The following is a 144179-nucleotide window of genomic DNA, read 5'->3' as shown; positions in this document are numbered from 1 at the left end:
AAAAAAAACAAACAAAAAAAATAACATAAAACAAGTAAAAAATAATAAAATTTAAAAGCAGTAAAATAAAATAAAAAATTTTAATTAAAACAATAAAAGAAGAGAACCAAACCAATAAATAAATCCACCAATGATAACAAGCACTAAAAACTAAACTAAGATAAACATAAAAATCAGGGATAAATCAGTCACAGACAGCAAATCCCAAGTCTACAGTTGCTCCTAAAGTCCACCACCTCAATTTTGGGAATATTCATTGTCTATTCAGGTATTCCACAGATGCAAGATTCATCAAGTTGATTGTGGGGATTTAATCCCCTGCTCCTGAGGTTACACGGAGAAATTTCCCTTTCTCTTCTTTGTTCGCACAGCTCTTGGGGTTCAGCTTTGGTTTTGGCCCCGCCTCTGCATGTAGGTTGCCCTCAGGCATCTTTTCCCTGCCCAGAGAGGAGGGGGTTAAAGCAGCGGCTGATTAGGACTATCTTGTTCTTTCAGGCTGGGGTGGCGGAGCAGTACGGCAGTGATAACTGGAATTCGGGGCGAACCTGCTGCGGCAGAGGTCAGCATGACATTGCAACAGCATAAGGCATGCCATGTGTTCCCCCCAGGGAAATTGTCCCTGGATCTCGGGACCCTGGCAGTGGCATGCTGTACAGGCTCCTGGGGTTGGGGGGTTGGGAGTGACCTGTGCTTGCACACAGGCTTCTGGTGGCTGCAGTAGCAACCTTAGCATTTCATGCCTGTCTCTGGGGTCCGTGCTGATAGCCACGGCTCACACCCATCTCTGGAGCTCATTTAGGCAGTGCTTTGAATCCCCTCTCCTCGAGCACCCCGAAACAATGGTCTCTTGCCTCTTAGGCAGGTCCAGACGTTTTCCCAGACTCGCTCCCGACTAGCTGCGGCACACTAGCCCCTTCAGGCTGTGTTCACGCAGCCAACCCCAGTCTTCTCCCTGGGATCCGACCTCCGAAGCCCAAGCCTCAGCTCCCAGCCCCCACCCATCCCGGTGGGTGAGCAGACAAGCCTCTCGGGCTGGTGAGTGCTGGTCGGTACCAGTCCTCTGTGCGGGAATCTCTGCGCTTTGCCCTCCGCACCCCTGTTGCTGCGCTCTCCTCCGTGGCTCCGAAGCTTCCCCCCTCCGCCACCCACAGTCTCCACCAGTGAAGGGGCTTCCTAGTGTTTGGAAACGTTTCCTCCTTCACAGCTCCCTCCCAGAGGTGCTGGTGCTGTCCCTATTCTTTTGTCTCTGTTTATTCTTATTTTGCCCTACCAAGGTACGTGGGGAGTTTCTTGCATTTTGGGAGTTCTGAGGTATTCTGCCAGCGTTCAGTAGGTGTTCTGTAGGAGTTTTTCCACATGTAGATGTATTTTTAGTGTATTTGTGGGGAGGAAGGTGATCTCTACGTCTTACTCCTCCGCCATCTTGAATGTCCCCCTCCACTTTTCTATTACAAGTGTAAGTTTTTGTCCCCCTTCATGTTTTGAGGGATTATGTCTTAAATATTTTTTTATTCCTAAAAGTAAGAGATATGAGTGAATGATTAAACAAAAATTTTCAAGCAATACAAATCTAATGTAATTACTAGGAATTAGAATAAACACAGAGATGCTTCATTTGCATGTCTAAATTTTTTACTTATTCACTGTAGGAGAGAAATCAATAAGAGGACTACATAGAAATTTAGTAACCAGGGGTTAACTAGAAATTTCTGAATTTCCTAAATTTCTTGAAGAGTCCTATTCCTTCCCATTCCTTATGCACTATACCCTCTCCCTTTGGCTCATTCAAATTTACAGATGCAAACTAAAGAGACATTAACCCCATAAAATTTAACAAATGCCAAGTCAATAAATATTTCCTGAATAGTATGGTAGATTAAAAATAAAAATCTGCAACCCACACCCTAACATGCTTGAGAATCAGAAGTTTCTTTAAGGCATCCTTCCATGTCATGAACACTCTTTTACCCAGCATCTCTGACCAATGGTCACACAGCCTCCAGTGATGGGAAAAGCACCACCATCAAGGGAGGCCCGTTCCATCAGTGACAGCCTTGTTAGAAAATTCTTAGGTTAAACTGTAATTTATAGCTTTGCATTTTTCCTACTTTTGGTTTTGCTTTTAACCTATTATAATAACAAGTCTGTCTTCATGTTTACATAAATTTTTTAAAATAATGACTATTTAAAATGTCCCCGTTTTCTCTTTTGTTCCACTATAACATTCCCCATAGGACACAGTTTTTAGCTTTTCTTCGAGTTTCCATTTTATTCTCCTGCATAGCATTTTGTCAGTGTAACTCTAAAAACATGGTACCCAGAGCAGATGTACTATTTTGGTGTAAATCATCTTATACTATAGACTCTAGACTTCTATTACTACAACCAGACATAATGCTAGCTTTTATATAATTCAGTAATTATCCATTCAGCAAACATTTACCAAGTACCTAAGTACTATGTTTTAGGCTAGACTTTGGGGATTCAAAATCAAGTAGTCCCTGCACTCATATAGCTGTATTACACTATTAGCTCATGGGAAACTTATGATCAGTTAGAACCCTAGTTCTTTTTCATTTGTGTTTCTACAAGCAGATTACCATCTCTGTCTACTGATATGTAAAGAAATTTTCCTCCACACTGATGAAACTCACTGACTTTAATCACAGCATTCCCTTTAAGAATGATAATTTTTAATTCCAGTTCCCCATACTGTATATTCTATTCATCACCCCGTTAAACCCTTAAATCAAAGATTAGAAAAAAAAATCATTCTTTCATCTTATTAAATGGCTTTTATAAAAATGAGTAGCTTGGAGTCAAGGACAAACACCTATCATGAGCCTTCGACCTCTCTGTTCTGTGTAAATCACCATGCAACACACCTTGAGTACAGTGTTTTTAACCAGACCAGAATTTATCACTTCTGTCATTCACCCTGCATTTCATTGATTGATTTACAAATGAAAATTACACGAAGCATATCAAGTGCTTTACTCAAGTTATGTTGTGCACATATTTTCCTGATTTACCATACTAGCAACTCTATTACAGAAGGATATAAAATATGTTATGGCTTGTTTCCAATGAACTTATTTTGAAGCCTTGTGATGTCACAATTCTCCAAAATTCTCCAAAGTGCTCGCAGTTTTTTTGTTACTGCATTCTATACTTTTCCTAGAGATTGAGATTATGTTTTCAGGTCTTGTTCTCAAGACTTAGGAAACTACTGTTTTCTAAGTTTATGTGCTGACATATTTATTAAAGGATAAGCTTATACCAAAAATAATTTATAATAATACATATAGTTGAGAGTCACATGGAAAACATTAAAACTCAATAAACATTAATAAGGTTATATAAGGATGGTACACCATTGTAAAGCAATTATACTCTAATAAAGATGTTAAAAAAAAAGGATGGCATATTAAACTGTGACTGAAAAGGTACCTAAAATGGATAAGTTGAGCCAATAAAAGAGTCTGACAGAAACCAATATATTAGAAATAGATAGTAAAGTTAAATTTGCTCAGTGTGTCACTAAATAGAGCCGCATTCTAAATCTTTATACTAGACTTAAACATCTCTTTTCATCCTCTGGAAATTTAACAATTAGCTGTCTACACTTTTCTGTCACTTTTCATCTCCCACCCCTCCCCAGCACCCGCCCCCCCATAAGAAAATTGTAATACTTAAAGAAGCAGGTCAGTAATGCCAAATAAAGTCATGGACTTACGGTGGGAATAGAAATATCTGAGAAGAGGATGTTTCTTCAAGTGAAAACTTAGTAGTAGCTCAATAACTGAAACACATACAACTGAAAGTTTCTCTGGTTAAAGGAACAGAGCCCTTCTTCTAGAACCTTGCCTCTCACACTTTTATATGCATATGAATCTCACCTGAGGATCTTGTTAAACTGCAGTTCCCAAATCAGTAGGTCTGTGGTGGGGTCCAAGATTCTGCTTTCTAACAAAGTCCAAGGTGATGACCATGTTCTGATCCATGGACCAGACCTTGCAAAGCAGGACCTTGGGCCATCTTCACAGTATTCCAAAGATTCCCCCAAAGAATTATACTTCATGTGGCTCTAGAATTTCCACCTGTTTTCTCATAGCTCCACATCATCTCCCTCTATGGTAGGCACAATTATGCCCCCACCAATGATGTGTCCTAATACTTGGAACCTGTGAATATGTTAGGTTTACATGGCAAAGGGGAATTAAGTTTGCAGATGGAATTAATGTTGTTAATCAACTGACCTTTAAAATAGGGAGGATATCCAGGTAGATCCAATGTAAAACAGGGAGGTTATCCAGGTAGATCCACTGTAATTAATGTTGTTAATCAGCTGACCTTAAAATAGGGAGGTTAACCAGGTAGATCCAATGTAATTCAGTGTAATCACAATGTAGTCCTTAAAGATGGAGAGTAAATCAGAGGAAGAGAGAGATGTGAGTCTTGAAGAATTGTCATAGAGATACAGTATTGCTGGCTTTGAAGATGGAGAAAGGGGGCCAGGAGCCAAGGAATGCGAACAGTCTCTAGAAGTTAAAAAAAGGCAAGGAAACAGATTTTTCCCTAGAGCTTCCAAAACGGAACATAGCCCAACTAATACCTTGATTTTAGTCCAGTGACTGGTGTCAGACTTCTACCCTACAGAACTGTAAGATAATAAATTTGTGCTGTGTTAAGCCCCTAAATTTGTGGTTATTTGTTATAGCAGCAATAGAAAACTAATATACCTGCCTCATGACATTTGTCACTGGATAACTAAAGAGCCAACTCTAATGGTCTAAAAATATCATAGCTCTCTCTTTTTTTTAAAAAAAGTAGAAAATATTGGGACTTCCCTGGTGGTAAGGTGGATACGACTCTGCTCTCCCAGTGCAGGGGACCCAGGTTCAATCCCTGGTCAGGGAACTAGATCCCACATGCATGCCACAACTAAGAAACCCATGTACCACAACTAAGGAGCCCGCCTGCTGCAACTAAGACCCGGTGCAACCAAATAAATAAATAGATAAAATAAATAAATAAAAGAGGATTACTGTATATACAATGAGCAAGTGGATTAAAAGGAAAAGAAAAGGAAATATTCGAGTGACACTTTTTCCCTGAATTGCTACTTCATTTTAATCTATGAGTTGTGTAGATGCTGCAGGGGTCTCTCTATAGACATCAGTGATTCCTGCATGTAACAATACAGTATACTTTGTTGCACTAAGCATCTAAATTGTTTTTAAACTCAATTGTTTCGCTGGTTTTAGAACCAGATTTATTATTCAAACAAATTGCCTGGAGTCTGACTTTAAATATGACATTTCATTGTTTTTTAGTGTTCAAATATGTGTCACCATTACTGTTTTTAAAAAAATACATGAAAACCCATAAAATGATTTTTGTCAGTATTTTTCTTCCTCATGGTATTTAAAAAGAATTTGCCACATTTACCACCAAATAAGTTTAAACATCAGCATAATAAATTTTCCATGGTTCTAAATTAGTTAGAATTTTGGTTGAAAGGAACCAGTACAAGTATAGAAATTGAAAGTATCAGGAGTTAGACAGGCCTCTTATATGAACAATCTTTAATTTCCCAGAGATTAGGGGTAGGGGTGTTAGATGGTGGTTAGCATTTTTTAGCAATAAAGTATTTTTAATTAAGGTATGTACTTTTTTTGACATAATACTATTACGCACTTAATAGACTACAGTATCGTGTAAATAACTTTTATATGCACTGGGAAACCAAAAAATTCATGTTACTTGGTTTACTGCGATACTCACTTTATTGCAGTGGTCTGGAACTGAACCCACAATATCTCTGAGGTATGCCTGTACATGCATAAGGAGTCCTTGAGGTCACAAATTCTCTATAAATACATTTACTCCAATCTGACTGAATTTGAGGACATTATGTCACTGTTTTCCACCAGTTCTCTTGATCCCCAGTTTAAATATCCTGCTCCTCCTGTTAAATTACATTTAAAATTTAGCTACTGGCTAATATCTTACAATAAGCAATATTTTGACAAATGCCTGTATGTTACTGCCTCAAGCGCAAATTATTAGCTAAACAAACAATTGAATCAAATACAAAAGTCGAGAAACGCATTAACTAAGTATTTGCTGAGTAATCTTGCCTGTGGTTGAACAAATACATATGCCAGCTGACATCTGTTTGATTCTGTCCTCCTAGATATAAATTGGTAGTTTTGACCTTATATTTTTCTGCTGCTATTAACTGTGATCAAAGCATCCTATGACAAATTGTACAGGGATCACTGTACAATTTAAAAGAAAGTCTGCTGAAAACTAGTTAGATCAAATCATGGGAGGAAAAGATTTATTTATTTTAAGCGTAAAATTAGTAATGTTGAAAGGTTTCGTGTTTCTGAGTTTGTTACATCTGTAGTGAAAACAGTATGTTTAACACCATACCCTGAATTTTGTTACTTTCTATTATTTAATGTTGCTTTTTTTTCTATAGGACAATACAACTAATGTTTTATCAGAAATTTACCATTAGTCTTTTTCAATCTGTAACTTCACTTTTTTCTTGTTAAATAACAAAATTTTAACTAGTTAAGTGTCATTTCCAACTTAATAATGAAAGCAACAAGAAAAACGTAACTGATTCACTTAAAGATTTGGAGAGCAAAATTCTCTATTCCATGAAGGGAAGGGTGGGTAAGTGGCTATGTGTAGCTCAAACTGTGAGCTAGTCAAATAAATGCTTATTTATATACAGCTGCAGAAAACTGAAGCATATGAAGAAAGAATCAGAAATACTCTCAACAGAAGTTTCTTTAATTTTTGATACAGACCAAGCTCTTCATCTTTGAGAAATTGCTTGTATAGAGAAGTGTCCTAAATTCTTCCAACAGTGCAATTCTAGCTGCTCCAAGTAATACATCTCATCCTTGTAAATGAGAAAGTGTTTAGTAAAACCAGATGGCCAACTGTTTTCCTGTACTGAAGCACTTGAAACTGGCAAGAATATATTTGAGGTCAAAAACCTTACAGATCCTAATGACATGAACAGACACTTGAAAACTCTGGTTCATCAATAATTAGATGATTTCAGTTATTCTCCACCCAACTCTTACTAATTCACAGTTTGTTACCTGAAAAATATTATTCTAACACACACAGAGCTCAAATCTCCTCCATCCCCATGTTTGTGAAAGTCTATACAAGTCCTATACCATCATTTGAAGCACTAAGGAAATAATGGGGAATTAAAACTAGATTTAAACTCAGCATTTAATCAACTCACATTTATTACTGGATATACTGAGGGTCACCCCTGAATATTCAACTCAGACAGATCCACTCATGCACCAGAACCCAGCTTGACCATAAAATCTATACACAAAGACAAATGGATACTTTAGGCCAGTACTTCCCAAAGGAATTGCCTAGCGATCTTATTAATATAAAGATTCTGACTCAGCACATCTAGAACAGGCCCTGACAATATGCATTTCTAATAAGCTCCTAGGTGATACCAATGCTTCTGGACTGTGGAACATTTTGAATAACAAGTTTCCAGGGCTAGACAATATTCAGAATTCTACTACAGCCATTTCTCCCAACTTTTCCCATGATTTGTTCCCAACCTACTTATTCTCTTCTCCATGACCCACTGTCATGATGCCTCACATCAATTCCCCTTCTATTAACTATTGGTGTAGCCACACAGTTTGTCTCTTTGTCCATCTGTCCAGCCTCCATGTTTCTCATCTCAATGGAGAGTATCTCTTGTAGTCTCTGACCTCTAGAATCCCTTCCTTCATTTTAACATCACCTCCAGAGCTTCTTGTCTAGATAACAAGAGTGAAGAGAAAAAATAAAAGAAGACCCTAAAGTATCAAAAGGAAGTATAAGATAGGAAAGGTGCCTTTGGGGAATCTGAAATCCATTTGAGAGTTATCAGATAATTAAACCTAAAAATCTGTTATCAGTGCAAGCTTACATGTATAAGACAAGTGATCAACCAGTGCTTAGGAGTTCAGAGAGAAGAGAAAGTAATCTCAGCAGACTAAAAGTATGGGAGCTTTATCAGAAATAGGAGGGATAAACTCTACTTTAAAATTTGTATAGGGATTAGATTGGTGAAGTAGTATGGGGGTAGCATTCCAAGGAGAGAGAATAATGTAAGCAAAGGTGCAACGGTCGAAAAGTTTAAACAAAGGATGTGAGGAGATCAGTGAATACACCCATCAGAGAGGCACAAAGGGTTAATATGAAGTTCCTGAATGCCAAGCTAAAAAAATTAGTTCTATTCATTGGCGATGGAAGGCACTGAGGTTATAGATGGGAGTGACATGACTAGGATGATCCTACTTCCCACTTTGCCTGGGACAGTCCTAGTTTATACCACTAGGAGTAATTATAATAATTATTAATATCCTCCCTTTCATTGTTCAAAGTGATCCAGTTTGAACAATAAATTCTATAGTTGCTCTAAACATAATGAAGTTAGTATTTCACTCAAATGGATTAGAACAGTGGTATGTAGCCTGTAGCCCCACGATGTGTGGTCCACAAATGGAGGACTGCACAGGGTGCTAAAAGAGCATATTTTCTTTGTGTGGTTATGCTGATTATTACAGGTGGATCAAACTTTTATGGTAGTTACACATTACATATCTTGGATTTATAAAATATAGGTAAATTAACTAAGTACCATGCCAACTTATAAATGCAGTTTATTTTATGGTTAGAACTTTTCAAAATATAAAATTCAGAACGATAAAATTAATAAAGGGATGTGCAGAAGTAACCTCTGAATTAGAATATATTGAGAATAAATTAAGAAGGCAATGGCAGTTTGGGGAATGGACATGAAAAAAATAAGTTAGATGTTAGATACATTTTAGATGGAGAACCAAAAGGTCTTAGAACTACCTGGCTACAAAAGGCCAGAGAGGGGAAAAGGTAAAGGATGATTTTTGAGTTTTAGATTGGATACCTGGAAGAAATAAGAAACATAAAAGGAGTTATAGAGTAAGAGAGAGGGGAGTTTGGAAGATGGGTTGATGGCATGATCTTCAAATGGACATATCCAATAGGTATTTTAATTTCTATTTTTGCCTAGGAACTGAATCCTTCCCTTTCATTTTTCATTTCTATAAGTCATATCTATATTGTCTGTTATCTCTTACATACCTTTAGATCCACAGAAAACTCAATGAAATGAATCCTTCCATGTTTGTAGAAATATCAAATTCCTGGTTTATAGTTCCAGTTTCAAAGACATGGAGGTTCAAAATATTTATGTGATTAACTTGACATTGCTTTTTAAAAATTAAATAATCAACACCAGGAAAATTATGAATTTAAGGGATTGTTTACAGTATGTCACCTTAGATATCAAGACATGCCTAAATTCAATATAAGAAAGCAATTTTCGTTAAAAATTGTAAATGAAAGGGAAAAATGGCTTGATTTACATATGTAAGGGTTAGTCTGTCTTCTTTTTTACCTAGATTCAGTTTACATCAGCAATATATTCCTGCTTTACTCTCTCTTCTTTCAGTTCTTAAGTCAGACTTAACTGGGGTTTGTCATTGCCTGAACAGGAAGTATATGAGGGATTGGAGGAGGCAAAATGTTGGAATAGTGCCTTAAATCTATCTTTCTATTCATTTGCCCTACACTTATGGCTCTTGCCAGTTCCCTAAGTCCAGACTGATCAGATTTTGAATCCTCCAGCCTGCTTTGCCCTGGGCCATGTGTTTCCTCCTGAGTCAGACCAGAGACCTGACATCCATATTCAAGTACACCCACGCTCTTGTTTTTCATCCTAGGTTCTAATGGCATTTCAAACTAAGTGTTTTGTATTCAGGGATGCTTCTGGGCTTCTAACCACTCAAATCATGATGTTAAAGTAGGAAAAAATATTGTGGAACACACACAAATTTTATAGGTGAAGAAATGAAGCCCAGATAGTTTAATTAGTCAGAATCATATAGCAAATTTGTGGCAGCATTAAGAGTAGGAGCTAAATGTTATGTCTTCTAGTTCAAGGCTTTGTTTACCACAAAAGCTTTATTCCTTAGCTGTTGTCTCAGTGCTTGGACCAAGTTTAACAATAATTGTATTTTGATCTTTACCATATATATCATCCTATCATTTGTATCCTCTTACTAAGCTTCATTTACAAGATACAGGTAATTCATTTTCACCTGTAAAACTGAGGTACTCCTAGGGTGAAATATAATAGCTACTGAAGCAAATCACTAAAAACAAATTAAATTCAAATGACAGATTATAACGTTGCCAGTTTGAAAGGACATGGGGAATCTAAATGATGCTGAGTAACTATCAAAATGAAAGAGTAGATACAGCTCAAATAATTGTCACCTTAGTAATGTTCTTAGAGAATTGCTACCATCAAGGAGAAGTTTCATGAGGTTTTAAGAAGTCAGAACTTTAAGATTTCCCTAGAGCACAGAACTAATTCAATTGTAAGGTACTGATTCAGAACTGTTTCAAAAGAATAATTCCCCATTCTAAATCACCAACACTGATGCTCTAACAAGCAGAAACTCATTTTGTGTACAGACTTCAATTCCATTTAAAGATAAACTAAACAAGCAACAACAAGACAAATGTTATAACCCAGCCCTGAACGTTGCTACCAAAAAAGAAAAAAAAAAGGATAAAAATCATAGTAGAATTCCAGAGTCTCAAATATACATCTTGTTCCAGCAATAACCCACATGAATTTTATCCTTCCCCACTGAAAACCAAAACACTAATTTAAGTGCTTCAAAGCTAGCATGGTTTTTGTGCAAAAGACTTATTGGATGCTTGACAAGGAAATAAATCAAGAGATGGTGAAAAAATGTTTTGCACAAAAGAGTAAGGATTCAGAATCCAGGTCAATGTATTCTTTCCCTCACCCTTTTCTACTTTCTATAGCAGGTCCCAGAGGAGAAGACTAGGCATAAATAATGAGGTGGAAGAATAAAACTTTGAACATCTAACCTCTCAAACCCTCAACAGAAAAATATCAATAGAGAAGAAAGATAAAAGCTGATGTTTGCTTGGTTTCTCACTTACTCTCAGGAGTGGGTGCTCGTTTTTGCTAAAAACTCTTTTTTGTGTGCATCTTTAAATAAAGAAAATAGAAATACATGAAAATAACAAGGCTTCTTATAAAATGCCTTTATAAAATTAACAAAATCAACTTCAATCAGAAGATTTATTAGTTGTTTATTTTTTTTGTTTTGAGGAATATAGATACTATACAGACTTCTGAACTAATGAAAGGTAAGAAGATATTTCACATTTATGTCCAACATCAGAAATTACTATGTCTCTGTTGGATGTTTTCTCCATCAGTAAGTTAGAGTGGCATGGATGATCATTTTTCTTACAGTTTTAATCATGCAAATATTCATGGCAATGGCAAAAAGCCTGGGCATAGGTCAATCCCCCTTGCTACACTTCTGAAAATCTCAGGACGAAAAGTAACCCAACTCACTGAACATCTACTGTGTTCCTGTTTTGATGCTAAGGGCATTAAATACAACATTTACAGCAACCTTAGGAAGTAGATATTATTGTCCTTCTGTTAAAGACTATCATGACTCAAAGTGAGCCAATGAGGGGGATGAGAATTCTAATCAAAATTTTTCTGACTCCAAAACCTATTCTCGGGACTTCCCTGGTGGTCCAGTGGTGAAGATTCTGCGCTTCCATTGCAAGGGGCACAGGTTCCGTCCCTGGTCGGGGAACTAAGATCCCACATGCCCCATGGTGCACGACCAAAAATAAATAAATAAATATTTTTAAAAATCAAAAAGAATTTTTCTCTCCACAGCTCTGTGCTGCTGCTAGTATCAATAACTGCAGGTGATCCACCAAATATGTGAATTAGACAATGAGTTATTGCATTTACTGTGAAGACCACATAAGGTCATTTAATTGCATTTGCTGATGACTACAGAAAAACTACTTATGTAATTACTTTAACAGATAGGCTATTCGGAGAAAATACCATGATTATTTTTTTCTTAAAATATCACCAATGCACATACAACTAATAAATTCTTCTAAGTAATTTAGAAAAATCCCCACACAATTCAGTGCATCATATTTGTGAATATGCATTTAATTGCTCTCTTATTTTCCTCTACATTTCCCTACTAGAAAGAATAGTTAGTGATAAGATGATTTCACAGATGAAATTCCAAAGAACTCATACAAGATGCAACTTCAAGTTGATTTCTGTTAATAGATGTGTTTGCTCCAACCTTCAATTTTGAACAAGCATATGGGGAACAGCCAACCAGAAACTTGAATACAGCCTGTGACTAAGGAACAATGTGTGTCTCTGTGTGACACTAACCAGCACATAGAGAGAGCTAGTCATGTTGACCTCACTGAAATCAATCTGTCATCAAGTAAACTATCTGGGTAGAATGATCTATGAACTCTTGATGGCCCCTCCAAAAACCTAAGAGTTAGCTATATGCATTAGTTCCAAATATAGTCATATATTCAGTTACCAAAAACCTCAGTCACGCATGAAAATGTTAGAAAAAGCCTTCAAATCTACTTTAATCCAGAAACACTTTCTGATTTATAGGAAGAGAATGAAAGTGTTGGTTACTCCTTTATCATACCGAGAAGGCAATAATCCACATACTATTCAATGATCAGAAGCCTCTTAAAATGAGATATCCTCTCCTTCAAGACTCTAAACTTTGCTTTCCTTTAGAAAGGAGTGTTTGGTATTAAGTTCATCTTGCTCAAAGACACGTTACTGCTGAGTGAAATAACAAAACTGGATTATCTAAGCACCGCAGCCCGCTAGGCAGCACATTTCTGAGTGGTTATCACAGACGGTACCTTAAGTGGCTGTTGTAAGGCCTGAGGCCAAAAGCAAAATGATTCACAAGAACTGCATGAAACAGCAAGAAATTATTCTGTTTGGCTTTCATACTGCTATTGTAAAATGGAATTAATATAGACTAAAAAAGAAAAATATCTATTAGGTGTTTTCTCCTCATGTTCACAACCTTTGGTTGGAAATGTACCACAGGATAGAAACTGTGGATATAACTCTCCAGCTTAAACAGAAATTCTGTGGCTTGTAGGTGGTTTCTGGCCACATACTAAGTAAATTAGCCGTTGATACATTGTTAAAATCACTCATGTGACAAGTGAGTCAAAAAAACCATGTGTGCAGTGGGGTAAAGAAGGGAAAGGTGTTTTTCATACCTTTAGAAGGAAAATGTTAGCCTCAAAGAACTTTTAGAGAAGATTAATCACCAATTTTCAACAGGTAGTTTTGAGTTACCTGCTTGGGTAGCTCAAGAGAGCTACTCATGACAACTGTACCTGTTGCCAAGGAACCTCAGACTTCCACTTGTTTTACCTGGAATTTAGTAAATTTCAACCAAAAAAATTGAAAAAGCTTAGTTATAGACCAAAGAAAATATGCTAATAATAATAATAGGTACCATTTCATAAGTATATGTTATGTTTCAAGAACTTAGCATTCATTACCTCATTAAGTCACAATACCTTTATTTTAGGAAAACTCCGCATTAGAGATGAGGAAACTAGAGTTCAGACATCAGATAGTGTCTTCAATCACTTGAATATTATCTCCATCAGGGCCAACATGGTATAATTTACTAATGTGAGGTTAGCTTCAAAAATAGTGCTGGGCACACAACAGATATTCGATCAATAATTGTTGATGGATAGTCTGAACACTTCCAAAGTTGAGGACACTTTCTCCTGTGCCATGCTACTTCTCCAGACATGTAGGAAGACAAGGAAAGAAAGAAAGAGAGAAGGAAGGAAGGAAGGAAGGGAGGGAGGAAGGAAGGGAGGGAGGAAGGAAGGGAGGGAGGAAGGGAAGAAAGAAGGACGAAAGTGGGAGGGAGGGAGGAAAAGAAAGAAAGGAAGGAAGGAGGGAGGGAAGGAAGAGAAAAAAGTATCATTTTCTTAGTGGGAAAAAAACTATATTTTCAACTGTTTAAAATGAATGGGCAATTTTTTTAAATTGAAATGACTTACAGCATTATGTTAGTTTCAGATATACTACATAGTGATTTGACATTTGTATACATTATGAAATGATAACCACAATAAGTCTAGTAACCATCTGTCCCCATACAAAGTTATTACAATATTACTGACTGTATTCTTTATGCTGTATGTTACATCTCCACGGTTACTTTTTTTTTTTGTGGTACGCGGGCCTCTCACTGTTGTGGCCTCTCTCGCGGAGCACAGGCTCCGGACGCGCAGGCCCAGCGGCCATGGCTCACGGGCCCAGCCGCTCCGCGGCATGTGGGATCTTCCCGGACCGGGGCACGAACCCGTGTCCCCTGCATCGGCAGGCGGACTCTCAACCACTGCGCCACCAGGGAAGCCCACGGTTTCTTTTTTTAACTGGAGGTTTGCACCTCTTCATCCCCTTCTCCTATTTCTCCCCACCACATCCCTCCCCCTCTTGCAACCACCGGTTTGTTCTCTGCATCTATGAGTCTGATTTTTTGTTTTGTTTATTTGTCTTGTTTATTAGATTCCATATATAAGAGAAATCATATGATATTTATCTCTCTCTGTCTGACTTACTTCACTTAGCGTAATACTCTCTAGATCCATTCATGGTATCCCAAATGGCACGATTTCAATTATTTATGGCTGAGTAATATTGCATAGTAGGCATATATATATATATATATATATATATTCCCCATCTTCTTTATCGATTCATCTATTGATGGACCCAAGTTGCTTCCATATCTTGGCTATTATAAATAATGCTGTAATGAACATTTTTGCACATATGTCTTTTCAAATTAATGTGTTTTTTCCTTCAGATAAACACCCAGAAGTGAAAATGCCAGATGATATGGGAGTTCTATTTTTAATTTTTTGAGGAAACTTCATAATGTTTTTCATAATGGCTGCACCAATTTACAATCCTACCAGCAGTGCACGAGGGTTCCCTTTTCTCCACATCCTTGTAATGGGCAATTATTTTTATATACCATCGCTGTCTGACTAATGAAAAACTTCATGCTTGTAAATTCAACAAGTTAGATAAAATGGATACCGTCCTTAAAAAATATAAACTACCAAAGCTCACTCAAGAAGAGACTGATAACCTGAATATCTCATTATCTATTTAAAGAAACCAAAAATAACTTTCCCACAAAGAACACTAGATTTCATTGTCAGTCACTTTCTCCCCTACATCTAATCAATAACCCATGTTACCAGTTTTTCTTCAAAATTTCTTCTTGCATTAATCTCTCTCTTCTACAACTACCTGGTCAAACCCTTTTTCAAGTCTTGTCTGAATTAGTATAATAGCTTCTAAGTTGTGACTATGCTTTCTTTCTTTCCTGGTTAAATATATTATTTAAAGCATTTCTTGTATTCATCTGCTTAAAATAATTTTAGGATTCCCCTTTGTCCATAGACGTGGTCTCAACTCTGTTGGGGGTCAGTTTTGCACAGGTCTACCACAGGTTCATCATGAGAAACAAATCACTAACTGTCCTTTGTTTCACATTATCTTTCAAGGATGTTTGTATAGAAGATAGAGATAGCATCTCTCCCTCTGGAGCAAAGGGTAGGCGTACTACTTCCTAGTATAAAATATGCAGGTCCCCTAAACTCCTGAATCCTCTTCTGTAATGAAACCTACTATGTGTAAAGGTGTCATCTGGCCCTCTTTGTATCACCCTATGGGACTTATGGCTTGAGGAACCAGCACCAAAAACGTTGATATTTCTATGAATAGTAAGCTGTCCTTCATCTCTAACTAAGGAATCTCATGTTTTATGCCAGCATCCTTGAAACTGTGGCAGACTAAGTTTTTAGCTAGCAAATAGAGTAAAATTTCAGACCTTTCACTCTTCTTAAGAATTAGAATTATCTTGGAAGATATTCAAAAACACCATGTCCAATCTCCATCAAATCAATTAACTCAAAATCTCTGGAAATGAGCCCGAGCTTTTGGCTTGTTTAAAGCTCCTCAAATAATTATAATATGCAGCCACATTAGAGCAACTTATAGGGTAGAGTTTGCATTCAAGGCCCTCTAAAATCTGACTCAAATTTGCCTTTTCAAACTTATTTTCCAAGTAGAAAACTAAACACAAATAAGAGACTAACTAAGCTGGAGAAAGAGAGACATCTTCACAAGAGAAAAGTGAAATATGGAAAAAAGGATAAACAAATATGATGGAAAAATATGACATTCTGAAGGTCTGAATAGAAACATATTAAAAGGAAAAAGAGATGTATCCAGGAATGTTTGATGTTAAAGGAGTCATTAGAAAAGGAAGAAACATCTAATGGCTACTAGAGCCCAACAACATCTGAGAGAGGAAGAGAGAGGTAAAGTCTCAGAAAAGAAAGAAAGGAATGATTTCCCCAAGGAGACCAGGATCCTGGAAACTATTAAGATGTGGTTTCTTAAGTTACAAATACGGATTTCATTGTAAAGGTAATTGGGGAACAAACTCTTAAGTTTAGGACAGCAATATTAAATTGTTAAAGAACATAAAACTCTGCATATATTTGAGGGGAGAACATTGGGATTATCACAGTAAAATACTCCAAGAACTATCAGGTGAGTTTCAGAGTAATACAGTGCCCTAAAAGCACATACCAGAAATATGGGTGAAATTAGGACTGTAGGGGATGGTAAAGCAAAGAAGGGGCACATAAAAGTGGAGCCAAGCAAGACCAAAGCAGATGGAGTCTGAATTCGATGTTGGTCTGATGGGAGATTAGCTCCTGGGTAAGATTATCCAACCCAAAACATATAAATTGGGCAAGATATATTTGACAAGCAAAAGTTTTGGCAGTCCTGGAATCATGCTATACCACTCTTGGCATCTACAAGTAATCTGGAGGAATAGGGTAGAAATAGAAAGAATAAATTAAAAGGAAAAAAATGAATAGATCAGGCAAACCGTGTTAGAAAAATAAAGAAAACAAGAAGCTGATTAAAAATTCAGTTGAGGGCTTTCCTGGTGGCGCAGTGGTTGAGAGTTCACCTGCCGATTCAGGGGACGCGGGGTCGTGCCCCAGTCCGGGAAGATCCCACATGCCGCGGAGCGTCTGGGCCCGTGAGCCATGGCCGCTGAGCCTGCGCGTCCGGAGCCTGTGCTCCGCAACGAGAGAGGCCACAACAGCGAGAGGCCCGCGTACCAAAAAAAAAACAAACAAACAAAAATTCAGTTGAGCTTCTCTGAAGATGTAACAGAACACTAGAGATAAGTGAAACTAGAGACAAATATTCTACAACCACAGAAGAATATTTGGGAGAAAATAATGTTACTCAAGACATTTAAAAACTAAGTACAATGCCTTAATGAGCCGGCCCTTAAGAGTGCAGTTTTCACAGTTATCAAAAGGGTCCTAAGTTGAGAAATCTATTGAGTGATTCTCAGGTAGGTGCCAGGGGAAACTTCCCTAGCAACAGGTTTCTGGGATCAGGCTGTTCATATTAAAAGGAAAGAACAGGTACGGGTCTGAAAAGGCCTGCTGACAAGACATTGGATGACTATACATCTGGTCAGAGTCCACACTCATTAAGCTCTGGAGTGCCAGAAGCACAAGATTCAAAAGGAAAACTGGGAATTGAAAGAGTTTAAATACACAGAAGGTAAAGAAAAACATTTCAAATGAGACCCATGGGCCAAAGTTGCCACCATTGTAACTCCTAAGCTTGGAGAAAAAATACACAGCACATGGATACATTCCACTCCCCAATTCTGGCCATGGGATTTTGCCAAAATTACCTCTTGCTAGGAGAGATCTCAGGCTTTTGAGTTCCCTGGTTGTAGATTTGGATTTCAAAGAACTAATCATGGACAGGAATTGCCGCAACTCTAAACAGAGAAAAATCTAACTTTCTCCTCTCAAATACTACTTGAACTTTGGCAACACTAAGTGAAAGGCCCTGGAGACAAACTTTTGCTTGGGACCACTGCTCTAGGAGATGGGAATTGGCCCACTTTCTCAATTAGGCTAATGAGGGGTTGGTGCTCCGATGATTTTTTTGTTCTGTTAACTATTTGGACACGTTTTTAAAGACAAGGATATGAAAGACTTAACTTACAGCTGAAGGCACTACATGTTTTTTGGTGAAAAACCCTAGCCAGAGATGCTAAAGAAAACCTGACACAACCCAGGCACCAGAGAGAGAATAAGAAATTGGGGAAGACTTGAAGTCCTTTGATTTTAATTTAACCTCAGCAATACAATTTGATTCGAGACTTTAAATCTTTGGAATCTCTCCAGAAATGTTATACATAGAAGGGATTTATATTCAAATTTAGGGCATCTCTGTGTTGATAGCACTTAATTACCAGAGTATCTTAATGTTTGCATTCAACCTCACAGCAAAACCCTGCTAAGCGATTGTGGATACTGTGGTCAGCCTTGGTTACAAAATGTCAATTTAATTGGTATGATGTTCTGACTTATTTCAGAGCCTTGAGTGCTAAATCTATACTGACAACCTGTGGTGGTAGAAGTTCAATAACAAGTAGGAGGGGAGTGCCCTTGAGAGGAGAGAAGTGTCATCTTCTCCCAAAAAAGGGAGAGCCACACTCCTAATTGACCACAGTCTTTTTTTTTTTTTGGCCACGCCACTCACATGGCATGTGGGATCTTAGTTCCCCAGCCAGGTATCAAAAACGGGCCCACTGCAGGGGAAGCACAGAGTCTTACCCACTATACCACCAGGGAATTCCCGACCATAGCCTTAATGGTTAAACCCAATGGGTTATAACAACAAAAACAATAACTCCATGGAATGTGGCAAATAGAGAACGAGAGAAACTCAGGAAACTCGACTGACAAGTTTGGGAACAAGAACCCGACAAGCAGAGCTGAGATCCTTCCCCTCCTCACCTTCCTTTTAGGAATAATTTGTTTGCAGAGAGTACACATTATCCTCTATCCTTAACACAACTAAAATGTTACATCTCTGCCCTGGGGGAGGAGGCCTGCCAGAGTCTAGACAGGCCTGTGGGTTGGAAAGTCTGGATATTTATGGGATTCAATATTTATGGGGTTCAGTATCTTTGCCACATACCCAAGATGAGTGTCCCAGCAGCTCTGGCAATACTACAACTAACATTTAGATTCTCCTCAGCTAGACTTCTTTGTCTATCCCAGTTGAATCAGAATGAAGAGGAAAGATTCAGGTGAATGTTATGCACTGCTCCTCTCCAAACCCCAGATCTCTGATTCTACAAGATGAACCAAAACCATATTGCCTCACACCAGACAGCTCTGGTACCCCTCTGACCCAAGTAGCTATTTAAATATGACCCCTGGAACAGTATAATCACAGCAGGAGCATGGATGGGATTTAGTGATAGGTTGGTACCAGTTTGATAAAAGGAAGGAAACTTCATAGATGATGCCAAACATTTTATTTTGGGAAACAGAAGGGAACCTGAAAAATGACGGTGCTCCTGTGAAAAGAAATGGGAAAGCAGAGCTCAGATGATGTCACTACTCTTAGCACATCCATGTGCCAGGAACTATGTTACGAGTTAGTGGTACACAGATGAAAAAGCATGAAGGAAGCTCTGCAGTCACCGCATTGTCTCCTGCCTGGCAGCACCAGCAGTAGCATCAGTAGCACGTAACATGCAGCACAATGTAAGATTTCTGATCCAAATCCTTTACTTGCATTCATCAAAGAACATAAAAGGGAGATCTAAACGCATGGTCCACAAAAACACAGCAGAATTCGTTTTTCCCCTCAATTCTCTTGCTCCCCCAAGGTTTCCATAAACTCTCGGTCTCTAAACTCCCAATTTTTAACTCAGAGATTTTGTTGCTGCCTCCTCTTGAGCCTGGTTCTTCTTCTCTCTTCATCTACCTTCACACCTGATGCTCCTGAAATTTTCCAACACACTGTGTCTTCCTGAGGGATGTCATCTAAAATGTCCATGACTTCTCTCTGTAAGAATCAGCCCACTGACTTTATCCTTTCCATATCTGCACCTGTTCTCATCACTCGGCATCACAAAGAACCTAAAATCCTTTCTGGAAATATCAGAATCCCTTTGGAAGGTGGTTGAGGGGAAGAGGCTAAGTGAGCACAGCCAGAATCCTCTTCAGGGGGAATTAGAGGGGTAGAACTAAAAACACTTATACAATTTTATCCAATCATAATTATAATAATAAACGTAATTAATTAAAAGGTTTACTATATGCAAGGACCTACGCTGAGCACTCTCCCATGGACTATTTCGCTTGATGTACCAGTTTTTTGAGATAATTGCTATAACTATTTCTGTTTTAGAGAGGAGGGTAATGAGGCTTAGCAGTTAAATGTTGCCCAAGGTCACAAAGCTAGAAAGAAGCAAAGCCAGAACTGGAAGCTGGGTCTGCCTGACTTGGGAACCCTTAACATGTTCATATCTTGTTTAGTCCCTGACAACCTTGCCCTTTTCTTCCCATCACCTTCCCCCCAAATTTCAATTGTTTTCAACATTTTTCAGTGCAAAATATCAGGAATCTTAAAGTGTTTGGAACATCACATGGTATATAAAAGCATGGACATGGTGCCAGCACATTGTGTGCACTGGAGTAATATTTGCTCATTTGACTTATAATATTTGAAACAAAATCATATACCTCCATCCAGTTCTTAGCCTCCAAATCAGTTGCTGCCAATTTTCTTTCTTCTATAAAGTATATCATTTCCCACATCCCCCTACCCCTGGGTCACAACATCAATCTGGAGTCCACTCTCACAGAATCTGTTGTTGGTCTCTCTTGTTGATTCTTAAGACTGCCCCTCTCATCAGTCTTTTCAGGACCACTATCCTACCTAGCCTAGACCCCCATCATTCTAGATCATGAAGCACCACAATAGCACCTTAATTGAATTTCTGTTTCTAGTTTCCCAATTACAGCAGATTTGACATACTACATATCAACTTTACACCAACCCTTCAGTTAGATCCTTTACCATTGCCTTTAGACTAAACTTCTCATTATATTGTCACAATCTGGACCCTACATCTCAAATCTAATACCCTACTGATCCCCAGATCAAAGACTCAGCTCCAAACTGCCTTTTAATAGTTCCCTGAATATATGCTTACATTTCTTTCTCTTAAGTGAAATGCAAACAACAAATAATACACAAAAATGGGTTCATCCTTACTCACAATTAAAGATACATTAGTTAAAACAATGAAATAAAATTTTAATCCAGGACATAGACAATGACAAAATTAAAAGGTTGATAACATTCAGTGTTAAAAAGGAGGTGGGAAAATAGGCACTCTAATTCATTGACAACACAAATTACTTCAGTGTTTGGAGGGCTATTTCTCTCAAAAATTTAAAAGGCATCCTTTATAACACTAAGAACTTGTGCTATAAATTCTCTAACACAAGTAGGCAAATATAATATATGCCTATATATATATGTACATATATATATATATATATATATACAAATTTACTTACTAAACGTTATTGTGCTATTAAAAATACTCTCTAGGAAACAACCCAAAGATCAAATAAGAAATAAGTAACCAGTTAAATAAATTATGATGCATCTACACAATGGCACACTGCACTTCAGAAATTAACAAATATATATATATATATATATGATTGATCTATATGTGCTAATATGGAAATATATTTATGATATGTCATTAAGTAAAAAGAAAAGTTTGCTGCAATAACATCAATGAATCTCAAGGGAATTATGCTGAGTTTTAAAAAAAGGCGATCTCAAATGTTTACAAAGTATACAATTCCATTTACAGAACATTCATGAAATAAAATTATAGAGATGAGCAGGTTACTTATTGCCAGGGGTGAGGGACTGCGGGTGTAGCTGTAACAGGATAGCACAAGGGAGCCTTGTGGTGATGGAACAGTTCTGTACTGTAATTCTGGTGGTAACTACAGGAAGCTGCATTTATGATGAAATTGCATTGAAGTATACACACACAAACACACTCACACACAAATGGGTGCCTATATAACTAGCAAAGTCTGAATAAACTCTGCAGATTGTACCAATATCAATTTCCTGGTTTTGACACTGTAGTACAGATTGAGGAAGTGTAGGCGAACGGTGCGTGGGACCTCCGCATACATATATTTGTCATTTCCTGTGAATATATAATTATGTCAAAATTAAAAATATTTTTAAATATATAGGCCCTCTTTCTGTGTTCACACAAAATATCATATAATAGTGAGTGTAATAACTGTGCAAGTCTTACTAGAATGGAAGGCTGAATATAGTTAGTACACTAAGAGAGAGATCACTTTTGTATAAAGAAGGTTAGAATTATAGAGCATGCTGACATAATCTTATGATCTCTTAATAAACCTTTTCGGAAACAAAAGTAAAGAGAACAAGTTGCAAAACAGACAAGTTGTTGTACCTCATTGGTGTAAAATATAAGAATATTTATGTATTAAAATATGAGGGAATATCCTCATCTAAGTCTTGATACTGGCTACCTCTAGGTAATGTTAGGAAGAGTTGGGGTCAAGCTCTTTATTGTTTTACTTTCTTTTGTATTAGCATGTATTTCATTTATAACTTAAAATTGATCAGGAGGATAATGAGTAGGAAGAAACTGAAAGAGAAAAGAAAGGGAAAGAAGGAATTTTTCTCGTCTGAACATTTGCTCATCCCATTTCTTCAAGGCCCAACAGAGGGCCTGAGGTCTCAATAGAACTCTGAACTCCAGAGGTATTTTACTTATTGTTTACACTATGTATTTGGGATTTAGAAAAGTCTTCCTTGAAATACTAAACCCTGGGATAGCAGGGTTCTCAAGAGATGTTTATCATGGCAATACTAATACGTTATATTTGCTAAAAATGGATTGTTCACAAAATAGCTGTACCATATTGTCTACCACAAAGAGAAGAATAAAGAAGATCCTAATTTGAAAAACACAGACCTTAATTAAGTACCATAGTCTTAAACTTCTGGGTCAATTAGTCATCAGAAGAAAACAAAAGGCAACCTTAAAGAATTACTCAGATTTAATAAAGATTTTAAGGGTTATTTGAATACTGCTACCTCTTTTAGAAAACAAGTTTTAAAAATTATTAAAACTCAGATTAACACCTAAAAAAGGATTCTGTCCAGCCACACCAGTCCAGTGCTCACCAATCCACTGCCGTACCATTTCTTGCAAAAGCCTGCCCTGCACTCTTGTGGTGGCTTCTGTCCTATGCAACAAACGGAAGAAAATTAATCTAAACTGTATAAACCACTGCATTCAGACTTCCTGTATCTTTCATTGATGTTAGGGAAGAGATGGGAATTACTTAATGTATATGAAGGCACAGCAGCAGAAAACACCTCTAAGAGCTAATATGAAGTACTTGAATGTAGATTATTTTGCATTTTACATTGATAGTGGTATGGTTAATGACGGTAATGATATTTGAAAATGTATGATTCACTTGAAATAACTAAAAGAAATGGATAGGATATATTACATTTTTCTTTACTGAGGGCTAGAAATTAATTTTATAATAATACCAAGGAAAAAATTATATCTGCATTTTAGTATACTCCAAGCAGTTATTGTAATCATGCTACTATCTCAAAGATATGACAAAATGTCATCTCAATTATTAAATTATAATAGATAGATAGAGAAGATTTGATTTTATTCAGATGCAAGATAAAATCAAGAAAGGCTTTAGTTTTCTATTGATTTTCCAACAACAACAAAAAAAACTGTGCTTTGTGCACCACCTAGAGGAAATATGTAAAATTTATATTGAACATAGTTGCATTGGTTATAGAGACTGAGTGAAAAATCTCATCATTAGAGTTATAAAATAGAAACTACTTTCATCTGCCTGAGGTGATTTTCAGGCAGTCCTGCTGGAATATGACTTCCAATCTTATCTAGATGATGTAGACGCCAGTTGGAGTCTAGCATAAATACTTATAGTTGCAGTTACTAAAAACTTTTTCTTGAACATAATTTAAACACCAATTTCCCTTCGTAAATTGGAAAGCCTACAGCTAGATTTTCTTCTAACATTAAACCAAAGTCTATCTATTTAAAATTAAATGTAACACTTGTGTTACCAACAAATAATTTAAATAACAAGGAAAAACCTCTCTCTCTTTTATTCTCCTTACCAAAAACAAAACAAAACAAACTGTATTACTGAAAGGGAAACTGAAATGCAGATTATAAAAACTTCCAAACCTAAATGTTTTATTACCAAAAAAGAGAAGGAAAAATAACTGAATTTCATGACCATTTTTACCAGATATCTTTCTGGGCCTCATAGCCTCTATGTAGCAAAGTGTGTTCAATTAATAGTTACACTAACCTCTATGAGTAAACATTTTTAATATGCAACTCTGTCTTTATGGCATATATTCAACTTATTTTCTAGAAAAATTATTGATATTACTTATAAACACAATTTTTTTAAATGAGAAGAGGGTCCTTACTATACTATATTGAAAATACTTACTCAAGACTAAAACGCTGTGCCTTCAACTCTTCTCACTTATACTCTCTTCCTAATTAGTCTCATTCAAAAATAAAGTCTCAGTTAATAGTTTTACGTTATTGACTCCAAATTAGTATCTGTATACAGTATACAGATCTTACATCTACATATTCAAAAGCCAACTCAGTATCTCTATTTGCATATCTCAAGGACAGTTCAACTCAACCTGTTCAGAACCATTATGTTCTTTCCCCCCCAAGCCTCCTTCTCTTGCAGCTCCCCTTTGTTTAGGCTATGACACCATGAAACTTGAAAGTCAACCTTAAAAACTGCCTCTTCCTTGCTCTTCAAATCTACTCCACTGTCCAAACCACTAAATAACTCTGAAATCTGTTCACTCCTGTCCATGTCCACTTCTGCAACCCTAGTTCAAACAACCAACACTTCTGAATTGGGCAGCTGTCCTAAGGTCCAAACTCATCTCCCTTCATCACTCCCACCCAGGCTCAGTTTACCACTCAACAGCCAGGCCATTCTCATCACATTGCTCCCACCCCCGAAACCCTCTTATAATCCTTCAGTGGCTTCCCAGTGCTCCTAGGGATCAATACTCCAGTCTTAAATCTACCTAAGAAGGCTAGTTTCACTGATCTCATCTGGCCAGTACCTGCTTTATCCATCTCAGGTCACGCTGCTCCCCTTGTCCTCCACATTGTAGCCACCAGAATTCTTTCAGCTCCTCTAAGTGCCATTCTCTTTTCCCAGCCTGGACCTTTGTAAATAACTTTTGCTTTTTCTAGAACATGCTTCCTCTTACCCCATTTTAATCTAATCACCTCATTCTCAGCCTATTCCTCAGATCTCAGCTCAAATTCACTTTCTCAGGGAAGCTGCCCTCTGAGATTAGGCCAGATCCCCTCTCTTATCTGCCCCCTTTGGTGTCCTCATGAGCATAGGAAAACTCTCTGGTTTTGCTTATCATTGTATTTTCAGTGCATGGCATAGAGTTAGCAAGCACTTAATATTTCTTGAATGAACAAATAAATACATGAACGACAAAGGCCATTTTTGTCTTCATTCCAAGAAAAAAAAATCAAGATGAAAGACAGAGTACCTATGTTTATCTCCTCTCTTTCCCAAGACTCAATAAAAATAATATAGAGGTATACACAAAAGTGATATACATGGACAATGAGAAAGAGGATCAAAAGTATGGCACTCACCAAATGATTGCAACAAATTTTGGGAAGACTGAAAGCAGATGATGATGAACTAACGACTGATAAACCAAGGCAAAGGAAGATGCTGTAAGTATGCACACAGAGTGAGCTGTAGAAGAAAGCTAATCTGCCCGGTGGAATCCAGATGACTGAGAACTTTGAAGTGCCAACTACAGTAGAGAGCAGAAATGAGGCCTGGCTATAAACGAAGAGATTCATTGAAAGACTTCAGAGAAAACATGTTATCTCTCCCTACACCCTCCTCTCTCAGCCAACATCTTTCTCAGAAGGTCCAGTTACCTAGCATTCACCCTCATCCCAAAGCTGGGTGAAAGGAAGAAAGAAAGAGGAAGGAAGGAAGGAAGGAAGGTGGGGGGAGGGAGGGAGGGAGAAAAGAAGAAAGGAAGTAGTAAAAGTAGCCATTCTTCTCTATAAAAATTGAATACAGTGCTTGAGAAGAAGTAGGGCAGCTTGTGTAGGAGTAGGAACTCTGACATTTAAGAGTCCCAAATTATAATGTTCATCTCGGCACCCACACACCTTCAACAAGGCTTGTCAGGGCAGTACAGCCTTTGACAAAAACTCGCTCAGCTTTTCTATTACCTCTTTCTAAAATATAAACGAACAAGCAAGAACCACCAAATATCTGAAGGAAAAAAAAACCCTGCACTATGAATGAGAAAGATCAAAATAAGCAAAAATGGGGCTTCCCTGGTGGCGCAGTGGTTGAGAATCCGCCTGCCGATGCAGGGGACACGGGTTCGTGCCCCAGTCTGGGAAGATCCCACATGCCGCGGAGTGGCTGGGCCCGTGAGCCATGGCCGCTGAGCCTGCCCGTCCGGAGCCTGTGCTCCGCAATGGGAGAGGCCACAACAGTGAGAGGCCCGCGTACCACAAAAAAAAAAAAAAAAAGCAAAAATGACTCTAGGAAAAACAGAGATAATTCCTCAACAAGGGGATTTTTAAAACAAAAACTTGTATCCTCAGAAATATTCAAGAAGATACCATATCTATTGCATGTATAAAGCAAACAAAAAAACAAGAACAGGATGCTATTAAAGATTAAATATCAGAAAGCAAATGCGTTACAATATATGTCAAATTAAAATATGAATACTAAAAATCTTCCAGCATAATAGAACTAAAAGTCAAGAAATAGAAAATATAAAACAAGATGCCCAACATTAGAAAGAGAAAACAGATATCATAGAAGAGAGGTGATAATAATAGTAAATACTAATAATCATCCTAGAAGAAATCTCCTACAGCTAAAGTACTTCAGTGAAAGTCTGCTCAATGATATGTCTGGCTCAATTACTAAAAGGAAGACATTCACTGAGGCATAGCATTTTAAAACCTCAAAACAATAAACTAAGAGAATACACTTTAAATTTCTAGTGTGGAAACAAAAACAAATTCCATAAAAAGGAACAAAAACACAGACTGTCATCAGAATTATCAGCAGTCCCCGATGATAGAAACCAGCGGATGGATGTTTAAAATTCTGAGGGAAAATGATTTTCCACCTAGACGTCTGTATACAGCAAAACCACCCATGAACTGTGAGGGCAGAAACAAGGAATATTTTCAGACATGTATGCAGTCGGAAAGTTCAGCTACCATGGTGCTTTCTGATGAAATTCCTTTTAGGATATATGCCAAAAAAAAGAAGGGATAATCCAAGAAAAAGTAAAATACCAGCAAAGAGTGGCTTCTTCTCAGAAGGGCAGTAAAGATAAGCCGCAGGATAACAGTGGAGCACCGGAACAGCAAGTCATACTGGCTAATCATGAGGATGGTGGAGGGCTCCAAGCAGGAGAGCTTGGCGGGAAAAAGTGTTCACAGTATCATGGACTGCGTGATGGGTAGTTTGAACAAAATGTAAAATATAGTAAAGGTAAATGATCAAGGGAAAAACAAAACCAGTTAGAAACCCTACAAGAAAGAAACAACTGTAAAAGGAAATATAAATCGAATGCACTACTTGCCTCTTCAGGGAATGACATTTATATTTTACACAATCATTAATAACATGAACAGTGTCTACTGAACTTTATATTTTAAAATCAACTTATGGACAAAGTATAAAAACATCGTGGTTATAGCGTAGAATGTATGTGGTGTGAACCGTGAAAAAAGTAAAAGTGCAGTGACAAAAGGTGAAGGCGGAAGGGAAACTAGGAAAACTGAAGAACAGGGCTACTGTTTGTGTTTATAGAGAAGTGTCAAAAGATACTCTATAGTTGCAGAAACAAGAAATCAAGATAGTAAAAATATTATACTAGCTAAACTAAACTAAAGCTGCTACATAGAAGATTAAATTTTTGATAAAAATATACTGAGAAGCAGGGGAATACTGGAAAGCTTGGCAAAAATGAGCTAAATCCTGATCTATCATAGCAAGAAGTTGATAAAGAATAAATTGATAAATCTAACAATAGATATATAAGCATATTTTAGCAACAGAGATTTACTGTGTGAGAGCTAAATTAACTTAACCACTATGCCTATCTCCTCTTCTGTAAAATAAGAACAATAATAGTACATACCTCATGGTGTTTATCGTGAGGATTAAATGAGTTAATATACGTAAAATCCCTTACCATCCCTCGGTGTCTTCAGGGTATTAGTTCTGGAACCTCCTGGGATATCAAAATCATACTCAAGAGACTCAAGTCCCTAATATAAAATGATGTGATATTTGCATATAATCTACCTCATCCTCGTGTATACTTAAATCATCTCTAGAATACTTATAATATCTGATACAACATGAAGGCCATGAAAATAGTTATGTGTGCATGGCAAGTTCAAGTTTTGTTTTTTGGAATTTTCTGGATTTTTGTTTCTAATATATATATATATATATTTGTTGTTGTTGTTGTTGTTTTCTTTTGTGCAGTACACGGGCCTCTCACTGCTGTGGCCTTTCCCGTTGCAGAGCACAGGCTCCAGACGCGCAGGCTCAGTGGCCATGGCTCACGGGCCCAGCCGCTCTGCGGCATGTGGGATACTCCCGGACCGGGGCACGAACCCGTGTCCCCTGCATCGGCAGGCGGACTCTCAACCGCTGTGCCACCAGGGAAGCCCTACTTTATTTCTTTTAACAAGAATAAGTATCGCTCTGATAACAGGAAAAGTACTTGTTTAAAATAGCTTTCAAAATCATGTCTTACCATTGATTAAGGTTAATTCCAAAGCTTAGAAAAGCCAAATTTAAATTTATATGATGAATTTTTAAGCTCTCTCATAATAGTAGTAAACATCTCTATAAAGTCAAATTGAATTAAAGGATTAATATGAGTGCAACTAACCCAAATTCTCATCCTTCTATGATCTTCCAGGCAAAAATGTTTTGGTGCTCTATTCCCCTTTGCTACATACACCAATTGTTACTTTCTTTTTCCCCTTCATTTCCTTTCATTCCCCACCCCTACCCCTACCCCCAGAACCCACCCATCTGTTTTTCTCTTTCATTGTCTTCTCTCCATCTATACTGGTTGCCCTGCCTAAGCGTTAGGATGTTAGTGGCCTGTCTTACAGTGCTTATTTATCCCTCTTGGGGGTATTTAATACTCAGTGGATTGGTGACCATGGAAATAGTTTGCTCAGAAATTAAAATTTATATTGATAATATAACATAGTTATTGTAATACAAATTATAAATGCAATTTATCCTATATTATAGTGCTGGTATCGTTTCCTAGGATCTCAGAAATAACCACACTTTTAAAATGTAAGAAAATAACCTTTTAAAAATGTTTAAATAAATATTAACCATACTCTAAGGGTATTACAAAACTCTATTGTTCTAATGAATCATTGAAATACTCAGAGAAATCATGTGCCTTTAACATCATGTAGACACTTTAAAAAAAAAACCTACAAATAGAGTCACTTGCTATGCATTCATGTCTTATCACTAAGTATAAAACTGATACGAACCAAGGTGAGAAAAATCTGATCCTAGGAAACAACTCTCTGAAGTACAATATTCAGTGATGTGGCTTTGCTAAGAATGAGCAATTCTAGTGCTGGGATAGTGGAACTTAGGAAATTAATCAAATTAAATACCATTTGGGGCCTCTTAAACTGAGATTCATCTTTCTTTAATAGACATTTTTTCTTATAAGTAGCCTTTTTCTGCTGTATGTATTTTTCACTGAGCGGCCAAAAATAATGCGTGGATTCACAGGTCGCAGCAGTAATGCAGCGTGAACAGCAGAGGGAGCTAGAGGCACAGGCCAACCTGGGAATGTCAGTGAGCCTAGTGTCTCACCACTACAGCTGAACCATGCTCGAACTCCTAGGAGGCATGCATATGCAAAACTCCGCACCGTGAGGGCGTACAGTGCGTACTGGTGGAAATAATTGAGAGATTTCTTTACTCTCAAAAATAGTATGAAAATTTCAAACTACCCTTAATGGAGCTCATTCTTGCCAAATATTATTTCTTAGGCAAATATAATTAGGAAATTATATTTTTTAAATATTTTGGAAACACAATTAACAAATATTTCACCACCTCCGTGATCGTTATTGTGAGTATCATCAATCAGTGCAGAGTCTGGGATACTTTTATAAAGACTTGACGCCCTGGTGGGGGAATTAAGCCAAAACAAATCATCTGACTCATGACTTCTACTAAGAAGTACTTGCTAGAGTGGCCCGGTTACAGATTTATTCCCACAAGTGAGGCAATTTAAAATGCCTATTCACTACTCTCTATTGTCTCATGTTTTTCTCACTTATTTATTCATATATTTCTTTTCCTTTGTATTTTACTTCTTTTAATCTTTCTTTCATTTCTACAACTCCTTTTCTCCAAATGACACCTATGTTTTCTTTTCTATTTTTATCCTTTGTTCCAATCACATTTTATTTCAACCCCTATTTTTTTTTGGCGGTACGCGGGCCTCTCACTGTTGTGGCCTCTCCCGTTGTGGAGCACAGGCTCCGGATGCGTAGGCTCAGCGGCCATGGCTCACGGGCCCAGCCACTCCGCAGCATGTGGGATCTTCCCGGACTGGGGCACAAACCCGTTTCCCCTGCATCGGCAGATGGACTCTCAACCACTGCACCACCAGGGAAGCCCAACCCCTATTTTTATTGCTCTTTAATTTCTTTTTCATAATTTGTTCCTTTTTTCATTCATCCTTTGCTTCCATCTGCAAGCTTCCCCTCTTTTATAATCAGCCATTGTTTCAAATTTTTTCTTTTCCTTTTTCTCTTTTCATATTTATTGAAAAAGCTACCTCTTTTCCACTTTTGTGAAATGGGAATAACAAAATCTGCTGCTGTAATCACTGATTTACTTATTTTATAAATGCTTAAGGCATGCCTACAGTATGAAAAATATGTAGTAGGCAACAGGGTTGCAGGGCAGGGTAGCAATAAGGAATGAATGAAAAAAATGAAAAAGACATTATTCATTTCCTTTGCTGCTCATAATATAATAAGAAATAGACACAAATAAATATCAAGGCAGTATAATATCAGTACTATCAGGAAAATATAATATTTTTCTATGGGGATATAAGGGATTAACATGAAAACTTTCTAAGGACACAACCTCTGAGGAATCTTGAGGGATGTAGGGTTATCAATGAGTGTAAATGGAGAGAACAAAATGAATAATAACACGAGGTGAGAGAGGGAGAAGTTTAAGCATGTTAAAGAATAACTGGGGGTTTTGTACGTTATTTGTCAAACAACGAGGATGGTCCGTCTGCAATATTCATAATAGACTCTCCCTTTCAGTTAACCTCTTCCACCTTCCTGTAGACTTGGTAGGAAAGACTGAATATCACAATTACTAATCCTCACCCTTCCTTTGCCTCTTTCCCCCTTCATAAAATGGGATTAAAATAGTACTTAATTCATAGGGGTTTAGTGAGAATTAAGTGAGTTAATAAATATAAAGCACTTTAATTGTTCCTGGAACATGTTAAGTGCTGTAAAAGTATTTCTTACTGTTGGTGTTTTTGTTATATTAAGAGTTAATTGAGGCCAATTCAAATAGTACTCTACACTCTTTCCATGAAGTTTTTTCTAATCTCTCCAACTCACTCTGACTTTTAATTTCACTGTACTCCTAGACACTGTTACCCAGTTAATATTTATTCTCTAATTATTTTATGTATTTTCATTTTGTGTCTTCGTTGGATCACAAGTTCCTTTTGGCAGGTCCCACAAAGTATTGTATGCTTGCTTGATTTGTCCATGAAACTAATATAATTGAGGACACCTAAGAAACACTCAAAGAAGCATCAGCTAAACTAATGAATGTATTCCATGTCTTAGAAGTGAATAAGTGACTAGTATGACATGTAAGCCTGCACATTCGTTAGTGGAAAGTGAAAATTATAAGTAAGCTCAGAAGAAACCTGAGAACTGCTCAAATAAATAAACAGTATTTCACTGTTTCAGGGTTATTTGACAGTATCAGGGAACATTTGTCAGATATTTACTCTTACATACCTATTTATCCACAATGAATTCATTATTTAATTGAATTTTCACAACCACCTTATGAGATTTTGTGAGTGAGGCTCAGAAAGGTCTACAGTCACACTGTCATTAATAATGACAGAACTGGGGTTCAAATCCGTGTCTACCAAACACTAAGTATGAGCTCTTCTATAACATCTTCCATTAATAGAAGTAAGATAAATTGGAGAAATAATTTTTTTGGATTAAACAGTTATATTACACAGGCAAAACAACTATGGAAATACTGATAAAGTGAGAATAAAAAATCAAAATGCATATTTCTAGAGTTATCCAAGGAAATTTAGCAAGAATTATCAAATGTCAAAAATTAACTAATATAAAACATTAGAACTCTGTAAATTTATTGTAAAGTCTCAAATCATTACTACTGAAAATTTTTTTACAAGTGGTATGGAAAATCTTAGATACATGTTTACTGAGGGAACAAGTAATAGCAATACAGTACCTTGATTTGTATTTCATGTTTTTAAGGGTCAACCTAAACTCTTTATTGACCCCATTAGTGGCTCATTTCTTTGATAACTTGGAGTAGGGTTAATACATTATTAAATGGAGCCTGTCTTTCTGCCAGTTCCATTTTTTTCTTTTTACATATCAAGTATTGCTTATTCATTAAACCTTTTCAAGCTAATGACAAATATCGCAGAGTAAGGTGAACTTCTTCCTTACCTGGGCCAGGACTGATGCCCAAGAAAGCGAACTCAAGGAGTAGTTGGGGCGCTGTAATGCTCACCTGAGGTATAGTTTGCTAAAACTGCCATGACAAAATATCACAAACTAGATGTCTTAAACAACAGAAGTTTATTTTCTCACTATTCTGGAGGCTAGAAGTCCAAGATCAATGTGTTGGCAGGTTTGGTTTCTTCTGAGTCCTCTCACCTTGGGTTGCAGATGGTCACCTTCTCATTATGTCCTCACATGCTCGTCCCTTGGTCTGTGTGTTGTCTGTGTCCTAACCCTCTTCTTATAAGGACACAAGTCATATTGGATTAGGGCCCATCCATCTGACCTTATTAATTACTTCTTTAAGGGCCCTGCCTCCAAACAGTCACATTTTGAGGTCCTGGTAGTTAGAATTTCAACATAGAAATTTTTGGCAGGGGCGGTGGGGGAAGACACAATCCAGCCCATAACACCTAGCATCAAGATCTGAATCATCTATCCGGTTAAAGCAAGACTTGAACTGTAGCACCCAATTACCTAACTAAGCACTAGGCAAAGCAGGAGAACCAAAACATGTTTTTGTTTGTATTTTGGGGTGTTTGTTTTGTTTTGTTTTTGCAGATTTTGATATTTTTAAAAAGCATCAAAGCAGTCATCATGGAAAAAGCAGAACTTTTTTGCATTTTCTTATACTTATTATAACTTATTGTTATATACTTATTATACTTATTGTACTTATGTTATATATACTTATTATACTTATTGTTACTTGGCCTCTAAGGGTCTTAGCCAGTCTGTGGCCAATCCTGGCTAAGGGCTAAGGGAGCAGCCCAGGTAAGTGGATGGGCAGCCAAGGCAGGGCTCTGACCTAACATGGGAATTAGAATGCAAATCAGAAGTCTATGACTGAATTCCAGTTATAGGGTCCAGAGGAGTTAAGAGAGTTGAAAGGGAAGGCTGCCACTGTGGACGGGGAAAGCCACACCCTCACTCCACACACATCAGATAGGAGACCTGGGATACCAGGTTTGGTTTGGATTTCTTTAGAGTCCCCGAAGGGTAAATCCTAAACAAAGTGGTGGAAAGACATCAGCTTTAAAGTGAAAAAGTTCTGAAGCAAGACACTAAATATGAATCATACTGTTTGTGAATCTATGAAAATGTGATCACACCTCTTTGGGTCTCAAATTCAGTAAATATCTCCATAAACACTAGTTCTTTTTCTTTACCCTTTTTGCACAGCTGAGTGGGACTGGAGGAGATAATTACCAATTACAAATGTAATCTAGTGAAAAGTAAACCAGAACTAAACTGGGCCAGTAGCAACATGGAATGTATCTTCAGCCACCAGTGTCACAAAGTCACATGTAATAAATCTATAGTTTCCTGACTTTGCACTAATATGTTATGGAAGTATCTAAGAACAAAGGTATCTCCTTTAATGTCTATCTAATAGTCAAAACTTCCCTGAACACCACATATTAGAGTATTTTCTGTTAAGCTTAAACATTTGCTTATTGCCATAGTAGCGTGGTGTTGACATTTCTGGTTGCTAGGAGCGTCATAGTGTTGGGTACGTATACAATAGCATCTGTCAGCTCAGATGTGGGACCTTTTAATCAGCAGGACTTTCTTTTTCTATGCTGGTACAATAATCAAATGTATAGATTTACCATGCAAATTATACATGAATATCTGAACTCACTAATCCAGAGAAATAAAACACGAGTATTTAATAACTTATATTTAAGGATTTTTTTCAGCATCTTTTAGAGCGAAAGAATAAATAAATAAAAGCCTTGAAACAAAGTGGATGCCCGCCAGTAACATAATGGCTGAATATATTGTGCTGCACACACACCACGGATACCATGGAGTCAGTAAAAGAAGTAAATTACAGCTACGTCAGTTGACTTGAAAGAATTTCCACCCTGTGTTGTCAAGTGAGGAAAGCAAAATGCATAAAACTATGTATCTATAGTAATGTTCATAGCAACACTATTCACAATAGCCAAAAGGTGGAAGCATTTAAAATTTGATTATGTAATTCTTAATATTTTATAACTTTAAAACATATTAATATAACCTTAATTTTAAATACTTTTACATTTATTTTAAAATACATTTTGTAAAATATATTCAAATTTGGATTTTAAATGCAATCATGCTTTGAATACAATTACATTTTTAATTATTTGATCATTACCATTAGAACACAGATTATGCAAAAATCTTGATCTTGACAAGATCAAATCTTGACAACCTAACTAATGATTTTGTTGAAATAAAGGCAAGAAAAAAAGTTTATAGAATAAACATATAATGATTTATGAATTATATATGTCTTTATTTTATTAGTCATCTAAAGCACTTCCTATTCAATGGACACCAGACAAAACTAATTAAATTTGGTCTTTTGGATATTTTGCCAACTTATTGTCATTATAAAACTGTAGTTTTACATATATCTTTCAAATGTTATTATGAAAATATATTTGTCAAGGTAGGAAGATTTCTACCTTGTTTTTAGCTTGTTAACTTGATTTGTGATGTTCAAAGGTTCTAAAATGTGTATGCGGGCCTCTATTTTTACTTTTGACCCAGGCTACCCGAATCTCCTGAATGGGCCTGGAAAGCACTCTGAATACAGGATTTATGAGAGTCCTAAGGTTAGAGCACCCACAGAACAGCAGAGGCTACTGGCTCAAGATATCTTGTTACTCAGTTCAGTTGAGAGTGGAGAAAGCCTGTTGGCTTTCTGTTTCTAGTGGATGTTTCTAGTCGATACATGTATCCTGAAGTTCATTCATTTCGCCAAGGAAAAATCACGTCCACATCCATTTTCCTAATTAACAAAACTTTTGGTGTTGGTTAATTTTTTTTTTTTGAATGAAATTAAGATAAAGCCTTCAGAGAGTGAGCTTTGCTTAAGCTTTCAAGTGCTAACTAACACCCCTGGAGTCTGCATACCTAACTAGGGTGATTCAAATGTTAGCTAACTGCCCTTAGGGTGCAAATTACACTGAACTATCACACTATATACCACTGTTTAAATAGCAGTATTTTAAAGTAAATTATAGCAAATGTAACAATCACCATATATAAGGGCTTTATAATCATGAGTTCTGCCATTAACTAGCAGTTCTTTAATGTGTTCTCGCATTCAGACAATGCCCAGACTTTTCTCTGAAAGGTCAGAAGTCATTCAACTCTATCCTAACAGACCTCAATTTGATATCTGCTGTTCAGAACCCACACTGTGAGCCCAGAGACTAGAAAGGACATCTCCCTTTCCAGCTGGTCCCTCGATGCTGCTCATAGTAATTGGCTAAACTGTAAACAGGTTAGAAGTGGTTGCACCTCTCCCTACACACCTCTTAGATCATGGCCCACATCTCTGACAGTGGTACCTCCTCACTGAAGCCAATTTCTCCAGTTCAATCTTGTGTTCAAGGTATGGGTAAATTTCTGTACACAAGCCATATAACCCAACACATTTAATCATTGAGGGGGCTCAGATCTCCACCATCAAATGATTTGAATAAAATGATCATTTAAACCCCACTATCTAGAAAGATGAAGTCCAAACACCCATCTTGGCTACCACCTCCACGTGGAGCAAAACCAGTCCCAAGGGAATGGAAACCAGACCCCTAGCACGATGCTATTCTAGTGAAAGGCTTACATCACAGGCCATGTCGCCAATCTACTACATTTTTCTAATGCTTCCAGTTCTTTTAAGTTTTCTGGCCTTGAGTTCTCTTCCTTATCAATATCTTTCAGCTTGGGTCTGGGCCTCCTCTAGGATATTGGTTTGTGGGATACATAGATTCCTTCTCTTTATCAGCTATCTGTTGGGGTGCCTGTGAAAGAGTACCTCCACATTGCTTCCAGAAAGGCTAAAAACTGCATTAAAGTTGTAGATCTCTCATTTGTGCTAGCTGCTATACAAGTCACCTGGCTTAGCTTGATAAATCAATGCTTCCTGTCCAACATCAGTAGCTTGAAGAGGCTGGAGTTACGGTGACGAACCATCCTGGTTTGCCTGGGGCTGATGTAGTACCCGGGACATAGGATTTGCAGTACTAAAATGGGAAAGTCCTGCACAAATCTGGACCAGTTTGTCACTGTCGTTGGGTGATTGGCTGGATTTTAGCACATGTGGCATACAATGGAAGTTTCATGTACAGCAGTGCCAGCCCAAGGCTGGTACAGTGATACTAACACATTTCCTACTTAAAAATCTCCTCCGGCCAGTCCCTTTTCTAAGGCTACAACAATCCAAGTTGTAGCCTTAGAAAGAAAGAAGACTCTTCTTTGACCTTCCTGAAAATTTTAAGAAATTAACTTTCACAGTCTCCTAGCCCTCTACTTATTCAAAAGCCATAGGGTCTTTAAACATTTTGCTGCTATCGCCAAAGGTTTGTTTGTTTCAAAGACAAATGACCTCAAGCCTGGGACTCTATGACATTCCATCAACATCTGGCATTTCCAGGATTCTGATACTTATTCCACAAATAGCTCCTCAATCACATACCTTTCAGCTGAGCTATCCTTAAGCTCCCCTTCTCTTCATTTTCTTCTCCTATAAACTAAAAAGTTTGTATGGACTGAGCCCTAATAAGTTGTAAGGTGTTTCTTTATTATTAAGTAGAGTACACTTTATGCAAAATGTATCAGAAACTAAAATTATTCATTAACAAATATTTATTGAGCTGTTGCTATATTATAGCACTGTGCTAACTGCTAAGGATGCAAGAGTGAACAACGCAAGCACAATCTGCTAGGCTAGTGAGGGTTGCTGAGAAGTAAATGAGCAATGCAATGTGGCAAATACCATGAGGGTCAAGTTCCACATGCTATGGGGGCGCAGGGGAGGAACGAGTCATCCAAATTTGGGGGTCATGGAAGATTAAATGGTTGGTTAGCACTCATCTGTTCACATATTCATTGCTTAATTCAATATTTATTGAGAGTCTTATGTGTGCCAGCACTGTGAGAGCCATTTTAGATGAGAATAAATGTAAATATGACTTAGTCTTTATGCTGAAAGTGTTTCATAGCCTAGTATGAAAAAAACACATGTAATAAATGACAAGTAGTTTTTTATTTAGTTATTAATAAATGTTATTATAAAGGCCTCCAGGGAGAGTTTGACTGAAAGAGGTGACTTCAGTATGGAATTGTACTTGACCTTGAAGGTTAAGGAGGAACTTTCTTTTGGGATAATGGGGAAGAAGAAGGGCTCTCCACACAGAGGCAACAGCTCATGGACATATGTAGAGGTATGGAAGCACGTGATCTGCAAGGTAAGTACAAGATTTGGGTGTGGCTAAGGGTTAGGTGTTTGTGGAGAGTGGTAGACAATGACTGAAATTGTAGGTGGCATCAGATCACGGAAGGTCATTTTATGCCATCTTTAAGGGGTTTGGATTTATTCTGAAAATAATGGGAAGCCGCTGAACAGTTTTAAGTCAGGAAGTGACCTTTTCAGATTTGTGTCTTGGAAAGATCTCTGTAAAGATTGTGAGCGTGGACTGGAGGAAGAAGCAGTTTATCAAATTCTCAAAACCACTCTGTGAAGTGAGCATAACAGGTATTTTTACTCACATTTTACATGGAAGAATTTCCATGTAAAAAGAGATTTAGAGGTGTCAAGTGATTGGCTTAAGGCCCCATAGGCCATTCCAAAATTGACGAAAATCAACACTTGGTCCAGATAGGAATATAAATAGCTGGAAACCTCTATGCAGTTAGCCTTTGGCTTCAGTCTTGCTATCCTTGAAAATAATAATTACAAGCTAGTTCTGGTTGTAGTGCCAACTCCAAGTAGTTTTGCATAATAGATTAGATAGAATTTATACAATTTGAATCAGACACTTTGAAGTTTCAAAGCACACCACAGTATGCTTTTCTATTTCCTAGGCAAAGGCCTGGGTCACTCATATTTTCTAATGTTATTCTATATCTTCTAAATCTTACATTCCAGGCTGCAAGTGAGCCATGGAAATATTCCAACTTTTCTAATTTGTAGCCAACAGGAGGCAATTAACTTTAAGAAAGTGACATTTTTATCCTCTAATATTGTAAACATTTCAAAATTGTTGACACTGGCTCAAATATGTTTCTTCTGATATTTGTGGGATATTGTAGGTGGCAAATAATTGTGAATTAGTTTGATTTGGTTTTCTTCCCTTCTCAGTTTTATATTTAGGTGCAAATGAGCCAATAGTGATTTTCTTTTCCCCCAAATGTCTCTAATCAGTACTTAAAGTTTTCAAAGAGTTTATTAATTACAATCAATATTAAAGATTATGTTCATAGAAAAAGAAAACACAGTAGTTTAAATTATTCCTGGAAAGTCTGGATTTTGTTGAAGTGAAGGGTGAGTAGCAATAAGTCTGTAAATGTTAGCAAGGGAAAGTCAGTTTACTAATTTTTCCTATATAACAATGATTCTCAAAGTGTGGTCCGAGGGCCAACAGTTTCTGCGTTACCTGGGAACTTGTTAGAAATACAAATTCTTAGCCTGAATCCCAGATCTACTGAGTGGAGCTGGGGAGTGGGGGAGAAGAAGCAGTCTGTTTTTTCAGAAGCCCTCCAGGTGATTCTGATGTAGGTTAAAGCTTGAGGCACATTGGTATAAAGGAAGAAAGCATATGTTTCAGACTATGAAAGACATGGTTTCCATTCCAACCCGAGACATTTGATTTTAGACACATCATCTATTTCCTGGTGCCATCATCACATTATCTGGTTAATAACCCCATAGCTGGCCTTGTGAGTATTATAAGTGATAACTGATCATCTGTTATATTGGCAGTCTTCCGCCTCCAAGTGATTTGGATACATGCTTAAGTTTGAGAACCACTGGTCTATAAGTGTAATATATTGGAAGCAGACCAGCTATGTAATTTGAGAGGCCCAAAGCAACTTGAAAATACAGGGTCCTTTGTTCAAAAACTAAGAATTTCAAGATGGTGACAGCAGAGCATTAAACCAAGTAAGGGGCCCTACTAAGCATAGGCCTACAACTATACAGGTTGAATGCCCAAGAGGAGTTTTTGCTTGTATCTAACCACACCATTTTGTTTTGTTTTTAGATGGAAACAATACAATGCCATGAAAGTGGGCCACATTTTCTCCTCAGACACTATCTCCTGTGCTGTCAATCTCCACAGGCAGACGGTGCTTATTGGCCTCCCCATCTTTGCTCAGTGCTGTTTTCTTTTTAGCTAGCCAAATGCGTTTGTACTTCAAGACCCAACTTAAGGTCCCCATCCTCCGAGAATTCTTCCCTTACGACCTTAACTCACTCAACTCTGTCTTTCTAAATGTTTCAGTACTAGTTATATGACAAACTTAGCTATTTTTAAAATATTAATGATTGCTTATCATTGTGTTCGTCTTGTGTCTTAAGTCAGAGTATAAACATCTTAAGTATTGAGATGGTGTCATCATCATAAAACGGAAAGAACGTAGGCTTTCGAACTCAATAAAGCCTGAGTGTAAATACCCTCTCTTGTTTACTAGCAGTGATATAGGTAAACTTGCTCTTGAGTCTCAGAATCTTCATTGGAAAAACGGGATAATAAGACCCACTGCACTGGGTTGTTGTGAGGATTAAATGATATAATATATGTAAAACCCTGGGCATATTTAAGTGCTCATCAAATATTAGTTCATTTATTGGATGTCTCCCACCACACATCTGATTTTGTTTCAGCAAACAGATCATTGCTAGACACAAAGTCAAACACAAATTTCAATAAATATATGCTTGTTGGAAATTGTATGTATTTTATTTTTTATTGTATTAAATTACATGTACCCAGGAGGTAAACCAATCCTATGTTGAATTTCTTATAAAATGTTATTATCTCTGACTTGTTTGTACATTCTTATGTTTACATTCTGACTCATAAAATATTTTAAATTTTGTACAATTCTTTATATTTTCAAACCTCCTATGTTATTAATGTTATCTTAAGGGGTGAAAAGAGAGACAGTTTTATTCCCAATGAGGAGGTGGGAAAGACCGGCACAGACACATTAAGGGATAGCTCTAATTACACACACTACCAGTGTAATTAAATTTCCACTAATGTGTCCTTGAAGCTGGGTCTAAACTCATATGCTGACTCCTTGTCCAATATTTTTTCCACTATACCAAATCTGTAAAGGACATACAGCGATAATTATCTTAAGAACATACCTGTAAAGTACCTACAGGAACAATTATTTTAATTGATTAAAACAGAATAAATGATACTATTTCTTTTTATGCTGCGCACATAGTGCGCATTCCATGTCTGTTAAACAGCATGTAAGCTGCCTATTACAGGTCTTGGTTCACTGTAGTACGTGCTTAGTAAAGAGTGACTTACTTAAATTCCTCTATTTGATAAATGTGTTTTATAGGAACGATTTTTTTCCTAATGAAAATTTAAGGACAAGGTTCATTATTATTAACACAGTTTCAATTTGGGGCCTAGCAAATCATGCTTGAAAGCTGTTTTTCCCCCCCGTGTGAAGTATTACACTCCTTCCTCCTGCCTGACTGGCTCAACCCACACTTTGCCTACCAAACTTATGACTCAAAGGCCCCTGAGGACTTTCTGTAGCCTTCCAGCCATAGCCCAAACAACCAAAGCTGCTTCCACGTGAAACAACCAAACACAGTCCCCCAAGCAGAAGATCCGCTACAGCGAGATCTCCTATAGACAGGGCGAATGAGAAAGCAGCGTCCCCCTTTGCTCCCACCCCTCCCCATCTGCAGCATCCAATTGCTTTCCTCTGTCGTGCGGTCGGCTCCTGGGATTGGTCGGGAACGGGACCGGCGCGAGACCAGTGAGCACAGGCCGAGCGGGGAGACTGGTCAGTCACGTGCGGCCGCCCGGTTACCCCGCCTCACTGCGCGCCTGGCGGGGCGGGGCGGGGCGATGTGGGCGGGGCCCGGGAGCTGCTGCGCCTGCGTTGTGGGCGTTTTCGGGGAGCAGCTGCTGCCGCCGCGGCCGCCGCCGCCCCCGCCTCCGCTGCCGACGCCTCCGCCTCCGCCGCTACCGCCGCGTTTGGGTGTAGAATTAGGAATTCCTGCGCCTCGTTAACAATGAAGCAGAGTTCGAACGTGCCGGCTTTCCTCAGCAAGCTGTGGACGCTTGTGGAGGAAACCCACACGAACGAGTTCATCACCTGGAGTCAGGTAAGGGTGAGGGCACGGCGGCCTCCGAACCCCCTAACTAACGTCCTTCTCTCTCGCTCTCTCCCGCGGGGTTGTCTCTCGCGGCCTGCGGCTCAACGCCCTCTGTGAGGCCCGCGGCGCGGGGGTGGCGGGGTGGCACGGGCCTCGGCGTGCAGCCTCGCGGAGAACCCCGGTATTGTTCGAGCGGGGAGCCGCGGGGGTCCCGGCCGGTGCCGCTGGCTCAGGCCGCGGTGGGGGAGGGGTGGCCCGCGCGGGGCGCCGCGGCCCAGGAGACCCCGTAACGGTCCGATCCGGGCGGCGTTCGGAACCAGCCCGGCGGAACGAGGGCGGCCGACGAGCCGAGGGAGCGGGAGCCACGTTACTGCACACTCATCCTCCGTCCTCCCGCCGGGCTCGCGGGCTGCGGCTCGCTGGGGGCACGGGCAGCTCTGGCCGGGATCTTCAACGCGGGGTTTATGTGAGGCAGTTTTTACCTTCACGACCTGATTCTCGCCGCTAAAACAGACACACAGTTCGCCTCGCATTTGAGATCTTTATGACGGCAGTCAGGGAAGGAGGCACATGTTCAAACGCAGGTTACTGCTTATCAGGAGGCTTGAAAATATTATATAGAAAATGGTACGTTATTCTTTCGCGATTCTGAGCCATTTTTATAAACGGATTTTTATGATTATTTTAATAAAAGTGCCAGTAGACAGGTGTTCAGTAACATAGTGGAGAGCAAAAACGAATCACTGAATTTCACTAAACAGTTGCCGGCTGTGTGGTGTATAGATGTCTTGATTATTGGTTTGATCCCAATTCTGCCACTAAACAGGCTCCTTATCTCGTCTGACCCAAGTGTCGTCGTCCATAAGATGAATGGGTTACTTAGGTGATCCAAGACCCCCCTCTAGTTACAAATACTGATTCTAATTAGAATGATTATTACATAAACAGAGCATTTGCGTTACAATACACTTAGGCTATTGGAATCGTTTTGTGAAGGGGAGTGGAGTTCTCTTATTGTAGATGGTCATCTGTTTTGGATATTATCTTGTTTAGAGGCCTGGAAAAGAGTAAGTGAAAACTACCTGCACAGTGCCTGGCACCTGTTAAGTGCTGAGTAAATGTTATCTCCCCTCTTTCTCACTTTCTTTTCTGTTTCCTATGCTAGGAACCCTCAGTTTTACTATTTTATCTTAACAGGGAGCACTATATTGAGTACGTGAAGTTTTGACTACTGTAACACCACAGTCTGCCTTATATTGCTGTCATTTGTTTATTTTCTTTATCTCCCTCTAGGACTTAATTTTCTTGAAGGTCAGTAGCATCGAGTGGATGTTGTGCATTAGGCATTTGATGAATTCTGTACAGTTGTACAAAGAAGGGGTGGGGTGAAAATAAGGAAGCCAGCCACCAGTATACACTTAAAAATAAACAGATGTCTCATGCTTTTCATCAGTCATAAGGATTAAAAGTTGACAAGGATGGATCAGCACAGACTGCAGTTACTCAGCCTTGTGCATGTGTAAGAGATTGGACTGAGAGTCTCCCCACTCCCAAGCTGACTTTATTACACCTATTTGTCTTGGGTGGGCCTTCTTGTTTTTATTGCCTAGAAATGGTACCTAAATATATTGGAAATTGGTTTTAGTTAAGGGGTATTCTGTCAGCAAGTCTAATAAATTCTCATTAGCCAACATATTTTAATAATACTTTAATTTTATGGGCAGTATCAAATGTGTAGAGTTTCATACTAATCCATAAATGCATCATTTTATGAATTTTAAGCTCAATAAACCACTGAAAAATCATTATTATTTTTTTTCCATTATTAAGTCTAAGCTTATGTTTTGGCTTCTCATTTTTTAATACATAGTGGGAGAATTAAAATATAAATTCAGGGCTTCCCTGGTGGCGCAGTGGTTGAGAGTCCGCCTGCCGATGCAGGGGACATGGGTTCGTGCCCTGTTCTGGGAAGATCCCACATGCCACAGAGCAGCTGGGCCCGTGAGCCATGGCCCTGAGCCTGCGCGTCTGGAGCCTGTGCTTCGCAACGGGAGAAGCCACAACAGTGAGAGGCCCGCGTACTGAAGGAAAAAAAAAAAAATATATATATATATAAAAATTCAGTGAGGACAGGGACAGTATCTGTGCCAAGGGATACAGTAGGTTCTTAATAAATGTTTGATTAAGCAGTGAAATCCTTGGACTATGTAATGGAAATGGTAGGAATGATAAAAGTGGAATGATGCCTGAAAACAATCTCAAAGATCATCTGGTTTAGCCTCATTATGTAGATTTGAAGCTTAGGTTAGATTATTTATCTATAATTACAAAGCTAACATTATCGGAGGTGGGGCTCTAACATAGATTTCTGAGCTCCCAGATCATTCTTCCATCAACGGCCCTACACTTAATACAGGTCGTCACAATATTTAGTTTTTATACCAAAATGTTACTCCTCCACAAGTCAGTGGACAATTCTGGATTAATGTCTTAGGCTATGCTTAGTTGCCTAAGGAAGTTGTCTTACATTCCCACAGATTTTTCCGAAAACAGTGTTAACAATGAAAGGTAAAACTTTAATTGAACAATGATGTTAGATGGAAAAACCAAAATAATTCACTCTCTTCTTTTAGAAGTTGCTATTTATGGTTGTTTCTGGTTTCCTTCAAATTTGTTTTGCTGGACTTCTGTTGAGGTAATTTAGCATTTATACTCTCTGAGTGAAAATCATATTAAGACCTTTTAGAAGTAGAAGATGTTTTGGAAAGGAGGCAATCTTTTATGCAATTGTTTTCACTTGTGGAAAATAATTTACTCTAGCTAGAGTGTAAGGCAAGGGGAGAAAACTTACCAACTGCAGTTTGAAAAGCTTGGCTTAATATTCCTGAAGACATATAACTTTAGTTTTCCTTGAAATTTGTAGTATGACAGAAATGAACTAATACCCCCATTGATGTCATTGATTGTAGAAATATAATACTCTGAACAATCAAAATAATACTGTTATAAACTCAAGTAATAGAAATGTCTTTAGATTCTGAGTGTCTTTAAAACATACAGTACATCCCCCAAATTCCCCACTGATATTTCTTTTTCCTTTCTTTTTTGTCTGTTTTTACGTTTCCTATAGCTATTTTGGCTCTGGTAGGCACTCTGTTACCAGAATCGAGGACAGGGATAGTACTGTTGAACAACCTAAAGCTGTTTTAAATGTAACAGAGTCCTCAACAGAGGGCACAGGTTTAGCTTGGTAGCAACTGGGGAAACTTGATCTTCAGGGACAAGAAGTTGTGGAAGTTGAATGGAAGTTCTTGCAATTGATCGTAAGGAACAGCCTTTACTGTTACTGATCTATGATACTCAGTGTATGTTGAAGTGAAGCAATATTAAAAAAAGAAAGAACTGGAAAGTCACTGTTTTACCAGTGTTACTTCCTTTGTCTCAGTTCTTCAGGTTGCTTGAGAATACCAAGAAGTGATTTCCACCAAAGACTTCATACCCATCGGTTCCACCTTTTTGTGTCCTATGGCAGTCTGTACTTCCCTATCCATCTCAAGTCAGCAGAGACAGATCAGGAAATAGGAGGGAAAGGGAGCAAAACCAGAATTTGTCCAGTGTTTTCTAGCTGTTTTGGATGAATTTGAACAGTAGATCTTTAGACTTCCCAGTGTTATGGTATTGTTTTGAATTTCCCAGCAGTACTCTCAAGTGAAAACAAGAAAGGCCACAAGTGTGGCAGAATAGGGGTTAAATCCACTTTAGATGGACCTACAGAAAAGTTGACTGATTCACAGACAAGTATTTTTTATTTGTATATGTAAGAGAAAGAGCTAGAGACTCACAAGGAATGGTTGGTAAACATTAAGAAATTATAGACGGGTTGTTTAAAAAAGAGACTTCTATTTTGGAAACTTTTAAAGTAATGGGGCTGAAGTATTAGATTATTATTAAGAGTATTTTGGATGTTTATAACCAAGAGTCCCAGTTTGAGCAGAAACAATAACTATTTGGAAGCTTGCTAACATTTATGGGTTAGGCCTAAAGAGAAGCTACCATCCTTCTCACCCTACTGAGTAATAGTGGCTTTTTGTCCCTTATAAAATGCATAGGGAGAGTTCTGTGTTGCAGTGCTTAAGCTTCACGGGTTTAAACAGCAGTAAGGTAGAAATTTTGCACTCAGAGAAGTTACTTATTAATTTTGAAGTAGTGAGTGAAGGAATACCATAAGCAGAGACACAGAACAATATTAGTGAGTTAGGGTTGTGTGTGTTTGAGAGAGAGAGCAATGTAAACAAGATGCATTCATCTCCTCATTTGATATATATAATCCAAGAGTTGAAATTCTAAAAATATAATTTGGTCCACTGTGATCAAAGACTCATTTATTGTCACTCACAATAGTTGTGACTCTGTTACAACCAGACAGTGTGCCAGGTAGTAGGAATCCATTCAGTAGTTAACAAAATAGCTGCCTTCATAGATCTTACATTTTAGTGAAGGATACTGATAATTAAAAAGTAAGCAAACACAAATAATATAATTTCAGTTAGTGATAAGTAACAAAATAAAGCAGGGTAAAGAGAGAGTGCAATTAGGAGACAGAAATCACACAGTATTTTGAACAGAGAAAGTTTAATAGGATAACTATATTAGGAGAATTGGGGTAAAGAAAACTCTAAAGAAGATAGGAATAGCAGTTATAAGCAGCAGCCATCACTGGTAGGCCTAAGAGCGAGTGCCCAAATAAGAGCCCTTCCCCGAAGTCTAAGACCTTGTTGGAGAGAGAATGACCATATTTCACTGAATGGCAAAGACTTCAGTGATGCCACACTAGTGGGACTTACTAGAAATCCATCCTTCAGAACTTGGGGGAAATATGCTTTCTAGGGCAGGGGTTGGCAGATTATGGCCTGTGGGCCAACCATGTGTTTTAAAAGTAAAGTTTATTTGGAATATAGCCATGCTCAGTCTACTTACATATTGTCTGTAGTTGCTTTCTTGCTACAGGGGCAGAGTTATGACGTGCAGGCCTAAAATATTTATTATCTAGCCGTTTAAGAACACGTTTATTAGCCTATGCTCTAGGGTACCCTAGAAAGCTATTCATGGAGAGATGTCTGGCCAGAGATACTCTGATTTGAAGCCTCCCAAGGGAGAGGGGAGTGCTGGGGGAAGCTGCTGGCCTTAGGGTGCTGCTGCCTTCTGTGCACTGCAAGAGCTAGGTGCTGGAGAACCTGCCTGCACAGCAGGAACCTGCCAAGGACACACTGGAACCAGGAAAGGTAATCCCTTCCTCTTGTAATATCTCTCTAGTATCTTCTATGACAAAGCTTAACACCATGCTCGAAAAGAAAGATGTTTAAGACTCAGCTCCATATTTGCAGAGCCGACATCGAAGAATGAATTTGGCGCAGTAAATTCATAACTAGCATGTAAAATGACTGGAATCTGTTGTATTTTAGGTAGAGTGACGATGAAGCCTCTTTGGGGAGGTGATATGTGAGCAGAGATCTGAATGATTAGAAAAGATGGGTCTGGCAAAGGGGAATGGAAAATGTAAAGGCCTTGAGCATAGCATGTTCATATGATTGCAGAAGGCCTATGTAGTTGGATTATCTTTAGATAACATGAGAGTGAGGTCAGAGAGGTAGGCAGAAGCAAATGGTATAGGGCCTTAGGGCATGGTAAGGAGATTGGAAATGAGGGAACTAGTTAGAAGAGTATCACAGTTTTCCACTATGGTATTGAAAATAGCGTGGTTGAGACTAGGGTAATAGCAGTGGAGGTGGTGAGCAGCAGATGTAATATCTACTTTGAAGGCAAGGTCACGGATCTTAATGATAAATTTTCTGGAGTTGGAGGAGAGATAGAAAAGAATTAGAATGACTCATGTATTTGGCCTGAGCAATGGATGGATGATGGTACCATTTGCTGAGATGCGGGAAGATTCGGAGAAGTGCAGGTGGGGATTCTGTTTGGCCATGTTAACTTTGAGATTACAAATGGATCGCTAGTATTACTTCAGACGTGTTTTGTTTTGCTTGCATTTCACTGACCACACTTGGTCATATGACGACACCTTATTTCAAAGGAGCTGGGGAAGTGCAGTGCTGGAAAGGAGAACAGCATGAATGACTTCTGTACTCCAAGACCTTCAAGTGGCAATGTTGAATAGGTTATTTAGATAATGTAAGACTGGCATACAAGGTGGAGTTTGGAGCTTGTGAGTGGTAAAGCCATGGGACTGGATGAGATCATCCAGGGAGACAGATGAAGATAGAAGGACCTGCAAGATAGGGTATTCTAATATTTAGAGAGTATGAAGACAAGGAAAAGCCAGCAAGAGAGATTGAGAAGGAACAGTGAGAAAGGAGAAAACACAAGGGAGTGAGGTCATATAAGTTAATGGAAGAAAATGGTTCAAGAAAGAGATGATCAACCATGTCAAATGCTGTTATGACTTTTCTTATACACCTCTTCTGGTGTATATAAGCAAAAATTTCTGTAAGGTAGTTAAATCTACATTGAGGAGTAGAATTTCTGGAAAATAAGGTATGGCATGCTCAACCTCAAGATCAAATTTTCCGAAAAAAATCAGCTTGTACTCCTTTTAGCCGTGCATGAGATTTCCCATTAATTTGTCTCTTCAAAACTTGATATTCTCATTCTTCTGAGTTTTTACCAATCTGGTGGATATAAAATATTATATCAATGAGGTCTTAATTTATATTTCCCTGATAATTAATGTGTTCAAACACCTTTTCATATTTATTGGCCATTTGTGTTTTGTATTCTATGAAATGTTTGACCATTTTTCTATTGGGTGGTTTATCTTTTATTATTTGTAGGAATTCCTTGTAATTCTGCATCTTTTTGGATGTACGTGTTGCCTCTGTCTTCTCCTAGTTGTGGCTTATCTTTTTTACTTTCTTTTGATGAGTATAAGTTATTAATTTTAATATAATTTAATATATCAGCCTTTTTTGTGATTCATGTTCTTTGTTTCTTCAGGATGTTTTTGCTTTCCTACCCCAAGGAGAGAGAAATACTTTTCCATCTCTTTTTTTTTTTTTTTTTTTCTGAAAATTTTAAAGGTTTGGATTTTATATCTAAATCTTTAATTCACTGAAATTGATTTTTGTGTGTGGTATAAGGGATCCTGTTTCATTGTTTTCCATATTTAGTTGTTTTAACCCCTTTATTGAACAGTTTCTTCTTCCTCTAGTGATTTGTGTTGCTACCTCTGTCTTATAAGCAAAATTATATGTAGATTGTGTTTTTGTGTCTAGGTTCTCTATTTTGTTCCACTGGATAATTTATCCTTTTTCTTGTATCACATGTCTTAATTACTGTAGCTCTGTAAAGCTTTTGGGAGGGCAACGTAGTCTTCAGGAGTGCCTTCACTACTATTGGTCTTTGCTCTTCCATATATGTTTTAAAATCAAGTTCCATTAAAGAAAAAAACAAAGCAAACCTATTAGGATTTTTTTTTTATTGGAATTGTACTGAAACTGTAAATCAGATTAGGGAAAATAGGTATCTTTATGATATATATTCATGGGAACAAATCATTTTTCTAAATTCATTTTGTTATTTAATAAAATTTTATATTTTTTGCAATTAGATCTTGTACAGCTTTGTTAGATTTCATAGATATTTTAAGTGGTATCCTTTAATGAAAAATAATTGCTGTTGCTGGTAATTAGAAACACAAGTAACGTTTGTATATTGATAATAAACCAGTGAGCTAATCATTTTACTGATTTGGATTCTCAAAGTGTACATCCATAGGTGTCTGGATATGACAGTTTTGTTCTTATTTTGAGAACCTTATACCTTCAGTTTCATTTTTTGCAGTGGCTAAGATACCTCAGGGTGTCAGATAGAAGCAGCAATCATGGGATCCCTTTCTCTTATTTTTAAAGGAAATGTTTTAAATATTTCCCCTTTAAGTTACTAGCTGTTAAAATTGAGAATTTTTAGTTTGCCTTTTTGTTATTGTTGACAGGATTAATTGGGTAGCTTAGAGGGGACAGGGCATGCCGGGATGGAGAATACAGGAAAAAGTTGACTTTGGAGGAGTAGGATGATGGGTTTGAAATAGACAAGTGAGTGAGTCAAAGAACATTGTGTAAAAATGTTAATGATTGAAAAATTCAAGTGGGAAATTTGAGATGGTCAGGGGCAGAGGCATAGTTGTGATAATCATTATACATAATAAAGTCAGTAATTAGAGAAATTGGTGTGGATGAGACTGCCTAAGGAAAGAGTATAAAAGGTATCATAATCAAGGATAGAAACTTAAAAAACCCACTACCTCTTGACAGCTGGAAAACAATTGAAAAGAAACATGAGAGATAGGAGACCCATTGTATAGTTTCGAAGCCATAAGAGCCGAGCATTTAAGAAGAGGAGTGTCAGTAGTGCCAAATGAAATGCCACAGAGAGGTGTAGGAAGATGAGGACTGAAAAGAGGGCATTGAATTTGGCATTTGACATTTTAGAAAAAACAGTTTCAGTAGAGACACAAAAACTGAAACCAAATTTTAGTGAGAGTAAGTAGATGGCCCTGAATTGGAGAAGAGGGCTTTAAAATATTTGTCAAATTTTGCAGTGAATGAAAAGACAGATGGGGTGGATAGATTGAGAGGAAGTAAGGTAGAGGGAAAGTCCTTTTAAGATAGAAAAAGATGTATGCATTTTTAAATTTTAATAGCTACTACCTAATAACCAACAGTGGTTATTTTTAAACTTTAAAAAATTTGCCAATCTAATAAGTGAAATTCATTATTTTACTGTACATTTTATTATGAATGAGATCTGATCTTCTAAATTTCACATTGAGTGTTTCATCTTACTGATAGAAAATTTTTAATTAATGCAGTTAATCGTTTGTCATAAATGTTGGATATATTTTTATGTTAGTAAGCTTTCAACTTTATTGAATTTTTTAAATGTCTGTTGTCAGTTAAGTTTAAGTTCAGACACAAGTAATAGAAATCCAGACAACAATGGCTTAAACAAAATAGAGATGTACTGTATAGAGATGTACTCTTACATCTGAAGATGTACTCTTACATCTGAAGATACTGAGTCACCTTCTCAACCTTTCAGCCATACTTAGTTCCTCTACTTCAGTCATTACTGGAGCTCTAGCCGTTGGCTCCAGGTTCTGAGCAGGAATATGAGATGTAGGAGTTTGACACTTTGAGTCTTTTCCCTTTTAGAAGCTTTTGTGGAAGCTCCGCTCAATCCATTTTGCTTATATCTTGTTTGCCAGATGTGTTATTTGGCCACCTCTGTTTCTAAGAGGGACTGAGAAATGTATTTGTAGCATCAGACAAAATTGTGTTGTTAGTAAGAAATTAGAGGATCATCCATGTTGTTGCAAGTGGCAGAATCTCTTTCTTTTTTAAGGCTGAATAATGTTTCATTATGTATGTATAAAATATATCAATATATGTATAAAGTATGTATATATCTCACAATTTCTTTATTCTTTCTTTATTGGACATTTAGGTTGTTTCTGTATCTTGGTTATTGTGAATAATGCTGCAGTGAACATGGGAGCACGGATATCTCTTAGAGATACTGATTTCATTTCCTTTGGGTATATACCCAGAAGAGGGCTGCTGGATCATATGGTAGTTCTATTTTTAACTTTTTGAGGAACCTTCATACCATTTTCCATAATGACATTACCAATTTACATTCCCACCGACAGTATACAAAGGTTCCCTTTTCTCTACATCCCTCACCAACACTTGTTGGTTTGTTTTTTTAGGAATAGCCATCCTAAAAAGTATGAGGTGATGTCTCATTGTGGTTTTGATTTGCATTTCCCTGATGATCAGTGATGTTGAGCACCTTTTCACATACTTGTTGCCCATTTGTATGTATTCTTTGGGAAAATGTCTAATCGAATCCTTTGCCCTTTTTTTTTTTTTTTTTTTTTTTTTTTGGTACGCGGGCCTCTCACCGTTGTGGCCTCTCCTATTGTGGAGCACAGGCTCCGGACGCGCAGGCTCAGTGGCCATGGCTCACGGGCCTAGCCGCTCCGCAGCATGCGGGATCTTCCCGGACCGGGGCACGAACCGGCATCCCCTGCATCGACAGGCAGACTCTCAACCACTGCGCCACCAGGGAAGCCCTCCTTTGCCCATTTTTTAATTGGGTTGCGTCTTTTTGCTGTTGAGTTCCTTATATATTTTAGATATTAATCCTTTATTAGATATGTATTTGCAAATATTTTTATTCCATTAAGTTGTCTTTTCATTCTGTTGATTATTCTTGGCTGTGCAGAAGCTTTTTAGTTTGGTGAATTAGCTTGTAGTAGTCATTTCACTGTGCATGTGTGAATATATGTTAAATCATCATGTACACCTTAAATATATACAATTTTAGTTGTTTTTTTTGTTTTTTGGTTTTTTTTTTGCGGTACGCGGGCCTCTCACTGTTGTGGCCTCTCCCGTTGTGGAGCACAGGCTCCGGACACGCAGGCTCAGCGGCCATGGCTCACGGGCCCAGCCGCTCCGCGGCATGTGGGATCTTCCCGGATCGGGGCACGAACCCATGTCCCCTGCATCGGCAGGCGGACTCTCAACACTGCGCAACCAGGGAAGCCCCCAATTTTAGTTTTAAAAAATAAAAAAGAAAGAGAAATCAAGATAGAGTAGGCACTAGTAGTCTCCGTGAATACATTTATTAATTTTTACCTGTATGACTTCTGGGGTTTTTTATGTGATGCTTTCAAAAGCTTGGTTATAAAGAGTGAGGTAACATTGAGTTAGCATTGAGCTTTTGTTTTTTCCTTCCAAATGGAAAGTTTATTAACTAATCCTTTTCCCTCCTGATTTTTCCTCCTGATTTAAATGCTGCCCTTATTACCTATTAAATTCTCAAATAGATTTGCTTCTGCTTCTGTTCTCTCTAGTCTGTCCATTCAGCTATTTGAGTATCCCTTCTTTAGTACCAAACTCTCGTAGACACTCTAATTCTGTTGTCTGCGTAAGGTGGGGTTAACACCTCTCTCTCCATTGTTTTCAGTATTTTCTTACCTATTTGTTACATAATTTTTATGAAATGAACTTTAGTACCTAATATTTGGTTGTGTTAGCATCTATTCACCTTGTCTCCAAAACCTTTTTTTTAATTGAGAGAGAAGTCAACGTACTGGTTAACTTAATTAGACTTGACATCTTTACAACACTGTCTCTCTGTAGTTTAATATTTTCTTAAAGGCCTTGTGTATTCTTAAAATTTATTTTTAGATACTTGATATTTTTCTATTGTTGGAGTTTTTTATTCCATTTTAGTTTTAGGTTTTTGTTGTAAAATACATATATCTTAAGATTAACCATTTTAACCATTTTTACATGTACAGTTCAGTGACCTTAAGTACATTCACTTGTCATGCAGCTGTCACTACCATCCGTCTCCAGAATGTTTTTCATATTCCCAAATTGAAACTTCATACTCATTAGACAGTAATTTCCAATCCCCTCCTCCTTAGCCCCTGGTAACCATTCTGCTTTCTGTCTTTATGAAGTTAAGTATTCTAGATACCTCATATAAGTGGAATCATACAGTATTTGTCCTCTTGTGACTAGTCTAACTTAGCATAATGTCTTTAAGTTTCATCCACATTGTAGCATGTGTTCTTCCTTTTTAAGGGTGAATAATAGTCCATTGTATGTATGTACCACATTTTGTTAATCCATTCATCTGTCAGTGGACGTTTGGGTTGCTTCCATCTTCTGGCTATTGTGAATAATGCTACTATGAACATCGGTGTACAAATATCTTTTTGAGCCCCTGCTTTTAATTCTTTTGGATATATATGTAGAATTTTAGGATCATTTAGTCATTATGTGTTTAATTTTTTTGAGGAACCACTGTACTGTTTTCCATAGCAGCTGCACTATTTTATATTCCCACCGGCAGTGCAAAAGGGTTCCAGTTTCTCCACATCCTGACCAATACTTATTTTTTGGGTTTTCGTATTTTTGTTTTTTAATAGCCATCTTAATGAGTGAAGTGATATCTCATTGTGGTTTTGCTTTTTATTTCCCTAATGATTAGTGATGCTAGGCGTCTTATGTGTTTATTGGCCATTTGTGTATCTTTTTTGGGAAGAAGTATCTATTCAAGTCCTTTACCCTTTGCTGATCAGGTGGCTTGTTTTTCGTTGTTGTTGAGTTGAAGTTTTTTTAATGTATGTTATGGGTATTAACCCCTTATCAGATGTATGATTTGCAAATATTTTCTCCGATTTTGTGGGTTACCCTTTCACTCTCTTCATAGTGTTCTTTACGCAAAAGTTTTAAAGTTTGAGGTAGCCTCATTTGTCTGTTTTTGCTTTTGTTGCCTGTGCTTTTGGTTATCCAAGAAATTTTTGCCAAATCCATTGTCATGAAGCTTCTCCCCCTTGTGTTTTCTTCTAAGATTTTTATAGTTTTAGCTGTCCTGTTTAAGCTTTTGATCTGTTTTGAGTTGATTTTTGTATATGGTATAAGGTAAGGAGTCAACTTCATTCTTTTGCATGTGAATATCCAGTTTTACCAGCATGGTTTGTTGAAAAGGCTGTTCTTTTTCCGTTGAATTGTCTTTTTTTTTGGCTGAGTTGGGTCTTCGTTGCTGCGCGCGGACTTTCTCTAGTTGCGGCGAGCAGGGGCTACTCTTTGTTGCAGTGCGCGGGCTTCTCGTTGCAGAGCACGGGCTCTAGGCATGCAGGCTTCGGTAGTTGTGGTACACGGGCTCAGTAGTTGTAGCTCGTGGGCTCTAGAGTGCAGGCTCAGTAGTTGTGGCACATTGGCTTAGTTGCTCCACGGCATGTGAGATCTTCTGGACCAGGGCTCGAACCCATGTCCCCTGCATTGGCAGGTGGATTCTTAACCACTGTACCACCAGGGAAGTCCCTCCATTGAATTGTCTTGGCATCCTTGTCAAAAATTCTTGGACTGTATGTATGAGGGTTCATTCCTGGATTTTCTATTCTGTTCCATTGATTGGTCTGTCTTTATGTCACTACCATATTATTTTGATTATTTTAGAAGGAAATTTCAAATTGTTTATTTTTTATATGGAAATACACTAGTGACTTTATTTTTTTTTTAATTTTTATTTCATGTTGGAGCATAGTTGATTAACCATGGGTTAGTTTCAGGTGTACAGCAAAGTGATTCAGTTATATGTGTGTCTGTTCTTCTTCAATTTCTTTTCCCATTTAGGTTGTTACATAATATTGAGTATAGTTCTCTGTGCTATGCAATAGGTCCTTGTTGGTTATCTATTTTAAATATAGTAGTCTGTACATGTCAATCCCCAAATCCCAATCTATCCCTTGCCTCCCACCCTTCCCCGTGGTAACCATAAATTTGTTCCCTGAGTCTGTGAGTTTGTTTCTGTTTTGAAAATAAGTTCATTTGTATATTTTTTGGATTTTGCATATAAGCAATATTGTATGATATTTGTCTGACGTAGTTTACTTAGTATAATAATCTCAGGGTCCATCCATGTTGCTGCAAATGGCGTTATTTCATTCTTTTTGATGGCTGAGTAATATTCCATTGGATATATGTACCACATCTTATTTATCCATTCATCTGTCGATGGACATATAGGTTGCTTCCATGTCTTGGGTATTGTAAACAGTGCTGCAGTGAACATTGGGGTGCATGTAATCCTTTCAAACCATGTTTTCTTCTGGATATATACCCAGGAGTGGGATTGCTGGATCATACTGTAGCTCTATTTTTAGTTTTTTTAGGGAACCTTCATACTGTTTCCCATAGTGGGTGAACCAATTTACATTCCCACCAACAGTGTAGGAGGCTTCCTTTTGCTCCACACTCTCTCCAGCATTTATTGTTTGTAGGTTTTTTGATGATCGTCATTCTGACTGGTGTGAGGTGATATCTCATTGTTTTGATTTGCCTTTCTCTAATAATTAGAGATGTAGAGCATCTTTTCTTGTGCCACTTGGCCATCTGTATGTCTTCTTCGGAGAAATGTCTATATTTAGGTCATCTGCCCATTTTTTGATCGGGTTGTTTGTTTTTTTGATATTGAGCCGCATGAGCTGTTTGTGAATTTTGGAGACTAATCCCTTGTCAGTCGCATCTTTGCAAATATTTTCTCCCATTCTTTGGTTTGTCTTTTTGTTTTGTCTGTGGTTTTCTTTGCTGTGCAGAGGAGTTTAATTAGGTCCCATTTGTTTATTTTTGGTTTTATTTCCATTACTCTAGGAGATGGCTTAAAAAAGATATTGTGATTTATGTCAAGTGTTTCGCCTATGTTTTCTCTAAGAGTTTTATAGTATCTGGTCTTACATTTAGGTCTTTAATCCATTTTGAGTTTATTCTTGTGTACGGTTTTAAAGAGTATACTAATTTCATTTTTTTACATGTAGCTGTCCAGTTTTCCCAGCACCATTTATTGAAGAGACTGTCCTGTACTGTATAGTCTTGTTTCCTGTGTTGTAGATTAATTGACCATAGGTGCATGGGTTTATTTCTGGGCTTTTCTATCCTGTCCCATTGATCTATATTTCTGTTATTTTGCCAGTACCATACCATTTTGATGACTGTAGCTTTGTAGTATAGTCTGAAATCAGGGAGCCTGATTCCTCCAGCTTCATTTTTTCTTTCTCAAGATCGCTTTGGTTTTTCAGGGTCTTTTGTGTCTCCATACAGATTTTAAGATTTTTTTTGTTCTAGTTCTGTGAATAACACCATTGGTAATTTGATAGGGATTGCATTGAATCTGTAGATTGCCTTGCATAGTATAGTCATTTTGACAATATTCATTCTTCCAATTCAAGAATATGTTATATCTTTTCATCTGTGTCATCTTTGATTTCCTTCATCCATGTCTTACAGTTTTCAGAGTACAGGTCTTTTGTCTCCTTAGGTAGGTTTATTCCTATGTATTTTATTCTTTTTGTTGCAGTGGTAAATGGGATTTAAAAAAAATTTTTCTTTCTGACCTTTCGTTATTAGTGTGTCAATTAGTAGCTAGATATCTTACTGAATTCTCTTGTGGTTTTTCAGTTGATTGTACAAATATATAATTATGTTTATTGATAAAATATGACTTTCTTTCAAATTTTATCTTATTTTTGTCTTAATTGCATTGGCTTTAAAACATTGTTAAGTAATTATACTAGCTACATACTGTATTTTATTAGTTTTTGATTAGAAGAATGGAAATCTTTCTAATATTTAACTATAAAGTTTGATGCAGCTTTTGGTTTAATACATACTCCTAAACTTTTGAGATTGACATCAAAAAGTTTAATTGCAGTTTGGAGCTTAATTGAAATTTGTAACTTAATTGCAGTTTGTTTTTGCTGCTATTAATAGGAATAAAATGATGGTCTGAAGGTGTCATGGAAAGACTGCCCAAGTTTTGAGGTTCATATGTATCACCTAATTTCAGAGGATCTTAACTAATTGACGTTTTCAATTTTTTTCAGAATGGCCAAAGTTTTCTGGTTTTGGATGAACAAAGATTTGCAAAAGAAATTCTTCCCAAATATTTCAAGCACAATAACATGGCAAGTTTTGTAAGGCAACTGAATATGTGTGAGTATGGATAGCAGTTTAATTGGAGTACTGTCATCAGTCACTGATTAAACCTTTTCCACCATTAGGATGATAAAGGAAAATATATTCCATAGAAGCACCATTAATTTTTTAAGTTTTTACTTTTGTCTATTTAAAATTTTATTCAAAATCTGAATTTTGAATCTTTTTCAGATGGTTTTCGTAAAGTAGTACATATTGACTCTGGAATTGTGAAGCAAGAACGAGATGGTCCTGTTGAATTTCAGCATCCTTACTTCAAACAAGGCCAGGATGACTTGTTGGAGAACATTAAAAGGAAGGTGAGCTATTGTTAACATGATTTAATTAGGGCGTTAACATGTAATATACTTGGCCAAGACATATTTCATTTGTTGACATTAAGAAGGTACTGAGGGCTTCCCTGGTGGCGCAGTGGTTGAGAGTCCGCCTGCCGATGCAGGGGACACGGGTTCGTGCCCTGGTGTGGGAGGATCCCACATGCCGCGGAGCGGCTGGGCCCGTGAGCCATGGCCACTGAGCCTGCGCGTCCGGAGCCTGTTGCTCCGCAACGGGAGAGGCCACAACAGTGAGAGGCCCGCGTACCGCAAAAAAAAAAAAAAAAAAAAAAAAAAGAAGGTACTGAAATACACAGGTTTTCTTGTTGGGACAACTTAGACTAATAAAGCTTTAATTATTTTGCCCCTTTTTTTTTTTTTTTCCTCTGCGCTCAACTGTATGGAGGGCTCAGTCTTTAAACACTTTTTAGAGGAAAGGAAATGTTTACATTCTGACTTAGGATAAGGAGTCATCTATATGGTGATGGCTCACTCCTTATAATTTAACTTAAAAAACGTAAGTTCCTACTAGAAAGTCAGCTGTCTGGAGGGCGTTTTTCTTTGGTTCACTGCTGAATATCTAGTGCTCAAAATAAGTCCCTTATATATAGTAGGAATTTAAATAATACATTTTTGAATGGATGATATGTTTTGCTGAAATAAGATATTTTGACTAAATTCACAAGGTGGGGTGGGGGGCGGTAAAAGGGTAGTGGACCATGAAAGAACATGGTCTTAGTGTGCAACTATTCTGCATAAATTTAATTAAAAGTGGAATGCAATAATAAATAGGCTTGGGGAAATTACTGGGAATTTGACAGAAGAAAATGAAAACAAAAAAAAAAGCCCTTAAGTTGCTCCTGCTTGTGGAAACTTTTCCACATTAAAAATAAATAAATAAACTGATTATTCCTTATCCTCTCTTTGAGCTATGAAGTCTATTCTTTTCCTGGGCTTTTGGAACTAAATCTCACTTCCTGGACAGGCTACAAAAACGTCTTATAACAGGGAAGTTTTGAATTATAATCATGGTGTTTAGTATTTGTTTAATTTCCTACATTTACTTTTTGAAAGGTTTCATCTGCAAAACCAGAAGAAAATAAAATTCGTCAGGAAGATTTAACAAAAATTATAAGTAGTGCTCAGAAGGTTCAAATAAAACAAGAAACTATTGAGTCCAGGCTTTCTGAATTAAAAAGGTAAAGTATTATTTCCAAATATAATCCTAATATGGGGGTGGTGTGTATGTGTGTGTTGAGGTTTGGAGGTTGGTGCTTTAAGTACCTAGATTACATTGTTGAAGCCAAGATCAAAAGCCTTTTTCTTAAGTATTGATTCCCTTTATTTTTTATTTGTAGCCATAAACTTTACCCCAATATTGTATTTTCATGATGGTGTTGAAAGAATATATAAACTTGGTCAGTCAAAACAATTTGATTCACAAGTGTTACTGATGAAATAATAGATTATTAAGTTGGTGTAGGAAACTATGATTCTACTTAGGTTGACTTTCATATGTTTACACACATATGAGGACCATAAGCCATACTACAGGGACTTCTCTGGACCCGGTGGACCCAGTGGTTAAGACTTCACCTTCCAATGCCAGGGGTGTGGGTTTGATCCTTGGTTGGGGAGCTAAGATTCCACATGCCTCGCGGCCAAAAAACATAAAAAAACAGAAGGAATATTGTAACAGATTCAATAAAGACTTCAAAATTAGTCCACATAAAAAAATCTTTAAAAAAAATACGTTACCTATCCTTTCTTTTATAGAAGTTTCTTAGGACATTTTCTATGTGGCCTATCTTTTAGGAAAAAATAGGACACAAAAAATAGGGAAAAAAGGACACTAGAGGCTTGTCCTACTTGATACTTACTTTACATAGACTTGGGAAAGTGATATTCAAACCTTTTATCTACAGAAAAGTGCTGTATTTTGTTTTACTACAATTTTTGGCAGCATTATCCTAATGCCACAGTAACAACTTGTGTATAGAGTAGACCTATATTTCTCTTCTTAGTAAGTAGTTGGAATTCTCTTATAGTAAATAGGCGCCAAGGTCTTAAGAGTACTTATTTTATGTATTGTCTGTCCCATTTCATTTGTGGGACGTTAGTCTAGCTATTCTTAACTCAAGTATCTTCATTGAGAGTAACCTTGGACTTTGATTCCCTTTCTTAATAAGCCTTAATTTGAAGCTTGCTAGTTTTGCATGTTTTATTTAAGCACTTATGTTGGTTTACTCTATGTATCTTGTGTCTGTTGAAGTGCCCTTTGACCCAGTTCCTTGAATCTCAGATTTAGCTTTTAAGGAGTGGGATCTCAAATTCATCTTGTAAGTCTTAGTGGTAACCATTCTCCTACTTATCTTTAGTAGGCAGGTGACGGTATCTTTATATTTCTGAGTTAAAAAAAGTACAGTAGTTATTCAGTAAGTATCAAAATCTTATCTTCTGTGCCCTCTATATTTAAATTCAGTCCCTTTTGTAATAGTTTGGATTGAGGAAGATGGCTTTTGTGTAAATTAACAAAAGAGCAAAAATTAGAGCATTTAATAGAGGAATTAATCTTTCAGGCCTTCTCAAAATTATCATTGCTGCTAACATTTAATAACTGCAATTTCAATGGAAGATGGTGAATGAAGGAAAAAAAACTATTACTGCTGGGCATATAATTGGTTTGTCATGTATTTAGATATGCTTTTAAAAAAACAGATCTTTTAATATGCTTTAAAAAAACCAAACATTTATATGCTTGTGTTTGAGACAGATCTTTAGACAGTTTTAGAGTCTTACAGACTTTAGCTCGACATCAATACTTAACAAATTGTCTGTGTGATCTTGGGTAAGTCTTCTCAATTCTCTGAGTCTCAGTCTCCTCATCTATAAAATAGAGATAATTCCTTTCTTGACAGATTTTAGAGAAGTTTAAGTAATACACATAAAATGTTTAGAATAGTGCCTGGCATAGCAAGTGTTGGGTAAATGTCATTTCCCCTTTAAGAATTGTTTCCTAAGCACAAGTCCTGAATTCACATGGTAGCCATAGTTGAAAAGTTAGCTTATTTTTTAAACAGGAAGTAATGAAGCAGATTGTCAGAGGAGTAAATGGCCTACTATGTATGGATGTAAGCGTAAATCTTAAGTTTTCGTGCATACATTGCCATGAGTAGAAGATACTACAGTTATGAAGGAAGGATTCTGGAGTTGTGTCAAGGTTAGTTGCCATTCTGTGTAATTGAACCAAAGTTTTCCTAGTCTCATAAAAATATATAGTAAAAACTAGTTCAAGTCTGGTGTTCTTAATTAAAGATATTGAGGTCTGGCTTATCTGACTGAATTTTTTTATTTTTATTTTTCATAAATGATAACATAGTGAGAATGAGTCCCTTTGGAAGGAGGTTTCAGAATTACGGGCAAAACATGCACAACAGCAACAAGTTATTCGAAAGGTAAGCTTTCTTCTCTGACTGTAATCTGCATTTGTTTAATGAGTACCATTTGTGACCCCACCCCCGGCAGAAATCTCTATTGAGTAGTCAGTGATTCATCTTAGTTTCTTATGTATTGGGTACACAGAAGTAAAACTATGAAATCAAACAAATTAAGCCAAGTGTTACATATTCTTTGTAATAAAAAAAATTTCTTATTAGCTAAATGTAGTCATTCCATACTTCCAGATAATGTTTCATTAGCTTTTAGTAAAATATTTTTGCCTGATATAACAACTTTATTATACTTAATTCTTAGGAGTATAATCAATATACTACCAATTTCTTAACATTTTATGTAAAAGACATAGCTTTACTGTGTGGGATTTTTTTTTGTTTTTTGTCTTACTATTTTTTATTCTAAAAGGCATAGATATGGCCTTGGAAGATAAATGACTAATATTTTCAAGCCAGTCGATCAAATTATGTGTTCAAAAAATGAGTTATAAGTGTATGCCACTCTTAGTATGTGCAGAAAAGCAGTTAATGTAGTGTTGTAAAATAAATCCTAGATTTTAGTATATGAGCTGAAAATTACTGGAGGAACAGAAAATCTCTCTGCTGCAATTGTGTCCTTGTGATTTAATCTTCTCATATCAGCTTTCATATGTTAATAAGAGGTGAAACATAAAAGTAATTAAGGCAGCTATTTTTTGCTCATGAGTAAACTGGACTAAGTTTAAGCAACAGGTTTTATCAGGGGAGGGAGGGTGGGAGAGCTTCAGTTTGTTCCTAGTCAGAGGCCGTTAGCTAAAAATAGTGTTATGACTGAAAGGATATGGGTGTAGTGGAGCAGGCTTAGAACACAGAGATGAATGGTAGCTGTAGCCTTTGGCCCATAGTCAAAATAGGTATACTGATTTTTAAAAATAAGTATGCAAGTGAAGGTTGAATGTAGGATTCAACTTTAAGTGTTTAGTCCAAGTACATGTATTTTAAAAACTTTGATATTTGATTCCAACTTGAAGCCCTGTTTAAGAATACCTGATTTTAAATGATAGGTGTACCTTAACCTGTGCTTTATTTTTAAAATCTGTTAATCTTTTTCAGAAAACAATGTTTTGGTTAAATATCAACTCACAATACTCCATAATTTGTTGGGTTTTTTTTTTGAAAGCAAGGATAGTTGATAAAATACTTATTTAACATTTCAGTTTTTCATGAAATCTAACATTCTTTCTGCTCAAATTTGAGTTTGAATCTATGTGTTTTAGTGGGGTTAGGGAGTTTACATAATGCATGATGACAGGTGATAATTTTTTCTCTATTCCTGGAATTTGTTTCTAATTCTGCCATTTACTGTTTGGCCTTGGATTAATTGGAATAATATATGGGAGGTGTCTGTTATAGAACTTGTCAGCTAAAGAAGTCCAATGATGTAAATGTTAAATGCCTCATCTTCTCCTTCAGGAAACGAACTCTATAACATAATGCCAAAGTGTCAGAAGAGAACTGAAATACACAGCAAATTTCAGGAGAAATTTAGCCAGAGATTCATGTTCTTGTAAATTCAGCCAACTAATGTTTTAAGAATTTTCCCTAACACTTTTTTATAAATTAACAAAAGTAATTGGACTATTTCGTAGATATCTTTAAGGTTAAATGTTGTCTTTTCTTCAGCTGTCAGCATTTTCTTTTGAATTTTCTTTTGAATAAGCAATTTAGTGGCTAACCTCCTTTTCATAGACTCTAATGCTGTTTAACTCTTCAACTAAAATGTCTATATTTTTCTCCACGGCAAAGTTAATACTAATTGTAAGGCAAACCATTTAGTAGCCTCGTTTGGGGGAGAATGTACAAAATTAAAGCTATACGGTGTGTTTTTTCAATGGACAATTCTCTATTTTAATTGTGTAATTATATTTCATAAAGCTTGTACAAGGGACTCTTCTGCAGAGTCTAAATAGTCATCAGTCACTTGCCCTTTATTCATAACATCTCAGTGATATACTGCTGCTTTTTTTTAAAATAAATTTTTAAAAAAAATATTTATATATCTTTGGCTGCCTTGGGTCTTCATTGCTGCACGCGGGCTTTCTCTAGTTGTGGCGAGCGGGGGCCACTCTTTGTTGTGGTGCTCAGGCTTCTCATTGCGGTGGCTTCTCTTGTTGTGGAGCATGGGCTCTAGGCACGCAGGCTTCAGTAGTTGTGGCTCGTGGGCTCTAGAACGCAGGCTCGGTAGTTGCAGCGCACGGGCTTTGTTGCTCCGTGGCATGTGGGATCTTCCTGGACCAGGGCTCGAACCCGTGTCCCCTGCATTGGCAGGCGTATTCTTAATCACTGCGCCACCAGGGAAGCCCCTATACTGCTTTTAATAGTTTACTTTTTTAACTCCTTTAGGCAGTATAATTTCAAGACATACCCCTAAACCAGTTCTCACATTCATATCAGTATCACCTGGAGGTCTTGCTAAACAACACATGTTGCTAGACCTCATCCTCAGAATTTAAGATTCAGCAATTCTGGAGTGAGGCAGAGAATTTGCATGTTTAAAAAGCTCCTAGGCCAGTGCTGCTGTTCCATGGACCACACTTTAAGAAACACTATCATAAAATATGAAGTATTGTTTGCATGTCTTGATCTGTTTAATAGTCTTTTTCTAAATTTAATCAGACTCTGAAGATTAAATCAGCTTCCCGTGATTGTCATCAGGAAGCTTTGACAGATGTTCAGTGTCTCAATAATAATTTTTCTAGAGTTAGCCAATAAACTTTTTCTAACTTGAAAATAGTGAGATCTATTCTGAGAGAGTTGGCAGTTTCTTTTGCCTCTAATTGTATTACCTGGTATAAGAAAAATATCTGTCAAACATCAGTTTTCTTTTCTGCGTCATAATCTTCTTGAAAGAATTTTAAGTAAAAATAGGGATCTGTATCCAGGCATGCTTGGTACTTATCATCAAGACAAATAATTGAACTGAATATTTAATAGATGAATAGGTGGATGGGTGGGTAGGAAGCTAGATATAGAGATAGATATATGGGTAGATGGATGTCCTAGGTACCTCTATATCTTAGGTAGCAGCAACTTTATCACAGGTTGTTCTTCTGCCTGGATGCTGGTACATTTCTTTAAATATCATTGTAAGATGCATCCAAATTTAAAATGTTAATATGTGAGAAACTATGTGACTTAGAATAGAGGACATACAGTACCTGCATTAATTTTATAAGACTTGTAATATAGACTAAAGAATTAAGAATCTATGATGGAATATTTCTTATTTATATTTTCCTTTTAGATTGTCCAGTTTATTGTTACATTGGTTCAGAATAACCAACTTGTGAGTTTAAAACGTAAAAGGTAAGATTTTATGATAATACATTTTGACCTATCTATAGACAACCAAACGTTAGAATTTAATCATGAATGGTCTACATTTGCTGAGTATATGCGTGTTGTCCCAGATGAACAGTCCTCCCTTGTTAAATTATACTTCTAACATTTCAAGAGTGGTGGTGTTTCCTACTATTGTCATCTTGCTGTTTTTGAGAGATTAGAATAGCCTAAATGGTCATTTTACATACATACGGTTTATAAAGAGTTCATCTTTCATTCACATTAGCAAATTATTGTAGCATTAGTCCTCAGTGAGAGAAACTCTTAAAGAGAGGATACATGCTGAAAAAAGCATAAAAAGTTTTTACTTGATGTCTCATGTTTAATCCACTCACAAGGGTCTTTAAAAACCTGTACATTGACCATGGGTTGTGATACCCATAAATGTCAGTAACTACCTTTGTCACAATTAAAACATAAGGAAAACAGTGGACAAAGGAATAGGTAGAAGGAGAAAAAGATTATCTTGTAAGGCAAAGGATTTTAGCAGAGCTTGGTTATACTTACAGCTTATGCTGTAGAATTAACTCTACTTCCGCTGAGTCTTTGTGATATTACCTACTTTTTACTATGTAAGAACCATAAAGAGTTATGTAGTTCAGTCAGCAATGAAGTATATTTGGGGAGAGTAATTTATAGTGTTTATTATAACAAAGATAACACAGAAGAATGGAGAAGTAAAAGCCGTGGATACACTATCCCCCATACCCCTCCAAAGAGGTAATCGTTTTTAAGAGTTTCTTGTGTACTGAAATTTTTTATTCATTATTAAAATGAGTGTGTTTATATGTGTCTAAATTATTAGAAGCAATTTAAACTCCATGTATGTTTGCTCACTGAACTTCATGTATATCTTCTGATTTTCAGACCTCTACTTCTAAACACTAATGGAGCTCAAAAGAAGAATTTGTTTCAGCACATAGTGAAAGAACCAGCTGATAATCACCATCATAAAGTAATTTTTTAAATTCTGTTTTATATTTATTATCTCAAACTAAATTTTATTACAGCAGTATGTCATGCATTTGAAAACGTTTAGTGAATAATCTAACTGTTCATCCTCCAGCTTTTAAATCATGACATTTTTTATCATTTGCTCTAGATTATTTTAAGAGATAAACTATTACAAATACAGCTGTCTCAGTTACCTGTTCCCAAGTTCATTTTTCTCTCCCTCTCCAGTCTCCCCTGTCACCCAGAGATAAATCACTATCTTGAAGTAGTATGTGTCATTCCCATGGCCGTTTGATGTGTGAATCCATAAACAATATTTGGTATTATTTTGCATATGTCTAAGCTTTATATAAATGATATTATTTTGTACATATCATTTTGCAGTGTGGCCTCTTTCACTTGGTCTTGCTTTTGAGATTTATTAAACATAGAGATTTAGTTGATCTTAACTACTATATGAGATTAATTGAATGTTATGATAATGTAATTATGCACTTGTCCATTGGTTATTTTAAGTTGTTTCTAACTTTTATTATAAATGTGTACAGACCTAGACTCTTTTACTGTAGCAATTTCAAAAAATATTTTTGTTTACCTTCATTTTTTCACAAGCTCTCTGGGTAAATTGTCAAACTTATACCCAGTGGCAATTAGTTGAGTCCAGACTTCTTTTAATATCTGATTATCATTGTTACTTTCAAATCTTAGAATTCTAAATACTGCTTTAGATTTATTATTAAAGTATTGAGATTTTTGTTCTCAGGCAAGTCAGAGTTAACCTGACATCTGGTTCCTCTTCCCACTGTTTAAATTATCAAGCATACCTGTTTTTAGGATTGAAGACTCATGTAAATGGGTGAAGATTTCTTAATTTAACGTGATTTGCATCTTTTGCCTCTATATTATCTAGAGTTGAAATTGATAGAATTTTCTATTATAATAATGACTTTAGTTTGCTTTGGAGAATTGAATGTTTTTTTATTAGTGTATCCATGGTCTGAATATAGCTGTAGCTGAATTAAAAAAAATAATAATTGCTAAAATGCCAGACTGACATTTAGCTGTGGAATAGTTGAAGTGTTTTTTTCCCCCTTTTAAAGAAACCATTTAATGAGTAAGAATAAAACATGGTGTCAAACAGAGTAGCTTGAGATGAAATAATCCCCATCAGCCCAGTGGCCATCTGGTTATGTTCGAGATTTCTGATGAAGTCCTAAGACTTTTTTACTCTTTGGGTATAAAAAATCTTTAAAATTTGAAGATCTTTTCATGGAAACATTCTGAGGCATGTCATCTTTAAGGTCCCTTACAGTAAAAGAAATAGTTAAGTAGCATGCAGATAATACATGTCATACCTCTGTAAATTGGTACTTCTAATACCAATTTAGTGTATAAGTCCCATAAGGGCAGAAAACATATCTGTTTTGCTTACCATCATATCTCAGTGCCCAGTTAACATTTTTTAAATGGTATGTTGTTTGGTAGTCAAAATAATTTCAGTTTTTTGATATATTTTCTACCTGATTTTTTAGGTTCCACACAGTAGGACTGAAGGTTTAAAGCCAAGGGAGCGGATTTCAGATGATATCATTATTTATGACGTTACTGATGATAATGCAGATGAAGAAAATATCCCAGTTATTCCAGAAACTAATGAGGATGTTATATCTGATCCCTCCAAGTAAGGAGATTGTGAAATACAATTTTTGAAAATATTACTCTTTTTTTTATCAGAGATCTAAATTTAAAACTACTTTATGCTTTGATAAACTAATATCTGACTCATATTTTAATTATTGAACTGAAAAATTAAGCCAAATTATTCAAGCACATAACCCCCCTCCCTCCAGCGAAAAGACTCCCAGCAAAAAGTAATGAGAATTCATTCTTATTTTTAAAGTTTGGAGTTAAAGACCTTTAATTGATTCTTTGTGGTCTTATATTATATGAAGTATCAATATTTTTCATTAAACTACACACCCAAGAAAAGCCTTTTGACAGGTGGTTTGGGGAGAGAGTTTCCGTGGAGAGTGACTGGATAGGGTGAATTTATTGAATTAGTCTGAGAATGTGATTGGTTATTTCTCATATTGCTGATCTAGCTGTAGCCAGTACCCTGATATTGTCATTGTTGAAGATGACAATGAAGATGAATATGCACCTGTCATTCAGAGTGGAGATCAGAGTGAACCAGCCAGAGAATCCCTAAGTTCAGGCAGTGATGGCACCAGCCCTCTCATGTCTAGTGCCGTCCAGCTAAATGGCTCATCTAGTCTGACCACAGAAGATCCTGTGACCATGATGGATTCCATTTTAAATGATAACATCAATCTTTTGGGAAAGTGAGTCTCATCTAAAGGTTGTCTAAGTTTATTTGCTTTCTTTGTTTACTTCACATGTTCTTTTTCTCTTTGAATTGATTTTCCTTTCAGGTTATGAACCTATGTAGTCAACCTTTCTGTTCTGGCTAGTGCTGAGCTCTGCAGATGGTATTTTGAGAAAGATTTAATTATCCCAAGAGCAGTCTTGGGATCTTCTTGTCAATTCCTCAGATTTCTGTAATGAAATACTTGGTTTTGAATGTCTTAAAAAAGTGTGTATGATTGTGTGTATTTGTGTTTTTATCAGGACTGTGGAATAATACAATCTCTATGAAGGAACTTATTTTATAGCAAAAGAAAACTAGAAGTTAGTAGCAATATAACCAGTAGTAAGAGGTTAAACATTTTATAATTTATAGTATAGAGGAAAAAGATAAATCAGACTGGGTTATTGCAGAACCTTTTTTCTTTAAATAATAAAGTTTTGTATAAAGGCTGTGGGTTCTCAATTAACCAAGTTTTTTTGAATCCTAAATAGTGAATAGGATCTCTTAAGGTTAAGAATTGGTAAGGATTCAGCAATTGCTAGGAATATTTTGCCTAGCTAGACTGCAGTGTGATTTTAAACATAAAAGCAAGGAAACCTAATATTTGATTTTTTTTAAAATCTTTTTTCCTTAGGGTTGAGCTGTTGGATTATCTTGACAGTATTGATTGCAGTTTAGAGGACTTCCAAGCCATGCTGTCAGGAAGACAGTTTAGCATAGACCCAGATCTCCTGGTCGATGTAGGTACTTTGAATATTCTTTGTTGTACCGGCAGTTTGTGTATTTATGTATAGTATTAAATCAGTGCATCATATTCTTGAATTCTACACTGTTTTTGCAGTTTATTTTTTTTAACGAATGGTTTTGTTTATTAGAATGAACAGATGGGTTCAGGAAAGTGAAGGAGGGAGATCACTATTTGTCTCTGAGTAGAAGTTCAGTTAATCCCTGTGTAACAACATATCAACTCTGTTCAACAGTACTGTTAAATCCAGGTCTTGTCTGGACTTGTTGCTGTGTTATGTTTTGCTCTAGAGTAAATTGTCACTGAATAGAAATCAGTGCAAATAGTATAAATAATTAGCCAGGAAACAGCATGCAGGCACTTCTTAATACTTTGGGAATTAATGTTTTTCAGTCAAATGTATTATATGTTATTATATTTAAATTTTTTTTGGATTGAGTCCTAAGATTCCCCTATTCCAGTCCTCACCACCACCTATATGAACTTGATTCCTATGTTGTCTGGACTTTGAATCCTTGTCTACCATTTCTGGTACTAACCTTGCTCTCTTTTCTCTTGTTCCTACCACTCCTCTCTCTCTTACCTAAAGCTTTCTATGTGGCCTGGTCTCATCCAGATGAATCTTGTTCTTTCCCCTATTTCCATTTTCTGTTGTGTTATTTTTTATTTTATTTTATTTTTATTTGCGGTACGCGGGCCTCTCACTGTTGTGACCTCTCCCATTGCGGAGCACAGGCTCTGGACGCGCAGGCTCAGCGGCCATGGCTCACGGGCCCAGCTGCTCCGCAGCATGTGGGATCTTCCCGGACCGGGGCACGAACCCATGTCCCTGCATTGGCAGGCGGACTCTCAACCACTGTGCCACCAGGGAAGCCCCTGTTGTGTTCTTTTACTTGAAAAGTTTTGTTGTTCTTTGTTTTGCATTTTTTTCCTTAAAATACAGCTTCTCTCACATCAGAGGATTCTACAGTTTGTCAGTGTCACATGACTTTTTTTTCCTAAATCATCAGTACCTCACAGGATGGATTTCACCTTCTTTGAAGATTTCCTTTCCATGTTATTCTCTTAACTGAATTCAACATCCATGTTAATGACCTATTTGGACTTGTTTAACAGTAACTTGACAGCCCTTCTTGATTCTATCAGTCTTTGTCCCCAATCTGAATCCAGAGACCTTTTAGAATATCTCTCCCTTAGATCACTAAGAAGGAAATAAAATCCTGTAATTCTGACTCTACAGATCCTCACAGTCTTCAAGTAGGTCATTTTAATTTAACTTTGGAACAGTTATGACGTTCTTTTGTCCTCACGACCTTATCCAGCCAACACTTCCCTATTCACAGAGCGTAATTCACCATGCCCTGATACTCTCATCAGCTGTGGAATCTCATATCCTTTCTTCTTACAGGAAGTACTTCCTTTTTAAAGCCAGGTTGTACACCTGTCCCCCACCTCTCTGTTTTTCTCTCTCTATCCTTGATCTTTTCCAACTGCCTTCAGTGGGTACAGATCATCTCCGTTTTGATGTGTTGCTCTGCTCATTTACCATTCTGCTTCTCCAATCCTTTTACTACAAAACTGTAGAAATGAGTGGCTGTATTTGTTACTTTTTTTTTTCACTCTATATTTCCTTTGAAACCCTGGATTGTCTTGCTTATTTACTCAAAGCTTGTGCTGTCTTGGTATATCCAGTGTAAGTAGCCTGCAGCTTTTTTTTTTTTTTTTTCTTCAAATTAGGCCACTGGGCTAGTGGAAGAAGGTTTGTTTTGAATCAGACAGATTTGGGTTCCATTTTTGGCTCATGTTACTTACTAGCTAAGTTATTAATCTTGGGAAAGTTAACCTCTCTTGCTCAGTTTCCCCATCTGTTAAATATGGCTGATGCCTGACATGAAGGGCTTTTGTAAGGATTATAAGTAATTAACACTATTACTGTTTAACACTATTGATTTTCTACTGTAAAACTTTTCCTGTTGATTTTAAAGGCACTGGACCTCTTTGTTCTCTTCCTATCTCCCTAACCATTCTGTTTCCTCTAAGAGCTTTTCTTTTTCTTGCTGTCTTCTACTTGTGGATATTCCCCAAGGTACCCAGTCTTTTATCCTGTTTTTTCCTACCTCTCTTCTTTTTTCTATCCTGCCTCTCTGGAGGGATTTTGGCTTGTAGGATTGCTCTCAAATGTATATCTCCAGCTCTTAATATTTTTTAAAGTAACCTTTGCTTGAATTCTGATTCCATGCCTTTGGGATCATCAGTTAGATCTTGCCTTAAATTATTTGTTTTTAACACCAAACCTTTGTTTATTTTCTAAACTAGCTACGTTTTTAAGCTTTATTTTCTGTAGTGGTATCAGTCTTCTGTTACCCACACAGGATAGTAATCACAGTAATCTTGGTTTCTTCATCTCCTTGTTCACCAAGCCTGTGTATTTTCCAAAATAACATTCACAAACCATCCCTACTTTCTTTTGGGTTGGCCAGAAAGTGCCTTCGGTTTTTAAGTAAAAATAAGACAATTTTTCATTTTCACCAAGAACTTTATTGAACAATGTATTCACCATTTTGTTCCACTACCTTCTGCCATTTTTCATACACCTTCATAATTCCATCTTCCCAAAACTTTTTATCTTTTTGAGCAAAGAACTATTCCAGGTGCCTTTTACAGTCTTCCAGGGAATTGAATATTTTTCCATTAAGAGAATTCTGTAAAGATCGAAGTAAATGGAAATCTGAAGGTACAATATCTGGAATATGGCTGATGAATCCGAACTTCCCAGCCAAGCTGTAACAGTTTTTGCCTGGATATCAAAGAAACATGTAGTCTTGCGTTATCCTGATGGAAAGATTATGAAGTTTCTGTTGACTAATTCTGGATGCTTTTCGTCAAGTGCTGCTTTCAGTTGGTCTGATTGGGAGCAGTACTTGTTGGAATTAATCGTTTGGTTTTCCAGAAGGAGCTCATAACAGAGGACTCCCAATCCCACTATATACACAACATCACCTTTGGATGAAGACAGGCCTTTGGCGTGGTTGGTGGTGGTTCATTTCACTTGCCGCACGATCTCTTCTGTTCCACATTATTGTACAGTATCCACTTTTCATTATTGTATGGTATCCACTTTTCATCACAATTTGTTTTAAAAAGGAATGTTTTCTTTACATTTAAGTAAAGAATCGCATGTAGAAATATGTTCGAGAAGGTTTTTTCACTTAACATAGGTGGAACCCAAACTTCTAAGAGATTAACATACATATTAACATAACAAACTTCATAGTGACTTTCAATGCTCAATTTGAATATTTTGAATATGTCAGCTATCTGCCACGTGGTGTAATGTTGCTTGTTCTAATTAATGTCTCGATTTGATCGCTATCAACTTCAACTGGTCTACCCAACCGTGGAGCATCGTCCAGCAAGAAATCTCCAGCACGAAACTTCTCAAACTACCTTTGACACGTTCAGTAGTCACAGCACCTTCTCCATACACTGCACAAATCTTTTTGTGCATTTCAGTTGCGTTTTTACCTTTCTTGAAATAGTGAAGCATAATATGCTGAAAATGTTGCTTTTTTTCTTCCATCTTCAATATTAAAATGACTACATAAGAATTCACCAATTTTAATTTTTTTTTTAAATGCACGCTGATATGACAGCTGTCACAATACAGTCTAGCAAGATTGTTTCAAATGAAGTTAAAGAGAACTAAGTGCTGCTAGAGCCATCTTACAGAAAAACCAAATGAACTTCTGGGCCAACCCAATATTTTCACTGTTGCCTCTCATCTAAGACCTTCATTGTTTATTTCATCCTTGAATTTTGGGGTATTGTCATAAATAAAAAATCTACCCATAGGTTGCCTTATTCTCTGAGATGGCAAAGATGGTACGAACGTGTGTGAGTAATAAGTATGCTGAGAAGCTCATAGCTTCTTGCTGCAGAGTTCAGTACAAGTGACCCAGTGTGGAATCAGTAGGAGAGACTTGACCTTAGCATTCAACTGTGTCACCTCCTCATACATGATCTATTTTCCTACTTCAGACCATGTGTCTGCTGGGAATACATGAAGGTATCCCTGAGTCAGTGGGTAGAGGGATTGAGGCAAAGAAGGAGTGAGGAGTTTATACTGCTGGTCCTCCTCAGATGCCACTCTCAGTAGGGACAAAATCTGGTCAGGCCTCTGAGGCAAGTACAAGCTGAACTGGTAGAGATTGGCAGTGATGTATAGTTACCTACTCTTAAGAAACTGAGTCTCTTCCTCTTCATGGATCAGTAGGAGGAGAAGTTATGAAAGGAAGAAATGTTAATGAAAGGAAAAGAAGAGCTGGGGATATTTTTAGGGCTACAATGAACATGGAACTTTCAGGAGAGGAATCAGTGTTTAGAGAGGGTGGAGGAGTCTCTGCATTTCATTCTATCCTGCAAACCATTTGGTGTGCTCATTCTCTTAAAATGCTTTAGTCAGTATATTTCATTACTCAGGCCACTCCCAAGTCTCTTATTGCTGACAGAATGTCCTGTCCATTCATTGGCCTTGCCGTACCTTTTGAACCTTATGTATACAACTTACTATTCAACTCAGGACTTCTGCATTATTTGGACTTAACCATCTTATTTGTAGAACTTACCTCACAACCATTTCTTCCTCTCTGTTGTTGCTAATGCTGTAACAATGTACTCCTTCATACTCTCCTTTCTAAGTCCTAACCGTTCTCCAGGAACTACATGTCACATAGTTTTATCAAGACTTTTTGTTTCATCTGAGGGACAGGGTGTGTGTGTGTGTGTGTCTGTTTTCCTTTCTCTTAGTTCCTTAGTACTTTTGAGCCCCACCATCCATTATTATTGTAATACTGGATTGTATCTGATCATATGTTGCTATTTGATGTTATTCTTATTTTGCCTTTTAGATTGTAAGCTCCTGGAGAGCAGGAATAGTGTCTTCATCTTGTATTCTTCATGATGTCATTTTCTTAGATGCTCAGTAAATCCCTGTGGACTGGATGACTTTGAAGCTTATGACATAAACAAAAGTTATGTTTGTAAAGTGGCTGGTCTGAGGAGTGCAGTAAGCAGTAGGCAGTGGTCTTTGCATTTATGGCTTCGCTTGCTAGGTGAGGTGAAAAGAACCAACATGGAGTTAAGCCATTTGGTCAGAGGGCTCTACTTGAGGTATAATTTAGGAACCACTGTCATAGAGCAGATTCTATAAGTTTATCACATAATTAGCAGGTAGTCACTGAAGGCTCTTGTCAGGGCAAGGGACTCAGCCCTGGGTGCCATTTAAGGTCAGAGGCTTTTAGGGAGGAAAAAATAAAGGAAATGAAGGAGAGGGGAGGTGGGGAAAACCACTATTTGTCTCAAGTGATTTACCCTACTACTTTATAGAATAGAAATTCTTAAAACAGCTAATGCATGGGCTAGCTTGCTCTGCTTTTGTTCGTTTTTCTTTCCGCTTTTCTCTTCCAAACTTGCTTTACTATATGGAAACTTCCTAGTGCAGGAGCTACATCTTTTCACCCAACATGGCTGTATAGAAATTTTGAACACACAGTTAATTTTTTTTTAATATTTTTTAAACTTATCATCTTTCTTGTTTGGTCTTTCAGCTTTTCACTAGTTCTGTGCAGATGAATCCCACAGATTACATCAATAATACAAAAGTAAGTTTTAATTTGTGTTGCTCAGGACCCGTAGCTGTAAGAATTTGAAAACAGTCCTAGTAAGTAGAGAGCAGTATCACTCCCAGTTACAAAAAGCATTTTATATTCTTACCTAATAAATGTGATCAAGATAATAAAATTCTAGATGAAAAATTAGCTTTTGGTTATGGGGTGAATCATTGCCCAGTTCTTCTGTGCCTTGTGCTATTAAGTACCAGTGTGAAATCAGCCCTCAATGTGCTGGGAGATAAACTGACTAAATTTGGCATATTCAGGTATATCACTGAAAAAAATTATTAGAATATGATTTCTTCATGTTCTGTGTCTTCATTTTACATTCTTATTCCATCTATAAAAATCTTCTCAGCATTTTTTTATTGAAAATTTAAGGGTACCCATATTTTTAAATAAGTTCCTTCATTTTATTAGTATACAGTAAAAGCACAGGGATTTATATTATTTGTAGGTAAGGTGAGTTGAAACAGTGAAGTATGGATTTTGGACTTTTTTTTTAAGTAATTGTTTTATTTTCTTAAATGTATAGTACCTGCAGTTGGGATTAGCAGATGTTAACAAATTCTTTAGAACTGGTTTTTAATGAGTAATAAGAACAGTGTGAAGTTGTTAGAGCAGACCTTTAGAAATCATTCTGTTTCGTTGTATAGCTTATTGTCTTGAGTAGGTATATACTTCATTTATCTTGTATTTATACCAACTTGTTCTGTAATCCCTGTTTTTCGTTGAATAAAAAGGTAAATCAGGTCCCCTGAAATGTGTACAAATTCTAGATTAGTGGAATCAAAATTTTTACTCGTGTTCTTTATAGTAAAAAATGAACACATATTAAATAAATATGAGGTATTAGAGTGAGGAGGTGGAATTTTTCTGACCATTGTCATGTGTGAGGATGGCCTGACCACATTTTCTACATTTTCAAAGTTATAGCCTGGGTAACTTAAAGTTGAAGGAATTTGTGAATTTTTGAACTAGAAGGTTGATTATACATTCAGTATTTGGATGATTTATATCAGGGGTTGTCATACTTTTTCTGTGAAGACTAAATATTTTTGGTTTTGCATGAAGCCAGGTGTTCTCTGTCACAACTAGTCAACTGCAATTTGTAGTGCAAAAGCAGCCGTAGACAATACATAAAAGAATGAGTATGGCTGTGCTTCTGTAAAACTTTACTTTCAGTAAACTCAGGATGCTGAATTTGGCATTTGGACTATAGTTTGGCTAGGTTTATATTATAAGAATCTGTGGACCACGTCAGTACTGTGTTTCAGTAAATATATTATTGAATGTGAGACCTTAAGTTGAATTAACCCATATCATGCATTCATTTAGTGAATGTGCTGTACTGTTTGTTTATTGTTAGACATTGAGTCGTTCTCTATTCTTGAATCATCTCCTGTTCCCAGAAGCTTTTAGAAATAGCAGTTAAACAGCAAGTTTACATATTGCTCTATAGTACTATAGAAAAATTAAAATTGAGAGTGATTCTTTTTATCATAGTTTTAGAATCTAGATTGTTTTTAAATAATTGACACATTAGCTGTCATTCCCTTGCTCATGACAGGTATTATGTGACGTATTACAGCACTCGTTACTAATGAGTCAGGATGCCTTATACTCCTCACTGTAGCAGTCTAAGTGGTCACTACTAATAAGCAACAGTTTGTATGGGAGATGAAACCCATTTGTCATCCTGGTTCTAATATGCATTTAGAATAACAAGAGTGGCATCCTTGGAAAATACCTATTTTAGGAAGTAGAAAAATACAGAAGGTATTATTTCATTAATGTTTATTTATTGTGAATGCTAAATGAGAAATATTTTAATGTAAATTTTGGTGGAAGTTTAAGTAGTTTTTATTATGTCTTGGAGTCATTATTATCTATGAAGCCTGGAAACTTGTACTGCTTAATTTTGTGATGAATATCAGGGAAATTATAGGAATTAGTATGTTTGTTACATCATATATAGTTTACAAGTGTGCAGATATCCGGGACTTACAGCTATTCAGGAAAAATTGTGAACCTCAGCACCTCAGTTTGAACATCGTTGAAAAGAACACTGAAGAACTTAACATTTAAAGATTAATCCCCTTACAATCAGATGTAAGGAGAGAAGACAGTGGTTGAAAGAAGCAATTTAAATGACAGAAAAGAATTGAAAGAGCCAAAAAGGAAATGAAGAAACACCACCTCAACTTTGAGGCTTCCAAATATAGGGATAAATAGTTTGAAGGATGTTATCCTGAACTACTGTAAACGTGTTCAGTTATGCTAAATATTCTGTTTGTGAGTGAAAAGAAATGTGTAATACGTTTTAAATCAAAGCTGTTTAAAATGAATTTAATTGTTTAAAGAATTATCTCTTCATAAGCAATTAGAAACTAGCCATCTTTGATTCATTACCATCTTCTACTCTTGTCAAATTCTGTCTGTTCTAGTGCTGAAATGCTCCCTCCTTTTTGTACTTAGTGTCATCCTAGTTCAGGTTCTTCGTTTCATCCACCTGATGACAGCAGTAGTTTTCTTAGGCAGTTTCATTACCTCTGCTCAAATCTCTTTCTCTCCCTAGTTCATCTTTCCTGATGCTCCCCTTTCCCATATATTTCAGAGAACATACCAATATTCTTATATTTTACCAGTTTTTAATTTTTTGCTATTTTTCAGGAACATATAAAATATGAGACAAGTATTTTTATATTATTTTTTCCTCTTTTAGTCCGAGAATAAAGGATTAGAAACCAAGAGCAATGTAGTTCAGCCAGTTTCAGAAGAGGGAAGAAAATCTAAACCCAAAACAGGTAGGTATAAATGTAGTATTAGTTTTTTTAAATAAAGATTTCTATGTAGAAACTGTGGGCCAAGGAAGGTTTTGCCATGCTTAACAATTGAACACAGATTTGTATTAGTCTCAGTTCTATGCATAACGTATCAAGGTTCCAGCATATAAAGGACATTGAATTGGTGTAGTAATAGTTCTTAAAGATTGTCATTTTTCCCCCCGTATTTAACTTCAGGAGAACTGAAAGAACCCTCAGTTCTTAATTGTTGAATAAAAGTATACATTTTCTGACTTGTACATTTTTAAATTTACTGACACAAAGTGTGATATTTCTTGTTTGGCTATATAAGGGTAATGATTGCACATATGCACATCTGCTTCTGTTTTTTCCACCATATAGCTTGAACTCTATATAAGCTGGTGATAAAAGATCAGTCTTCTTATCTTTGTTATAGATAAGCAGCTTATACAGTACACTGCCTTTCCACTTCTTGCATTCCTCGATGGGAACCCTGCTTCTACTGTTGAACAGGGGAGTACAGCATCATCAGAAGTTATGTCCTCTGTAGATAAACCCATAGAAGTTGATGAGCTTCTGGACAGCAGCTTGGACCCAGAACCAACCCAAAGTAAGCTTGTTCGCCTGGAGCCATTGACTGAAGCTGAAGCTAGTGAAGCCACACTGTTTTATTTATGTGAACTTGCTCCTGCACCTCTGGATAGTGATATGCCACTTTTAGATAGCTAAATCCCCAAGAAGTGGACTCTACGTGTATATATTCATCAAAATGATGAACTATTTATTTTAAAGTATCATTTGGTACTTTTTTTTGTAAATTGCTTTGTTTCGTTTAATCAGATACTGTGGAATCAAAAGCACCTTTTGCTTTTCTCACTAACCACACACTCTTGCAAAGCTTTCAAATGTTACTCAGCTACGTAGGTACATAAGATTTGATGCGTTAAATCACAGTATTGGCATATCTTTAAGTTGGATTCAAATGGCCATTTTTCTCCAATTACAGCAAATTGGATTTGTTTTTTACATGTATGTTCATTAACCCCAGTTAAACTTTTTGTTTCTTTGTTTTACTTGTTGATGCTGTCTTGTTTGCATTGAGTGTAAGTCACTATAACTAATGGTAGAACTCCTAAAGCTTTCTCTGTTCCAGTTGCTTTTATTAAGTATTTTTCACTTGACTTCTTTATAAAACTGGGAACATAAAGTGCCTGTATCTTGTAAAACTTCATTTGTCTCTCTTGGTTCAGAGAAGCTCATTCATGTCCAACAGGAAAGGCAACGTGTACTTGAGTGCTTGCTGTCTGAGGCAGTTGCAGCTCCGTGTACATAGAAGGGGGGTGGGTGCCGTCAGCCCATCCACCTCGCTGGACTAGTTTTAAGTAAAAGTTTTCTGGTTTGTTTGTGTTTTTTTGAAGCATAATATTTAGTAAAATAAATATAATGAATGTTGCGTACTAGTGTCTGTTATGTGTCTTCTTTGGAGGTGACATCCATGTGATAGTTTTTCCTTTTCATAGGAAGTAGACTTAAACTGTAAACTTTGTTGTCCATTATTCTTAATATGAGTCATACTAAGATCTTTGTGCCTCATCTCAGAAGATAGACTGTGTATTGCAACAAGGAAGAAATTTAATGCCTCCAAACTTAAAAATTATGCTGGCTTGCTTTCTATGTTGCTAATAAAGAACTGAGAAAAGTATGCTTCCAGTTGTCCCAAATTAGGTAAGAACATTATCACTGGATGCCAAGGGCCTATAATTTTTTTTGCCCTGAGAGAAGATAAGAGAAACAGTTAAATCACTTCTTTCCTTTGGAACACTTGCTCAGAAGAATTAGACTTAATGCAAGGCCAGAGTACTATCACTTGAAGAATTGTACCTTCAAGCAGAGGACTGAAAGCAGTGAGCTAGTATCTGAATATTTTCTAGGGCAGTTGGATGAGCAATTGCCAAGATGGCTTTCCTGTTGGTTATAGTCTCAGTATCTTGGAACTCTCTTACTTGACGTAAAATTTCAAATAAAGCGTAGCACAGAGGGATAAGAAACCCTTCCTCAGCAGATCCTAAAATACTTGGCTCTGACAGTGGGATCTTGGTGAACTAATTTAAGAACCCAGAACAGTTTTCTGCGTAAGGTTTAGAGATCACTTTCTTAGAGATTGTTAAGATGTGAAGAGCTTAGAGGCTGAGGAGAAGAGAGCTTCAGAGCCTTTTTCTTTTTCGCTTCCCTTCCTCACTGTGGGATATGATTAAGTTTCTTCTCCTTTGGGGATAACTCTAGAAGTATTTAAAAAATAATTTTGAAAACCTTATACCTCCTAGTACTTTTTAAGGTGACATTAAAATTTTTTAATCTTAAGTATTCGGGAAGAGTTTAGGATAGTGTTAATAAATACTGCCATTTTAAAAAATAGTTGTTAACGTGCTTTTAAATGTATTGGAAAGAATCTAAATACCATAGTGATTTGATGTTCTTCATCATCCATTCCACTTCCTCCAAAGAATTTTATCCTACTTTTATTATGCGTGACAGTCATACATTGAAGATAATTGTTGCGCTTCTCTGCAACAAAATTTGAAATTTTATTCTGTAACCTTAAGATTCTAAGCATTAAAGTTTGTCTCCAATTATAAATACACAGTTAATTAAAACAGTATAAACGTATGTGGCAGGGACTGTTAACTGATTGCTGAACCATTTCCTATCATGCAGTTAGATTATTTCCACCTTTGTAAACAGGGTAGCCATGTAATTGAATTCTAATAAATCAGGAAAAGTGATGTTCAGAACTTGCAGGTCTGGTCTGTGAACATCTCCCCCATGCAACCCTCCTCACCTTTTACCCATCTACTAGCTTGATGCAGAGGAGTATGTGGCTTCCGAGTATACACAGGAGAAGGGAGAAACCTGGCTTCCTGAATCGCCGCTTAGAGGAGAGCCACCCATCAATCCTGGATATTCATTTAGACTTCAGGTGGGACGGGGTGGGGGGGGGACAAACCTTTATTATATTCTGTCTCTGAATTTGGGGGGACTGATCTGTTAGAGATTTTAGTGTTCGCTAATAGAATATAGTCCAAATTTTGATGAACTGTTAAACATACAAAGTAAAATTTTACCAGAAATACATCTTTTTGTGGGGTGAACAGATCTCAGGGATTTTTTTTTCCCCAGATGTTTTATTTTCTGGGGGTAAGTTTATATCAATATATAAGAGCATCAATTTTTTTTGTTTTTATAGAGTCCTAAGAAACTTTTATAATATAAAGAGATTTTGTTACAGCAGTGTCACTCAATTATTTGAAGTCCTTCAGAATTCACTAAGTATTTTAAAATTTATTAGCTGGTAATTTCATTAGATCATCCTGATTCAATTTCATCGAAAGAAAAATCACCTAAGGATTTTTTAAACCAGCGTCGTTCTCTTACCAATATTTAAAATTGTCTCTACTTCTGTGTTTAGTGGTTTTATCCAAAGTGCCTTGGTATTAAGACTCAGAATGAATTAAGAGGTATTATATATCCTTTGTTTTGTCAAATGTGAAAAGAGTAATTGTTAAGAGGGATGATGCCTTGTCCTGAGGCATCTTTTCAAGCACATCAACTTTAGGAAATTTCCATGTACGTGTGGAAATTGAACATCTGGAAACTGATTCCTTTAAAAGTAACCTAACTTGTGTTTACTGCAGAAAGTCTGTGTGCTGTTTGGAAAACAAATAGCATAGTATGAATACTTTAGAGGGTACCCCTCATCTTCATCCCACCTCCAAGCTTCTTTTGCCTCAGTGGGATACAAGTAGGCCCACAGGAGAGCCTGTGACTTACAGCTAAGTGTTCTTTTGGGGTGTGTCACTGTGTGTTTCATAGGGATGGTATATACTCAGGAATTTAGAGGCTGAAGTGTGAGAACAAAAGGTCCACAGACTGGGAAAATGACACATGATGAACATACGTAAAATGCTACATTTGAGAATTAGAGCCTAATTGAAATATCAAGCATACATGAAATATTTTGAGAATCAGTTGCATATTAGGCCATAAAGCAAGTCAAATTTCAGGGAATTGGTTTCAAACAGAGTAACTACAATACAAATAAGCTAGACCTTGACAATTTTGAGGCGTACTGGCATGATATTTTGTAGTGCCCCTCAATTTGGGGTTACCTGATGTTTCTTCCCATTAGACTGGGATTATGGGTTTTGGGAAAGATCATAGAAGTGAAGTGCCACTTTCAACACATGAAAGGTAAATGCTATCAACCTGATTTTTCACTGCTGATATTAACCTTGACTTACTAGATTGAGCCCAAAGCTTCTGTAATATCTCTTGTGCAGTCTCAAAACCAACCCAAGCAGCCCGATTTTGGACTTGTCAGCCTCTGTAATTTGTACACACACACACACACACACACACACACACACACACACATACAAACACATACCCTATTGGTCTGCCTCTCTGCAACAGGATAGTACTAAAAAGGGTGGAACAATGGCCAAATAGTGACAAGTTGTCTATTTAGGTCTTCTGCCCATTTTTTGATTGGGTTTTTTTTTTTTAATATTAAGCTGTATGAGCTGTTTGTATATTTTGGAAATTAATCCCATGTCAGTAGCATCATTTGCAAATAGTTTCTCCTATTCTGCATTTTGTCTTTTGTTTATGGTTTCCTTTGCTGTGCTTTTAAGTTAAATTAGGTCACATTCACTTACTTTTATTTCCATTACTCTAGGAGACGGGTCCAAAAAAGTGCTGCAATTTATGTCAGTGTTTTGCCTATGTTTTCCTCTAGGAGTTTTATATTACCTGGTCTTACATTAGGTCTTTAATCCATTTTATTTTTGTATATGGTATTAAACAATGTTCTAATTTCATTCTTTTACATGTAGCTGTCCAGTTTTCCCAGCACCACTTACTGAAGAGACTGTCTTTTCTCCATTGTATATTCTTGCCTTTGTCATAGATTGTCCACAAGTGTGTGGGCTTATTTCCAGGCTATCCTGTTCCATTGATCTATGTGTCTTTTTGTCCCAGTGCCATACTGCTTTGATTACTGTAGCTTTGTAGTATAGTCTGAAATCAAGGCACGTGATTCCTCCAGCTCATTTTCTTTTTCAAGATTGTTTTGGCTATTCGGGGCTTTTTGTGTTTCCATACAAATTAAAATTTTTTTCTGTTCCAGTTCTGTGAAGAATGCCATTGGCAATTTGATAGGGATTGCATTGAATCTGTAGGTTGCTTTGGGTAGTATGGTCATTTTAATACTGATTCTTCCAAGCCAAGAACATGGTATATCTTTCCATCTGTTTGTGTTGTCTTCAGTTTCCCTCATCTGCATCTTAAGTTTTCAGAGTACAGGTCTTTTGCCTCCTTAGGTAGGTTTATTTCTAGGTATTTTATTCTTTTTGATGCAAAGGTAAATGGGATTGTTTCTTTAATTTCTCTTCCTGATATTTCATTGTTATGGAATAGAGCATTTTATTATTATTATTTTTAATACTATCTTAATTGTCAGAGGAAGCAGCATCAGTTTGCCACTCAGGGAAAAAATGCCTGGAGGACACAGCAAGTGTAGAATATCTATCAATCAAATGAATTAAAAATATTCTCCAAACTTAACTGGTCTCCCTCCTGAAGGTTCTTTAGGAGAACACCACTTGAATTACCTTTGAGATCCACTCAGGAGTTTCTTACAGAGGACCAAAAGGGTAAATATCACCTTAAAAACAACTCAGTTTTTCAGTACAGAAAATGGTCAGTTAACCCTCAGTGTCACGTACACAGGAAGAAAGTAGATCTGGATATTATACCACCTAAATTCAAACTGCTAAAGAATTAATACACCACACACTTTCTCTGAATTCATTTATTTAAAGATAGAACACAGCCATTTGAAATCATGAACACAATATCAACACAGGTGGGAAATTAAATTGTTATACTTCATTCACATTAATAAATATCTTAAAAGAAGCAAATGTAGATTTTAAGATTCATTAAGACACTAATCACACAAGTAACTAAGAGTTTCTACCTAAGTTAACACTGATACTGCTTGATTTTCAGGTTGAAAGATTATAATCTATATATTTCAATTGGATGGCAGCAAATACAAAAGCATCTTTTGAACTGTATAGTATACTGTAAGCAGGAGTTTACAGCAGTCCATCATTCTCCTGGCCTGTCTGTGTGTAGAAGGCATGCTGGACACCAGCAACTTACATAAATTATCCACCACTCACAAGGTGTAAAATCTATTATGCATATATTTGAATAGTAATTATTTTTGAATGCCAGAAAGAATGCCAGTTGTTTTGACAGACTTGGGATTTCCCAGCTTTGCCACTGATAAGCTGTGTTTAAGCCTATGCTTCAGTTTCTTTTTTTTTTTTGCGGTACGCGGGCCTCTCACTGATGTGGCCTCTCCTGTTGCGGAGCACAGGCTCTGGAAATGCAGGCTCAGCGGCCATGGCTCACGGGCCCAGCCACTCTGTGGCATGTGGGATCCTCCCGGACCGGGACACGAACCCGTGTCCCCTGCATCGGCAGGGGGACTCTCAACCACTGCGCCACCAGGGAAACCCAGCTTCTTCATTTTTTAAATGAGAAAACTAAGTGAGACTTTGTCTACTGAAGCCTATTTTGCAGTTTCTTCCTGTTCTGTCAAAAGTTTATCATAAACTCTGATTTTCAAAACGAAATTTCCAAGTGATTTTCAACCTCCTTCTAACCCATGATTATCCTTTTCAAGGCCTTTGTCTAAATCCTTCAGAGTTCCTAATCACTCCACTGAACCCACTGAACACATTTTAACACATCTGCATGTGTTTATAATGACCAAAACAAAGTTCACTATGTAAGTATGGAAGGCCATCCCTACCCAGGAATCATTACAAACCACCTTGGGTATTCAATTTAGTACCCACCACCAGCAATCTTTCTTTGAAAGCTCTGTATCTCAGTCTCCACCATAAGCTACACTGTTGTCAATCAAACACTCCACACTTGTGTAAGTTCCTGCTCTTCCTATCAAGGGAAAAATCTGAAAATATTTTTTAGAAAACTGGCATTTAACTGACTTGTTTATACAATTTTAGGATAGCCATGTTCTTTGCAGTATCCTGTAGGGCAAGGCATCAAATATTTCAGAAGGCAGCCATAAATTTCTTTTCGTATTTTTCTAAAACAGCTTAAGTTATAACACAATTTAAAAATCAAACTGTCAAGCAGTTTTGTTTTTATTCTTTTCACAGGTACTGAGCAAAGGATAAACCTAACAATGTCCACTTCTCCTAACTTATCACCACCAACATACTCAGAACTCTGCTTCAATCTAAAACACCTATCAATGTGCTTGGCAAGACTATAATGAATAAAATGGCAAGCGGTAAAATCTAATTCATGCCAGAACACTGGAGAAGTTACATGGGAAGCACACATATACGCAACTTTAAAAAAGTTGGGAATACTGTTAATTTCAAATAAGTGATGATCAAAGTGAGACTTTCATGCCAGAAGTCCCATTCAGTCAAAATCACGATTTGTAAGAACAAGTGGTGCCACCAGTGTCCAAACATACAGCACAATGCCAATCCAACTAGAAGAGATTTTCACCCAGACAGCTGTCCACTGACTTTTCATCTCACGAGAAGGCTCATACCTAAAATTTAAGGAAAAAAAAAAGGGGGGAGAGGTTGGATTATCGGTCATCAAGCCATCAGGCTTCATTACTTCAGAAATATTCTTTGTATATAATTTGTGATAACAGATATATAGTTGCTGGACTAATTATCTGTTGCCTTGCTTTTCCACACCACTTTGATAGCTAATGTGAAGGTAAAATCAATTTTCTTTAAAGGAGTAGAGGACATAGGCCTCTGAAACAGCTCTTTTAGCTAATACTCAGAAAATCTTTATGTTTTTCTGGCTCACTAATTACGAGAGAAATGGAATGTGACCTCTAGATAAATAAATAAGACATACAATTTAGAATTGGTAAGTCTTTATGTTATAAGGAATATAATCTGTTCAGAGTGTATATGGGAACCCCCTCCACCTTCTCAGATTTAAGAAACTGGGAAGGAAATACATCCCAAAGTTAGCTGACTTTTATGTTGATGAAACATACCAAAAATATTTTTCATCTAATCTTAACATTTACTATTAACCTGACAGCCAAAGCTGTGAATTACTGAGAACTATTTGGGTTCGTATACCTTAAGAAACTGCAGTGTAGGAATTTTAAAATATATGTATTTTTCAATAATAAATGCTGGTAGAGGCTGCTCTCAAAGAAATAAAGCAAAGAATAATCTTTTCTCTACATCTTTTGATGGTATTCAGAGCCCTCTTACAAACTGTTAAGGATATTATGCATTAAAAATTATTAAAACTAGAACTGCCCTAACCACACAGTTCAACTTGAATCTTAAATCTTTCAGTAGTCCTTTGGACAAAATTAGAATTTTTAAAAACAAAATATAAACCGCTATCTTCCAACTAACTAATCTTCAAAAAGATTAGTTTTGAAGTGATAAAAAAACAAAAATTAGTTTTGAAGAATTCTAAGAATCCATCTATGTTAATGTATTCACATCTCAATTTTGAAATTTTCAAAAATTTTAATGACAAAGTTTGAACAAAACAGAAGAAAGGTATCTTTTTATTGCACTATGTTGGGAACTGGTTAGTCAGTATTAAAAAGAAAAGCAAGCATTGTGTTTGATCAACTGTCAACATGTATTTCCCTAAGCAATGTGTTAGTTTCATGAAACTTTATTTCAGTCTCTTCAAGATGTGGAAATATTTCAATGATTGTTATTGCTGAAGCAAGGAAATAAAGCCTGCATTTCTGAAACTGATCTCACTATTCATTTAGCTGTAAATTTTGAAATATATTGGAGGATTAAAAAGTACTCCATACCACATTTAACAATGAAATCACAAAAAAGCCATCAGTTTCCACATGCAAAGTTTTCATAAAATATAAGTACCTGTACCAGTTGGTAAGGGTCATCATGATATAAAGCGAAGCCAGGAAAAGCATAAAGTGAAAGAAGGAGTAACTGTAAGTGACACCATCCTTTTCATTATCTACAGCTCGGTGAACATCATCTCTATCCTCCAGTGATCCGTCACTTCTGGCTCCACCATCTTCTATTAATGTTGATTCATCACTTGTTAGAGTCAGTTTATTAACCTGACTATTGTTTGAAGTACGGATGCTGCATGGAAGACGGTTTAGAAAGAGAGAAGGAAAAAAAGGGGAATTTAAAGATTCATATATGAAAAATAGCTGGACTTTTAAAAAAAATGAAAATCCATAATTTTTCTTACCTTGAATAAAACACACACAGTAAAAAGAGGATTAGTCCAATAATTCCTTGAGCATGCCACCACTGTACAGACTGCCCCTCCTTTGGGACAGTGCTTGTTGTATTATATCCAATTATGCTCAGTAGACTTGGGTTGCACTCTGTTTCTATAATGTAAATTAAGGTCAAATTAAAATCTTAGAATAGTATAAAATTTTTTTCAGAGCACAATGTAGTTTTTTTTAACTCTTATACTCTTGCAAATTCAAAACATTTTGTTAGAAAAAGGCAAAAACAACAAAAAAATACTTTAGGACAACTTTATAGAGACCTTTTTATACAAATTTTATAGTGCTAATTTTATAGACGTGCTTGGAAAACAATTTCATTTTCAACCTCATGCAGGAGCTGAGACATTAAGCTTTTCGTTGATCAGGAAACTGGTGAAATTTAGATGACCTCTAAAGCAAAGCTCAAGTAAAGAATAAAATTCAGATATTCTAAACTAAAATGCACTGGCTTTCCTACTACAAAGTGTGAGATAAACTTAATAAAAGACTATTGTTATTATCAATTTGCCAAACTACATTGTTATATAGTTTATACATAAAATCAGTTACTAGAATTTTAGCAAATGGTTTGTGGAAATGAGCAAACAAGGCATAATGACCTAATGCTTATTCAGCTTCTTGACTCCCGTAAATAAAGAATTTAAATAGGGTTGGTATCCACTTAAGTGTCCCACATGTTTTCCTCCCACAAAGCCAGATATGTCAATTGCCACCTTATCAATGAAAAATGTTTTTTATCTTTAAGCCATTCATATAAGGATAATCCCTAAAGCAAATTACTATTAGTTTTTTTCTAGACACTTACCTGGACAAATATAAGGAATCTTTCTCTAGTAAACTAAAAAAAAAAAAAAAAAAACAAAAACATTTTCTCCAACTAGTGATAAAGCATCTATAAAATTTATAAACTCAATGAAATATAAGATTCAGAAAACATTTTATAATTTTTCTTTATTCTGAGGAAGAAAGACCATTTTTTTCCTTTTCAAAAAATAGTACAGTTGACTCTTGAACAACAAGTGGATTAGGGGCATCAACCCCCTCACACAGTTGAAAATCTGCATATAATTTTATGGCTGGCCTCCATATCCAGCCATTCATATCTGCAGATCGTGTAGTAATGCAGTACATATATTTGAAAAAAATCTATGGATGAGTGGACCTGTGCAGTTCAAAACTCTGTTGTTCAAGGGTTGACTGTAATTATTAACTTCTAATTTGTTTCACCGCAAATGACATATACAGGCTTCTACTCCCACAGAATGCAATAAAACTGGCCTATAAAAAGATTACAAAGACCAATTATATGCACTTTTTAGGTAATCACAGACAAAAAATAATAGGTGGAAAAAAACTATACTATTTACAGTAGAATCAACAAACATTTTAACAGCTCTTATTTCCTTCTACATATACTATCATATGCACTGTACAAATTAGGTATATTTCTTATAATTTCCGTATAATTTCTTATAGTTTTGCTAGTGAAAGAAGAAACTAAGTGAAAAAATATAGCAATACATCAAAGATGAAAATAGTATTATTCCCATTCTCTTCATTTCTCTGTGAGCTTAATTTTACAAAATGACCATCTTTGAAAAAAGAAAAGCTGTAGGATTCATTAAAAAGAAACAAATCCAAGCAAACGAACATACCTGGTTCATTAGTCATAGCAGACCATGTCAAATACATTGTATAGACTGTAATTACCGAAGACTGTAACAAGCCAGATCTTGGTTGTGATTCCTACAAAAAAATAAGCAAACAGAAAAATATTGTTATCATTCAAGATTTAGGAAAACTTAAAAAATAGAAGCTTCATAAACATTAATGAACTAATCCAAGCTTACTTGGATTTTTGGAAGTATAGACATTATAGAAGCACCAAGGCAGAGGAGCATGTTGACACTGATGAACGCTTTATTTTCTGCACAACCAGCTGGATGAGTATAGTAAACAAAAAACAGGACGATAGCAACTAAAGACAGCAGATAATTCAGAGCTGTAGCTGATAACAAAGCTGTGAAAGAAATACATTGGACAATTAGATTTTATCACTAATATTAGGAATTAGGCATATGGCTCATTTTACAAGCAATCTTATTTCATTCAAAAATATTACTTTAAGCAACTAACATTGTGTCAGCATTACACAGGCTATATAAGCAGGTAAAGATATTCTGAGCGTTATCACATTAAGAATTTTATAGTCTTTATATATAGCTCATTATGATGATGTGTTTTCAAGGACAATAACATACTATGATCTTCATAGAGTTTCCAAAACACATTCAGATGTATTAGCCATTATTTTCAAAATACAGAAAAATAACTAGGAGGGAAATATTAAGGTTTTTAAAGAATGATAATCATTCAGTTGTAAACAAGGGCACTAAGAAAATTATTTTGTTAATGCTAAGCCTGCAAAAAATGCTTTTCCTCATCAACTAAAATCTTAAAAAAAATTATTCAAGAGTAAGTCATTATTATTTAATAAGACAACCTAAGTTTCTTCTATCACACACACACGTTTTAGTTTCTGTGCTAATGTATGCTTAATATACATGTATTTATGTCGATGTGCCTCACTGACAGGGGATCCATCAAACAAATATTTACTGAATACTTACAAAGGCCCTAGGGATATAGTAGGGAACAAAGCAGAAACTCTTACACTAGATTTAACATTAAAAAATGAGATATTCTATATAAGTAAATTTTCCAAATGACCAAAGTTCATTTCTTTGAATACCAAACCCTTTATTTTAACCACTGAGATCGAATACCACAAACTAGTTGTATGAGAGAAAATATGAAGCTAGCAGACATGCTGAATTTAGCTTTCACTCTGATTTTTTTTAAAAAATTATTCTTTTTTTTTAGCTGAAACTCAGATCATTTCACATAAAAATTCAGATTTATGGCTTCTTTTGGAAAAATCAGAAAAGTTAAGCAACACTGGGTTCACATTTCCACAAGGCAACTACTAGATGGAACTGAGCAGTAGCTATATGCATTTTAGATAAAGGCCTTTACACTCTCCAATTCATCACAGTCCCTTCTATTTGCAAAAGGATTGAAAATGCACTTAAACCTGGTTCTCCTTCCGCATTTTTGTTACCTGTTGTAAGCATCTGAATTTTGATCCCTGTTTTAGAGCATAAGCACAGGACTCGAGCTCATCATCATAAATAAACATTAAAACACTACTGTAAAAATTCCCTTAGGTGTTAGTTACACATAAGGGCATTCTTTGCACTTACACAAAATGTTTCAGAGTTGCTTTTTTATTTTTCCTGCTTGCTGCTGTTTAAGAATTGTACCACTGTTTGTTCATCTATTTCTAGCAGTCCTCGTCCCTTTAATATTTTACTTTTAACCTTCTGTAGGCTTCCCAGGAAATTAGGCTGTAAAATATACATGCATTCAGCAATAGGCTTTGGAACTTCTATTTTAGCCATTCATGGTCTTCTGGATTATTTCCTGGTTTTTGGGTATGTTCCTAGTTGACATGCCAAAAACTCTCTCTACAAGTAAAGTTGCTGATATAATGTGATAAGATGCCACTCACAAACTTAAGCTAAAAACCTCCTCACAGAAAATTATACCATAAAAATCGTGATTTTCCCACAGTCTACATATCTGTTCTCACTTTCAAACTTCAGCTATCTTGAAGATGTTCTGTAAGACAAAAAGCTTACCTGCGTACCAACATCTTGAGTTCCCTTCTTCCATTTTTTCAACCCATGATTCATTCCACGAATGGGCAAAATCAATGAGTAAGACTAGCTGTATGAGAATGAAGCAAAAGGCACCTGCCATGCCTACGTAAAACCACACTGAAAGAAAAAAAAAAAGCAAAAAACCACAAATGAGTGACTGGTTCACTTTTCATTATTTCATTTTCACAATCAATATACAAAGGGAAAAATAAAAGTTTACATAAATGCCTTGATTTTGCCAATGGGGGGGTGGGGGTGGGGGAAACAAATAGTTACAGTTCCAGGCAACAATTATTTCAATTTCCTTATAAAATATCAACATCACACAATTAAAGAAAAAAATATATTTCTTACCAGTTGTAAAAGTTCCTTCTGGAATGAAGAAGGCCCCAATAATAATTGCAACTGCTGCAGCAAATTTAAAGAACCAGAATCTAAAACAAAAAATAATAATTTTTTATTAATAAATATTCATTCAACAAGTAGTTTCATGTATGAAATCTTTGAAGAGCTATTCTTAAAGAACAGCTACACTTTATGTGACTATTCTATTCTTTCTGAGGATATCCTGAAAACGAGAAGTGAAGAATATCATGTAAAGTATTTTAGGACAGTTTTAATTCATTATGATAAAATGAGAATATTAGTTTCATTTCACAGGTTTATTTTACATATACACCAATAGCTATTATAACTGGTGTATATGAAAGTGTAAATAAGGTACACTGTACAAATGAATAGTTTTGAAAACACACAATAAATGCCTGGAAGACAGATTTCCACTAGCTAGCCAAATGAGTTGAAAGAATCAGAGAAGACATAAAAGTTTAAGAATTCTGCCACAGAAAGGCGCAAGAAGTGAGAAGCAGGTGTTCAGAGTCAGAGAGAACCCTAGATATAACAGGATCAATAACCTTATCTGAAGACAACTAGTAGAGATTGGAGGCATCTGCTACTTCAAATGTGAAAGCAATGCAAAACTACAAGGAACGTGAAGAATGAAGAAAATATTTCACCTCCAAAAGATAACAATAATCCTGCAATAACTGAGCACAAGGGCACAACATCTTGCAGTCTAGCAGATAAAGAGTTCAAAACAGCTGTTTTGAGAAAACTCAATGAGCTATAAGAAAACACAAAGATAATTCAACAAAAACCAGGAAAAATATATGAATAAAATGAGAAAGTTAACAAAGAGACAGAAATCATAAAAAAGAACCAAACATACTCTGGAGCTGAAGAATTCAACAAAAGACATGAAATTTACAATGGACATCTGCAGAAGGGCAGATCAAATGGAAGACAGAAAAAACTGACAGGAATTTTGATATAACCCAATCAGGGGTGAACAGAGAAAAAAAATTAAAAAGGGAAGAAAGCCTCAGTAATCTATGGAATTCAAATATTAGAATGATTGGGTTTCAGAAGGAGAAGAGAGGAAGAAGGGGGCAAAAAGTTTAAAGAAATAATAGCTGGGGGGCTTCCCTGGTGGCGCAGTGGTTGAGAGTCTGTCCACCTGCCGATGCAGGGGACACGGGTTCATGCCCTGGTCCGGGAAGATCCCGCATGCCGTGGAGCGGCTAGGCCCGTGAGCCATGGCCGCTGAGCCTGTGCTCCGCAACAGGAGAGGCCACAACAGTGAGAGGCCTGCGTACCACAAAAAAAAAAAAGAAAGAAAAGAAATAATAGCTGAGAACTTCCTAAGTCTGGACATCCAAGTTCACAAAGCTAATAGATCACAATATCAGCTCAATGCAAACAAACCTTTTAAGCCATATTACATAATGAAAACTGTCAAAAATCAAAGAACAAGAGAGAATCCTAAAAGCAGCTAGATGAAAAAGATTGTAATCTACAAAGTCATTTCCATCAGGCTCAGTGGATTTCTCAGTAGAAAACCCTATAGGCCAAGAGAGAGTAGAATGACTTTAAGTGACATACTCAAAGTGTTGAAAGGAAAAAAATGCCAGCCAAGATTACTCTGTCCAGCAAAGTTATCCTTAAGATACAAAGGAGAAATAAAGATTTTCTCAGTCAAAATCCAAGGAATTCACCACCACTAAATCTGTCTTGTAAAAAATGGTGAAAGGAATTCTTCAAGTTGAAACAAAAAGACAGTAAATTAGTGACACGAAAACATACAAAAGTATACAACACACTGGTAAATGGAAATACACAGGTTTAGAAAAATCTAATTCTTTAATAGCATGGTGTGTTAACTACGTAACTGTAGTATAAAGATTAAAAAGAGTATTAAAAAACAATAGCTATTATAATTGGTTAATGGATATACAATATAAAAAGAGAGAAATTGTGATATCGAAAAAATAAAAGAGGAGTAAATGGGTAGGGCTTTTGTATACAACTGAAGTTGCTATCAGCTTAAAATGGGCTGTTTTATCTATAAGATGTTTTATGTAAGCCTCATGGTAACCACAAAGCAAAAACCTAAAGTAGATTTACAGAAAATAGGGAAGCAGACCATACCACCAATTTACAAAGAAAATCACCAATTTACATAGGCGTTAACAAAGAAAAAGGAAATTATGGAAATATGAAACAGCCAGACAGCAATGAATAAGATGACATTAGTAAGTCCTTCATATCAATAATTACGCAAATGTAAATGTAATGAATTCACCAACCAAAAGGCACAGTGGCTGAATTAAAAAAAAACAACTGAAAAAGACACAAACAAATGGAAAGATAACTCGTGTTTGTGGATCTGAAGAATAGTTAAAATGTCCATACTACCCAAAGCCACCTATAGATTCAAAGTACTCCCTATAAAAATTTCAATGCCACTTACAAAAAAATAGAAAAAACAATCCTAAAATTTGTATGTAACTACAAAAGACCCCAAATAGACAAATCAGCCATGAGAAGGACAAAGCTGGAAATATCACACTTACTGATTTCAAACTATACTACAAAGCTACAGTAATTAAAACAGTGGTACCATAAAAGTAGACACATAGACCAATGGAATAGAATAGAGAGAGCTTAGTAATAAACCCTTCCATTTCGGATTAATGAATATTTGACAAGGGAGTCAAGAACACTCAATGGGCAAAGGACAGTCTCCTCAACAGTTTTGGGAAAACTGGGTAACCACAGAAAAATGAAAATGGACTCCTTTATTACACGACTCACAAAATTAACTCAAAATGAATTAAAGACTTAAACATTTAAGACCTGATACCATAAAAGATATCAATACTAGAAAGATGCTGATACTGGGAAGAAGAAAGTAAGGAAGAAACTCCACAACACTGGTCTTGGCAATGAGTTTTTGGATGAGACAGCAAAAGTACAAGCAACAGAAGTAAAATCAAACAAGTGGGACTACATCAAACTAACAAGCTTCTGCAAAGCAAAAGGAACAATCAACAAAATGAAAAGACAACCTACAGAATAGGAGAAAATATTTGCAAACGATGTATCAAAAAGTGGTTAATACCAAATATATATAAAGAACTCATACAACTCATTAAAAAAACAAACAATCCAATTAAAAAATGGACAGAGGAACTAAATACTTTTCCAAAGAAGGCATACAAATGGCCAACAGGCATATGAAAAGGTGCTCAACATCACTAATCATCAGAGAAATGTAAATCAAAACCATTATGAGATATCACCACCTCAGACCTATTAGAATGGCTATCATGATGACAAGAAATAACAAGTGTTGGTGAGAATGTGGTGAAATGGGAACCCTTATGCACTGTTACTGGGAATGTACACTAGTTCAGCCACTATGAAAAACAGTATGAAGGTTCCTCAAAAAATATAAAAATGGAACTACCATACAATCCAGCAATCCCACTTCTACGTATATATCCAAAGAAAGTGAAAATAGGGTACTGAAACGATATCTGCACATCCATGTTTATTGAAGAATTATTCATAATTGGCAAGATATAAAAACAACCTTAAGTATCTGTCAACAGATGAATAAAGAAACTATAGTATATATACACAATGGAATATTATTCAGCCACGAGAAAGAAGGAAATCCTGTCATTTGCAAGAACATGGATGGACCTTGAGGGCATTATGCTAAGTGAGATAAGCCAGACAAAGAAAAACAAACATTTATGATATTACCAATATGTGGAATCTGAAAAAGAAAAATGTGCTTTAAAGCTTCTAAGAGACTAGATCTTAACTGTTCTCATCACAACTAAGAAATAATAATTATGTGATATGATAGAGGTGTCAGCTAATACTATGATGGTAATCATATTATAATATATTAAAGTATGAAATTAACACTTTGTACACTTTAAACCTGACACAATGTTATATGTCAATTATAACTCAATTTAAAAAAAACATTAACAGTGACATGAGTGCTTAGTGCATGTTTTGAGAATGTTATCTCATGAAATGACTGTGATAGCCACCCTGTAATGCATTTTGAGAAGTGTTTAAAAATACATTTAGTAAAGATGTTTTAAGAGTGCAAAAAAAATTAAAATTAAAACAACCAATGACTAAGGGAACAAAAAAAAAAACAAAATAAAATCAACCTGGCACAGCACATCTTTTTTCATTAATATTTCACTTGTTCATTCTTCTTGTCTTTGGTAGCATGTGAATAGATAAGCAATAGCAGATATTCCAAAAAAATTTTTTTAATTTATGAGGGGAAAAAACAGTGATAAAATTCAAAACATTCAAAATTGAGTGTGAGAAGTAGTGCTCTATATTAAGGGAGACTGATAAAAGGGACCCTGAAGTTTCTAGGTTGTTCAGTATAACCATTTAGAAAATCAATCAATCACCTTGTTTCAAAGGAATAAAGTTTTTCATTTTGGCTGCACTGTACATCTTAGGAACTGAGTTCAGTTTTATGTAGTAAGATTGGCCTACAAAAAGCTAAGAGGAGAAGGAGGAATAAGCTCCTCATTATTAGTCACAGATATGATAAATCTTCCTTTTTAGGATGAAAATACAGTTGACCCTTGAACAATGCTGGGGTTAGGGGTGCCAACTCTCTGCATGGTTGAAAATCCATATATAACTTATAGTCGGCCCTCTGTATCCGAGGTTCCTCATCTGTGAATTCATTCAACTAGAGATCAACATGGATTGTGTAGTACACTGTATTTACTGTTGAAAAAAATCTGCATATAAAGTGGAACTGCACAGTTCAAACCTGCGTTGTTCACATGGGTCAACTTTATTAAACATAATGCAGAGACTATACCAATAAATGACCCAAGGCTACTATTTAATATTTATATTTCCAAATTCCAACACATTCTCTAATAGAGACAAGAGGATTTTCTTACCTTGTCATTCATGAATAAAATAATTCTGCATATTGTTCAAGTTTATTTTACCTTAAACTTTCTTTAGACAGACTCAAAATTACTGAGAAGAGACTATCCAGACTTTATATTGAAGTTTATTAAAAACCTTACCCATTGTGTACTGCAGCTCTAGGATCACTGCTGCTCTTCACTTTGATCATTAATAGAGATAGGAGAAGGTAGAACATAGCCAAGCCAAAGCACAAACGGTATACAGCTTTGTAGCCAACCAGAATATTACAAGGGACCACTCCTTTCTCATTCTCACAAAATCCAGGAATCTGAAAACAAAACAGGAATTTGTGATCTAGAATTTTTCAAGAAAAAATGAAAATTCTGTAATCAAATAGTTTAAGGTTTAGAAAATTGAAGTTCACTTTACAGTTTATGCTGAAATATAATCAAGCTAAGTCTACACATTTTCATAAGACAGAAGTGTAACTCTTTTTTTACTTTATGTGAGCACCGGATAAGCTACAAATGTCAATCCTAAAGTGGATGCTTATTTTAACATGCAGACTTATTCTAAGTTTTTTTTAAAACTTGCATTCCACTGGGATATACTCAATCACATGTATAAGAGAAAAATACAATCAATAAAAGTGTAAATAATCACAGAGTAACTAAACCAGTTTCTAAATACTAAAGAGAACCATGATGGCATTTTGAGTTTGGGTCCCTCATTCTACAAGTGTTATTTCTGATAATGGATGGATTTGGATTAACAGCAAAATGGCTAGCTGTATTTTTACTTTTTAACTTAAAATCTTAAAAAAGACTGATGACCATTTCAGAAAATCACACTGAAATCAGAGTACAAGAAAGTATTTTAAAAATATTTTTAAGTGAAATAAATGGGAGTAGATACACTATTCACATATATCAGAGTGAATTACTGCCTCTAGAAACGTTAAAGCAAACCAATATGCCAAAATACAGCTGTTAATATGTGCCTTTAACATCAAGAACCTAAAGTTATATTTAAGTTGATGCAGGTGCTACTTTCTTTTTGCTAGCTCCTGTACAGTCTATAAGCTCTTTCTTGGTCTCACTTGAACCCTACTTTCCCAACTTAGTTTAACAATTATGGCAATATGTACTTACCCATACTCACTTGCAACATGTACTCACTAGCACCCTTAATTATCCCATGCCCTTAAATAAGAGCAGCACACCACCTGGCTAATTCCCATCATTAAGTTTTAATTCAATCACCTATATTAGGTTAAGTTGCTACAGTAACAACCTCCAAATAGAGGTGGCTTAAACAGCAAAGATGTATTTCTTGCTCATGTACATGTACATGGTTGGTTCTACATAGTCAACTAAAAGAATCCAGGCTGCCAGAGAAGCCACCATCTCAAATGATATACAGGTTGTGACAGAAAAGAAAGGAGAATCTGCATTAGCAAGTAGAGGGTGATGTTTATCACTTCTACTCATAACTCACTGACCAGTACTAGAGACATGACCCTACATATCACAAGCACTCTAGGAAATGCAATTCTCTGATGACCTTCAGAAAGCAGAGAAGCAGAAACATTGGGGGTTACAAACTAACTAACATCTATCAACTAAACCATTCATAACAACAGTCAACTGGATCCATGACAAAAAACATGAATGTCTTCTGCTTATACGAAGGACCTGAATAACATTAACTGAGCATCTACATATGCCATGCACAATGCTACTTTGAAACTGTAATAAGCTCATTTCCCAAACTTACGCTATTTTTCCTTACCTCAAAGTCAACCCTAAGCAGACAACTATGGTTTAAAATGGAGGTTATCTGACATAAACACTCTCTCAACCTCAAATTTTCTATTGTCATTCATTTTTCCTTGGAGGAAAAGTAACTTCTATATGCCTTCTCTTGATCACATTCTCTCTCACGGGTTAGATCCCTTATGACTATTCTCAAAATACAAATAATTAAATCTCCCCAGCCTAAAAACTTCTTTAATTCAGCCTCCCTCTAAGACTTACTATCTGCATTACAAAACTCCTTAAATCAGCAGCCTATTCTCATTGGATCCATTTCCTCATAGCCATCTAACTCTCCCTCCCAATCCTTCCAGGCCAGCACTCTATAAATGGTTTTTCAAGACACTAGACATATACTGGCTGTCAAATCCCAAGGCTACTTCTTAATCCTCACACTCCTTTACCTTTTTTAAACAGACATTATGCTGTCATTCTTAAGACTCTTTTCCTAAGGCCTACTAAACAGGTTCTTGGTTCTCTTTTTTCACTGTTCCTTCAAAGGTTCCCTTTTCTCCACCAACTCCCTTACGAGCTTTTGTCAAAGCTCTAGCTCTCCTCACTCCAAATGGTCTTCTTCAGCATATGCTGCCATAGTTTGAATTTCATCTCTATCTCTGATTTCTTTTATGAGTTACACACCCAAATTTTTTACTTCCTGCTGGACACACACACACACACACACACAATGTGGTGCAGTACCCACAAGCTAACATATTATATACTAGATTATATTTTCCCCATCTCTTTGCACAACCTGACTCCCTGGGGGGGAAAAAAAAGTTTAATAAAACACCTATTCTCTCTTTTTTTTCCTGAGTTAACAGCAACAGTTTCCTCTCAGTTATCTAGGATCAGAACCTGGTTATTATTTATTATTCTATCACTGCCAATATTTAAATCCAGATTCAGTCAATTCTACATTCAAAGAATTATTTCAGGCCCTCTATGCCCTTCTTGATTACACCATTCCAACAGCCACCATACTTAACTGCTGCCTTCTATCCTAATTATCAGATAAATCTTCCTAAGGCATACATACTTAGCTCAAAAAGCTTTTATCCTCATTCTGCTTCCTATTTTTCAATTTCTGCATACAAAAATTTACTGATTCTTAGAATGTCCCTTTTTCCATGAGATCCACAGTGATTCTGACATTTCCCTGGTTAGAATTACTGATTTCCTCATATTAACACAACACATTTTCTGCCCTACCATCAGAGAATTTTAATAAGCTGCCTTTCACTGTTTGTCTTTCCTAAATGATCATGAACTACTAAAACTCAGATTAAGTATTCTTCCTTTTTACAGTATTCTGTTTCCAATACACAAGAAGCAGTTTTATGCATATACATACTAAAGGTTCAGTTAATCATTTAAAAAAAAAAAAGAAAACTAACCTTATTTAGTTGTTCTTCCATTCCAGGTATCAACATTACACAAGCTACACACACTCCAACAAGCAAAAAAAGTGCATAGATCAACCTAGTTACAGTGGAGTTGTTTCCACTAGGACAGCATCGGCACAGCAAACATGGGGCACTGCCACACAAACATGGTATCTGGAAAAAGAACTTTAAAAGTCAGTATAGTTTAAAATGATACAGTGAAAACTTACATTCTATCTACTCAAAAAAGAAAGGATTGGAGTTAAAGTAATTACCAAGAGATTTGGTTCACATATATTATCTATAAACTATAAAATTTAGTAACTTCTGGGTAAAACTGAAGCAAAGTAAAACCAAAAAGTACTTGCCCTTTATAGCAAGCAAAATGAGTAAACTCAGTTAAAACAAAAAAAGGGGGAAAAAAACCAGCAGCAGCAACCAAAGTTTAGCTAAGAAAAGGAATGGAATATTCACACTTACAAGCTGATCTCCAAACTCCTGCCTTTTAACCCCAGAAATCATGCTGGTGAATTCACAAAAGTCTGATATTTCTCAGATACGCCAGAGGAGGAAAAGAAGTGAATTGATATCCTTATCTTTTCCCTCTTCTGACTTGGTAGTAGTGATAACAGTAAAATTTTCTATTAGAATCAGGCAAAACAGGATAAGTGAACAAGTGAGGCTAGCTAGCATTGTGTAACAGAACTCCACACTAAACTAGTAGTATATCCTAGGGGAATAGAATATCTCCCTTAGCAGGAGAGGCAAATACTAGTAACGGAATTTAACAATATCTCAGAAAGGCAAAATGAAAGTATCCTCAAAAGAATTGAATATAATCTAGGCTGAGCTCCACCATACCATCAGATACCACAGGAAGGGAGAATTGTAGAAGCCAGACACACTATAGTAACCAATATAAGGTAGGATAAGAACCACTTATACTAAACTTCAGTAAGATAAAAACAAATGTCGTGTAAACAATGCAAACACACTTTAGCAAAACATAAAAATAAGCAAACATGCCCCCTCAGACAAAAAAAAGGCATTTGAAAAATCCAATCTGAAATAAAACATAACTCAGTAAGAAGAGGAAATTCCCTAAAATTGGTACACCTGAAGCAAAAAGGAGAGCTCAAAATGAAAAGAATAGAACAAGCTGAAAAGGAGGATTGCAAGGCTGAGAAGAAATGAGAAGGGGAAAAACATGTTTAAAAAAACAGTAATTAACTATCATGGAACAAAACAAAAACAGCTGAAAATAAAATGTGATCGATGAATAAAGTTTGGGATTAAATACCATAAACTCAAGCCAAGATAGAGTAACAGTGACCAGACTTACCCTACTGCCTTAATCCAAGGGAAAAAATTAATGAAACAATGGTTTTTCAGACAATTAACAACAGGCAATGTAGGACACTAGTTTCTGAGAGAGATGAAACAGTGTGAACTCTATGACTGGCCCAATCTTTCTGCCTGGGAAAGAGTTTCCAGTGCAGGGAGGAGAAACCAGACAGAGGACAGCAGTCTACTGAACTGAGGAGACAGAGTTGGGACAGCTGAGAGTTCAGGGAGGTGAAGGCAGCTAAAGTTCAGAGGGCAGAAACAAGGAGAGTAGAAAGCTACACCAAGAGTGAACTCCAGAGATCTGCAGAAGCTTCAACTTGTGTCTTCAGCAGAGCACTGATCAGTACATGCATTTGATTAAATTACTCTGTGGGGTGGGGGTGGGGGAGTGGGGAGGGTGGTATTACCAGCCAGAGTGGAAGAACTTTATAAGGCCTTGAGCAGAGTTATAAGGCTATTATTATTACACAGTACTGGGCAGGGGTGGGGGGGTAGGGGGGGTGTATGTGGAAATAAGCCATAAGGCTAAAGCTACTCCAGTCTCACTTAACAAAGCCTAAAAGCAAACACCGAAAAAATCAAATTCTCTTCAAATAACTCACCTATGTCTAAGAATAGGGCCCAAGAATGTTTTTTAAAAATACAACACATCCAGCACCCATCAAGGTAAAATTTACAATACCTAACAGGTATTAAAAAAATTGGTAGGCATGCCAGTATGGAAAAAACAACCTACAATGAGGAGAAAAGTCAATAAATCAAAACCAACCTGAAATTACACAGATGACTTAATTCAGTTATAAATAATGGCGCTCTAATGTTATTGTAATTATACTTCATTTGCTCAAGGAGAGAACACAGCATGTCAAGGAAAGATATGGAAGATAATTTAAAAGATCCATATCAAACTTATGGAGATTAAAAATAAGATCTCTGAACCAAAAAGTACTTGATAAGACACTGCAGAAAAGACTAATGAACTTGAAGACATAGCAAAAGAAATTAAAGAGATAAAAAAACTAAAAAAAAAAAATAACAGAGGATTAGTGTTGTGACACAATTTCAAACAGCCTAATATATGTGAAATTGGGGCTCCTGAAGGAGAGAGGAGACAGGAAAGTCCTTTTGAGGAGATAATTGCCAAAATGTTCCTAATTTAATGAAAACTATAAACTCACAGATCCAAGAAACTCAAGAAAGCCCTAGTGATACAAATATAATGAAAACTACACCAAGTCACATCATAAACTGCTGAAAAACAATGATAAACAGAAAAATCTTAAAAGCAAGCAAAATAATAAAGGCACATTATATAAAGAGGAACAAAGAAAGGTATCAACTTCTAGTAAGAAATACTGCAAGCCAAATGTCATTACTCAATGAAAAAAAACACTGTAAGCACAGAAGTTTATACTTAGCAAAAATATCTTTCAAAAATTAAGGCCAAGTGAAGACATTTTTAGGCATAGAGAAAATAATCCAAAACTAACAAATCTAATCTATATTTCAAGAAGGAAAGTTACACCAGCAGAAATGTGGATCTACACAAAAGAAATAAACAAAGGAAGTAGTGTGTATTTTTTTCTTACATCAAAAAGATTACTTTAAAAGATTATTATTTTTTTAAGCAAAAATAATAGCAATGTATTCTGGTGGTTATAACAAAGATGGAAGTAAAATGTGTGACAATTACAAATAGGCTGGAAGGACTTCCCTGGTGGAGCAGTGGTTAAGAATCTGCCTGCCAATGCAGGGGACACGGGTTCAATCCCTGGTCCGGGAAGATCCCACATGCCGCGAAGCAACTAAGCCCATGGGCCACAACTACTGAGCCTGCACTCTAGAGCCCATGAACCTAGAGCCCGTGCTCCGCAACAAGAGAAGCCACGGCAGTGAGAAGCCCATATACCACAACAAAGAGTAGCTCCCGCTCGCCGCAACTAGAGAAAGCCCATGCAGCAATGAAGGCCCAATGCAGCCAAAAAATAAATAATAAAAAAAATTAATTAAAAAAAAATAACAGGCTGGAAGAGGAGACATTCAACTATACTTCTGTATACACTTAAATTAGAAATAAAGTGGATATCACACAAAGGTAGATTGTAGTTAAGTTAAATACTAAAAACCCTAAAGTGACTTATAAAAAAGCAAAACAAAGAAATACAGCTAGTAAGCTAAAAGATATAAAACAGAATACTAAGAAATGGCTAATTAATCCAAAATAAGGCAAAAACTAAGGAAAAGAGACAATGAACAGAGAGGATAAACAGAAAACAAATAGAAAGGTGGTTGATTTAAGCCTAAACATAATCTATAATCACATAAATGGACTAAACACTCCCAATTAAAAGGCAGATTGTCAGATAAAAGAGCAAGATCCAACTTTTCTACAAGAAACCCACTTAAACACAAAGACACAATTGGTTAAAAGTATAAAGAAAAAAGTGTACATACATATATATACAAAAATAATACATACACACACATATGTATATATACATACACACATACCACGCTACAGCAGTATCAGACAAAGTAGACTTCAGAGTAAAGAATTTTACCAGGGATAAAGAGGGCCATTTCATAATAAAAGGGGACATATCGATACATGGAAATATGGGATATTCATGGAGGAAACATACAACATACAATCGTAAATATTTCTGCATCTAAAAGAGAACTTCAAAATGCATCAAGGAAAGAATTAATAAAACTAAAAGGAGTAACAAACAAATCCACATTTATGTTCTTTCATTAATTGAAATAGAAGCAAAAAAACCCAATAAATATATAGAAAACTTGAACATTATTAATCAACTGTGTCTGACATTTAGGAAATACTCCATCTAATGAAAGCACAGTAAAAACTATTTTCAAAAGCAGAGAGAACACTTAACCAAAACAGACTATATTCTGGGCCATAAAACAAATCTCAATAAATATAAAATTATTCAAATCATACATGGATACTTGGTCCACAATGGAAGTAAATACTGATCAATAACAAAGATATCTCTAGAAACTAAATAGCATAGTCTAATTAACCCACAGGCAGAAGACATCAAAGAATAAATTAAAGAGAATGAAAATAATAACATATCACATTATTGGAATGCACCTAAAGCAGTGTTTAAAAGAAACCTATAGCATTAAATGGCTATATTAAATAAGAATAAATATATCAAATCACTGATCAGAGCTTCCACCTTAAGTTATTAAATGAGCAAATTGTAGCCCAAATAGGCAGAATAAAGATAAATCAATGAGGTAAAAAACAGGAAACAAGGAAGTCCGTGAAGCTAGTTTTAGAAGAACATTACGATTTAGAAACCTATATAGTCAGACTGATCAGGATAAAAAACAGCAAGAGAGCGAACACACAAATCATCAGTGTAGGAAATGAGAGGACATTATTACAGATCTTACAAGCATCAAATGATTATGAGAGAAAACTATGAGCAATTTTATTCAATAATTCAACACCTTAGATAAAATGGACATGCTCCATGAAAAATCCAAACTACCAGAAATCATTCAATGAGAAATATATAGGATGAATAACCCTGTATCTAGTCAAGACACTGAATTTGTAGTTACAAACCTTCGCAAGCATAGAAGGCTTCACTAGTGAATTCCATTAAACATTTAAAGAATAAATCAAACCACTCTACCCAAATTCTTCCAGAAAACTGAAGAGGCAAAAAAGTGATACTAAATCCAAAGATATCATAAGGAAACAACAGACCAATATCTTTTATGAACATTAAAAAAAAAATCCCTAATATCTTGTCAACAATATAAAAAGTATACAAAGATTTCCAGTTTCCATTTCCACAGGTAAGGAGCTTAGAAACCCCACTCCATCCTAACAAGTAAAAAGCCAAGCAGACTAAAAAAATCAACAATTCTTCTAGGATGCATAAGCTAGGTGAGGACATAGGGTAAGTCACTGTCCCCAAGACTGAAGAGACAGACAGGTGAATATAGGGAGTCGTGGCTTACTAGAGCCCACAAGTGGAAACTGACTTGGGAACCACTGTGCAGGGAGGATATCCTGGAGAATAACTGAAGAATTGCTGGAGCCTCACTGTGGACAAGTCTGAGAGTTAAAAATTCCAGGAAAACCCAGTTATACAAAGGCCCCACAAATTTGTGAACTTTTCCTCTAGGACTTCAGCCAGGTTCTCATAGTAAACATGAGAGAAAAATTCCCCCCTGCTTCTTGCAGCAAAAGGGAAAAGGAACCATTCTGAAACATACTAGAACACTGCTCTTAACACTCGACCTCAAGAGAAACTAGTTAAATAGAGTCTAACTTGCTGGGGTATTATCAGAGGATAAATAATCTAGGGGAAGAGAAATACTCAACTCCAGCCTATTCTAGCCATCCTCCCCCATTTAAGGGGGGAGGAAAAAACTGAAAAACACTTGTAAAGTTCACAGTCCAGAGGCATAGGCTTATTAAAAGACTAAGACCTAATCAGAAAATGATGGAATGTTTCTCCTTCCCCCACACCTCACCATGACATGATCCGAAGTCTATTTATAGCAGTTCCTTTTAGTTGGTACATAGTGTCTGGCTATTAGGAATAAAATTACTGGCATAACAAAAGGCAAAAAACACAATTTGAAGAGACAGAACAAGCATCAAAACCAGCATGGCAGGTAAGTTAGACTTACCAACCAAAAATTTAAAACAACTATAATACGTTAAGGATTCTAATGGATAAAGTAGACAGCCTACAAGAAGCAGAGATGAAAATCCTAAAAAAGAACCAAAAAGAAATGCTAGAAATAAAAAACACTAACAGAAATGAAGAATGCAGACATGGCTGAGGAAATAATTTCTGAGCTGTAGACTATCTCAATAGAAATTTCCCAAACTAAAAAGCCAAGAGAGTAAAGACTGATATTCTGTTCAACAGAACATCCAAGAATTGTGAGACAACTACAAATGGTATAATATAATGGGAATACCAGAAGGAGAAGGAAAAAAAAAATTTTTTTAAATGACAGAATTTTCCCAAATTAACATCAGACATATATAACCCACCCTCCACAAAACAAACAAACCCTACACCTAGATAAAGCGCTTGTAACTACAGAAAATAAAAAGTCTTGAAAGGAGCCAGAGGAAAAAACACCTTACCTATAGATAAACAAGTAACGAATTATATCCGAGTTCTCCTCAGACACCACGAACAAGAGTGAAGTGAAATATTTTAGCACTGAGAGAAAAAAACTCACCCACCTATAGTTCTCTACTCTGCAAATTATCCTTTGAAAGAAGTAGAAATACTTTCTCAAATTAAAGCTAATAGAATTTGTTGCCAAATTGTAGACCTACTTGCAAGAAATGTTCAAAGTTCTTTAGAGATGAGGAAAATAATATAGGTCAGAAACTCTAATCTACATAAAAAAGGAAAGAGCATAAAGAAAGGGTAAATGAAAGTGAAATAAAAACTTACTTTTCTTAGTTGAGCTAACGTTTGCTCAAAATAACAAAAGAAACAATGTATTATGTATGCACATATGTTATGCCTATACACATACTTCTGTAATACATACATATATGTGGGTATATATATATACACATTGTTTATACACACACACACACACACACACAAAGTGAATGACAGTAATGTAGAAGGGAAAGGAGGAAAGACTGTTCTGCTATTACAAGGTATTCACACTAGCCATCAACTGGTACAGCATTATACTGAAGTGTGTATAGTGGTATACTGTTACTTGAAAGTGGATTAGTTGTAAACATACACTGCACATTCCATGGTGCTACAGATTGAAATTCATATGTTGAAAATCTAATGCATACGATGTTGTTAGGAGATAGGGCCTTTGGGAAGAATTAGATCAAAAGGGCAGAGACCTCATGAATGGGATTAGTGCTCTTATAAAGGAGACCCAAGAGAGATCCTCACCCCTTCGGCCATGTGAAGACATATGAAGAAGTTCGCAGTCTGCAACCCAAAGAGGGCCTTCACCAGACACAGAAGATAACCACGCAGGCACCCTAATCTTGGACTACCAGCCTCTAGAACTGTGAGAAACAAATTTCTGTTCTTTACATGCCACCCAGTCTGTGGTCTTTTGTTAGAGCAGCCCAAATGCACTAATAAATAGGGCAACAACCCAAAAATAAGTAAATAAATAAAATTTTACAGAAGTTAAAAAAAGTTTAACTGATATGCTAAATAAGAGAGAAAATGGAATCATATACAATGCTTAAACACACCCCCCCAACACACAACAGGAAAAACAAGGGCAACAAACAGAAAACATTAACGAGTATGGTAAATATGAATCCAAATCTATCAATAATCACCTTGGAGGTCAGAGATCTAAATTTATCAATTAAAAAACAGAGACTGTCAGAGTGGATCAAAAAATAAAACCCAATTATGTCATCTACAAGAAACCCACTTTAAATATACACACATATACAGAATAAAAGTACATGGATGGAGAAAAATACAACAGGCTAACACTAAATGAAAACAGGAATAGCTATATTAGTTTCAGACAGAGCAGACTTCAAAACAACAAAAGTTATCTGGGATAAAGAAAGGCATTCCATAATGACAGGGGTCAATTGTCCAAGAAGACATAATTCTTAATATGTATGCACCTAACAGCAGAGCATCAAACTATGTAACGCAAAATTGATAAAATGGCAAGGAGAAATAGATGAATCCACTATCACAGTTAAGAGACTTCAACACCTGTCTCTCAGAAATGGACAGATTGAGCAAGCAGAAAATCAATAAGGATACAGTTGAACTCAACACCACCAATCAAATGGATAACTGACATTTATAGACTACTCTATCCAATAACCAGAGAATACACATTCCTCTCCAAGATCACACAGGACATTCACCAAAACCACATTCTTGATAATAAAACACATTATCAAGCTTAAACCAGCAGAAACCATACACTGACTACTCTCAGACTACAATGCAATTAACTAAAAATCAACAGCAAAAAGATAACTGGAAAATCCCCAAATCCTTAGAGATTAAACAATACACTTTTTAAAATAAACACATAGGTCAAAGAAATCTCAAGAGAAATTTTTTTAAAATTTTGAAATAAATGAAAATAACACAATTTATAGAAACTTGTGGGATTCAGTGAAAGCAGTGCTTTGAGGAAAATTTATAGCACTGAATGCATTTATCAGAAAAGAAAATCTAAAATCACCACCTAAGCTTCTATCTTAGGAAACCAGAAAGAGAAATGCAGATTAAATCAAAAATAAACAGAAAAAATAAGAACTAGATCAGATATCAATGCAATTAGGAATAGAAAATAGTGAAAAATCAATGAAACCAAAAGCTGGTTCTTTGGAAGGATCAACAGAATTGATAAGCCCCCAGTAAGGCTAACTGAGAAAAAAAGAGAGAACACAAATTACTAATACCAGAAATCAGAGGGGATGTCATTATAAGCCCTATGCACATTAAAAGGATAATGAAAGAATACTATGAACAATTCTATGCCAACAAAGCTGATAACCTTCATAAATGGACCAACTCCTTGGAAGATACAAGCTGCCAAAACTCACACAAGAAAGAGACAATTTGAACAGGCCTCTATTAAAGAAAATTAATCAATCATTAATAGCCTTCCAAAACAGAAAGCACTAGGCCCAGACAAGTTCACTGGTGAATTCTACTAAACACTTAAGGAGCAAATTATATCAATTCTCTACAGTCTCAGAGAACAGGAGTAGAGGGAATACCTTCTAACTTATTCTATGACGTCAGCATTACTCTAATAACAAAACCTGACAAACACATTACAAGAAAATAAAAGATTAACCTCTCTCATGAACATAGAGGCATAAGTCTTAACAAAACATTAGCAAATCAAATCCAATAATGTATACAAAGAATTCCACACCATGACCAAGTTATCCCAGAAATGCAAGACTGGTTCAACACTCAAAAATCAATTAATGTAATCCATCACATCAAGAAGATAAAATAAGAAAAATCATATGATCACATTTTAGATACAGAAAATGCAGTTGACAAAACCCAACACTCATTCATGATAAAAACTCTCAATAAACTAGGAATAGAGGAGAACTTTCTGAACTTGGTAAAGAACATCATCAAAATACCTACAGACAACATCATATTTAATGGTGAGAAACTGGAAGTTTTCCCGTTAAAATCAGGCAAAGATGTTCCCTTTCACTACTTCTTTTCAACATTTTACTGGAAGGTCCAGAATGTAATAAGACAAGAAAAGGAAATTAAAGGTATACATATTAGTAGAAAAAAATTAAATTGTCTTCATTCACAGATGACATTGTCATCTACATAGAAAGTGCAAAATAATCAACAAAAAAACTCCTGGAACTAAGCGATTACAGCAAGGTTGCAGAATACAAGGTTAATGTACAAAAGTCAATTGTTTTCCTATACACCAGCAATGAAAAAGTGGAATTTGAAATAACACAATAACATTTATGTTAGCATCCAAAAACACAAATTACTTAGTATTAAGTCTAACTAAGTATGTACAAGATCAATATCAGGAAAACTACAAAACTCTGATTAGCAAAATCAAAGAACTACAAAATGGACAGATAGTCTATGTTCATGGATTAGGAAGACTCAATATTGTTAAGATGTCAGTTCCTCAAACTTGATCTACAGACTCAATGCAATCCAAATCAAAATCCCCCCAGTTTGGCAGTTTCTTACAAAACCAAACATTTCTTACCATAAAATCCAGCAATTGCATTCCTTGGTATTTAACTAAAGGAGTTGAAAACTTAAGTTCACACAAAAACCTGCAAATGGATGTTTATAGCAGCTTTATTTGTAAATGCCCAAACTCGGAAGCAAATGAGATGTCCTTCAGTAGGTAAATGGATAAATAAACTCTGGTACATTCAGACAGTGAATATAATTCAATGTTAAGAAGAAATGAGTTATTAAACCGTGAAAAGACATGGAGGAACCTTAAATAGATATTACTAGCTGAAAGAAACCAATCTGAAAAAGCTACATACATACATGCATGGTTCCACCTGTATGACATTCTGGAAAAGGCATAACTATGGAGACAGCAAACAGATCAGGAGTGGGTGGAGGGATGAACAGGCAAAGCACAGAGAGGATTTTTAGAGCAGGAAAACTACTCTGTATGCTACTATAATGGTGGATACATGTCATTATACATTTGTCCAAATCCACAGAATGTCCAGCACCAAGAATGAACTCTAATGTAAACTACAGACTTTGGGTGATTATGATGTGTTGATGTATTGATAGGTTCATTAATTGTAACAAATGCACCACTCTGGTGGGGAATGTTGGCAATGGGGGAGGCTTTCCACGTGTCGGGGCAGGGGATATATGGAAAATCTCTACCTCTCATTTTTCTGTGAAACTAAAACTGCTTTAAAAAAAAATAGTCTTAGAAAAAATATACAAAAGGATACATTGTGATCAGGTGGGGTTTAGCTGGGAAAAAGCAAGGCTGATTAAGCTTTTGAATATCAATCAAATCAATTCACCACAGGGCTTCCCTGGTGGCACAGTGGTTGAGAGTCTGCCTGCCAATGCAGGGGACGTGGGCTCGTGCCCCAGTCCGGGAAGATCCCACATGCTGCGGGGCGGCTGGGCCCACGAGCCATGCCGCTGAGCCTGCGCGTCCAGAGCCTGTACTCCACAACAGGAGAGGCCACAGCAATGAGAGGACCGCGTACCACAAAAACAAAAACAAAAACAACAACAACAAAAAAAATCAATTCACCACATTAATAGACTAAAGGATAACCATTTTGGCCATTTCAGTGGAAGCAGAAAAATCATTTGAAAAACTCAATACCCATTCATCATAAAACAAACTAAAAAACTTTCAGCAAACAAACAGAATATCCTCGAGTTGATAAAGAACATTTACCAAAAAAACCAAAAAAACAAAAAACTATAGCTGTCAACCATACTTCATGGTGAAAATCTGAATGATTTCCCTTAAGATCCAAAACAAGGCCAAGAATCTCTGCTCTCACCACTTGTATTCGACTGCACACTGGAGGTCCCAGCCAATATAACAAGGCAAGAAAAAGCAAGAAAAGGTATATACTTTGGAAAGGAAGAAATAAAACTGCTTTCTTCCACACATAATTGTCAACATGAAAAACCCCGAAGAACTTACAAGAATGTTACTAGAACTATAAGAAAGTTTAATGAGGTCACAGGACACAAGTTCAGTATGGACATATCAATTATACTTCTGAGTACTAGCAACAAACAACGGGAAACTGAAATTAAACCAACAAAAAGAAATACTTAAGTATAAATCTAATAAAATATACACTAGCTTTCAAATGATGAAAATTAAAAAACACTAATGAAAGAAATCAAAGATCTAAATAAATGGCAAGATAAACTGGGCTCATGGATTGGAAGAATCCATATTAAGATATCAATTCTTTCCAAACTGATCTATGAATTCAATCCAATTCCAATCATAATTCTAGCAGGAGTTTGGTAGAAACAAACCAGCTGCTTCTAAAACTTTTATGGAAAGGCAAAAGAACTAGAGTAGCCCAAAGTATTTTAAAAAGAACAGAGTTGGAAGACTCACACTACCTGATTTCAAGACTAACTCTAAAGCTACAGTAATTAAAATAGGGTAATTTAGGCAAAAGTATGGACACATAAAAGGAACAGAGTTCAAAAACAGACTTAAATATGGTAAAGAAGTTTTTGACAAAAGTGCCAAAGCAAATCAATATAGAAAGCACAATTGCTTCTACTTTTTGAAGGACACCATTACGAGAATGAAAAGACAAGCCACAGACTTGAAGAAAATATTTGCTGGTGAGAATAAAAACTAATATGACCATCTTGGAAATCAGTTTGGCAATTTCTTATAAGTGAAATGTATATTTACCATATGATTTAACAATCCTACTGCAAGGTATTTAGGTAAACAAAATAAGAAGTTATAGTCACAGAAAAAAACTTTACAGGAGTGCTTACAGCTACTTAACCACCAAAATCTGGAAATGCCCCATAACTGGTGAATAGACAGACAAGCTGTGGTACTTCCAAGCAATGGAATACTATGCAACAATAAGGAAAAAACTACTAATACACACCACAATATGAATGAATCTCAAATGGATTACACTAAGTAAAAGAAGCCAGACTCCAAAGGCTATATGCTGTATGATTCCATTTACGTGACATTCTGGAAAGGGAGGACTCTGAAAAAAAACAGGGATTCTCCAGGATGGGGATGGCATAATTCTTTAAGGTGATAAATGTTCTGTAGTGGTTACACAACTACATGATCTGTCAAAACTCACAGAACCACATACTACAAAGTATGAATTTTATGTAAATTATATCAACTAAAAAAATGACAAAAATAAAAATAGGAAAAATAATATGGAAGGAAAACTAAGACAATATAACATGAAAGTAACTCATGCCCTTAAAATAGAGAATCCTCTAAATAAACAAAAAAGGACATTCAAAGATATAATACAATAACAACTTCCTTACAGAAATAAATCTGTATTTTCAAAAGAACGATATTTTCCAGAAAAAAAAAGTGATAAAAGATTTAAAGTCAGACATACTTGGTTAATTTCAAAGATAAGTAAAGCTCTTCAGATACCCAAGCAGAAGAAACAGGTCAATTATGTATATGAGATGTGTTGGAAGGGAATGACTACCAGGGTGGGGTAAGACAGAACACAATTCATAGAAATAACTACAAAGTCCTGAAGGAAATGGGTATACTATTATACCAGTCTACAATGTCTCTCAAAAACATATGAGGCATTTTTAAATACGAAAAATTCAGGGATTTCATCATCCATAAATCCTTTTTGAAAAAATCTACTGGTCGACCAAATTTGGTCAATTATGAGATGACATTAACATTAAAAAAAAAAAAAAACTGGGAGAAGCCATGGTAAAAAAGAATGCTTTGAGCTTTGAATCCATTTAAGTGTAAAACTGTGGTTTTCCAACAGAATCACGAGGAGAGCATATTAAAATAGAATGCTGGGGCCCAGTCAGTGTTTCCAGTAAGTCTCCTAGTGTGCTGATGCTACTGGGTCCCGGATATTTTAAGGATGACTGGTTTAGTTCTAAGATTAAACAACTGGGAATTATGGTTATAACACAATACAGCCATATATAAAAAATAATACAAAGGAATTCTGGTTAAAGATGGCAAACTGAATATATGAATTACTTTAGAAACACCAATAAAATGAAAAATAAAAGGATTTTTAACAGAAGGAATAAACTTAAAAAGTAAAAAGAAACAAAACCCAGGAGAATAAACTGTAAGGAACAAAATAATAACTGATTTAATGGGTCAAGAAAGTTGAATTATAAACCATCAAAGGAAAAAGTAAGGAAAAAGTTAAGCAATAAAATTTGTATAGAATCCTCGAATACCTCAGGAATTGGTGGCACCAGGTGCCTCCATAAGTGAGGCTGAAGGTAGAGGTGAAAATAGGATGATTAGTTGAATGCTTTTTTAAAGAGCAGCTAAGACTCTTAAATTTCATTCCCTTTCTTACACTGGCCAAGTGAAGAGGATAAAGCAGGATTTCTCAACCATGGCACTACTGACATCCTGGGCCAGATAACTCTTTGCTGTTGAGGACTATCCTGTGTATTGTGAAATATTTAGCAGTATCCTACCCACTTGATGCTATTAGCACCCCTTATCCCAAGTTGTGACAATGAAAAATACCTGCAGACATTGCCAAATATTCCCTGTGGCACAGCTGAGAACCACTGCTCTAGAAACACCTCCTTAGAGAACTCTTTTTCAGAACCTCTCCTGATGAAATGTTTACTTAACATTCAGCAATTCCTTTACTTTTACATTCTTTTGTTAAATTCAGAAAAAAAATTAAATTCTTTAAAAATACATGTCCACCATGCTACCGTTCCTTAACAAGGTATTTTTGTCTGTTCATTCATCCAACTGTATATATGCATTGAGAGAGAAGAAACGTTATTGGTGGTGCGACTTTGTTGGTGACATTTACATTTTGTACTCTGCACTGCTTGACTATTCATAACAACTGTGAATCATTTCTACAAAATCAAGTCATTGTACTAAAAAATAAAAATCTAGCAGAGGCTGCACAAAATAAGCGGTCAGGAATCACAAGCTCCTTCTTCTCAATTACTTAACTACATTAAATATCTTGGGCAAAAAGTGATAGTTACTGTATATAAAGTACAGTCATTCAAAGTATCAATGCTATTCACTAACAGTATTGTAAGATTGGGGTGGGGAAAAGCACTTAAGTAGGCATAAATTGCTGGTAATGTAGTTACAGGACTGGGCAGGAGGTCCACAGAGGTTTATAATAATGCTTAAAGTAATCATCAATCAAATAACCATGCTTGAACCAAGGATTAAGATCAATCTAATTCTAGGCCACTTAACAGCAAAAACACAAAACAAAAAACCACAAAATGAAATTAAAAAATTAACACTCTAATCTCTATACAGTAGTGTTACATGTAATCTTTTTATACTTTTTTTCATAGTTGAGGTATTTTCTACAGTTTTATAAAACAAAAAACCTTTACAAAAATTGATTAAGTCTAAAGAAACTGGAGCAAAGGAAGAATGAGGTTCATTTTAATTCTGGCTTAACTGATCTAAGTTAATGACTTACTATATACAAATAACAGGCCCACTTGATAAATGGACAAAATCTGACTTTACAAATCGAATTAAACATCCCCCAAATTAAGACAATTCTATAATAATCATTTTGTAATACATTTAAATTATTACACTAAATGTGCCTCTTATAAGATACTCAATGGGTTCAAGTGATTCTCTACTTTCTGAGCTTTGAAAGAAAGAAAAATATACCAGCTTTCCACACCGAACTACAAGAAAAAAATAACATAATCAAGACAATGACCTGGGTTGGAGTAACCTCTATGTATTATTTAACTAAAATTTAACACTTATAGTTCAAGCCATATCAAAAACTTTTTAAAAAGAGGTAAGGTATGTAAAACACTAAAAATGCTGGCTAATGTATATAATGGGGCCATCTGAGAAGTCAGACCAGCAACTGTTATAAGTGGAATTTATAAATCATGGATTAAAGAAATATGACTTGAACCCAAATATCTCGCCCCATATTACAAATATCTTTATTAACTGTAAAGTCAAATTTTGTCTATTGGGGAGCAGGGGAGTGGTTATATCAAACTCAAATTTATTTGTACCACATGAAACAAGAAATCTTGGCACTATAATGAAGAATAGTGTCACTCTAACAACGCTATCTAATCAAAATGCAACGTGCACCTAATTAAAAGTGAGATGTCAAATTACGCAAGCATCTTTCTGTCAAAAAACTGGTATTTAATACCACAGAACTGACCAGCTTTTCTAGATACATAAATTATTACTTGAGAAGTACGTAATCTTCTCATACCATTGAGGTCGAGGACCCAGTCGCAGAGTTAGGACCATTTAAAAAGGATATAACTATATCAGTATTACTGCCAAGCTGCCCTACATATCCGTCACTTATTTGTAGTCTGCGCGACAGAACAAAGAGGCCGACATGCCTCCAGGGATGACAGTGCTGCAGTCTGAGGTCGCTGGGAAGAGATGACGAGAAGAGATGGGGTACTCCACAAAAGGAAGGGGCCTAAAACCTTTGTAGAAATAGCCTAGGCAGACATAAGAAAAATAGGACAAAAGGGGGCCTGGAAGAATCGGGAAAAGCTTTCACGAAAGACGGGTAGGGGAGGGAGACTACCAGCTCTCTGCTACACTTCTCCCATCGGGGTCAACTTCTCATGTCCATTGCTCCTCACGGCCACCCCGGTCAGCTCTTCGAAAGACTCAGGGCCCCGAACCTGAGTCGGAGTGGCCAGGCGAGACAGGGAGAAAATGCGGAAGGAAGGTACTGCCCGTTGGGTGGGGTACCACGGTCTCTCTAGGCCTCACCCAGCCCAGCTCTGGTGCCTTTCTTCTGTCTCTCACGCTAGCACCCCGAAGGCCGCTAAAAACCACCTTACCCAGCTCGCCATGGAGCACAGCCCCAAGATGCTCCCCATCTTCACGGCGTCGCAGTAGTAGCAGATGCCAACAAGATGGAGACAGCTCCTCTCGCCTTTTCGTGCTTATTTACTAACTACAAGCCACTTCCGGCGCAGAGCCCACCCCGCCCCTCAGTTGCGTCACTTCCTTCGTGGCCTGGGGAGGCGGAGGGTGCAGTGCTTGGGTTGCGCATGCGCGACCCTGGAAACCGAGGCTGTCTCCTTCCGCGATTACTCTTCTAATTCAACTCCCGAACGCGTCTCGTTTTAAAACTTTTGCATCTTTTTTTTCCCCACTTATGTTCTCAACTTATTTCTGAAGGCCAGTGCCTAGGCCAAGTTTTACTGGGATATTTCTACTCATTTGGGTGCTTCCAATTCTATCACTATTTGCGATTGAGAACGCATTTTAATTTCTTGTCCTTATTAAGATGTTACAAGAAGTTTGCACATTTAAAAATTTTAAATGAGTTAGATAAGACATAGTAATAATTCAAACATGTTATTGATTCTACTGAATGTCACGAGCTGTTGAGGAAACATTTAGAACCCTGTCCATAGGTGATAATGGACATCTCCAGGGAATGTATTCACTAAAAGTTCCAGTTATTTTTATAGTGATTAGTCCCTGAAGATATTCTGAGAAAAGAGATCCCTTGATACCTTTATGGATAAAACCCATATAGCAGTTAATCTTAATTGATCATCTAGAGAGCTACTCAGTTGCAATTTATGATTGCAGAGCTGTGTCTTTTCCTCAGGTAGGCTTATAGTTATTTATATGAGATCGACCTCTTGTATGCAAACCAAAAATAAAGTGGTATCTCCACTATAAAGATCATAGCTTCTACATAAGTTTGATTTATCACAATACTTGGGAAGACATTTTAGGGACTCTACAATTATGGGAGATCAGAAGACCTACCACATCCAGTTAAGAAGGAGTGGCGTGCAAGTAGTACAGAGTTTCAAGACAGAGGGGCAGATCCACATTTTCTTCTCCGTAAGGGGATTCATCTGGATGCCTAAGGGGCAATTAAATGCAAAGTGTAAGAAAGTGAAGTATCACCCAATAAGCTATTAATACAAACATCTTTAAAATTTGAAATATTTTGACCTACAAAAAGGTAAAGAGAATGTCATAACCATGAACTTTCCCCTGTCTTCAAGAAATAAAACATTACAAATAGAATTGCTCCTCCCCCTCCACCAAGAGATGATCATAATGAATGAATGTTAGGGACCAACTAGCAATCTTGCTACAATGTCTTCAATTTATTGACTGTTGCAAATTGCTCTTCAAAGTGGTTTTACCAATGTACACTTTCTCCAGCAGTGTATGAGAATTGCTCCACATCCTTCTCAGCACTTGGGTTTGTCACACTTTAGCTAACATGAGAGAAGTGAAATGTCTCATTATACTATCAATTTGCATTTCCCTGATAACTAGTAACATTGAGAACTTTTGTTATTGACCATCGCAACATCATCTTCTGAATAAAGTGCCTTTTCAAGTTTTTTGTCCATTTATCAGTTGGGTTATCCATCTATACTTTATTGATTTGTAGATGGTTTTAATATATTTTTGGATACAAATTCTTTGTTATGTGTGGATCAATTACATCTCCCAGTCTGGACTTATTCTTTCCCTTTTTTTGGTGTCCTTTGATGACACCTTAGCGTAGTTTTAAATTTACTATAATGTAGTCAAATTTGACAAACTTGATCCTTAAGTTACATGATTTTGTTGTTTAGAACTGCTTACTAGTACCAAGATTTTAGAGATATTTTCCTTTGTATATTTTCTTCTAGTTTTAATGTTTTGCTCTTAAACAGTTAGGTTTTTAATCCACTTAGAGCTGATTTTTGTGTATGGTATGAGGTAGAAATCCAGTCAATGATGTGATGGTAAACTGCCTCTCCAGGGGGGGGGGAAATAGCCCCGATATGTAGCATTTGCAGATTTCCAGTATAAATACTCCCACTGTGGCTGATTCCCATCTACCATTGTTTTAACAATACACTTGTGAAATTCTTGACTATTTATCTAGCAACTGGTCAGTTTGATCTAGCACCAACATACCACTAGGTCCACTTGTATTCTAGTTTTTCTTACAGATAACCAATTGTTTTAGTATGAATTTTAGAATAATAATCCTTTCTCTCTCATCTCATATGGCAGCAATACCATTGCTGTCATATGTCACATTTCATACACATGTGTCTGTTTCTGAACTCTATTCTATTTCATGGATTGAGTTGTCCATCTATACATAGTTTACTAATACATAGTTTTATAGTTGCGTCCCTAAATACATGGTTTTAATTATAGTTGCTTTAAAGTAAGTCTTGATATCTGGAAGGGTTTCTATACCTTACTCTTCATACTTGTTCTGGCTGTTCTTGATGCTATATATATATATATATATATTTTAGAGTCAAGTTGTCAAGTTTGGATAATAAATTATACAGCCTCAGCAATCATAAGAGTTTGATCATATTTTAGAGGTGTGTGATAAATTTGACTATAAGCTTCTTAGTGGCTAGAGAGTTTCTCAAAGAGACATTATTTGCATTATAGATTGGACAGTACTTTATTATGTGAGATTATGCTTTATGAGACAGATTTGTTAGTATTATTAACTCCACTCACTAACTGTCAGAATTATCCCCTACTCCTAATTATTGTGATACCCACTAAGGGACAATATAACCGTTAGTTATAAACCAATAGTAAAGCAAAGAAAGAATTATTAGTTATAATTAACAGATTGTCTCCTTGCCAACAGTGAAAGAGTTAAAATGATGGCTTTTTTAGATTGGTACTCGAAGACAACCCAAAACATGTTTTCAGTACAAATCAGCAATTCAGTAGGAGCAGTTTCTCCAGGCTACTTCTTGTAGTACAAATCAAAGTCATAATGCCAAAGCACAAATCAGTAAAAGTAAGTAAATTAGGAGTTTTAAAAAATGCTAACTGTTCATTTCTCCTATGGTGTGACCTGATTCAGGGATCAACTTTAGAAGATCTCAAGTGGGCAATTTCCAAAAATATTAGAAATGCTAATAGGTATCCACCCCCGAAAATATTTCAAATATGTTTGGGTGGTACTGCGTATTATATTCTTGTGATTGATGTTGCATGTTAACATTTGAAACATTTGACTTTTAAAAACCCTTTTTTCTTTTCCAAGAAACATGTATTAATATCTATCATAATTAATATTCTGTGGAAGATAGTTTAAGATATGCTGATGGAGGAAAGGATGGACTGCAGAGACTTCTGGCAATCCTCCTAAAATATCATTTTTCATAACTGAGCTTTTGGTCATTAGATCAAAAGATTAGATCTTTTTGAGCATTAGAGAGCTCAAGGTTATATTCTTTAGCAAGAATGTGAGCATGCTCTATGTTGCCAATTAAAGACAAGATATAAACTTTGGCATTAAAATAAATGGAATTTAAAATTAGTAGTCTCAGGGAAATTCAGGAGTAAGACCAAGACACAGGTCAGAATAGACAGGCACAGGAGTGGGCTGAGGGAATTCTGGAATACTATAAGCAGGCTTAAGATTTTCCTCAGGAAACATTCTGGGTTCATTCTCACTTATGGATGAACAAAGAATCAAAGCTCCCAAGTAGAGCATGATTGTGATAATTTTAGCCTGAGAAAAATGTAAAGCAGGGTTACCAAGGTTATCCTGTTAATAGTAAATGTTTCAATAATACATTAATAAAAATTAGCCTAGACCAGTGTAATCCCCAGGATGAACTGGGCACAAAATTTACCCTAATGTAACTAAATAAGTTACTCTGAAATTTAGGCTTATTGACTATCAGTCATTAGTATTGTGAGAGTATCTACCCAAATAATAATTTTGGTTTCAGAATTTACCTGTATGGCAATAAAACCATATCTTCAGTGTAAAGGAAAACACTTAATATTTTTTCTGGCAATCCATGCCTATTTTCAAGTCATAAAAAGGATCAAAACACGTCTTTGCTCTATAATACTCTGGAAATTACTATCTGATCTGGAAGGAGACCATTCAATTATCCCTATTTCTCAGATTATATTAAAGTACAAGTTTAAGAAAAACAAGTCAGGCTTCATATTAAATTCATATAGCATAGTCCATAACTGACTTTTTCCTCCAGAATAAGCATGAATAATGAAAGATCTTTCTAAACATTAGCTATAGATATCTCATAGTCATGCACTACTCCTTCTTGAGTGTTTATTATTACAGAGTAATATAGAACCGACATTCTGGACTTCATGGCATTGTACCTTTTGGAGCCTACCTCATACTTACTGCTGAGCTGCTGTAGTTTATGCTCCCTGATAATTAACACTGTTGAAATTCTTCTTTTTTTTTTTTTAAAGAAAGTTTTTTTCTTTTAAATTTTATTTATTTATTTTTGGCTGTGTTGGGTCTTCGTTTCTCTGCAAGGGTTTTCTCCAGTTGCGGCCAGCGAGGGCCACTCTTCATCGCGGTGCGCGGGCCTCTCACTGTCGAGGCCTCTCTTGTTGCAGAGCACAGGCTCCAGACGCGCAGGCTCAGTAGTTGTGGCTCACGGGCCCAGTTGCTCCGTGGCATGTGGGATCTTTCCAGACCAGGGCTCAAACCCATGCCCCCTGCATTGGCAGGCAGATTCTCAACCACTGCGCCACCAGGGAAGCCCGAAACTCTTCTTTTAAGAGGTGGAGATCTTCCCTTTCTTACTATCTATGTATAGACTGGGAAGAAATTAGTTCGGTATCTCATTCAGGTGCTGGCAATTTAAGGAAGCATGCAGAGTATATAGAGCTCCTGTTGTAGATTACCAATGATGACTTATGGGACAATTTCCACTGCTGCCTTGGCTGGTTGCTGCTGCCATGCTCCTCTCTATATTGTCTAGCGGTCATCCGCAGAAAATTCCTTCCTCACTAAATGTTACTGGAGATGCCTGTGCCCAGAAGCCAGCGGTCTGTAAACTTTCACCCTCTCCTGTAATTCCTCACCCATATCCATAAGGAAATGGTTTAGTATCTTGCACAACACTTTAAAAGTTCCCACTTTAACCTAGAATTAGTGTCCTTCCATCAAGGTTAACTGAAATCAGACTTACCTTTGGTCCCAAGGTTTTTCTGCCTTTATACAAATTTCTGTATCAACTTTAAAGCTAATTTCTTAATGGACTATAGCTATGAAACATTGTGAAAATAGAACAGATTTTTAATGGAAAATAATCAGGTCATATTTCGCTGTAAATTAGGGATTTTGTTATTTAGTTTCCCTGTCCTCAGTAGACCAACACTGAAACTATTGAGGGATAAAACACCTTGGGCCCTCAAAATAAATTGTCTTAAAGGATGAGTAAAATTTTGCATTTATAAGGAGAAAAAAGGCCTATAAAAAGTATTTTATGACTAATCCTAATGTAAACATGTTTAAATATTTCACCATATGTTCTTTAAGAATAAGCCAGAAATAGATTAGGACATAACAGCCTATAGAGGTCAGTATAAACTTAGAATTGGAAGAGACCATATCCTGATTTAAGATAGGCTTTTTTCAGTGATCTTGATATTTAAAATAACGATAGTAATAATGTTAAAGGCACACTCTCCTAAACTATTAACTTAATATTAAAAATATAAATGGGGCTTCCCTGGTGGCACAGTGGTTGGGAGTCCACCTGCCGGTGCAGGGGACACGGGTTCGGGCCCCGGTCCGGGAGGGTCCCACATGCCGCGGAGTGGCTGGGCCCGTGAGCCATGGCCGCTGAGCCTGCACGTCCGGATCCTGTGCTCTGCAGCGGGAGAGGCCACAGCAGTGAGAGGCCCGTGTACTGCAAAAAACAAAAAAAACATAAAAATATAAATGAATCTTTTTCTTTCCACACAGATTTTCTTTTTTTTGCCCAAATCTAAGCCAGTAATTCTCATGGACAATCAGGTGTTTATGCCAGTGAAGTAGATGACTACAAAAATAGAATATTTATTTCAGGCAGAACATATGTAAATTTAGGGACAAAAAGCAAATATTCACAATGTAAATAATGAAATGGATAGAGAATTCAAATGTTTCAAATGTTTAATGTTTTATAATCATTGATAGAGTGACTACTTGAAGAAACATTAATGGCATTCTAAAACATTTTGCCTCTCAAGGGCAGTTAGCTGAAATATGTTTAGTATTTACTGATCGCACCTAGAAACTGAACAAGTATAATGTTACTATATTGAAGATATATTAAAATCAAGCATTCATTTACCCAAAAATGTTATTTATTATGCTACAGAAAAGAGCCAACTATTTCTGTTGGGACATTCATCAGATTTTTGAATTCTTATTACATATGTCATGAAGGTAATGTCTAAATCAGTACTGTGCGATAGAAATATACAGTGCATCCGTAATTTAAAATTTTCTTGTAGCCACATTAAAAAGAAAAAGAAAGATGAAATTAATTTTAACAATACATTTAACCCAATACATCCAAAATATTATCATTTCAACATGACATTAATATAAAAATTATTAATAACATGTTTTACATTATTTTTCGTAAGTCTTCTAAGTCTGGTTTGTATTATAACTTATAGCGCATCTCAATTCAGATCAGCCACATTATAAGAGTTTAATAGCTCACATATTGGACAACACGTATCCAAATGCTGAGAGAAAAAATTGAGGCAGTTATCCAGGTGATCCAGTTCAAGCTAAACAAACAAGCAAAACATACTTTTCTTTGGATAAATTATTAAGCTATTTCAGGATAAAGTGGTTTTAAGCCTGTACATTTACTTCAGGTATCGAATCTGTTTCATCTAATTAATATTTTGTATAAAAATCAAATCCAATAGACTTGAATGAAGGGTAAATGTTAAGTTCTTATAATTATTTAGGCTATCATACTGCTATTTTTATATGTATGAAATTCACCAGATTTGATTTTCAAGCATTCCAAATAATCCATAATTCTGTTTTAACCAACTTATCATCTGATAAGTTTCTATGGCCTTAGCTTTCTCCCCTCCAGAATTAATTGTAACAATAGGGTGCTCCCAGGAAGTCCTTGACACTTTAGGCAGCCTGATTTCAAATAATTCCAGACAGAGCTTGATGATTCTCACTCAGCTCTCCACACCTCATTCCACTACCTGTATTCTCTGTTACCCCATATAACACTTCTGCAAATTCTTACATAAAGCTGATCTCTTCTTGTTCTCTTTTTGCTGAATGATCAAGAACTTTGGGTACTCTTTTTTTCACAGTCTTTCCTTTCTTGAAGATTTGCTTTAACTTCAAAAATAGTTAGAAAAAAAGTGTGGACACCCTTCGACACTTTCCCTACCAGGTTTTACTCAACCCAATAATTAACTGGTAAGGTCCTAATTTCTTCATAAAGCATCACAGTATTTCCTAGTACCCCAGTCTTCATATATGGAACCCATTCTGCATCACCTGCAAAAATCCTATGTGTAGCTGTTGGTAGCATCCAGTTGTGTCATTTCTTCTATTGTTTTCCCCAAACTTGTTTCTGGTATAGCTTGGCCTGGCTTCCACGAACTCTGCCATATTGCTCATAGATCTGTCTTCCTCCAGAAACAGTCCTATCTTCTTTAAAGATCTGGTGTTAAAGGAAGCTCATGTGTGAGCCAACCAGAAACCATCTTCCATTGACATCTCTCAAAGGGAATTTCCTGCCTCAATTGGCCCGTCTTATTTATATTGTACAGTAGAGTTCAGTCTTTCGGGGATCAACCAGTTTTTGAAATCCTGTCAGGGGCTACTGGGCTGAGAGCAGAGCTCTCTCCATCTAGTTTCTCTGCCATGGAGAGAACATTTCTAGTACGATTAATATAAATGCACATTTCTCCTTCCCAGAAATACTCATCCAGCTACATATAAAAGTGTACTCCTTTTTCTATGGTATGCTTTCATCCAGGCATGGTTGGACAGCAATTTCAAACAGTAGTCTTTAGTAAGAGAGAAAAAACAGGAACAGAATTGGTTAACATAATAATACATGGAAATTACGCTTTAAGAAGTAGCTTTTACAAATGGAATCCAAAAGATGGATTTTTCCCATTGTGTCTCCATACAGAAAAGCCTTGGATTGAATGGCAGTTGAGAGAAATATTTTAGAGAAATGCTTAAACCTGAAGTAAGGCTGCCAGTGCTTAAATGCTAGTTCCACCTCAAATTAGCTGTCAATTTTCTTAATTTCAAGTCCAGTAACTTTACTAGGATATATCTTAGTATTAAACACTCTGAGTCAAGTTTCCGTGAAGTATGAGGAACCCTTTCATGAGCAAATTTAAGGTGTTTTTTTTCCAGGAAAGTTGCCTTGAATTGTATCTTTAATTATTTGCTTATTTCTGTTATTTTTATAGAAACACCAATTATTTATATATTGACTCTCTTTTGCCTATCTTTCATACATATTATCTTCTTTCGTGGCCTTTTAAATTCTTTACAGTTGATCCTTGAACAACGCAGGGGTTAGTCTGTGTAAAATTTATAGTTGGCCTTCCATATGTGCCGTTCCTCCACATTCATGATACAACCATCGATGGAACATGTAGTACTCTACTATTTACTATTGAAAAATATCTGCATATAAGTCAACCTGCACAGTTCAAACCTGTGTTGTCCAAGGGTCAACTTTATTTCTATTTTATTTTGTTTAGTTTCTTCCACTTAGTGTCTGACCTCTGCCAATTCACAATTTCTCTCTTCCTACACTTTCCCCATCTCTTCACTAAGTTCTTATGTCTATTTTCACTTACTCAATACTTCATAGAAGTCAATTTGCTTGTTTAAGATCATGGTTATCTATTTTATTTGCTCTACCACATTGCTTTTCTCGTCCATGATCACCATCTGCCATTTGTTTTTCTTATTTCTTTTCTCCTTATTCCTTATAATATCCTTATATAGATCTGTGCTCATACTATTTTAATATTTCATCTTTAAATGGTGAGTTTTGTCCTAGACGTGGTAATTAAAGGAGATTCATATGGAGAAATATCTAGCACCATGTTCTATCTATCTGAAAATTTCCTTTTGACCTTGGATATTTTGGGGGGCGGGGGTGTGGCTGTGTCATTTTTATTTCATTTCTCCTTAGCCAGTGAAATTTTTCCCACTCCTTACTGCCCCACCAAAGTTTTTTTTATTTCTCCTGTTTTCTCTTTTATTCTACTACCATAGATTCCGTCCTTCCTAAATGAACTTATTTTCATGATGCTTCAGTTAACCCTACCTCTGCTTTTCAAACCCAAATTAGGTCCAGAGAAGCACTGCAACGTTGTCTATCAATGATTTTAATGATTGCAAATAAGGAATTTAGGTTTTCACCTCCAAGTGTACTCTTTCCCATTGAGAAGTGGCTTTTGCTGGTTCTATTGGGGATCTACAACCAAGGCAAACCCTCTTTGCTTCCTCCTAAATGTACTATTATTTTATCTCCAGTAATTTATGTCAGCCTTTCCTCCAATTTCATCTAGGATTTAGCTATTCCCTAATTTTGCTAAAAATGAGATTGTGTAGTTTTGTTTTCTTTCTCCTCATTCCTTTTGGATGATTTCAAGGAATAGAATAGGGAAAATGCCAACTTCTACTTCCATATTGCAACTGGAAGCCCAGTATTATAACTTGCATTTCATCGATCACTCCATGTTACTAGGACTTTACCCAACATGCCATGAACTTTCTTATCTTTCTGTCTTTGCTCATGTATATAATTCTGCATGAAATATTCTCAGCACCATTCCCCATAAATGCTTGTATCTAGCTGGTACCGATTCATCCACTAAAACTCAGCTTAGGTGCATCTCCTTTATGGCATTTCCCTGACAGCCTCCCCTTCTTTCCTTGACTAATTCCTAACATTAAGTGTGATAACTTAACTACTCTCTATGTAACCTATGCATTTTTGCAAGAGTGCATTTACCTCATTGTATTGTCTGTTGTATTTTATTAACCTCCCAAACCATCCTAAGCTTCTTGAGGACAGTGAGTGTGTCTTAGGCATTTTTGTATCCTCAGGCTAGAAAAACATTAGGCCTTTGATAGGCAATCAATAAAGTTAGTTGAATGAATAAATGTATTATTTACCAAAAAAACCCTGAAAATATTGGTAACTGATATGTGATCAGGAACATCACACTCCTGAACATAAATTCAACTAGAATTTAAAGTTTTTAGAAAGTTTGACAAATAATTGTTCATAACTATAAAAAGTAGCAATTCAGTTCAGGGAATATAGATTTGTGTGAATAAGATTACAAGTGGATCTATTTATTTCTTAGAGATCTCCATAGCAAGTCCATTTGCTGTTCAATGGAAATGTAATTTTTGTTGCTTCCAGTAACCCATGCTCCACCTGTGATCTGTCAGCAAGTAGTGCTATTTCTGTCTTTTGTATCCTCATCAGCAATAATTATTGCAATTGTATCTTAGCTGACAATTCTCATTCTGTAGTGTAAGAAAGAAATTCTATTATTCTTTCTGCAATAAATTAATAAATGGAAAATTCAGCTTTTTAGTAAAATTTTAAAGGTAAGTATACTTTCATACAGTCTAGAATCATATATCTTAATGTTAAGTTTAAGGGTACAGTGTTTTGCTTTTAGCCCCTTGGGAAATGTATCTCTGACATTTAGCAATATAAATCTGACATATATTTTCCTCAGTTGTGCATGAGGAAAACTGCACTGAATTTGGTTGTTTACTCTATAAAGCTTTTGGAAGTAAAAACAAGCACATAAAAAAGAGTATCATGTGATTTTTTTTTTTAATTGTTTTTGCTTTGTTTTGAGGAAAAGGTAGTACTACATAGACTGCATACTATTCTTCATTTACTATAAAGAATAAATATAAAAGAACACATTTTATTGTTCAACCAAATAAAAGATATAATAAAACTAGTTAAATAGATGCATATTGATAGGAATAATAAAAATTATGTTGCATGATAACTAGTTATAAATAATAGGTTCTAATATGCTTACAGTTGCCATCTTTATTTATTTAATTTTTGGCTGCGTTGGGTCTTCATTGCTGTGTGTGGGCTTTCTCTAGTTGCGGCGAGCAGGGGCTACTCTTCGTTGACGTGCGTGGGCTTCTCATTGCCGTGTCTTCTCTTGTTGCAGTTGCAGAACACGGGCTATAGGCACACAGACTTCAGTAGTTGTGGCCCACAGGCTCAGCAGTTGTAGCTTGTGGGCTCTAGAGTAGTTGTGGTGCATGGGCTTAGTTGCTCCGCAGCATGTGGCATCTTCCCGGACCAGGGCTTGAACCGTGTCCCCTGAATTGGCAGGTGGATTCTTAACCTCTGTGCCACCAGAGAAGCCCCAGTTGCCATCTTTATCTATCTGTGTGTGAAAAATAGAAGGTAAACATATGTTTTATGTAATGTTTGACTAAGTGCATGGTGCTTAAACAGTTTACCAATATATATAGAGAGAATATTTTTTGATATTTTACTTGTAGAAGAGTGAGTTTTAAACAAAGAAAGCAGTTAAGACTTCTGTGACAAAAAATCGATACCTTTATCACACTGCTCCAATACTTCTATGTTATTTTTAAACAATTACCTGCTCTACCATCCCTAATCTAGCCTTGATTAGATAAACCACTCTACCTTAAGCTGTTCAAATATCATTTCTGTATGGTGGTGTTTAGGGGGTCTTGGTCCATTTCTGAGAGAGATAGAGAGACAGTGGCAGATATCTCATCAAATTCCTAGGAGTGAAACAAATGGAAAACATTAGAAATGGAGTACTGCCATCAAGAATAAACAAAGCCAACATGTTTATCATGAAACTCAAGCAATCACTCAAATCTTTAGCAGTGTATGCTTACAGAATTTTCATCAAGTTACAAAATAAAATCTAAGGAAACTATGAGCACTTTGGTAAAATACTTCAATAATAAAATTGCTACTAGGTTGATATCCTGCTTCATATGTATGTATTTCCTTGCTTGATCATGAGGAAATTTAATGATGATTAAGGGTTCAGTCTTTTTTTTTTTTTTTTTTTTAGCGGTACGCGGGCCTCTCTCTGTTGTGGCCTCTCCCATTGCGGAGCACAGGCTCCTGAGGCGCAGGCGCAGCTGCCATGGCTCACGGGCCCAGCCGCTCCGCGGCATGTGGGATCTTCCCAGACCGGGGCACGAACCCGTGTCCCCTGCATCGGCAAGTGTACTCTCAACCACTGCGCCACCAGGGAATCCAAGGGTTCAGTCTCTTGAGCAAACTGCTTAAACAGTTTTACCTTGGTTTCCTCATTTGTGAAACACAGAAAAACGGAGTATTTACTTTATAGGGCTCTTATGAAGATTAAAAGATATAATATGTCTAATATGTGTAGTGGCACAAAGTAAATGCTCAAGAAGGTGCTGTATTATTTTCCTATGGCTGCTGTAACAAATTACCACAAACTTAGTGGTGTAAAGGAACACAAATTTATTATCTTATAGTTTTGAAGGTCAGAAGTCCAAAATAGGTCTCACTGGGCTAAAATCAAGGTGTTGGTAGGACTGTGTTCTTTCTGGAAGCTTTGGGGAGAATCCATTGCCTTGCCTTTTCTAACTTCTGGAGGTTGTCCACTTTCCTTGGCTTACAATCCCTCATCACTTCAACTTCTACTGTGTTGTCATATTTCTCTCTCTGACTCTCCTGCCTCTCCCTTTATTTTATAATGATTCTTGTGATTACATTGGGCCCAACTGGATAATCTAGGCTAATTTTCTATTTCCAGATTATAAACTTAATCATACCTGAAAAATCCCCTTTGCCTTGTAAGGTAACATACTCACAAGTTCTGGAAATTAGGATGTGGCCTTTTTTGTAGGGGCCATTATTCAACCTACTACAGGTACTGTGATTTTGGCAATAACTGCAGAATTTGTCATTGTCTGGTTAATGAGTTTTTTATTCTCCTTAATCTTTACATAATTTTTGTCTGTGGAAAATAACTTTTAAGAAAAGATTTCAATATTATTCAGAAATAAATAACACATTTGCAAAATATATACTTGAAAATTTTAATGAAGCTTCTGGCTTGTTTTCGTAAGGTCTTCTCTGGAGAAGCATACTGTTATACATTTAAGTAATGTGTAGTCTTCACCATGTCCCAAACGCTATACCCAGCAGTTAATCACACAATACCTATGCAATTTACTGTATTTACAAAATGAAAACATGCCCTTTACATAGTAGGTATGTTTAAGTAAATGTTTGTTGAATTAATTAATGAATTACAGAGCTGGTGTGATATGAACTTGACTATTCCTTTTAGTTCTGTTTTCCTGCTTGAATACCCCACTATAGTATAAATTACGTAAGGTCATAGATTATTTTATATGCTCTGATAGTTTTATTTTATATGTCTGATAGTACTCATCATGCATCTACATATAATATACATTCGATAAACACTTATAAATGAATGAATTTAAGAGTGAACTTGATGGCAGGGGGAGATAAGAGAAGGTGGATTTGGATGACACTAAGTACTTACTTAGGGTCCCTTTTTGCCTTCTCTTATTCTTGCAGTGAAAATATCTCTTTAGGAGATGAAAAATTTCTGATGTCTTTCAAAATTATTTTCTTGGAAAATAATCTAAGTTACTAAAATCTGGAAATCATGTTTATTTTTTCCCAGACTGATTATTGTTTTCTATGAAAAAAATCGAGCAAGTACATTGATAGTCTTAAATAAATAGCTATTATTAAATCTCACAATATTAACAAATTTAGAGATAAGCAATCTGTGACATTAACCGTTGAGAAAATCTCCTAGAGTTTTCTTCCTACTTCCTATCCCATCCCCCCAAATTCCAGTAAAATAGAAGGGCTTTAATGCTGTTGGGGAGGAAGAAAGGTTTCTCTACCCTTCTAGGTTCTTGGGGCTGGTCAAAGAACTAAATTAACATGAGATAGATTAACCAGAGAAAAATCAAACAAAATTTTAATAACATACACCCTTGGGTGAGCCCCAGAAAAACTGAGTGACTTGTCAAAACGACTAAAACCCTCACCTTAAATACTATCTTCAGCTAAAGACAAAAGAAGATGTTGGGGGTGGTGGCTTGGGACTTCAAAGAGGAGGAAGGCAATTCACATGGAGATGGCAAATCAAAAGTTTGGTAAACAAATGTTTGCTGGGCCGCACAGAGACAATAGGACACAGAGTCTCTGATCTCTAAGTTTTCCGCCACAATACCTAGCCTATGTTCACTGCAGACATCTCTGGTAATAGCTCTATTCTTGTAATTAACCCTCTAAATTCTTTAGGCAGTTAGGGGAAAGGTCAAAGTTTCTTCCTGAGTTTTTTGGGCCTTGATTATTTTTAGCTAGAGAAAATCTGAATGCTAAAGAGATATTTGGGGGTGGCAAGTTCTGCTCCCCTACAATACAAAGCAGTATTAAATTAAACTCTAGCTCACAACGCAAATTTTCATTTTCTATTTTGTTCATCCTCAGTGATAGAAAGGGAAATGAGTGTGGTATATTATGATAAAATATCTCAACAAAACTTCACTTGTCTAGTGAATGGGACATGAATGGGACCTGAAAACATTTGACCTCTTCTGTACCTAAGTGAGTAGAACAAGTGACTACCTTGGAAACAAAATTTGAATCTATGATTTGTCTTAGAATTTAATTGAGAAAGCCAGAAATTTGAATTGCCACAAATTGTAACATTTAGAAAGCCAGGAATGTGAGATGCCACGAATTTTAACTAAGAAAATCCTTGCAGCCTTGAAGAATTTAAAAACTTTTCCTCTTAGCTTTTAGAAATATTAAGTCAATTTAAAGGTTCACTGTTCAAATCGTCCGCTATTTCAGAAGGTATCAGCCTTGACTTAGAAAATTGGGATTAAAGAGATGTGGAGAAGGAAGCAAATCTTTCAGAAAGTATGGTCGCTTAATTCATGAGATGCTTTTAAGTCATTGAAGAGAGAAGCAAAAAAACAAACTGCACTGAAAAAATAAAGCATGATTGTGAATGTTATGTAAGTGAATGAAAAGTAAAACACTTTACCCATAGTGTAATTACAAATAATTCCATATTATAGGTACATCTTGTTTGTCATTTGCTGTTCCCAAAACTCACAGACAACTTTTAAATTGGTATTTACTTACAAGTAAACATAAAAATTTTCTATTGCGTTTACTGCCTCTTCCAAACATGCCTGCAGCCAACGTTAATTGCAAACGGATTGATTTTTGATTCTTTAAGAGCTCTTCATTGCTTCCTCAATAATACCCTCTTCTGTAGGCACTGGTAAGGGAATGACATAAATTCTTTTGACTTCTACAGCTTGACCTTTGTTTTTTATTTAAAGACAGAATGTAGGCTTCATAAAAAGCAGACATTATATTCCTTGAAAGATTTGTGTGGGCATTATTTATGCCAACCAAAAAATATGGTAACTTTTATATAAATAAAACCAATGTCTTGTCTGAGAAAGTAGAACAGTAAGAACAGTGAGAAATAGTAGAATTATTTCTTCTAAAAATAAAATGTTGCTTCTATATATATTTATCTTTGAATTAGAATTTCAGTTTCAAATTAGAGTTTTATTCTATATAGATATTCAAATTTTATCTTGAAATTATACATTAAAACACTTGAAAGTTGGGTTAGTATATTTAAGATTAAAGAACCCTGACTTATTTTATAAGGTTATTGGTATGTCCTGGGGTAGGGGAGAAATATATAGAGTATAAAATAGGCTGCAACTTTAAAGAAATTGTGTATATTATCTGTTTGCAGTAGTAAGGTTTAGTCCTGTCCAATGCAAGGTAATGGAATATTCTACAATAGATGCACTTTAAAATCTTACCATTCTGACATTGGTTTTAAATTATAATCAGATTTGTTTTTCTTAATACTCTATCTAGGCAGTGCTTGAATTATTAGAGGTAATTTTTTGTCCATTAATGACTTTTTTTTTGGTAACAACATATTTACTTTTAAAACATGAGAACCAAACTAAAAGAGCTGACAATAATGGATGATATTCCATTTCAAAAGTAAAAGCCTGGGCTTCCCTGGTGGCACAGTGGTTAGGAATCTGCCTGCCAATGCAGGGAACGCAGGTTCGAACCCTGGGCCTGGAAGATCCCACATGCCACGGAGCAACTAAGCCCGTGCACCACAACTACTCTAGAGCCCGTGAGCTACAACTAGTGAGCCCGTGGGCCACAAGTACTGAAGCCCGCACACCTAGAGCCTGTGCTCTGCAACAAGAGAAGCCACTGCAATGAGAAGCCCGTGCACCACAACGAAGAGTAGCCCCCGCTCGCCGCAACTAGAGAAAGCCCACGTGCAGCAACAAGACCCAACTCAGCCAAAAATTAATTAATTAATTAAAAAAAAAGTAAAAGCCAACAAGAATATTTTAGTTGATTATTTATGCATTTTACAAGTTAGTTCCTCTGTTTTGTATTTGATTTAGAAACACAGACATTTATTCCAGGGTAGTAAAAGTAATCATAGAGCTGCTTTCCCTCTATATGACTTTTAACATTGTCATCAATCATAATAATAACAATAATAATCATATATTAATCTAAAACCTGTATTGTATCTAAACCAGTATTATAAATATTTATATGTGTTAACTCATTTAATCCTCATCGCAACTCCATCAGGAAAAATATTATTAATATTTCTATTTTACAGATGAGGAATCTGAAGGCTGGAGAAATCAAATGACTTGTCCAAGGCTACTCAGTCAGTAAGTGGGAGAACTTCAGGTAGCCAATTACAGGAAGAGGGATTTTATTTGTTTCTGTTGAAAGAAGGAGTCCTGAAATAAAAAAGGAGCCAAAATAAAGAGATCTTTTTCAAACAGGTTTGGTACTTTCCCTATTAGAGATTCACATCACACATTACATTTTAAAGGCTTTGAGAAGTGATGTGATAAAGCTATTAAGCCAGTGTTTCTCATATTTATATGACCTCAGGACTTTCTATCTTCTGAAACAAAAAAAACAACCTACATCACATCCCATGGATCATGTTTGGGGAAACACTGAAAATATACTCTTTTAGAATGTGGTAACTAGGTGGTCTATATTTCCACTGAGAATAAAATTAGACAAAATGGGAAAACTGGATTAACCTATTACACAAGATATAAATAAGAGATCTAAGTAAGAATTTACACACTAAAATTATTTCCCAAAGGAAAATTAGAATCTTGTTTTAAAAGTAGACCAGATAGTCATCAATAAAGTATTTATTTGAAGGGTTTGGGTTAAAATATCAGAACAAACTAACATGTCAAAGCATTATTCTCTAGGTAAAAGGCAGATGTATCAGCAATAAAAACAACATGAAATGCTCTGGAATAATTTGGAGTCTGGATAAAACCAGTAGTATGTGACTGGAATAAAAAAATTAGGATCCAAGGGAAGCACACATAGCAAACAAGAAACAAGCGACAAAGGAGTGGCTAATGCGTTTCCATGTCAAAGCTAGAAAAGAGCAGAGATGGTTAAAGACGGCTAGTTTAATGGCAGAAACGTCAAAAGCAGTGTTACTTCGATGACTGAAGTCATCTTCAGCAGAAGATGAAGTTCAGGTTTATGACCTGAAGGGTTGTGATAGAAATCCTTAGCAGACTGAAGAGTGCCTGAGGATTGAAACACTCAACTGCATCTGCTGATGTCTTCTTTGTCATGAATTAACAATGAGTGTGATTGAATCAATTGAGAATAAGGGAGACATGATGCCCCCTTTCTGCTTCGTGGTCTTCTAGTTAGAGGGATTAGTGTTAATAAGTTTTTAATTTTTTGGAAGAATGTTTGATCACAGATAAAATCTACACTATGACTATTTTTCTTGTATATTTTACTTTTTAAAAGTGCAACATTTTAAAACTTTCTTAGTTGAAATAATTTCAAATTTACAGGAAAGATATAAAAATAATATAAAGAAAATTAATTGCTCCAATACTATCTATAAGGCACATTCAAATTTTGCCCATTATCCTAATGTTATCTTTTATAATAGATAGATAGATAGATAGATAGATAGATAGATAGATAGATAGATAGATAAGAGAATCTGGTCCAGGATCCAATGAAGGATTACATGTTGCTTTTAGCTGTCATGTCTCTTTATTACCCTCCATTCTGGAACTCATCCTCATTCTTTCTTTTTCTTTCATGACCCTTTTATTTTTTGAAGAATGCAGTCTAGTTAATCTGTAGAATGCCTTTCATGTCTGGATTTTGATTCAATTTTTCCTACTAATAGTGATAATAACTTTTATCACTTGTTTAAAGTTGTATCTGTGTCTACTGAGCCTGTGCGTCGGGAGCCTGTGCTCCGCAACAAGAGAGGCCGTGATAGTGAGAGGCCTGCGCACCGCGATGAAGAGTGGCCCCCGGTTGCCGCAACTAGAGAGAGCCCTCGCACAGAAACGAAGACCCAACACAGCCAAAAATAAATAAATAAATAAATAAAAAAAAAAAAAAAAAAAAAAAAAAAAGTTGTATCTGTGAAGTTTCTCCTTTGTAAACTTTCTGTTTTTCTCTTTGTAATTAATAAGTATTTTGAAAGGAGTTATTTTGAGATTATGTAAATATATTGTTCTCAATAATTATTTACCCATTCATTTCAGCATTTATTGGAAGTTCTTACCTCAATATATATTTACTATCATGGTTGCCAAATTGTGATTTTCTAATTTCATCATTCTTTCTACATTCTAGTTGCATCCTTCTGGAAGTCATAGCTTTCTTGCCCCTCTCTTATTTATGTATTCATATGATATATGTATATGTGTATACACATACATGCTTATAGAGTTCTATTGATTTAAGGGGTTGATAGTCATTGATATAATTATTTATTTTGATGCTCAATTTGCTACTTATTTGGCAAATGGGATGTTCCTCCCTCGAGGCTGGACCTTATTTTTGACATCTCCCCATCACTTTCGTTTTAGCCCTTCTGTACTTTCTGGCACAAGATCTTCCAGGTTCATATCGTTCTTTCATTTCACCAAGGAGCTCTCATTCTATATAGTGGAGAATTCTATTTAGAAGCTAAGATCTGAGCAGTAGGTCTGCTGACTGCCCCTGGGATGCAATTGCTTCTAGGCTTTCCCACCAGGCAGAGAAAATATGTCTATCTATCTATCTATCTATCTTTCCATCCATCTATATTCACACATAAACATTTATATGTATTTCTACATCTACCTCTATATATTATGTAACATGCATTCATAGTGACAACTCCAACTACAGTTCAATACCACAGGGCTGATTTTGACCTTTGGCTTTTCCATATTTGTAACTCCTTTTTCTAATAGTGAGAAATCTGGTTCCCATTATTCTCAATTTACTTACTTGTTCATTCTTCCTGTATGTAATCAAACTACTGACCCAGCTATGCCCTGCCCACTTCAACAGCCCCAATAATCTCCTTGGCTCTACCAGTGTCACTGGCCTTGGCTGCTTCAAGGGAAAAGAAGTGAAAGGAATCAACGAATATTTTGTAACTAATGGAAGGGAGAAGAGGAAAAACCTTTTTTTAAAAAAGGGAATTTTTAAAAATCAACTCTGTCCTCTTAAAATATTACTCATCATTGAATGAGTTAGGTTCTCTTAGACTGGTCATTTGTCAGAGGTTCCTTTTGGGGGAAGAAGACAAGGTAGAGTTTTACGCTAGCAGGTTTTCACAGTGCAAGGGCTTTCTCTTCTTCTGTCACAGAGTCATGCTGCTTCCTGCAAATATAACTTTTCTTTATGATTCTTTTTATAGCCCCACCTCTTCTTAGGAGGAAAGATATGCCAACTCAATCTAGCTAGTCCTTGCACCAAGGATCATAAACTAGGAATATTACTTATTGATTTCAGGATGACCCCCATTTTCAGGAAGTATATTTTTGCTGGTGCTTTTTGAGATCTATTTTCTCTGGGCCCCTGCTCTTGAGATTTCTCTCCAGGGATCCTTGTTTCCCCTGTCTCCTTTGTGATCTCAATAAATGTCATCTGCTTTTGGTAGTTTACATATAAAATGGAGTATGGAAGTTAAATATGTTTCCAAGTTCTCCAAAAAAGGTTTGGGAACTTAAAGAAGCTTCTTCCTGTAGCCTGTGAATAATTCCCACAAGGAGGGGGAAACACTTTACGCAGTGATATTCATAGTTGTCACATGTTGGGTTCCCCAAGAAGACTCTGACATGAGGTTTAACATAAGGATGTTTATTAGGTTGTGCCTTGGGATCAATACCCGCAGCAAGAAGGAGAAGGAAACAAGAATGTGCAGAGACTCAACTGCAGCCTCAGCTGACTCCATGGGGTAGCTCTGGACTTGCTTGAGTGGGGCTAAGGTGACCAGACATTTATATCCCGACATCAATCAGTTGTCAGTATAGGGCTCTAGAAGGGGCATGGTGACAGGCAAGCCAAGGCTTCCTGCAGGGCCTGACAGCTGAAGGCTAACTGAAGACAGCACTTCCCACAGCTGAGGCAAGTCTTTCCTTGAAAATGGATCTCCTCACAGTGTCCTGGTGGATGTATTCTGAATAGGCACTCTTCTGGACACTAGTCTTCATCTGATTTCAAAGCTGTTCATGACTCAGAAATGTAAAGAAACACTGTCTTACTGGGAATATTTATTATGTCTATACCTTGACTGTTTTTATCTAGAAAACTTTGAGCTGAAGTTAATTTCTGAAACTACTTGCTAAAGATAAGTACTCTGTTTTTACAGGTGGCAAATTTCCTTTAGCTGTATGTGAGGATTATGAGTACTGAAAACCACCTATAACTTTATTACATTACTAAAAGTGAATATCCACCAAGTGTGCTTTGGTTACACAGGTATTTCTGAAACATTTGGAGGTTTTATTCAGAGGTTTTAAGCCAATTGTCCCAGTTCCTGAGAAAGTATTGCTTAGAACCAAGAGGGGGCAGCAGAGGGCTACCAGAGCAGTGCCCTAGAGGTAGAGGACACAGTGAGGATTCTGGCTTGGTCTTGGAGATACAGATAAATAGATTCATCTACTTACGCTAAATACAGAAGTTGATGTTTGTATACTGGGTGAATCACCAGTTTTTCACTGGTAGTACTTATGGGATTAAAAACTCTGAAAAGAGGAAAAGAAAGTAGAATCCAAGTTTTAGGGAAGCCATGAGCTTCTTTTGGATCTATGACCTAGGGCGATTTCTGGACTCTAAATCTGCATTACCATTGAGTACCTAGGAAACAATATAGGACCAAAGACAGGCTCAGTAATTTTTCCAGAATTATATTTTGTTTCCACTAATTCCTGGACCAGAATAAGGAATATCAGAGATATTATTCCAAACAAAAATTTCCCCCAAAGACCAGCTTTTTCTTTCATAAATCAAACTACCTTTTTATTCAGTTTCCACTTTATTATTTTCATTGCTCTAACATTTTATGCTTTATTTTCCTTAAAGTGCTTGTTCTTTTAAATTATTTTTCCCTATTAAATAATTAAGTATAAGAGGTTATGCATTTGCCTCCATATAACTTTGCCATGTCTTCTACATTTTAATAGAACGAGTTCTTATTTTTAAAAATGTTCTCAATATTCTTTACCAGTAGCTTTGGTTTTCTTTTAACCGAACAATTATTTAGGACATGTTTTTTCCATTCTCCACAATGATGAGCCTTTTTGTTTAAACTGTTGTCATTAAATTACAGCTCTGTTATTGATACACTGTAGTCAGAGAATATGGCTTTTACCATTTCTACCCAGGTTTAGTTGAGGTTTTGTGTCCTAGTAGTTGATTAGTTTTTGTTTCATGCATTCTTGAAAAGGATAATTTCCTATGATATCTGTCTATCTAAACTCAACGTCATTTATGAAGTTATCCAAACCTTCTGCATTAAAAAAAATCCTTTTGAGCTGTCAAAGTATGAGAAGTATTAAAATCCTCTATGGAAAGTTATGGGGGTGGTTCTCAATTCTTTCTGTTTCTAATAGATTTTATTATATATACACATGTATCTAATAAATGATGCTCTGTGTTTCAACACATAAATGTTCCTTGTTCTATAACTTTGATATTGCTAGTTCCTCATAAATAGAACCTTCTGCCTGAGGTTCTACTTTGTCTTTTTCCATGAGATTGAGAGCTCCAAGGAGTTTTTCTAAAATGTTTTACTGCTTGATTAATATACAAAATTCATAGGCTTGTCCTTTTTCTGAGCTTCAGGTTTATATTTTCTTTCCCTTGTCCTTCAGAATCTTTTCCTAGGTCTTAAATTTCCTTAATCATCTTTACATAAAGGGTGGTCTAGCTAGTCCAATATTTGCACATGTGACTTTGACCTTCCTCTCTGTAGATTTAGGTATATATAATTCTCTTCTTGGGTCCATGGCCAAATTGAAGGTTGTTCCCACTAATCCTGTTGCAGTCATTTGTGTACTGTGGCACTGCTGGGAAGAAATGAAATCTTTCTCATCTTCACCACTTACCTTATTGCTTGCTTTAAGTTTTTAACTATTTTCTTAAATTGTCCTTAAGAGTCATGAGGTATTTCTATTTTTAGTTTTTTGTAAGAAACCCCCATACTGTTCTCCATAGTGGCTGTATCAATTTACATTCCCACCAACAGTGCAAGAGGGTTCCCTTTTCTCCACACGCTCTTCAGCATTTGTTGTTTGTAGATTTTCTGATGATGCCCATTCTAACTGGTGTGAGGTGATACCTCATTGTAGTTTTGATTTGCATTTCTCTAATGATTAGTGATGTTGAGCAGCTTTTCATGTGCTTCTTGGCCTCTTTGGAGAAATGTCTATTTAGGTCTTCTGCCCATTTTTTGATTGGGTTGTTTGTTTTTTTTTAAATAGAATTACCATATGACCCAGCAATCCCACTACTGGGCATATACCCAGAGGAAACCATAATTCAAAAAGACACATGCACCCCAATGTTCATTGCAGCACTATTTACAATAGCTAGGTCATGGAAGCAACCTAAATGTCCATCAACAGACGAATGGATAAAGAAGCTGTATGTACATATATACAAAGGAATATTACTCAGCCATAAAAAGGAACAAAATTGGGTAATTTGTAGAGACGTGGATGGATCTAGAGACTGTCATACAGACTGAAGTAAGTCAGAAAGAGAAAAACAAATATCATATATTAACGCATATATGTGGAACCTAGAAAAATGGTACAGATGAATTGGTTTGCAGGGCAGAAATAGAGACACAGATGTAGAGAACAAATGTATGGACACCAAGGGAGGAAAGTGGTGAGGGAGGAGGAGGTGGTGGGATGAATTGGGAGATTGGGATTGACATGTATACGTTAATATGCATGAAATAGGTAACTAATAAGAAACTGCTGTATAAAAAAATAAATAAAATTCAAAAAAAAGTCATGAGGTATATGCTTATGTTAATAGAGATGAAATTTTAAAAAATCTATTAGTAATTCAAAATCAATTACTAAATCCAATTTCATAGAGGCCTTGAGTTTTCTTTTCTTTCTTTCTTTTTTTTTTTTTATTTTGGCTGTACAACACAGCTTGTAGGATCTTAGTTCTCTGACCAGGGATTGAACCCAGGCCACAGCAGTGAGAGTGCCGAGTCCTAACCACTGGACCGCCAGGAAATTCCCCCCTTGAGTTTCCTTGTTTGAGAATTTGGTTTAATAATTCACACTAAATCCAAGCACCAAAAATTCAGAAACCTTAAATGTAATGCTATAGGATTAAGAAAACATTCATGTATCTTAGGAATATTGATTAAAAAAAGCCTGCTTGCTATTTAGAACTTTGCTACCTTTGTGACCTTAATCAAGCCATAGAACTTCTCTGGACGTCTATTTACCCCTTTCCAAAAATAGGGAACAGGCTAGTGGTTCCATATGGTACCTCCTTCCAGTAGGTATTTGGAAATATCTAGGTTTGTTTAGTTGTCACAGTAACTGAAGAGTGCTACAGGGCAGGGGCCAGAATGTTAGTTACCCTTTAATTCATGGGACACTGTTGTACTATAGAGAATTGTCTTGACTGAAATGTCAATGACACATCCCTTGGGAAACATCAGCAGATGATCACTAAGCTTCTTTGATGTCTTTCGGTTCCTGTGGTCCCTGAACATGTGTTGAAAAGTAATGATCAAAATAAAAATTGCCTCTAGAAGAAATCTCATTTCTTTTTTCATATCAGGAAAATACTTAATATAGAAGATAATAATGTTAATATTTTAAGTTGTTTTTCAATGTCCTAAACTTCTTGTATGACTGATTGATAATTGCTGGCAACATTTATGGAAAATACCTACATGAAAAGCTCATTATCCACACATTAAGTTTAAAAAAAAAAAACTTAAGAAAATTTCAGAATAGATTTACCATAAAGATAGTACAGGAAGTTCACATATAACCTGCACCCAGTTTCCAAAGTTTTTTGAATACTTTCAGTGAGAGTACTGGTGGTGATAGTGGGTAAATGGGATGGAAGAATACAACTAAGAGAATAGGACTTAGCCTTGCACCACAGAAGTAAGACTACACATAACCAATCCTTTCAACTATGCTTCTACAGATAAATCAGTTTTATGATGTGTTTATTGAGACAGAGGCCAGATTGGCCCATGGTAGGGAAAGCTCTTTCCTTAATAACCTTTTCAGTATTGAAGTCATTGGCTCTTCAACGAGATTAGGAATAATGGAAGAAAATTCTCAACAGGCTTTGAGTTCCTAGGTAGCAGAGGCTATGTCATGTTCATTTTTTATATTCAGTATCTAGCACATACTAGGTGCTCAATAAATATTAATAAAACTAAATTGTAATGCTGAGGAAGAGAACAGAAGATTGTCCCACTATTTCAACCTTTTTCTATAGATAAATTTTCATTTGCAGTACATTTATACAGTTAGTACAGGAAATAATTTTCTTTGAGTCTTTTCACACATTGCTAGTTATAAACCTTTACACTGTGTAGCTGAGAGCTCACACAAAACATGCTGCCTGAGATTGTCTCTAGAATTGTTCCAATTGCTACAGAGAATAGAGAACTTACCTCTTGTTGCATGCATGGAATCCTAGATATAGTTTATTTTTATAAAATAAGTAGATATTGCATTTTCTTAGATGCAGGGAAATTCATTTTGCTATATGTGCCAAATGCATTTTCTTGGTATGCTAAATATGGTAATTTCCAGGTTTTTTGAAGATGAACTCTGCAGCTCATGAATTATGTAGATCCTGGTTTCTTTTCTCTCAAAGGTCACTCTTCAGTAATTTTTCATAACTAACTACATATCTACCTTGAAAGAGTCAGACAAGGGTAGTGAGTCTCTGAAATTTTCATGTAGCAATCCTTATAAAGATTTAAAAGTCACAGAGGAAGTAAAAATTATGCCTCACGAGAGGCTTATATATTACTTTTAAATTTATTCAAATGTTATCACTATTATGGATAGTTGGTATTTGATGTTAATAATTTATACAAATGTTTCTATTTCTTTTTTGGGCCTCTCACTGTAGTGGCCTCTCCCGTTGTGGAGCACAGGCTCCGGATGCGCAGGCTCAGCAGCCATGGCTCATGGGCCCAGCCGCTCCGTGGCATGTGGGATCTTCCCAGACCAGGGCACGAACCCATGTCCCCTGCATCGGCAGGCGGACTCTCAACCACTGCGCAACCAGGGAAGCCCCAAATGTTTCTATTTCTTAAAACCCAATTCCAAGTGGCTTGAGGAAATAAAGAAATTTATTTTGTATTTCAGGGTGACTGAATCCAGGGATTTAAATAAGCTCTTCAGGATTTTCTTTTTCCTTCACTTATCTCTTTTCTTTTATTCTTGTAGCTTAATTCTATTCTACTACCACAAGCTTCCTTCATGAAGGATACATATCATTCCATTTAGTACCCCAAAAGAGAGGACTTGTTTATTTAGGGGTATTACAGGGCAGACTGAATACCTAGCTTTAGTTCTGCCCATTCCTCTGCTACTTCCTGTGGCCAGTGCAGTGGACAATCATGGTTGTCAGGCCTTGGTCACGTAACCATCTCTTGGTTCATGAAGCTGTTCCAGGCTAGGGTCAAGGAAGGACAATCACCCAAAGAAAGTGAGGACTCCAATACCAAACAAATTTAGGAGAGACAAAAAGATTATGGGAAGATCAAAAAACAAAACGAAACAAAACTCAAAGAGATTTCTATTATATTTAGCCAAACATATGCAACTACATTTTACCAATAGTTTCTGGTAATGATAATGAGTTGATTCCAATGTCTTTAATGGCAGTGCCCAAAATATTTTCTAGAAGTTAAAACAGACAACTATCCACATTCTTTGGAAAGATGCTAACAAAGGATATATTCATAAACGGTTTTTTCAATTCCCGATTCAGTGGGCTGGGCATACATTTATTACATTTGGTGGTAGACTGCAGTAATGAGTAATGAGTCTTCTTTCTGAGGTCAATGGTTGTCAAGTTTTTTGATCTTCATGATTATGGTTTTAATAACCTTTAATAATCTGGGTTCTTCCTTATTTTAGAATCTTTACCATCAATTAAATGCATTTTCCTTTTGATAAAATAATTCATTTTACTATAAAGTTCACGTTGTTTTAGGGAGTATGGGCCTTGACAACCTGGAATAAATATGAACTTAATGAAGCACTGCATTTTTTACTATATAGTTCAAGTAGCATCCATGCCATTAAGGTATCAGTGTCCAGCCGCTGAGTGCAGGTGCTCAAATAGCATTATCCTTCATTTAAGATTCCTTGAAAGCTGATGCCAGTCTCTCTTAATGCACTTTTTTGTCTAATTTTAGCATGTTTGTTAGAGACGCCTGGGTGCTCAGAGATAGTTACTTCCCATAGCTTGAAAAATGATTTAGCACATTTTCACAGGCTGTGCTATATTTTCTGGCTTAAAGTTATCATTAAAATTTTTTTGACCAGTTATATGACATCTTTCATATTTCTCTCGTATTTCGGTAGAGCCATAATTGTATATTTTATTCACTGAAGGACAAACATTTTACAGCACATTAGTGAATAAAATGTCTTGGTTTAAAAATACATACAGATTTGCATTGCAGACACTTTTCAGGACATATCCTAACCTCTTTAAAATTGTGGTGGTATCTTAACACACCAGCATCTCAAGATTATATTTTTAGTTCAAGTAATATAAAACACATTTTTTGTGTGCATTTTTGAGATATAAGGAAGCATTAATGCCTTAAAATAACCAGATTAGGGGCTTCTAGAAATATTCCTTTTTTGGGGATCTGTGACTTCCCTGTCCTCTTATGTTTCTCCTACCACTTTTCTTAGTGGAGTTCTCTTTTTCTGCTCATTCTTTAACTGTTCTCAGGTTTCTTTCTTTGTCCTCTTCTCACTCTGTATCATAGATCATATATCAAACTGGTGACTCCATAGGCCAAATCTGCCTACAGATAGTGAATAACAATAATAATGTTGATAGTGATAATGAAAATAATAATAACTTGGACCTTGCAATATTTTGAAATAATTATATTCAATATTTCTAAATTGTGGACTACCCATTAAATATGTTTTCAGCTTTTCCTGAAAACACTGGACCATTTGGACAACCTAAGCTAGTATTTCTACCTGGCAATAGTTAGCTAGAGCTGCCCATTTGGATAGGATATGTACTGTAATCTCTTCCACTTACTACTCTCTTTGCTATCCTTCACACATTGACCTTAAGCCTCAGTTATTGCTTACCTCAGTTATTGATTTTCTTATAATAGAGAAGTATTTCTTGATATCCACTGTTTCTATAAAAAATTGAAAAGTGAAAGACCAAGAGAGCTTTATGTTTTAAGGAAAATTGGAAGAATGCAAAAATTAATGTGCAAATGGCAAGTTTATCCTCTTGTCCCTGAAAGATTTCATTTACTTCCATAAGATTTCAGCTACCATTTTCAATTAATGTTTCTAAATATATCTCTCCCATTCAGTTATTTTCCCTCACCTTCTGACCCATATACCCAACTGTTTGCTCAGCATCTGTGCTTGGGTGTCTCATAGACATTTCAAGCATCACATGTCTGATGTGAACACATCAACTTATTCATCAGACTTGTTCTTCCACCTGTAATCTCCCTTGTGGCAGCTTGTATTGTTTCTAATTATTCATTCTCTTCCTCCCTGTAACAGGATTGTATATCTCCAGCCACTGCCACGTGCTGACAGTGTTTTCCTTGGGAGGAGCATATTTTCCCACACCACAGACACCGGGCTCTGCCATGGGCATATCTTGGCCAAGGAAATGTGAGCAGAAGTCACAGTACACTCACCAGAGCAGAAACTTTTATATAAACCAGAGCTGGTTTCACCAGCTCTCTTGCTCTTCTTACTCTCTACATTGAGAAGATCAAACCACACATGAGTGTTCTCCTTCTACCTGGGTCCTGGAGTGCAAGTACGGAACAACTGAATAAAATATTTTTAAAAATGTATAACTGTAGGGAAGGCCTTAAAGTCCAGAAACAATAAGAAATTATGAGTCTCTCTCCCGGTCAGTGCTGAAGTCAGCATTTGCACTGAGGGCATCTGTTGATCCCTGACAATTTAAAGTTTTATTTTAATGGGTAGATTGTCAGGGTCAGGAACACTTGGGCTCATATGCAACGTGAGAGATTGGAGCAAGACACAGAGGCAAATCCAGGAATTCCAAAGGGAACACGTTAAGGGGGAGAACTGTCTTAGCCAGGAGATGGTGGTTATTAAGATGCTTACCTTTCTTGGCCTTTGTCCTGGATAAAA

General features: G+C 36.2%; 2 protein-coding genes across 7 annotated transcripts; one reads left to right on the top strand and one right to left on the bottom strand.

Moving 5' to 3' along the window:
- The first annotated feature begins 41872 nt into the window (after positions 1–41872).
- HSF2 (heat shock transcription factor 2) lies at positions 41873–78818 on the top strand. Of its 3 annotated transcripts, XM_032651691.1 has the most exons (13): positions 41893–42093; positions 57560–57668; positions 57843–57970; positions 59060–59184; positions 61365–61440; positions 64721–64782; positions 65686–65773; positions 67305–67453; positions 67875–68114; positions 68775–68880; positions 74492–74545; positions 77280–77361; positions 77798–78818. In XM_032651691.1, the coding sequence occupies exons 1-13, from the start codon at positions 42001–42003 to the stop codon at positions 78088–78090; spliced, it is 1605 nt and encodes a 534-aa protein (XP_032507582.1). In that variant the 5' UTR covers positions 41893–42000; the 3' UTR covers positions 78091–78818. The 3 variants fall into 3 exon arrangements, with proteins under 3 accessions (XP_032507583.1, XP_032507582.1, XP_032507585.1); XM_032651692.1 differs by lacking the exon at positions 74492–74545 and having other exon boundaries at positions 41873–42093; XM_032651694.1 differs by lacking the exon at positions 67875–68114 and having other exon boundaries at positions 41911–42093.
- A 4808-nt stretch (positions 78819–83626) lies between these two features.
- On the bottom strand, positions 83627–115533 carry SERINC1 (serine incorporator 1). 4 transcript variants are annotated; one of them, XM_032651033.1, is made up of 10 exons: positions 115375–115533; positions 98957–99118; positions 95904–96073; positions 90826–90905; positions 90451–90588; positions 88600–88769; positions 88405–88495; positions 86701–86845; positions 86358–86588; positions 83627–85024 (listed from the first exon to the last, which is right to left on the bottom strand). In XM_032651033.1, exons 1-10 carry the CDS (start codon positions 115411–115413, stop codon positions 84889–84891), a joined length of 1362 nt encoding a protein of 453 aa, XP_032506924.1. In that variant the 5' UTR covers positions 115414–115533; the 3' UTR covers positions 83627–84888. The 4 variants fall into 4 exon arrangements, with proteins under 4 accessions (XP_032506924.1, XP_032506925.1, XP_032506926.1 ...); XM_032651034.1 differs by having other exon boundaries at positions 88600–88727; positions 115375–115516; XM_032651035.1 differs by having other exon boundaries at positions 88600–88688; positions 115375–115516.
- Between the last annotated feature and the right edge of the window lie 28646 nt (positions 115534–144179).

Source organism: Phocoena sinus, chromosome 12 (assembly GCF_008692025.1).
Source record: "Phocoena sinus isolate mPhoSin1 chromosome 12, mPhoSin1.pri, whole genome shotgun sequence".
Lineage (NCBI taxonomy): Eukaryota > Metazoa > Chordata > Mammalia > Artiodactyla > Phocoenidae > Phocoena > Phocoena sinus.
This window is presented reverse-complemented; position numbering and strand designations above follow the sequence as displayed.

Excerpts from the sequence above, each read along its gene's own strand:
- HSF2 (XM_032651691.1), top strand. The coding sequence starts at position 42,001 with ATGAAGCAGAGTTCGAACGTGCCGGCTTTCCTCAGCAAGCTGTGGACG. Across the intron at positions 61,441-64,720 it reads AGCAACAAGTTATTCGAAAG|ATTGTCCAGTTTATTGTTAC; the intron begins GTAAGCTTTCTT and ends TTTTCCTTTTAG. Across the intron at positions 67,454-67,874 it reads GTTATATCTGATCCCTCCAA|CTGTAGCCAGTACCCTGATA; the intron begins GTAAGGAGATTG and ends TTGCTGATCTAG.
- SERINC1 (XM_032651033.1), bottom strand. The coding sequence starts at position 115,413 with ATGGGGAGCATCTTGGGGCTGTGCTCCATGGCGAGCTGG. Across the intron at positions 90,906-95,903 it reads AGAGCTGCAGTACACAATGG|ATTCTGGTTCTTTAAATTTG; the intron begins GTAAGGTTTTTA and ends TTTTTGTTTTAG. Across the intron at positions 85,025-86,357 it reads ACCCTTACCAACTGGTACAG|GTATGAGCCTTCTCGTGAGA; the intron begins GTACTTATATTT and ends CTTAAATTTTAG.